General features: G+C 54.7%; 4 protein-coding genes across 6 annotated transcripts in view; 3 read left to right on the plus strand and 1 right to left on the minus strand.

The window, feature by feature from the left end:
- Positions 1 to 17,877: 17,877 nt before the first annotated feature.
- On the plus strand, positions 17,878 to 25,644 carry Sstr5 (somatostatin receptor 5). The gene is made up of 2 exons (XM_021637243.2): positions 17,878 to 18,043; positions 23,179 to 25,644. The coding sequence occupies exon 2, from the start codon at positions 23,218 to 23,220 to the stop codon at positions 24,304 to 24,306; it is 1,089 nt and encodes a 362-aa protein (XP_021492918.1). The 5' UTR covers positions 17,878 to 18,043; positions 23,179 to 23,217; the 3' UTR covers positions 24,307 to 25,644.
- A 12,112-nt stretch (positions 25,645 to 37,756) lies between these two features.
- On the minus strand, positions 37,757 to 80,406 carry Tekt4 (tektin 4). Of its 3 annotated transcripts, XM_060363964.1 has the most exons (9): positions 62,125 to 62,657; positions 61,447 to 61,526; positions 43,773 to 43,909; positions 42,055 to 42,609; positions 40,549 to 40,619; positions 40,130 to 40,273; positions 39,589 to 39,811; positions 38,738 to 38,892; positions 37,757 to 38,039 (listed from the first exon to the last, which is right to left on the minus strand). In XM_060363964.1, the coding sequence occupies exons 3-9, from the start codon at positions 43,776 to 43,778 to the stop codon at positions 37,823 to 37,825; spliced, it is 1,371 nt and encodes a 456-aa protein (XP_060219947.1). In that variant the 5' UTR covers positions 43,779 to 43,909; positions 61,447 to 61,526; positions 62,125 to 62,657; the 3' UTR covers positions 37,757 to 37,822. The 3 variants fall into 3 exon arrangements, with proteins under 3 accessions (XP_060219947.1, XP_060219948.1, XP_021492907.1); XM_060363965.1 differs by lacking the exons at positions 61,447 to 61,526; positions 62,125 to 62,657 and adding an exon at positions 80,279 to 80,406 and having other exon boundaries at positions 37,762 to 38,039; XM_021637232.2 differs by lacking the exons at positions 61,447 to 61,526; positions 62,125 to 62,657 and adding an exon at positions 59,906 to 60,158 and having other exon boundaries at positions 37,762 to 38,039.
- A 59-nt stretch (positions 80,407 to 80,465) lies between these two features.
- Positions 80,466 to 82,236, plus strand: LOC110548658 (voltage-dependent T-type calcium channel subunit alpha-1H-like). Its single transcript, XM_060363968.1, has 2 exons — positions 80,466 to 80,602; positions 80,895 to 82,236. The coding sequence occupies exon 2, from the start codon at positions 80,913 to 80,915 to the stop codon at positions 81,312 to 81,314; it is 402 nt and encodes a 133-aa protein (XP_060219951.1). The 5' UTR covers positions 80,466 to 80,602; positions 80,895 to 80,912; the 3' UTR covers positions 81,315 to 82,236.
- A 33,225-nt stretch (positions 82,237 to 115,461) lies between these two features.
- The window catches only part of Cacna1h (calcium voltage-gated channel subunit alpha1 H), a 23,456-nt gene continuing 236 nt past the window's right edge, over positions 115,462 to 138,681 (plus strand). Inside the window, exons 1-34 of the mRNA XM_021637128.2 lie at positions 115,462 to 115,567; positions 115,651 to 115,784; positions 115,983 to 116,080; positions 117,828 to 117,987; positions 119,296 to 119,611; positions 119,752 to 119,844; positions 120,777 to 121,566; positions 121,829 to 122,268; positions 124,019 to 124,170; positions 124,749 to 124,934; positions 125,320 to 125,437; positions 125,583 to 125,738; positions 125,903 to 125,993; positions 126,225 to 126,433; positions 127,429 to 127,851; positions 128,357 to 128,457; positions 128,544 to 128,667; positions 128,748 to 128,816; positions 128,910 to 129,094; positions 129,284 to 129,410; positions 129,600 to 129,725; positions 129,827 to 129,916; positions 130,116 to 130,308; positions 130,633 to 130,650; positions 131,850 to 132,001; positions 132,416 to 132,525; positions 132,688 to 132,821; positions 133,044 to 133,114; positions 134,283 to 134,361; positions 135,319 to 135,440; positions 135,530 to 135,775; positions 135,857 to 136,025; positions 136,191 to 136,351; positions 137,060 to 138,681. The exon at positions 137,060 to 138,681 is cut by the window's right edge and continues 236 nt beyond it. Of these exons, the coding sequence (XP_021492803.1) occupies positions 115,475 to 115,567; positions 115,651 to 115,784; positions 115,983 to 116,080; positions 117,828 to 117,987; positions 119,296 to 119,611; positions 119,752 to 119,844; positions 120,777 to 121,566; positions 121,829 to 122,268; positions 124,019 to 124,170; positions 124,749 to 124,934; positions 125,320 to 125,437; positions 125,583 to 125,738; positions 125,903 to 125,993; positions 126,225 to 126,433; positions 127,429 to 127,851; positions 128,357 to 128,457; positions 128,544 to 128,667; positions 128,748 to 128,816; positions 128,910 to 129,094; positions 129,284 to 129,410; positions 129,600 to 129,725; positions 129,827 to 129,916; positions 130,116 to 130,308; positions 130,633 to 130,650; positions 131,850 to 132,001; positions 132,416 to 132,525; positions 132,688 to 132,821; positions 133,044 to 133,114; positions 134,283 to 134,361; positions 135,319 to 135,440; positions 135,530 to 135,775; positions 135,857 to 136,025; positions 136,191 to 136,351; positions 137,060 to 138,106 (6,783 nt within the window). The 5' untranslated portion in view covers positions 115,462 to 115,474 and the 3' untranslated portion in view covers positions 138,107 to 138,681. The remainder of the gene's footprint in view (positions 115,568 to 115,650; positions 115,785 to 115,982; positions 116,081 to 117,827; positions 117,988 to 119,295; positions 119,612 to 119,751; positions 119,845 to 120,776; positions 121,567 to 121,828; positions 122,269 to 124,018; positions 124,171 to 124,748; positions 124,935 to 125,319; positions 125,438 to 125,582; positions 125,739 to 125,902; positions 125,994 to 126,224; positions 126,434 to 127,428; positions 127,852 to 128,356; positions 128,458 to 128,543; positions 128,668 to 128,747; positions 128,817 to 128,909; positions 129,095 to 129,283; positions 129,411 to 129,599; positions 129,726 to 129,826; positions 129,917 to 130,115; positions 130,309 to 130,632; positions 130,651 to 131,849; positions 132,002 to 132,415; positions 132,526 to 132,687; positions 132,822 to 133,043; positions 133,115 to 134,282; positions 134,362 to 135,318; positions 135,441 to 135,529; positions 135,776 to 135,856; positions 136,026 to 136,190; positions 136,352 to 137,059) is intronic.

Genomic DNA, 138,681 nt, shown 5'->3' on the forward strand with positions numbered 1-138,681 from the left:
GGGGAGATGTATTAGAAGTTGCCTCCTGCCCCAGTGGTGAGGGCCATCTCAAGCTCGCGAGTAACTGTGTTCTGTCTGTGGCATATAAGTAACGCCAAGTGTGTGCTTATTTCTCTTGGGAGTCTTAGCTGGCATCCTGGGAGGTGGGCTTCTTCTGGGCATTTGTGGGACCCAGGGCCTGTGCAGAGCCCAGGCTTTTCTCTGGGATGGCCCTGGCTTATGTTCAGACCCTTTGCTAAGCCCTTGAAGGCATTCTGGGGCAGACCCATGGTGAGCCAATGGAGCCCCACGTAGCTGCTTCCACAGGCAGTTGGGTCGGTGGAGAGGCATGGTAGAGCGATTGAGCTGAAGCGAAGGTCTTAATGGCAAAACCACTTATTTCAATAGAAAACATGATCCGTGGCCAGCCCAGAACAGACGCACAAGGGTCTGGAAAAGAGAAGCCCCAAGGACCAACGACCTCAGGAGCTGCTGTGAACCCGCTGCTCAGATATTAAACTTCTGCCCTGGGGAAGTGATAAAATAAACATCCCTCCCCCCCCCCCCATGTCTCTCAGAAGCAAAGGCTCCCGTGATGAGTAATCCAGACCCAGTCCGGGACCAAATCACACCCTCAGATGGCGGAAGATCCTGAGGTCACCTGCCTGCAGCCCTGACTCCCTCACAGCCAGGAGAAGTTCAGCAAGGTGTCTGCCCCTGGGTGGAGGACTGATGGGTCTGGGGCTGAAGCTTGTCGGGGAGGGGAAGGTGGCAGATATGAGACTCCGCTTTGCGGTGAGCAGGGCCGTGGTGGTCTAGGGACTGTGTCTGGCCCAGGTCAGGACAGGACCAGGCTGGGCAAGCTGGATGACTCCTCCCTCCTCCCTCCCACCTCTCCTTCCCTTGTTCCCTCCCTCCTTTCCTCCTTTCCCTCCCTTCCTTTTCTCTTCCCCCTCTCTCTGCCTCCCTCCCTGCTTTTTGAGACTATGTAATTCAGACTGGCCTGGAACTCTTGATCCTCCTGCCTTACTCCCCCACGAGCCAGAATTATAAATGTGGGTCATCCACCTGGCTCTTCCTCTTTCTTTGAGGTCACACCCAAGGACTCCTGAGGTCTTGGGGACTAAGCCACTAGGCAACTCACCTGGACATCTCCAGATGTCCCCGGGCTCTGTTCTCGGGCTGGGTAGAAGAATCTTCTGTCACCTGGGTCTTTCCCCCGTTAGCCAACAGAGCCACACTCCTGAATTCATCTGAGGTCCTCGTACTCACAACCTGTAGGACATCCCTCTGAGTAGCATGACATTCGATTCACTGGCTTGAGAAATGCTAGCACACATGCATGCGCACACACATACCTGCTACACACATGCATGTACACAGATGTATACACGCACACACATACCTGCTACATACATGCATGCATACACAGTCACTGTTACCTACATACGTTCGTACATACATACCTGCTACACACATGCATCCATACACACACATACTGACATCCATGCAGCCATATGTAGGAAAAAGCACTCACACACCTGTCTGTGCTCAGACTACCCTCTGGCCTCAGGTCAGAAGATGGAGGTTTCCTTCCTCCCTAGCACTCGTGACCCTCATTCTACATCTGCTTCTGGGAGCTGGCACCCTGACTCAACTCTGCTCTATCCCCAAGTCCCCCAAAATGCCACAGTCCATCCAGTCCTTTGATCCTCAGCATGGGGCTCGGATGTCAGACTTTTGCACACAGGGCAAAGAAGCAGGACACTGTCAAGCCCGATCCCCTTCTAGGCCCTGACTTTCCTGGCTCAAGGACAATGGAGACTCCTGTTTGGGTATAGCCTCAGGGGTCAGCGTGGCCACCAGAGGTCACAGGGAAGAGGCCACTATTGGGCCACAGAACATCTGAAGTGAACTTGCCAGGTGCTAGGCGCTGGGCACTGTGAGCCCAGGGAGGGCTCTGCTGTTCTAGTCCTAGCCTTGCCCTACAGCACCGGACCCCTAGTCGAGGGTCCTGGGGTTGCCTTGTTGGGCAACACAACAGAAGAAGTGTGTCCCTCCCAAGTGTGAAGGGCACTCACCCCAACCCAGGCTTCAGTGGAGCTGCCTTGCCAGGCTGCAGAGGGCTGTCCCAGAATCTTGGTGTATGACCTGTGGCCATGTTGCTCCAGTGTCTGCTTCCATTGTCCTCAAGGAAGTTTATTACTGGATTTACAGTCATCTGATTCCACACGTCCTCAGCTCAGCTTGTAATGTTTGCCCCAGTGCAGGTATCAGCAGGAGGGGAGCCTATCAGGACTCTCAGCTTCTCTCTGCAGGGGTCTCCATCCATAGCCCTCTCGGGTCCCTCCACTCCCACTGGAGCACGTCTGGGTCCAGTGAGGGACCGTCTTTAGAGGAGCTGTGTTAGGCAATGATGGTGGAGCCTGGCATGAACTGGGAAGGACTCGGGGATCAGAGAGAAAGCAACTCGGGGATCAGAGAGAAAGCAGCGTGTGAGTGAGTGGGTCAGGCAGGCAGGAGAGGCCCAGTAGGCAGGGGAAGGATGGAGAGGCCGGGAGGCTAAGGAGAAGGGGAGGTCAGAGGAAAGAGAGGCCAGGAAAGGATATCATGGATCAGAGATGGGCATGGAGGTGAGAGGGAAACCCAGGATAGGTCCCAGTTTGGAACCGTAAGCCAGGGAAATGGGCAGCCAGGACTGGACACAGGTTCTAGCCATCCCAAGAGCAGGATGGCTTGCTGGGAACATCATGGGGAGAGGAAGGAGGATGGCAGCTTTCAGATGACAAATGTTTACAGGTGGTGTGAATGGTCCTTCACCCGGCCATAGCTGGGTATGTGGAGTGGGCAGGAGCCACAGAATGGAGGCCTAGTGAGGACAGTGACCTCAAGCATCAGGGCCTTGGTGGGGAGAGTTGGATCTGGACATGAAGGAAGCAGCAATCCTCTTGTGTCCAGCCACACGCTGCAGCCACGTGAGCCCTTGGCTGCTTGCTGGTGCTCATGACGATGTCTGCAGCAGATGCTAACTCCACAGATACTGGGCTTCCCTCAGGCCTGAGGCCCTAAGCTCGTGCTGGCCCCAAACCCCCTGAGTTGAGTGGATGAGGTTCAGGGCTCTGCACCCCTGGGATCCATCTTTGGCTGGCTGGACTGGGGTAGGGGGGCACACCTGCTCTGGGGTGGGCTGGGGGGGCTCTTCCGGGCCTGCAGCTGTTGGCCACAAGGACAGACAAGGCCTCCACTGCAACAGCTGGGCCGGAGGCTTGGGAGCCAGGAGAGCCCAGAGCCCAGGCAGCCCCCACAGGGGATCGGTTACAGCGGCTGCAGATGCTGGGGGAGGTGAGGAGGAGAGGGGCAGAGGGACTGCAGGCTCCCCCAGACCACCCTCCTCACAACAGGCTCCCTACCTCCCACACTCCCTGTGGCCCAGAGACCCCAGTCACAGCCCCCTTGGGGCTGCTTCCTATGTGACGACATCCCAGCTATCCCCTGAAGCCATGGCACACCGGCTTGCTTGGGAAGCCCCTCCTCTAGCTTCTGGGCAGAGTACAATGGCAGCTGCTATTGTGCCAACCTAGTAATGCCTGCTGCCCAGCAGGTGTGTGTAGGACTGGGGGAAAAGACTTCACAGTGGGTGAACATTCAGGAATATCCTTGGACTGTTATCCATGGACTCCTTGGTGGGTCCACCCCAGAGACGAAGATTCACCAGTCTACAGTAGGCGCTCGGTAAATGCTTTTGGAATGAAGGAAGGTCAACATGGCAAAGGGATTACCATGCAGACTTGCCTCCTGCACTCTGAGGCAAGGAAAAACAGCTGGAGTCTCACCCTGCTGGGGCCTGCTGAGGGTAGAGGGTATCACCTCCTCGTCCTCTGGCTCTGACTGCCTGGCATCCAGCAAAGCAAGAAGCAGGGCTAGTCCTAGGCCAGCAGCAGCAGAGGCATGAAATGGCAAACACAGCAGTCCAGGTGCTGGGTTCTGGCCAAGCGGCTCCCACGAAGACATCACGCCACCTTTCCAGCCACTGAAGCCCCAAGTCATACTTCATATAGGGCCACAAGAGCCTGGAATGGATAAGCTGGGAGTCGGTGACCAGGACCTTTCCAGATGCTGCTTGATACCATTGCAGAATCCCCTCCCTCCCAACAGACCCACACAGGGATGGAGCAGGCATCCCCTAGCATCTCAGGACCCTGGGTGCTATCTGCTTGCCCACCTGGCCATGGTCCCTGACAGCCGGTTCAGCAAGGGACAGGCCCAACTCTTGAGCCAAGGACATATTGGCCTGGCTACTGAAGGACCAAGTGGCTGGGTTGCTGGGATTTGGGGATTTTGAACCATCTGCTGTGGCAGGTGTGGTCAGCCTGACTGGCAGAGTCCATGGGCTGCCTGGAGGGTGGCCAGCCAGCTGCTGGGGGGCTGGGTTTGCCGGTCTGGCCACTTGCCTCGGGGCAGCAGAGCCAGAAGAGGGAGGGTGGAGCGCAGAGAGGCAGGAGATCTCTGTCCCCTGCCTGGCATGGTTCAGACTCCCCTGTGGGCACTGGCGCAACCGGTCAGCAAGGCCAAGGCCTCCTCAGGGCCTAGGCCTGAAGGTGGGGATTTCAAGCACGACTTAGGAAACCCTAAACATACAGCAGTAGGCAGCATGATGGGGACCCCGCCCCTCTTCCTGGGGACTGGCGGGACGGTGAGCTTTTACAAACTGTGTGAGTGCCCCCCACTGGTCAATGCTGGCCTGTTCCGGTAGCTCACAATGAGTAGGCATTGTGATCTCCCATAGGCACTGGAAAGCAGCAGCCTGGGGGAGAGGGGTGCACAAAGGTGATTCTGAACGTTCCCTCACAGAGTAGGAGGCTTAGGGGTGCTTAGGTGGGCTATGGGCAGACAGAAGGCAGCCTGGACTAGGGTCCCCAGAAATAGGTCAGATAAGGCTATGACGGCCGCTGAGGGAGCCTAGCTAGGCATACATGATGGGCAGGTCTGGAACACCAGGCTCAACTCTGTGAGAACAAGCAGAGTGTCCTCACAGGGAGGAAGCATGGGGTGTTACACATCTGGACTTTGGCCGGGCTTTTCCCTGAGGGCTGACCAATACACCCAAGTCAGACAGGTCTTCTCATCTGTCCAAGTTGCACTACCATGCCAGAAATAGCAAGGGCTATTGAGAACCAGGGCTGAGGTAAGGCCATGGCCTTGCAAGGTGATGTCAGAGTACAGAGACACCGAGGAAGGAGGCTGCTGGGATTGGCTGATGCTAAAGGGGCAGAAGTAGAGTCTCCAGGTCCGCTCGGGAACCCTGCCTGCCTGCAAAGCTAAGCCCAGACAAGCCACAAGGGCCAGCCTTTCCCCCAAAGCCAATCTGAGGATGTACCCTTAGGGTAGGTCCTCAAGGAGAGAGCAGAAGAGCCCTCGAAGCCACTGGCTTCACCCCTCCTGCCGCGAGTGCAGGGGAGCCAAGGCTGAAGATGCTGATCTCAGGGGCAGGCCTGCCTGAAGAGCTGTGGGGCTTCTTGGGGCACACTAAAGAGGTCTGACTAGGACAGGCCCTATGACAATTGCTCCTGGGACCTTCTGAAGGAGTTACGATGGTATGTTATTGAGGATATCAAGGCTCAGCACATGGGGGGGGCGTTGGGAGGGTGTCGAGTTACCAGACAAGACCACACAGCAGGAGATTCTGGGAAGCCACTCCCTAGCCTGTGGGCACGGTTCACTGGCCTGGAAGCCAGCATCCTTGAACTGGTTCAAGAATGACCTGGAATAGAAGTAATTTGGCTCAATCAGTCCAGACCTTTATCTTCTACCAGCAACGGGCACTGAACTGTCCTGAAATCAGCTGCATGCAGTGTCCACCGTAGCCACAAGATGGCACCAAAGGCCGGATGGTGGAGGCTTCTGAGCCAGAACCCTGTGGGCCAGCTGGGGGCTGGACCTCCATCCTTCATTGCGGCCAAAACTCCTCCCTCTTGGCCTCCAGAGAACAGCCAGAGCTGAGGGATTCAGTGGGAAGCCCTGCTCTGTGATTCAGGGTGCAACATCCCCATCCCGTATAAGCCCATTTCTCTAAATGAAGGTGGAGGGGACTGTACTCCTTGCCGGAGGCCCCCTCTTCTACCCTGTCACCTCTCAGACCACTGGCTTTGCTGCCCAGGCAGGGTCTAAAAAGAGCACAGGAACTAGGGTATTGCCCAGTCTGGGGTCTAGGGCAGATGGGAGTCCCCAGAAAAAGGACCTGAAGGGAGGGCTTGGGTAAACTGGAGGTAGCACACACCTGTAACATCAATACTCAGAAGACGGAAGCGGGGAGATAAGAAGTCAAGGGAGAGTCTGGAGAGAGGTGAGCAGAGCCACTGGGAGACAGGGGCTGATGAGGAGCCATATCCTCCTGCTCCCAAGCCTGTAATTTGTCCTTGTCTGATGTTATAATTTATCTTTTCAGGTGATTATCGCAATGTCAGCCTGACACGGGTTGTGAGAATCTGTGCACAGGCCTCAGAGCTCACAGGACTTCAAACGTCTCCCCTTTGTCTGCCTCGTTTAGAGGGAACAGAGATGAAGGCTCGGCCCCAAGAAGCGGAACTGTGAATATTCTACCCTTCTCTCCCCAGCCCTCCCCTCGACTGCCTGAAGTCTTTCAGAGCCCCGCTCTTGCATTCCTACTTCTGGAAGGGACGGTTGGCCCATCCCTCCTTCCACTGCTTCAGGGCTCCTCACTGGGGGCCTCGTGCCTGCGTCTCCTCTCCCAGGGGCCTCAGGAGCCCCTTTCTGCATTTCATAGAGCAGGAGTTTGGCAGCAGGAGCCAGGACACGAGAGACATCACCGATACTCTGTGTTTAATTTTTCACTCATCGTTGTTACTCTCGGCCCCAGCTAGCAAATGTCACCAGCAGGAACACTCTCATAGCTCAGCCTCAGTCTCTGCTCAGCTGTGGCCTGTGCCATCTGCCAAATGACCTATTGCCCAACACTCATAGTCTCTGGCCACGTCTATGGGCTGTTTAAGCCATGCTATGATGCTCCCTGTCATAAAGGTTTCGCTCGCTGGTTTTTTACATCTGTTGGTCTTTTGCATGTGACTGCGCTGGTTTCTGTTTCCACTATTACCTCTGCAATCATTTTCCTCTGCTGTGGGGCTTCTGCCATCACCACTGCAGCTGACACACCCATGTGTCTGCAGTCACCCCACCCTCTGTGAGCTCACTGGGGTCACTCCCATGGAGCCCTGTTCTATAGGGGGCTTTTCCCTGGGGGGGGGCACATTTGTGGTGCTGAATCCTCTTATCCTCTATGTTCTGCATGTCATCCCACAGTTTCTAGCAGAGCCTTGTCAGTGTCCCTGATGCAGAAGGTGGACACCAGGCACAGGCCCAGGCACAGGCCCCAGCATCCCCACCAGGACTCCAACCCCAACGCTCTCAGCTCTGTGGCTGGACACATGGAATGTACCTACTATGTCCAGTCACCTGAGATGTCACCCCCTCCCTCACGGGTGCTGAAGTGGGGTAATTTGCAAAGGGTTCGGTGTACAGTTTCCACGGATCTTGTTCTCTCCTTTGTCAGTGTTACTTGATCCTGCAGCCCTGGACTGGCCTTCAATGTTGGAGTCAGCTGAGGTGGGAGCCAACCTCAAGGTCCTGGCATTAAACTTTAAAGACCATGCCTCGCTTGTCCTTTTGGTTGACTGCAGGAATCACTGCACAGGCCAAGGTAGCTGTGCTCCAGGCCTTTAGGTTATTGACGAGGATGGATATCAAGCAAGTCCTGCTTCCTAGAAGAAGCCAGAGGATGTGTTTGGGGCACAGGAGAAGATGGTCCTCATTAGCATCCTTTCTCAGTGCAAAGCCTGGTGCCCTAGGTGGCCACTTACAGAAAAGGTTTGAGAGTTATGGTCAGCTGTGTGTGTGTGTGTGTGTGTGTGTGTGTGTGAACAAAAGAACACCCCGGCCTGTCAGGAACTCCATCATGTACAGTGAACTCCCAGGACAGTGCCCATGCTGCAGCTGGGTCCAGGACCACACCCCTTCTCCCCTCCCCACCCCCCAATAGTCCCAGAGGGCAGATTTCCTTTCTCTCCCTCTTTCTTGTGTGTGTATGTGTGTGTGGTGTGTGTTTACATGCATATACACACAGGCATGGATACACAAGTGTGTGGAGACCAGACTGGAGTCAAATGTTCTCCTCCGTCATTTCCTGCCTTCTCTTTTGAGGCGGAGTGTCACTTGAACCTAGAGCTGATTCTGCTAGTAGCCTGGTCAAGCTTGCTCTGGGTACCCCCCATTTCTACTTCCTGTGTGGCAAGCCCTTTTCCTTGCCATCTCCCCAGCCGCATGACAGCCTTTAAAAATTATTATTTGAGAATTTTATTCAGAGTATTTTGATCATACGCATTTCCCCTCCTCCCAGATCCACCGCCCACCTCCCTTCCCACCTAATTGCATGTACTCTTTTGTTTGTTTGTTTGTTTTTGGTTTTTTTCAAGACAGGGTTTTTGTAGATCAGGTTGGCCTTGAACTCACAGAGATTCACCTGCCTCTGACTCCCAAGGGCAGGGATTGCAGGCATGGGCCACCACTACACCTGGCCTCCCTGCTCCTCCCACCTCCCTCATCAAACCCAACTTGTGCAGCCCAGTGCTTTTGGGTGGGTGGTCATCTCCTGGAGCAAGGCTGACCTGCATAGGGTCATACCTTAGAGAAAACTCACGTTCCCTCTCCTAGACTCTATCGAAGGCCAATAACTGCTCAGGAAAGAAAGGGGCTTCATGCCCACATCCTCCCTGCACAGTGAGATTTGGTCTGGTTTGTGCTCGTGCGGGTCTTGTGCATACTGCCACAGCACTGTGAGTTCGTACGTGCAACTGCCCTGTTGTGTCCAGACAGCACTGTTTTCGTTGTAGTCGCTCACCTATTTCAGCTTCGTATTTCTCTGTGGTCTGTGAGCCTTGGGGAAAGCGGAATGACATACACAGCTAAGATTCTCTTTTTTTAATGACAACAAATGCTGTTAAAGATGTGCGGATGTTATTCACCGATGGTGGGAGCACAGCCACCGTGGAGATCAGTGTGCAGGTTCCTCCAAAAGCTAAACATAGAACTACCGCGTGTTACAGCTGTACCCCTCTTGGGCACATATCCAAACAGTTTCATATCCTACTACAGAGACCCTTGCTCATCCACGCTCATCACTGCTCTAGTCACAATAGCCAGGAAATAGAAGTATCTAGATGCCCATCATCTAATGACTAGATAAGGAAACGTGGCACATTTACACAACGGATTATTCTTCAGTGGTTAAGAAAGATTAAATTATGAAAATCACAGCTAGAAGCAATCATCCTGAGTAAAGTAGTCAAGACTCAAAACCACAAATGTCACACGTTTTCTTTTATATGTGGACACCAGCTTTAGACATGCGTGGTTTGTTTGGAATACTCATAGAGGTCAGGGAAATAACAAGGGGCCATGGGGAGGAAGGTAGCTTACACGGCAGAGAAGGTCGAATTTGCGCTGTAAAGGGGAGGGAAGGGTATAAGGAAACGGAAAGGATTAGATGCGGGGGATGGGAAGGCAGGACAGAGGAGAGAGTGTGGGAAGCAGCCACTAACACTAGAAGCCTCTTTAAAAAAAAAATCATGTGGAAATATACTACTGTGGAAGATTTCTAAAACCAGACATACACATACATTCAAAAAGTTTAAATGGAGTTCCTCTGTAAGAGGGACAATGTCCCTCCTAGAAATGTCAGACTAGCAAAGCAAACAAGCAAAACCTAGCACCAGGAACTAGTCAGCTCTTTTGGAGTTGTTGGCTAGTGGGGTCCCAGAGACCCCCAAACATTACAGGCTATTGCCACTACTCTTGGTTGGTTACCCTCCAAACTTGGTGGTGAGAACCTATTGCTGAATATACCACATGCGTGAGTCACATAAAGAACACAGAGAAATCAAGCTGCCTTCTGTCAGGAAGTTCCACCTCTCCCGCAGCTTTCGTACCGATGGAAGGTGTGACACAGTCTACCAGAGAGGAAAAGACCTGTCACTCATTCCCAGCTGTGAACCCTGTGAGCTATGCGAACAGTTAGTGGCCCCCTGGTGCAACCGTGGCCTGGCTGTCACAGAATCACTTGCTGGCTGGATTTAAGCCCCACTCCACAACATCAAATCCACACGTGTCACCGTTACAGAAGCCAAGAATCTGTGGCTAAATAGGTGGTGGCCCTGGGGAAGAGGCTACTGCTACTATTCTGCTGAACGGACACAGCATGAAAGCAGATGGCAGCTTCTAAATGCCTCCAGACACCACTCTGTCACTTGAGAAGCTAATATACAAACGAGCTGCTCCTGGAGCTGAGAACACTTTCCGGCTGCCCGGAGGACACAGCAGGAAGCAGAAACTGCCACCAAGCATGTTCAGCCCCAGGATTTGGTTTGAAGCAAATGGACAACAGAAAGTCTCAATGGAGTTCTCCTCTTACAGCCCTGCGGGGAGCCCAGAAATCCCACAGTGAGGGTGAACATTGTACCTCCCCAAAATCTGTCTCTACTGGCAGCAGCTACCTGGTCCCACCTCATCCCAGGGCCATGGCATGGGTTAGATATGTGGGTCTTGGACAGAAGCCTGGGGGTGGGGTATCTAGTGACTACAGTAGGACAATGGCCACCAAGACCGGAGATGTGACAGGTGTGGATTTGAGCGTGTGGAGTAGGGCTTAAATCCAGCCAGGAAGTGTTTGGTTATTCCCTAACACCCTTGCATATCATACAGGCCAACTGTTAACTCACAAGGTTTATGGATGGGTATGACTAACAGTTGGTTTTTCTCCTCTGGTAGAATGTATCACACCTCGCAGCGCTGTAAATGGAATCCTCCAAGACTTAAAGGTCTACATGTACGTTGAATTGGACCCCATGCACAAAGCTAAGCTCAAGTCTGAACTCCTAGAATCTGCCAGCATGGCCGTGTTTGTCAGTGTGTGTGTGTGTGTGTGTGTGTGTGAGAGAGAGAGAGAGAGAGAGAGAGAGAGAGAGAGAGAAACACAGAGACAAAGAAAAGGAGAGAGAGAGAGAATGAATGAATGAATGAATGAATGAATGAATGAATGAATGACAGTATAAAGTAAAAGGGAGGGGTTAGGGAGAACCTGTACTGTTCTTGCAGAGGACCAGAGTTCGGTTCCTAGTACCCATGTTAGCTGGCTCATAACCTCCTGTAACTCCAGCTCCAGGTGATCCGGTGCCCTCTTCTGGCCTCCTCCAGTACCTACACTCATGCGCACAGCCTTCCCCCTCCCCCCAACATACACATTATTTCAAAAGTAAAAACAAAAATTTTTAAGAAAGTAGAGAGGAGACCTTTTGGGAGAAGAGACAGCAAGAGGGGAAAAAAAGTGATAGAAAGGCCAGTTGTGGGGCAATTAGAAGCAAAGTACAATGATATATGTGTATGAAAATGAGGTATTAGGGGCTGGAAAGTTGGCTCAGTGGTTAAGAGCACCCACATACCCTCATCTATAACTTAAATTCTAGGGAATCTGACACCTTCTCTAGCCTCTGAGGTCACCAGGCATACAAGTGACGAACAGACGTACATGCAGGGGGAAAAACATAAAATAAAATGTGTTTATACCATTTTGTATGCCTACTAAAAAAATTAACAACAAAAACTTGCAACTAAGAGTACTGGTCAGGGGGTGTAAGCATGGTTGAGGCAGGGTATCTGGGCTGATGCCCTCCTTCTGTTTTTCCATAGGCTGCTGGCCCTTATAGGTCATGAAGCCAAGAAGCAAGCCCTGTGCTGCTCACATCCATGACTTGCTTAATGACTTGTTCTCTGATGAGGAACTCTGTCCCCAGTGCTATTAGCCTTTCAGATTGAAATGAAATTAAATAACTTGATGAATTGCTGGATTCTAATGTATTAGAAAAGACGGCGTTCTGCTTGCATCCGGTAAATGAAATGGACCTTTAGAAATTGATTTGATAGTTGATTGATGTGAACAAATCAAGGGAAACATGCTCGTTTGATCTGTCTGGGACTCATAAATTAGTGAGTTAAACAAGCTTCGAATGAGCCAACATCTAAATGTGCCTTGAACATGAAATGCAATGCTGTCAGGGAGAGCAGGAAGGCAAGGAATGCTGCCTTTGTCCTAGAGAGAAGAGCTTGAGAAGCTGAGAGCCGAGCCATGGAGGACCTGGACCAGCCATAAGGACATCTGGCCACATCCCCCAAGATCTCCAAAGGAAGACCAGGGTCTCAGGAAGCATGGGCTTGCATATGTGGACCAGCCCCTCCTGCTCGCTTTAGGTAGCTACTGCCATCTTCTTTGGCCATAGACCTACACTAATCAGCCATGCACCTCACTGGAAAGGGAAGTGACTTCTTGGAAGGGCAGCTCGGTTAGGAACAGGGCCATATGCTTGTCAGGGCTGAGGCCCAAGACCCTAGAACAGGCCATCCTTGGAAAAGCAGATCCTGTTAGCCTGGTGGCAGGATAGAGAGAGGGGCCTGACCTTCCCGCACTATGCCATCTGCACCTTGTAACAAAACATTCTCAGTCGCTCCCCACGTACCACCAATCTCCGTGTCCCGTGCAAACATGCAGCTTGTGGCCTGGGTCAGAAATGGACTGCCGCAGCCAGGCCCTGATGGCCTGTCCCCTGACTGTAGGTGGACAGGTGATTCTAAGCAGGTCTGGCTGCCCGCCAGGCCACCAAGACTAGCCCAGGCCCTGCCCGGGGCGGCTGTTGTCGGGGAGCTGGGGTGCTGGCTCACTATTGCCTCATACTCTGCTCAGGGGCTCCACAGGTGTCACCTGGCGTGGCCTTCTCCCCGCCCGTAGCCTCTTTACTGGTTCTTCTGCCCAAGACAGGACACTGGGACCTGGAGAGGTGAGAGGGGACAGGCAGGCAAGGATTGGGAGGAGTATGGGTAGGGTGGAACCATTTTACCCTGATGGCTTACCCCTATCTCCCATTCTGAAAGGCAGTAGCCTAGGAAGTTGCATTTTAAGGTGCCCCATTTTAGCAGAGAGAAGGGGCACCTACTGGAGCCTGTGGCTACAGCCAGGAGGGAGTTAGCTGTCCTTTCCTGCCTACGGGTCCCCAGGAGTCCAGGGTTCTTGTCCATCTAGTCCCTGGGTGGGTATCACACTCGGCTTTGTCTGCCTGGACCTCACTCATATGCCTTCACAGAGACCGTCTGCTGACCAGTCAGCCCCCCCCCTCCAGTTAGAACTCGCAGCCTATACGATGTCCTCCACGCTCAGTGACACTTTGACATTCCTGTCCCGAGACATCCTTGCAGCCCTGCTGAGACAGTCTATCGCTGCACGCATGTGACCGTCAGCTCCTGCTGGGAGCCTGGCAGGCAGTGTCCCAGAGGCTGAGTGGGTGGCAACCCGCTGTGCCGGCCTCACAGGAGGCTGGTCTCCTCTCCCCCTGCATGGGCCCCACCACCCGCCCCAGCAGCAGAGGCCAGGAAGTGGGCTGCCTGGTGTTTACTGGGCTACCGCTGTGTACCAGACCCCTAGACAGAAGCAGAGAAACCAGGACGGTGGGGGGTAGCTGGGGTCTTCCCAAAGCAAGGGATTCTCTTGAGAGGGAAGGTGGGTGCATTAGGTATGGGGACATTGGGGTGAAGGCTTGGCAATCAGTGGCAGCAAGAGAAACTCAGGGTGTCTGGCTGCAGGTAGCCTCCAATGCTCTTGAATAACCACAGAGCTTCATGGCACCCTGTCATGGGTTTAGAGAAAGGGCTTTGTCCCTGGCAGCCACCGAGCAGCCTCTGACAAGTTGTCATAGGTGTGGGTCTCAGAAGGAGTGGAGGTCCCCATAAATGATGCTCAACCATCTCTGGGGAGACCATGAGGCCACTGCCCTGTTGCCATGGCTCCAGGCAGCTGCTAATCCTCCCCCCTCTCCCTCCCCACTGGACCTCTCTGCAGTGTCCCCATGCAGGCCTCACCTTATTTGATCCTCCTTGGCAGAGTGGCCTGAGGTGAGGTGTTCCTGCCTAGAGCAAAGGTCATCAAGGAGGCAGAAGCAGGCCTCCAGCAACCAGGCCACTTATATGTTATCATGGACTCCAAGGAGGGCCTACATGACCCCCGCATTCTGCCCGAATCAGAGGCTGTGGCCTTCTGTTGACAGCCTCTCCTGACAGTGGAATCCCAGAGCCTTTCGGGGGAAGTGGAGACATGAAAGTGCTCTGCTCTGTCGGGGCTTAAAGTGGCGGGTAGGGGTGAGGGCATCAGGGCTGAGGAAAGAGGCGAGGAGACTGGAGAGCAGAGGGAGCAGATGCCAGCACTTGGGAGTACCCACTTCCATGAGAGCTGTAGTACATGGGCACAGTGGAACCCAAGGAGCTCCCATGAGGTGAAAGACTTAGAGGAGCAGGCAGATGCAGAGGCCCAGCTTCTAGCTTCCCCAGAACCCATCCTGGGAAGGTGGACAGAAGATTCTCTGTGGGACATGGCCGAGTAAATGGCTGGGATCTATGAGACTTGCCCTGTTAGTCAGACAGCATTGTATCTGAGCCTGGAGGCCCAGCAGTCCTGGGCTACACAGTGAACGCCTTAGGATAGTCAGTCCATAGTGTTCCCCCAACTGGCTTGTCCCAACCACAAGGTCCTGGCAGAGGAGGACATGGCTCACTGGGAACCTCAGCCAATATGGCTCCTTTGCCTGGGCCCTCAGTTTCTCCAGCTATCCAAGGGCATTCCTCAGCATGGCAAGTACCACACCCTGGATCTCCCCTCTATTTACCGTGTACCGAGGGCAGAGAGCCTTCACCATTGCCCAGAGAGGTTGATTTGTTCTCCATCTTGCTAATGGGGCCCCTGTTGATCCCATGCTTCATGTGACCGGCCTAGCCTGTAGAATGGAAGGTGACAGTCACTAGGACCTGCTGACAAGGCTCAGCTAGGCAGCCAAGGGGACAAAGACATCACTCAGAGCAGAGCCAACAGGCAGACATGGGAACCAGACCCTAGAATTAGTGGGGACCAAGAGACACCGAGCTCTTTGTGTATGGCAGACAGATAGCTAAAAACAAATGTAGATCCTCAGGCTAGATCCCTTGACCAACCATGTCTGGACACTACATTTCTTTAAGGAGACCAGTGGGGCCCCAGGCCCATCCTTTCACCTGTCCTTCTGGACATCCCTTACCTCCTGGCTTGGGCCCTTGCATTAAGTCCCCGTATGGACAGCCAGCCTGTAGGCCATCAAGACAGGGGGGAGCTTGCCCCTGGGCCAGCATGACAGACAGATACCTGTGTGAATTTCCCCTGGCCTGCTCTGGGGAAAGAACCATGGTTTCTCCCAGCCTGCTGTCGTCATAGAGCCCGTGAGGGGCTGACCTGAATTCCATAAGGTGAGGAGTGAAGCCCGGCTACCCACCCCTCAGTGGCCAACCTACAGTGCCAGTCTTCATGTGAGACTCTGAGAGCGAGGTCCACTCTCGCCCGGCCTATGCCTACTAGCACCAGACCTGAGGTGGCTCTGAGGCCAAAGGCAACCTCTGCTCGGCCTGCAGCACCTCTGGTTCAGATGGCAGCCAGAAGACAGCTCCTGTCACTCCTTATCCCATAATAGGAAAATGCTCAGAAAGAGCCAGCCTCCGTGTAGACAAGCAAGGTCATGAGGAGTTTCAGATATGGGTAGCCTCAGTCTTTGCCAGGGAGCTGGGGACACGGGACCCTGCTGCTGCTAGGCACATCCTGTTGGTGACAAATTAGAAGGTGTGGCCAGGCAGAGATCAGCCTGAATGGGGTTCTGTTGGAGACCTGGGCTGGTGGGAGGCTTGGGATGGAGCAAGGCACATGGCCTGTCTGCCATCCCAGTTGGCAGAGCCCAGGCCAGGTTAGCAGTGAGCAGATGTGCTACCTAGAAGCAGCCTCCGGAGGTCGCCTCTGCCGGTCTCTGTCAAGGCCCTACTTGCTGCTCTGTCTATGTCCCAATCTTGGAAATGGCCACACTAAACTCTGTGGGTGAGTGAGAGGGCTGGTGACGGGCAGCAGGTTGGAAGAGAAAAATGAGAGGGGACAATGGCTGGAGTGGAGTAGCCAGAGCTGCGGCACAGGACAAGGAGCCGCACCAGAGCCACCACTCGTGTTTGGCTCACTTGCTCAGCCACGGAGCTTCTCTCTACCCTGCAGCCTTCAACCTGCTGCTTTCTGCCTGAGTCTTTTCTGTTTGTCCACACCACACCAGAGGTGGTCCTTGGCCTCCTGTTGTCTTTATCAAGATTTCAAATTTTCTTATTTTTCTTATTTTGTGTATGTGCATGGGTATTGTACGTGTGTATACATTACGTGTGTGCCTGGTGCACGCAGAGGCCAGAAGGGGACATTAAATGCCCTGAAACTGGAGGTACAGACCGTTTTGAGCTACTGTGTGGGTGCTGGGAATCGAATCCTGGCCCTGCAGTCAGTGCTCTTAACTGCGGAGCCATCTATCGCTCCAGTCCCTAAAAGTTTCTATATTGTTGTTGCTTATTACCTCTCTGCTACACACTGAACTGGTGGGACAGGTGCCGTTCTTGTGTGTCCACCCAGCTGTGTCCACCTCGCTGGGAGTGTTCAGAAATGGTCTCCTACCTAAACGCAGGGAAGGTTCTGAAGGCCTGCAGGTGACCTCCCTAGCCTGAGGGCTCTGGACACTCCACTGGACACAGCCTGTCTCCTCATCCCACACAGTCACCAGATAGCCTCCCATTCCATCTCACACCCCTGGTACCCTGCTCACGCCATGCCTATTTCTAGCAGAGACCCTGGGTATCCAGGATGGCTTAGTCTACCTTGATGTACCCTATAGGGCACCAGAAAGGTGCTGTCAGCTCCTGGAGGCAGGCAGTGGGCCAGGGGATGCAGGGAAGGTGCCCTTGTGGCAGGATCTGGACAGCCTCCAAGAAGCTCACAGTCACTTAGATGATAGGGCCCAGGACGAGGGGAAAGGTTAAAAATCTTCCTAAATATTGAGTCCAAGTCTGGCTGCGAGGAGTACTGTGAGGAGTTGGAGAATGGGCAATTTCTATGTGGTTGGGCTTTCTCCATCACAACCCTAATCCAGGTTCCACGGACAGGCCGTAGAGCCACAGAAAAACCAAGAAAGCTAGGGCACTGACTGCCTGATCAGCTGAAGCATCTCCCCTGGGGGAGTATGTATGCGGCTGACCCCCACATCCTTGGCCGGGCCCTGATGTCATCTGGATGTGAACAGCCGTCGGCTGTTCTTGCTGATGCTGCATGGCTTCAGGTCAAGCCAAAGAACTGACCTGTTCGCTGGCTCCAGGGCCAGAGAGCTGCTGGGACAGGCTCTGTGCCTAGCTCCAGAGAAGGTGGGCACCCAACTCTTGTCAGACTCTTCAGGAAGCAGCATCCCAAGGCCTGGGGCCTAGTGGGCAGTATAGACTCTCAGGCCCAGCCCTGCCCGTTCAGAGAACTCCGGGTGATCACGCTCTGCCTTGAGGCTTGCCTCCCCTCCATTCTTCGAACCTCACCTCAGACATCTCTATAGGCCACCAAACTTCTCTCAGGAGTGAGGACTCTTCTAAGATTCTTCTTCAGGCACTAGAGGAACTTAAGCCTTAAGCCTCCAATCACAGCCCAAACTGGTTGTCGGAAAAAAGGATGGGATGGGGGCGTGGTCTAAGTCACCGTCAACCACTGTCAACCACACAAGCACTGCGCAGAGGAGAGGACAGACTTAAGTGACATGGGCTATACAGGTAGCTAGATTGACGAAGCTGCCTAGACAAGAGTCCACTCAAGCAGCCCTGCTCCATTGCCCAGATCCCCAACTCCTCCCGGAACCCCCCTTTTTCGCTCTGCCTATTGGAGCTCGCCCCACCCAACTCAACCTGATGCTCTCGCCCCGCCCTGCTCCGCCCCGCCCCCTCGATCTCCACCACTCTCTCCCTCCCCCTAGCCCGAGGGCGGGCGCCGACTTCGTACAGCGACCGAGTGAGCGCGCTGGTCTTGGAGCCCGAGGGCGCTGCCTAACCACGAAGTACCGCCGCCGTGCCCGCCCCGGCGTGGGCACCCTGTCCCGCACAGGTCTGTCGCTCCCTCCCCGCTGTCTCTGCTCACAGCCCAGGCCTGGGGTCTCTCCATTTGGTCCCTGCCTACGGCTCAGAGGATTCTCAAGCTCTCCTGGGCATCACTGCAGGGATCACCTGCCTCTGCCCCAGTCCCTCTCGCGTCCGCTCCCCAACCTCGGAGCTGCATCCCTCTGCCTTTTCCCTCGGGATTCACCGATCTCGGAAACCCGGAGGCCACCCGGTGTGCCTGGGTCAGGTCAGAAGCTCCAATGGACTCAGATATTTTCCTCTGCTTATGCACCTCCCTGGTCCGACCTCTCCATGGCGCGCGCCCCCAATGCCAGGGAGGGTTGAGAGCTGAGAGAGCCCAGAGGCCTCAGAAGCCATGGGCTCGGAGGGAAGGTGGGAGGGAGCAGCGGGGACATCGAGCAGGCCAGGTGGTCTGCAGCTGGACACCGATTGGGTAGGGGATGGTCGGGGAGAAGGGGCGGTGTGCGCATAAGGGTCCGAGAGCTGCAGGCGGAGTGGTGACCATCACGGAGCTGCGGCCTGGCGCGTATAAACAGACGCCCTATGGGATCTGAGGTCCCTGCGATTTTTTTGCGCGGGAACAGGGAGTCTGGGTACACCCCTGCCCTCTGGGAATGGAGTCCCCCCACCCACACACATACATGGCCAAGAGTCTCCTCACTTGTGTCCTGGAGTCCACCAGTCCTCCAGCCATTCCGCCCCTCCGTGGGATGGAGAATGTCCTAGAACGTTCTTTGATGTGCAGGGCCCCTCCCCTCCCCGCCACCAGTTGTGTGACTTAAGGTGACGATAGCCAGAACCTAGATGCCCAAAGTCAGACGTTGGCACTGTTGGTGAGCGTCGCAGGTGGGGGTACCAGAGCCTCCAGCAGCACCAATGACTGACCATAAGCCAGCATCGGGTTCCCCATACGGTAAAGGCCCAAATTCCTGAGAAAATTGCATGGAGGTGGAAACAGCCTTCTTCAGGGCAGGGACAGCCACCTGGGCTCCTTCGCCCAGTTGTGCAGTCCTCGTCTCCCTGTTGGTCTACCCAGCCGGCCTAAGCCTGCCTCAGCTTCCCCTGCCTTGGCCCAAGCTGTCTCCAGAAATGTTCAGAGGTGGAGTGTGTTTGGGACAAGGCAGCAAGAGGGGTGTCATTTATGGCTGTGGGCAAGGGTGGGTTGGGGGTGAGGGTGTCTGACTCCAGGCCCACCCTCAGCAAAGCAGGAGGGGAGCAGAAGATGAGGAACCTAACACTTGCATCTCCAGATGAGTTAGGGTCCCATCATTTCACTTCTCCCGCAACCCTACATTTCTATGATCTTGTTTACACCTGGAGCTAGGGCTCAGGGAAGCACCAAGGCCCCAAAGATAACAGGGCAGGTACTGGGGTGAGTGGGTGGGGCCAGGACCTGCTGGGGAAGATGGCACCCAGCCAGGTTGTTTAAGCAGGCCATTGTGAAATCCCCTCCTTCACTCGCTCCCACAGTCGAAATGGCCTGAGGGGCAATTTTCCCCCTGAACATGTAATTCTTGTGACTAAGAAGATTGCTCTTTTTTAAAGCGGCATTTGCAGAATTATTTTCCAAGAGGCAGGCACAGCTCTCGGGGCCCATTTTGTTCTTTGTAGCTCTGAGACTGGTTGGGAGCTGTAGTTTTGTGGAGGTATCAAGGGATGATGGCCTGCTAAGCCACTCCTGGCTCTGGGTAGCAGCAAGAAGGGGTGCACCAGAGAGGAGCCCAGAGAGCTAAACTTAAGGTCAGACATGTGTCCAAGAACTGCTGCCCAAGCCAGAGCCTATTTGGGAAGCTCTGAGCCCATCAGCCCCCCTCCCCCAACAGTGGACAGCTTACCTTCAGGGGCTGATCCATCACCTTCATCCATCCCATTTCAGGCCCCTTGTTTGGTCCCTCAGTCTCTGCAGCAGGTCCATGTATACTGGTTAGGTGAGTTGACGTTTCATTACTCCTGGCTGGCTCTACACTGCGGTTCATTTAGGACAGGTCTTCCAGCTCTCCTGTAAAGCTCCTGTGAGCTTTACTTTTAAAGTACCACATGGATATTTCCTGCGACCAGCCACTGTGAACCAACCTCTGTGATGCCAGTCATCAGTTCCACCTACCGGCCTCCGTGGACGTGCCTGTCTGAATGTCTGAGTAAAGGCCTTTCCCATGGTCTCCTGCTGAAGATCTGAATGACATGGCCTCCAGCTAAAGCCATTTTTGTCCCCAATCCAGGGACACCCTTCCAGATCAGGGCTTCAGTGCTAACAGAGGGACTCAGGCACTTACTCAGCTGTATTCATCCCCTACCTAACATTGTCTTTTTAAGTCATTTATTTATTTGTTTATTTATTTATTTATTTATTTATTTTTGCCCTCATGTATATCTATGTACCATGGCATGCAGAGGCCAGAAGAGGACCTCAGATCCCCTGGTACTGGAGTTATAGACAGTTGTGAGCTGTCACGTGAGCGGTGGGAATTGAACCTGAGTTCCTCTGGAAGAGTAGCCAGCGTTCTTAACCACTGGGCCATCTCTTCAGCCCTTCCCCTTTCTTACTACCAGGTCTCATGTATCCCGGGCTGGCCTCAAACTTAGTATGCAGTCAGGAATGACCTTGAGCTTCTGATCTTCTGCCTCTACCCCTCTAAAGTGCTATAATCGCAGACCTGTGCTAGCAACCTGGCTCACGCATTGCTAGGCATTGAACCCAGGTAATCGTGCCTGCTAGGCAATCGCTCTGCATTCCCAGGTGTACCCTTCACCTTTTTATTCAATAGGGGTTGTCATGTACCTCTTACCTTATCTTTGCCGATGGAATAGTCATTGTTGTCATTGTCACTGTTTGTGGTGTTTCTGTGATACATCCTAGTGATATTCTCCAGGATTTTCTCTTTATGTGATGTTCTGCAGCTCGGTGGTGATGCTGGTGGGTTGTGATTTAATCCTGCTGGAGCCATAATTAGCCAGGAAGAGGCATCTAGCAATCTGTCTGAGAGGACATCCCCCTTATCCTTGTGGTCCCTGCTTGGCCTTCCTGTCTCTTCCATGTGTGTATCTTCTCAACATCCCTCAGTATATTCCATTTCACCAATTCTCTCCTCAACCCTATCTAGATAACTAGATTAGTCCTCATTTTTATGGGCTTCCTTTTTCTTAGCTGTTCTTGATTTAAATGACTGTATTTTCCATTTTTTAAAGGTTTGTTTTCTTTTTAATTACGCGTGTCTATGCGTGGTTGTGTGCACGTAATTACAGTTGTTCACAGAGTCCAAAAGTATCAGATTCCCTGAAGTTGGAGTGACAGGCAGTTGTAATGTGCCCAACGTAAGTGCTGGGACTCAAATTTGGGCTCCCTGCAAGAATTCCCAACACTCTTAACAGATGAGCTGCCTCTTCTGGCACAAAATGACTGCATTTTTCATGTCCAACATCTGTGACTTAAAGGTTTATGTGGGGGTTGGGAGGGGCTTCTCTGCTTACTCCTTACTCCTTGTAATAGTTTATCCTATTTACTCAAAGATCTTACACTTCCTGAAACATGTCCTAGGCATACTAGTTAAGACATCTGATCTTATTTCACTTTTTGCAGGGTCCACTGCTGGACCCTTTCTCCTTGGCTTTCCATTTCATACTCCTTAGCATCCATGAGCCTCGAGAACTTGGAATCTTTGTCGCAGTGGCTGGTTGAGGGAGGAAACTTTTTCATTTCCTTGTTGCTGCTGCTGTTCCCTCTGGGATCCCGGCACCCTGGCCCACCTTTCCTTATTCGTCAGATTGTAGCTGCCTCTACTTGATCCTGGTCACCCCGGGGCTAGGTCCTGCCCTGACAGCTGTTGGAGTGCCCCATGTCTGCTATGGCTCAGGCCACTGCAGATCAGAGGAGTGGTCCAGGTTTCTGAGGGCAGCAGAGCTGGTGGACAGCCTGGCTCGGGCTGAGGGCTCCTGCCTCCCCATGGCCCGTCCCTGGCCAATGCCCTCCTGTCACTTCAGTTCCTTGCCAGTTGCCCAGACTGTAGGCACCAATCCTGCCCTTCTACTTCTTCCCCAGCCACAGAGGTGTTTATTTCCTCCTGGGCATCTTCATTTTTATGAGAGACATCAACCACCAAGAAACACAAAGCAAGTGAGTGAGAGAGTGCATCTGCCAGGCTCTGTGCCCCCCCACACCTGCCTCTCCACAAAGCCCAAGCACCTGCCCGGTGTTGCCACTCTGATTCCCAGGCTTGAGTTCACTCCCTGGCTCTGCCACACGGTATGCTGTGTGGCCCCTCCTGTGCTATGCCCACAGCTTGGCGTGTCCCCTATTGCGTCCATTCTTTGTGTTTTCATCCCTGCATTAGGCACACTGTGTATAATCTTCCACCTTGTGCACTAAGCCTGGGGCTTAGGGCTATCTGCCATTGCTGAGCAGGAGACAGACCTTTGCCCTGGGCGGGCAGTATGCACCAAGGCAGAATCCTCAGCGGTGAGAAGTGGGCCAGCCATTGTATCTACAGGGACCTCTGGAGTAATTGCTGCCTCTGACAGGCTCAGGCTCTGCTGGGGATGGAAACTGTTTGCTGGAGACAGCATTCCCTAGAATCTCCTGTGGAGGGGAGGCCCCCTGCCCCAGAGAGGGTCCAGCCTTGGGACTTCCTGGCAGAACAGGTCTGGGATGCCACGTGTGTTGGATATGATGGGCTTTCCACAGCCATGGCATCTTGGCCTGCCGATCCTTCTCTATCAGCCACTTCTCCTCATAGTCTGGGGGGCCCTGGGGAGGCGATCCCCACTGAGTTTCTGTCACTCTCCTGAAATGCTGCCCTGCAGGGCTCTGAGGGAGTTGGGAGACAGAGTGCTGGATAGCAGGGGTCAAGCGAGTAGAGTCATAGGTTGTGGGTCATTGGGCAGCCACTGCAGTGCCCATATTGACAGGCAATGCCCCTGTTGGCTCACTGAGCCACCCATTCTCTTCTCCCCAACGTGGCTTCTTCTTCCTCTCCGGCTCATTTTCCAAACAATTTGCTTAATGTGATTCCCAGCCAAGTTGAACATGACTAATGGTGTTTACCTACCACCGTCGGGCAGGCGGGCTCGGGACGGCTGGAGGAAGGAATGCCTGCATGCGCCCACTAGTGACCTCTTCTCTTGCAGAGACACACGTGGGCTGGCACCAGGCCTAAAGCCGACTGCATGGAACCCCTCTTCCTGGCTTCCACACCCAGCTGGAATGCTTCAGCTGCTTCCGGTGGTAACCATAATCGGTCACTGGAGGGCCCAGGGTCATGGATGGGAATCCGGACAGTATTAGTGTCTGTGCTCTACCTGCTGGTGTGCGCCGTGGGCCTGAGTGGAAACACACTGGTCATCTATGTGGTCCTGCGGCACGCCAAGATGAAGACAGTTACTAATGTGTACATCCTGAACCTGGCTGTGGCTGACGTGTTGTTTATGCTGGGGCTTCCCTTCCTGGCTACCCAGAATGCTGTCTCCTACTGGCCCTTTGGCCCTTTCCTGTGCCGCCTGGTCATGACGCTGGACGGCATCAACCAGTTCACCAGTATCTTCTGCCTAATGGTCATGAGTGTTGACCGCTACCTGGCCGTGGTCCACCCTCTCCGCTCAGCCCGGTGGCGTCGCCCACGAATAGCCAAGCTGGCCAGTGCTGCCGTCTGGGTCTTCTCGCTGCTCATGTCTCTGCCGCTCTTGGTGTTCGCGAATGTCCAGGAGGGCTTGGGTACCTGCAACCTGAGCTGGCCGGAGCCTGTGGGACTATGGGATGCAGCTTTCATCACGTACACATCTGTGCTGGGCTTCTTTGGGCCCCTGCTGGTCATCTGCTTGTGTTACCTGCTCATTGTGGTGAAGGTGAAGGCTACGGGTGTGCGTGTAAGCTCCTCGCGGCGGAGGCGCTCAGAGCGCAAGGTGACTCGGATGGTGGTGGTCGTGGTGCTGGTGTTCGTGGGCTGCTGGCTGCCTTTCTTTATTGTCAACATTGTCAACCTGGCCTTCACGCTGCCTGAGGAACCCATCTCTATCGGCCTCTACTCCTTTGTGGTGGCCCTGTCTTATGCCAACAGCTGTGCCAACCCTCTGCTCTATGGCTTCCTCTCTGATAACTTCCGCCAGAGCTTCCGGAAGGTTCTTTGCCTACGTAGAGGATACAGTATGGAAGATGCAGATGCCATAGAGCCACGGCCAGACAAGAGTGGGCGGCCACAGGCCACACTGCCCACACGCAGCTGTGAGGCCAATGGACTCATGCAGACCAGCAGGCTTTGAGTGTCCCGGGAGCACCCAGGTCCTGCCACACCTCTGTGATGTTTTCTTCTGGGATGTGAGACACCCTTGCCCCCAGGTCTACAAGCTGGACTCCTCTTGGGGGCTGTATGAAGACAGCTGTCTGTGGCTAAGCTGTGGGTCGACACAGCACAGCTGGTGTTCTGTGGTGGCTGACCATCTCTCGCACCAACGTCTTCTGCCAGGGTCTGTGAGTTTGGAGACCATGTGATGGGCTTGACAGGGAGAAAGAGCTGGACTTTGCTCCTGGAAATATTCAGGCACCTTCACCCCTTCTGTGGCACAACTCTTGTTGGCCTCTCAGGCCATGAAGCTGTTTTCCAGGAGAAAGCCAGGCTCTTCTAAACGATTGGTGTGTGCTGTCGACTGCCCACCCTGAAGCTGGGCTGGGCTGCTGGCCCTCAGCCACTGCACAGTATTCTGGTGAGCATGGAAGCCAGCCCCAGTCTCTGCTCACAGAGTTCCTCAGCCTCTGCAACTCTGCAGCTGCACGCACTTTGAGGCAACAGTCGAAGCAAACCTTCACTGGCCTTGGGGCAGAGCAGATAAAACTCTGGGGTCCTAGTCTGGCCTTTCCCCATCTTTCTCCAGTGTGAGGAGAGGGAGGCCTTGGCCTCTGCAGTGGGAGTGGGTGGTCAGGGAAGACGAGTGGTGAAGACTGGGAAGAGGAATGGACACACCGAGATGCGATCTATTCAGAGTGGCCCCGTCAGAGTGGGCCTGGGGAAGGGCGCTGTGGAGGCTCTGCCACAGCTCAGAGACTGTGAGGACTCACAGTGACTGGACAGCCCTCCATCCACTTAAGGCAGGATGCTAGGGCTCTGTCCCTGGAGGGGGAACAGCGGGAGCAGGGAGCAGGTGGGACCTGCTCCCATCGCAAACAGCACAGCCTGCAAAGACCTGCCATGGGAGAGAGTGCAAATGCCAGTGCCAGAGAGGGTGAGCCTCTGGGGAGTCTGTGATCCTGCCTCAGGCGCCACTGGCAGCTTCTCTGCTCCAGACCCAGAATGTCCTCAGAGCCCCCATGTCCACATTTTGCTGGTGTCCCCAGGGCATCTTGGGCTTTTCTGAGGTTGGAGAAAGAAGTTGATCCCATTGTTCTTCTGCTCTGGGCAGCCCTGCCTGGCAATCTCTGGCTCCCTAGAAGGGTGCAGAGGCCCAGGTTGGCAGGACTAGGCTGAGGGAAGGCTGTGGGAGCTGCCTGGTCTCAAATGTGACCCCTCCCTAGGCAGATGCCAACGCTGGAAGCTCATCCTTCATAATGAGGTAACTCGTGTTCGACAACCTGCCTCTGAATAAATTAGAAAATAAAATGTTTGATTCTTTCCCAAAGCAAATATTGTCTATGGAGCCAAGTGAGGTCAGCTTAAAGCAGAGAACCCCATAAAGTGCAACGTCATCAGCTCCCAGAGAACTGACTCCAGATGAGGCAGGCATAAGGCAGTTCTGGCTGGAGGTTTTGTCCTCAGGTTTCAGGAACTGGTGGCAAAACCCACCCCACCCACCCATGTCAGCATCCCAAAGAGGAGTGTGCCTGGAGGCCACTTTCCCCCTCAGTGTCTGCCCACCATTGACTCTCCTGGGATCAGGTGACAAAGGGCATCCAGACCAAATGGCCCCGGAGAGTGAGCTCAGGTCCCTGCCAATAGTTTTGACAAAGGGGATTCCTGACCAAGCAAGGGCATCCTCAGAGGTACAGATGTGACAGGCAGCCAGTGCTCTCCTGTAGGGCCCGACATGCCCCATGCCCCATGGAGTCAGACCTAGAGATGAATGGACGGTGCTTCTTATATTACCCTTGGTCCTAGAAGCTTCTCCTATACCTCTGAGCACCCTGTTCTCCGTCTTGCCAGCCTGAAGCCCCATACGGCAGGTAGTAAGTGGCATCCAGGCCCCAGCTCCAGGGAGCCCATTCTTTTTGTACCTCACTCCATCCTCACACACCAACAGAGCTGCAGTCTGGCCATTCTACACTCTTGTGACCTCTACTCATTTTCCTTCCCTGGTCAAGTCCAGACCTTCCCTGTCTCCAGGCCCAAACTATTAGCACACAACTCCACCTCTCTATCCGGTGGTTCTGGCCATGCTGACGCCATGGACAGGCACCAGTCAGTTCCTATGCTCCCCTCAGCAAGGCTGGAAGAGTGTTCTAACAGAGACAACCTCGAGGGTCTGTCTCATCATGGATCACCAGCAAGTGAGGATGAGCCGAGATGACACTAGGTCAAGAATGAGACAGGGCTGCATTAATGTATGGATGCCAGGCTACCAGGAATGGGGCAGGATGTGGCCTGGGCAAGATGGGTGAGTGAGATGCGGCTTCTAAGAGGGCAGTTCACTGTGCCTGTAAGGTCTGGGGCAGTAACTCTAGACTGGTTCCTGACTAGGGAGCACGGTGGGGAAAGACCCAGGACTGAGACGTATGTGGAATATTCTGGGAGGTTCTGGGCAACCGCTCAGTCCAAACTTGGCTGGCATGGATAGGCAGAGGAGATGAGGCCCTGGCAGGAGACAGGACCCAAAGACACCTGTATCCAAGGCCTGAAGGGTGTCCAGGAGAGCCATGGGTCCTGGACACTGTGAGTGCTGAGATGTCCTCCACTGTAGCCACGGAGAGTTGCAGGGAGGCACTAAACAAACATCCTGGGGCCACTGTGGCGATCTGCTCATCTACTTTATGGCTCTGTCTGCATCAGTGGGTTTTATGGGACACTGGGTTCCAGCGAATGAGTGACCTTGCCCAGGAAATCCGGCCTGTGGGGCAGGGCCGAGGATGGAGAGGGGGGACAGGAGATGTCTGTTTGCCTGGCTGGGTGGGGTACAGGCTGGAAATGGTGATGATGGAACAGTCCCCTAGCAATGTCACAGCAGCTCCCCTTGGCCCACCCACTCCCATCAGCAGGAGTAACGTCAGGGTTCTCAGGGCAGATTCTGAGAGCGAGGAAGGTTGGTCTTATCAGCCATCGCTTTCAGGTGTCCTTGGGAAGAAAGACAGGTGGGTGGGTAAGGATGACAGGCCGCCACGGACACAGGTACCTGGGGACACCACTGCCTCCTACTAGGTGGAAAAGACCAAAAGTTATCAAGAGAGCAGGGCTGGTGACAGCTGCTCAGTCTCTTCTGCTCTCCACCCTTTAGAGCCTGCCTTCCGTGTTTCCGGGGAGCCTGTCCTCTGTCGAGGGAAAACAGGAGCATGAGAATGGCAACTGAAGTGTCTCATGGAAGGACACTTAGTGCCATCGTCTGGAAACAGTGGGAGCTCGTTTACGCTGAGAGGGAGGCAGGGAGAGAAACATCAGATCCAGAAGAGAACACAGAGAGAGGTTCCATACAGAAGCATCCAGGGACAGTGGCTTCCATCTTCCCTCCTTTCTGGTCCCCCCTGGGCTCTCCATAGTCAGGAGACCCAAAAGGGTCTATCATGACTCAAGTGCGCACAGGCCAGTGGGAAGGTTGAGACTGGGCGGGCAAGCTAGAGATATGTGGCCCTTAACTCTGATCACTGGAGGAGGCACTTGTCTATCTGGCCCCTGATTCTCCTCCCTCTCATGAGACTTGAAGCTTCTGGGAAGGAGCCAATGGCCAGGCCTGTTACCTCAGAAGTCTGTGTCCTCACTCCAATTCATCCCTGTGTAGTTATGCTAGGTTTCCTGGGACAAGTCAGAGGCGCTCCTCCGGTCCACCTGGTTGCGCTCCCTCTCATGGTCCCCCGTAAACCATGTACTTTCTGTCAGTGGGTCACATTTCACCAAGAACCTTCTGCACATGCAATCATACAGCACTTGTTTCATCGCTGGGTTACCACGCTAGCATAATGTCCCCAGGGTTCATCTGTATGCACTGACAGTCGTCAGAACATCCTGAATAGTGTCCTGTTGCACCTGAGGCACACTCCAGGCTTTATAAACATGTGGACTGTGTCACCATTTGGCCTTGATAGTGTATAAACCAGATGTAGCTGGGTAAACCTGTAATCCTAGCAACTGGGTGATGGTAGCAGGAGGATCCCGAGCCAGGAGCTCAAGGTCAGCCTGTCTGGGTTACATGAGACCTTGTCTTAAAAAAAATTAGAGATAGATAGATAGATAGATAGATAGATAGATAGATAGATAGATAGATATCAGAAAGTTACCTCCAAAGTCTTCTACTCTCTTCATTCCTTCTCATCAGTGCTATTTTTACACAGGAAAAAAATGGATATTTCTACACAATACTTGTAACAGTATTGTCCATAATAGACAGCAGCTAGATACACCCTCAGATAAATAGATGAGCTCTACTCATACAATGGAATATTACTCAGCCATAAAAAAGGAAAGAAACTCTGATGTCTGTGACAATGAGAGTAAAGTTAAAAACATGCTGGTCAAGCCAGGCACGGTGACTCAGCCTGTAATTTCACATGGGAGGCCGAGGCAGGAGGATCAAAATTTTAAAATTTATTTTTATTGTTTGTCTGTCTGTCTTTGTCCCTGTCCCTGTCACTCCTTACCTCTCTCTCTCCCCCACCCGAGTGAGAGAGAGAGAGAGAGGGTGGGGGAGAGAGAGAGTAAAGCCATGTGTGCGGATGCAAGAGCATGAGGACGGGAGCTGGAGCTTCTGGTGGTTGTAGACCCTTGGCATGGGCTTTGGGAACAGAACTCAGGTTCTGTGGGAGAACAGCAAGCTCTCTTAAACACATAGTCATCTCTCCAGTCTGGAGAATCACAATTTTGAGGCCAGTCTCCGATACAGAAAGAGACACTACCTCAGAAAGGAAAGAAGAAATGGAGAGGGAAAAGAAGAAGGGGGCGGAAGTGAGATGGGAGGATGCTCTGTGATTCTGCTTCCTCAAGATGCCCAGGAGGGGCAGAGCTATGAGGTCAAGAATGGAGCCCCACCAATGGGGCTCAGGGGGAGACTGGTGGCCACCGGTGGACACAGGGATGAATGGAGGTAGAGGCTTTCCAAGTTGTGTGTTAAATGTTATTCAACCGTTTGCCACCATATGGGAATTTTCATGTATGTGAGTTTCAGCTAATGATTTAGGATTTTGTTTTGATGGGAATCTACTCAGCTGGAAATCAAATACAAGACAAACCTTCCTTGGCAGGAGCACTACCAGAATACAGAATGCCTTTGTAACTTTCTTTCTTTCTTTCTTTCTTTCTTTCTTTCTTTCTTTCTTTCTTTCTTTCTTTCTTTCTTTCTTTCTTTCCTTCTTTCTTTCCTTCTTCCTTCTTCTTCTTCAATGCAGAGTCTCACTACGTAGTCCTGGCTGGCCCCAAACTCACAGAGAGCTGTCTGCCTCTGCCTCTCAAGTGCTGGCTTCAAAGCTGTGCACCACCACAGCTGGCTATTTTTCTTTCTAAAAGGTTGACTTGATCATGTTTGTGTGTAGGTATATGTGTACACATGTGGGTAAATGAATGTGAATGTGAGTACAGGTGCCCTCGGAGGCCAGAGATGCCAGATCCCCCAGCGGCTATGAGCCACCAAACATGGGTTTTTCAGAGACAAAGTCTGAAAGAGCAGCAAGCACCCTTAACCGCTGAGCTGCCCGCCCCCCAGCCCCCTGTCTATTTTTCTTAGTTTTATCACATGGAGCAGAGCCAGCTTGTTCCTGATTAACTCTGGATTGGCACAGCTGGCGGTCCTGGATGCTGCCATAAATTCCCTCTAACTCTAATCTCTAATTGCTCAGGGCAGTGGCTAGGGTGCCATTGATTTTCCATTTTGGGCCTTTTCACAGGGAGTGCTTATCACTCTGCCAGGGTCGGCTGTGTCCCACAGGCTTTTATCACTGTGCAGAAAATCGAATCCAGCTCTGGTCATCTTTTCAAGATAAATGAGCTGCGAGGGAGAGGAAAATGTTTAGTGGTGGAGGTGGGGTGTGGACACATCCCAAGAGTGTGGCATGACTCTTAGTCTTCTATTGCCCTAAGAACTTGGGTCCCCCAAGTTCTAGAGTTACCAAACACCGTTGTTTCCTTCTCAGAGCAGAGGCCTTCCTCTTCTCCCTGGTTCAGCCCACACTGTGGCAGTGTTTTGTTTCAGCCCATGGTGACTTTGCCTCTCTGTGCGCCTAGTTCTGTCCCTTCAAATGGGCCACCTGGAAGCAGTCCTGGCTGTGGCTTTCCTGACTTCCCAGCATTTATCTGCACACAGCAGCATCTGCCCTGTGGATCTGAGGTGCCCAGGTCAGGGCAGAGTGAGAGTACTGTCGTCTGGGAGTCCCTTGCAAAGCCTGCAAAGACAGCATCCCAGGAAAACACGTATCCTCTGACCCTCGTCACCACCCTACAGATCCTGGCTGCTCTTCCCACACGACCTTTCACCTCAACAGCAAGAGGCCAGGTGTCTGAACCATGGCCAGGTGCCAACCCCTGTGCCCTTCTGAATCACCTGGAAGCCTGTGGCCCATGCTCCCTAGCAGCCTTACAGCACCAGTTGTGTCCACGCTGTAAGGCTGTGAAAAGGCAATGGGCTCTCTGGATCTACAGAAGGGGCCTGGCAGAATGCAAACTTTTTATGGAGGCAGCCAGGATGGACCTCTCACCTCAGAACAAGGCAGAGCAAGCCCTGTGTCCAGCACTAGACTCCAGCAGGCTCCTGTGAGTGCCTGGTGCTTTAGGCCTAAGGATACACTGCCAGGAACCTCTCTGGGCTTTCTCCACTACCCAGGCTGGACCTCAGCATCTGGGGAGGGGAGAGGATACCAGGACCTAGGAGGAATCCCCCTTGGGGCGTCCTCCTTCCTGTGTGGGCACTTTATCTCTGCAGGGGAACCCTTTCAGTTCTAGACTCCCCGCTAGCACTTGAAGGTAGCTCCTGACATACTTCCCAGTTGCCCAGCATCCTATTCTAGCTGTAAGTATACACAAACCAAGGGTCAAAGTGCAAGCTGAGCTCCACTGACCTCAGCATACTGAGTGGGGCTGAGTCCCTGAGATGAGGACAGGCCTGGGCACCTGCCCCATCCACGGGACCTGCAATCTTTCTGTGCCATTATGCTTAAGTGTCTGCAGGCTGGGTCTTGGTGACCTCCTGAGGTAGAGTACCACTTTTTTTTTCAGGAGATGAACATGTCACCCCATGTCCACTTGAAGTGCACATTTCTTAGTAAGGAAAGGAAAGATTCCCAAGAATTAGGCTGGGACAGCCCTGGGACTGTCTAAGGAGACAGTCAAGAGAGACTGCTATTGTGTGGAGCCATGAGATGGAGTCATGTCCACTGACGCACTGCCCCTCCCTTCCTCTGATCCCTCAGATGACCAGCCTTGAGCTCAGTATGGCCCAGAGATTAATCTACAATAATCATACTTTCCATTTGGAGTTAGCGAGTTCATTAAATATAAAAAAAGCTAAGTAAAAGAATAACTAGCCAGGCAGTGGTGGCGCACACCTTTAAGCCCTGCACTTGGGAGGCAGAGGCAGATGAATCTCTGAGATTGAGGCCAGCCTAGTCTACAGAGTGAGTTCCAGGACAGCCAAGGCTACACAGAGAAATGTAGTTTTGAAAAAGCAAACCAAAATAAAACAAGCAAGAAAAAAAAAAGGAATAACTATCGAAAGACAGATATAGAAGTTTGCAAAACATCAACTTGGGTGCTGAAAATATCCAGCAGAAACCAACAGCTTTGGGAAGCCCCTTTAGGGGAGCCAGCTTGAGTTGCCAACAGAGAATGTCCTGGCTAGAGCAGAATGTCTGTCTCCTCATATGAGGCATCATATGAAAGAACAAATAGGAAAAAAAATAGAGATAGCATTATGAAATCAGGGGCATACAAACATGTAGCCAAGACAAAGCGGGGAAGTTGAGGCAGTCAACTGAAGGTCTTGAACTGAGCTTTGTCTCTGTGGATGGTCTTCCCTGGCTGAACTTCCGCCTTCCCATTCCCACCATTATGTCCTAGGACAAACAATAGCAAGACCTGTTGGAGAGGAGTCACCTTCTCAAGAACAGTGTTTTTACTCTTGGATGGCTTTGCTCTGCCTTCTTCCCTGTCACAGCACATCCCTAGACAAGGGGCCTTGGAGGACACTTTGAGACAAACATGGGTCTGAAAGTAGAGGCAGGGCAACTGTGCTTCCACAGCCAGCTTCTTGGTGAACTCAAACAACTGATTTACTGATATAATGTCCACTATGTCTTGCCTTCAGGTAGGCAGGTGAAGGTATCTCCTGACATGGCTTTCAACCTTGGCTCATGGTGGTAGTCCTGAGGGATCATGGGGGTGCATGAGTATTGGTCAGCACAGTGACCGAGAGGGTCACATGTTCGAAAGGAAGGCTGTAAGAGCTGTTTGCAGGTGCCCTCTGTGAAAGTACCATCTATTTATACTGCCCACGAGCTGACCAGAGCCTTAAGAAGTCTCTAGACCCAGATCATCCTTCCTGTTGTTCTTGGGGATGGAGGAAGGAATAGGACAAGGGCAGGCCCTAGCCCTAAAACCACAGGGCTCATAGACCAAGAGCCTCTCAAAGCCTGAGGCCTCTAAGCACCGAGAGCCCCATGACTGTCTAGCACCAATAACCCTGGCACAACACACAGAGAGGAGACCTCAGACCAGCAGCTGGCACCTTCTATCATTCTTCCATGTCCCTGCCTGTTTTGTGTAGACTTCCTGGATCCTAGCCACCTTGGCCAGCCTTAAGATACCAAGTAAAATTTTTAGGGATGTCCTAGAGGGAGGGAAGAGCCAGGAAGGGAAGAGGGGGCTCACGGGGGGTGAGCAGCTGGGGCTTGGCTAAGGGCAGACTCAGTTACTCCAATCTGAGGGCAGAAGAAGGCTAAGACAGGTCTTGCCACAGCCACACACCTTTTGCCCAGAGGAAGAGGGATACAGTCAGCAAAGGTGATTCTAATCTTTCCTATGTCTAAGAACAAAGTGACTTCCTGGAGCTTAATCCTACGTTCGGGGAGCCTACGTCCAAACCTTCCTTATACTCAGCCCTTTCCAGATGGGAGACATCATGAGCTCCATTCAGCCCCTCCGTGCTCAGCTCTGGGTTCACCTCAGGAATGCAGTGAGGCTCCTACTGCTTCATGCCAAATCTTCCACTACCCTTGCCACCTTCTCTCTCCTCAACCATCCAGAATCAGCCTCAAGGTCCAGCCCCCTCCAAGACCCCGTTGACCTCCCCCTCACCTGCCCAGCCCAGCGGAGTCTAGCCACATTCCCAGTTCCCCTTTAGACCATCCTCTCTGATGGCCAGAAAGAGGACAGGTGATGTGGAAGAGGCACAGAATGTATATCCCTGATGACTCTTGAGTGCTAGGCTGCAGGTGAGCGTGGGCTGGTAAAAGCTAAGGGCAGCCATGACAGCTAGCCACAGCTCACTGCTCACACCAGCTCAGCACCCTGCAGACACAGGGGCCCCTCCTGGGGGCAGCTGTAGTCACCTGTTGTCGGCTATGGTGACTCAGATGGGGTGTGTGTGTGTGTGAAGACAAGGCCTAGTGACTGAATCAACCTCCCTCAGGCCTTGCGCCCACCCTCCCCTTCCCCAAACATCTCTGCTTGACCTGGTTGAAGGAGACAGTAGGGACATCTCCCTGAAATAACTGGGTGGCTAACACCAGGGCTAGAGAAAGATGGCACCCTAGGTCTGAGCATGGGACTCTGAAATAAATGGGCTCTCACAGCAGCTCTGCAGGACCAGGTCTGGCCTCTGTAGCAGAAAAGACAGTGAAGTCACTGAGGGATACTACTGGTCTACCCCAGCTCTAGCCCCCAGAGCCCCTCTCTCTGTGGCATCGTCAGCGTTCCTTAAAGAAGATATGCCCTCTGATGGGGTAGCCTGAGACTCTCCTAGAGAGTAAGGTGGGTAGGAGAAGGGCCTTTTCAGGAGAGAAGGCTGGGAGCAGCCATGGTTTTTCACGTACACCCAGGCAGGTGTACGTGTTTGTGGACTCTGAGCGGAGGGGTCAGCATTCGGGGTGACTCAGTAGACAGGACAGCGAGTCTCAGGCCAGAAATAGCTCCTGCTGAGAGCAGCCACCAGCATCACCGTGACGACGGGGTGTCATGGCTCCCAGCGGTAGACGCCCTGCTGTGTCATGGATAAGCTATGCACACCCTTTGCCGTCCCCAGCCCCCGAAGCCTGCAAAGTCATGCTCTAGACGGTGTAGTGCTGAGAGCTTGAAGGCTTGTGCAAGGAGATCTGGGTGCTTGGAGGGAAGCTGAGGGCAACCCAGGTAAGCCAGGGTGCCAGTGCTATCGGTGGAGATAGCTGGTTCTGTGACACTGATGGCAACATGGGGCTAGGGAAGCTGGGCATGGCCCATCCTTTCCAGTTCTGCCCTAGGGGTCAGCCCACCTGTTGTGGAATTCTCTCTTCCAAGCATAGCAGTCCTTAATATCATCATCAGAGAAGCTGTGACTACTTGTGTGTGACCTTTAAGATCGGAGCTGGTGACCGTTGGCCTTCCCTCATGGAAGGAGACGATGGGAGGGCTTCACACTCCTCACCGGAAATCTCAGCTCGTCCTTCCTGTCCCTCCATGCCAGCTGCATGCCACCTGCCCCAGCTTCGGGCAGTCTGGTGGCTCAGGAGATGTCAGAGCCTACAGAATGCCAGCAGTTACCTCAGGGGTGGGGTGGCATGAGTTGTCTTCTGTGCGGGGGTGAGACAGTTCAGTGACACAGCTTCTGGGTTGAGGGTGTGCCTGGATGGCTGCAGGTGACCCCTCACAAAGCCCAATACACTTGCCGCTTCGCCCAGCTAGAACTGGGTGGAATCGTACACTGGTCTGTTGTCAGTGCCCTATCTGGGGGTAAGAGGGTGCTTGTCCTCCCATCCCCCAGGAAACGTTAAAGCAACGTGACCACAGGGGTCCCCTAGGTGCCCCTGGACAGCACAGCCCTAGAGAGAGTGCCTGCGCTTCCTCTTTCAACGTTAATCCACGGGCCCAGAGTGGGCAGGGGGATTGCATGTCGGTCTCCTTAGGTTGGACACAGCCACTGCATACCAGAGAAGCTGTGCTCAGTCAACCCAAGACTCCTGAGATCCAGCTAATGGCTCACCCTCTTGGAGGGGGAAGTCTCAGAGAGCCTTACAAAGCACTTCCCTCCTCATGAGGAGCTAGAAGTTGGCTGGGGCGGGAGTGGGGGCATCTTTAGTATTTTTGTGAGTCACCCAGGCTGCCGGTGAGACTCTGGTTGTGCAGTTTCTCATCAGCTGCCCACAAGATCTCCAGGTAATATAGCTGCCTTCGGGTCCCCATGGCTGGTCCCTCTCTTGGGTCTGAGAGGTGATGGGGCAGAAGGTTCAGAGGACACCGAGACATGAACACAATGCTCCTGCTTGCTGTGGTAGAGGACAGGACAGTCTAGGGTGGACACCAGCCCTCCTGCTTGCTGCAGTAGCTTGAATCCCTGCTATCTCCTCTCACTCTACCTGGAACCTGGAGGTAGAGGGGTCCTCTTGGAGCAAGCTGCAGGGACCTCCGGGGACAAAACAGCCGCTTGTGTCTGGATGGTCTCAAGGCAGCAGCGTCCTCCCTACCCTGTGGTCACCAGCTTCGCCTGAAGAAATGAGACCCTGGGGACAAGTCTCACCTGCCATGGCCCAGGTGGCTGAGGCCACAGAGTGGGGAGGGATTATCTCCTAGGTATTTGGGGTTTGAGCATGAGGGGTCAGAGGCCCGGCTCACCTCGCTTTTTCTAGTTATAAGACCGTAGGACGCACCCCCCAGTGGGACGTTTACACATGTGACACGCTTAAAAGAGCACCCAGCTGCCCCTACCCGAGCCAGTACCCCACCTCACCACTAGTCTATCACTCTTGGGAAGTCAGGGGAGGCCAGCCCCGCAGAATGGCCTCTGTGGGAGGTGATAATGGAGTATGAGGAAGGCTGGCCCAGGGAGTTGATAGCTTGATCTTCTTCCTGGATCCACTGGCCTGGGGTGTGTATGTGTGGCGTAGCTGCTGAGGATGGGGAGGGAGGGAAAGAAGTTATTCAGTGTGTGTGAGTGGGTACAGCAAGGAGGCCTGGCCACCAACTGCTACAGGAAAATGCCTAGCCACTGTCCCCCAGGCTGGCACTTCTAGCCAGGCCATGGAAACAGGACCTGGGACAGAACCCACCATACCACCCCAAGGCAAAAAGTGGGGGTGGATGGGGTTCTGTGGCTGCCACCACCACAGCCCCGCTCAGAAGCCCCCAGGCAGCTTGAGTGCCCTGCAGCCTCTGCTCCTATCACCCCACCTATAAGGCATCAGGGTGCAGGGCCCACGGGTGTCATGGGTCCCTGAACCCATGAGCTCCCCTGCTTGCTGGCAGCACGCAGGCCACATTTTTAATGGCACCCCAGATAGCGCGCGCAGCTTTCTGGCTGTCGCTGTGGTGACCAACATCTGTGACAAGTGGCAGGGTTTCCTTGGGGACGGGAGGTGACGTGTCCTCTGCATAGTGTGCTCTGGTGGGAGGACCCAACGCTTCTCCCACCCCTGACTTGCAGGGGCTGAAGGGAAAGGACAAAGGCTTTGGAAGCAAATGCCAGACCTGGGGTTGGGTGGCAGGTCAGTGCCAGTGGCAGGATTACAGGCTGAGCTTTCTGTCTGAACTGGGCCCCTCTCTCAGGGACCATGCACCTTCTTAGGAAGCCCTCCCTGATAAGGCCCCATGGCACACAAGACAATTCATCCCCTCGGAGGCCACCAAGGACAATGTGTTCAGAGAGATGAGGAGCCTCCAGAGTAGGAGAACTCACTAACCCCATCAGCCCACTATGGCACCCTGCCCTGGACCAGGACTAGTGCCATGATCTATACTGTGAAATCCAGGCCACCACCTCCAGGAAGCCCTGCCTGTCCTCAACTGCCTCAGCACAGCTGTCCCACGTCCCGCTCTGGGCTTGGATTTCCAGGAACACTCTCAGTGTCTGCAAAACCTCCCCTGCAGAGGTTGGTTTGCCGTGAGCGTGAGGACATGTGGCAATTTCCCCTGGCGCAGGTATCACCAGATGTGGGGATCAGGGGCCAGAATGGGGTCAGGTGTCTGTGTATGGGTAGCCTGTGGTGGCGGCACGTGACTCTACTCCCCTCTCCCTTACAGTCCAGAACAAGAAACAACACCCCCTGCCCGCCCATAGTCACAGAGCTTGCCTCCCCCTCCCCCCACTGGCTCCATTCTGGGGAGCATTGGTTTGTGGGTGAGACATTGAGTGTGACTGGGGTGGGGGTTCTGCCTGAATAACTGCTCTGAGGAGGGCTAATAGCGAAGGGCGGCCATCGAGTGCTGCAAATGGCCTGATCACGAGATGAGATGAGCCTCAGGCCCGGGGGGAGGGGTTAAGGGGGAGTCATGCAATATCCATAACAGGCTAGGTGGGGCTATGGGGGCGGGTACCTGGCCTCCTCTGGATATAGCCTGGCTGTACAGGAGTTGTGAAGCGCCCCCCCCCATGGACAGCCATCTGCCTCTTCATGCCACACCACGCTCTGGGTGGAAAGCTAAGGTGCTCTTTATTTGAGGGAGACAGTGAGGTCCGGGGGTGGGGGCAGCCCCAGTCACTGGTAGCCAGCCAGCTGGAGGACACTGGGGTAGTGGCTGCGGTGCGCCATACACTTTTGGCGGTCGATAAAGAGGCTGTTGGCCTTGACGGCAAGGTCCTTCTCCAGGTTCATGCGTGTGTCCTCCAGGTTCCGCAGCGCCTGCTCCGCATCCAGGAGCTTCTCCTTCAGTGCATTGAGGGACATGTTCAGCTCCTCCACCTCGCTCAGCAACCTGCAGGGGAGGGAATGGTGAGCCAGGAGAGAGACAAGGGAAGGGACAATGACGCTACAGGGAACTCCCCAGAAGCTTATAGGAGGCCCACCAAAGTGGCTACAGTGCTGCAGAAATCCCTGGGAACCAAGCATGAACCAAGAAGGGCCCTCATTTCCAGCCTGAAGCTGTCCCCCAACCCCCACGTCAACGGCGACAGAGCAGGGAGAGGGAGTCTTGAAACACTGCCCCCTTGTGGCGAAAATAAACAATGGGCCGCTAACTCTGATGTTCCCAGGCACAAACCATCCTTGAAACCTTGATTTCTATAACAAAATTACATTCAAGGAAGGAGGAAGAAGACAGGCACTATATCTAGAAGGGCATCCTGGAACTGGATAGATCAGGAAAATAAAAGGTATAATCTACCATGCCTGTAGGAGGTATAGAACACAGGATTACAACGGAGGTACAGGGGCCGGTGGTGGCCCGCCCTGCCTGGCCTCTGCCTTGCAGGCTTCAAGAATCTAGGTTATCAGACTCTAGGCTCCTTCCAGGAAGGTAAGGAATCTCAGAGTGACACAAGTGTCTGCTCATATGTGGGACTGATCCTGTGTGTGTTGGGCTCATGGTAGCCTCAAGGGCTGGGGAAGAGGAAGATTAAAGGGGCTGGAGGATGAGCCCAGCCAGACAGGACTGCTCCAGAAGGCCAGTAGTACCTGAACTGTGCCCTGTCCCGGCACAACTCCACATTGGGCCGGTGTGACCGCTGGTAGAGGCGGGTCTGGGCCACACGCAGAGGGGCCTCCTTGTTCTTGATGGCCTGCTTCAAGGCTCCCACCTGGTACTCCTGGTCGGTGATCTCCCTCAGCGTCTGTACAGGGCAATGTGTAAGCTTAAGGTAGACTCAAGCCTGGAGCAAATGGGGCACCTGCCTACCGCAACCCAGCGTGTGGGAAGGGGCAAACCAGTGGCTCCCTCATCTCCCAGCCCTCACTGGAGCCGCTAACTCCTGGGCCTGTGTCCAGGGCCAGCCCTGCAGAAGGCCCTCAGTGGGTCCCATGCATCAGGGTAGTCTGTTTGTCTTCCAACACTGGCCAAAAAAGTCAGGTCTTGGAGGCAGCACAGGCCTAGGAGCAGGACCCCACAAGCACACTGTGACCCCACACCACCTCCCTCCCAACCCCCACAGCCTGCAGCTCCTGCTGGTCAGCCTCCTGCAGTGGCTGTGCCAGCAGAAAACTGCTTTTACATCAGCTCGGGAAGTCTGCAGAAGCGTCTGCAGAAGCGTGTGGGTGTCTGCTTCTGGGTGAGCTGGTCACAGAAGGGCCCTTGAAACCAAGTCGTGACTGAGCAGAGAGCAGAGAGCAACCCTGGTCTCGGTAACCCTGATCCCTGTGGTTAAGAGAAGGCAAGCCCTAGGTGAGGAATGGGTGTGGCTTGAGTGGGGGCGGCGAGCGCAGACGTGAGTGAGCGTGCCCTAAGCACGGGATGGGCTTGCTGGCAGGCGTGTCTTGGGTGTGCTTAGACAGACGGGCGTGCCAAAGGTGGGCGTGGCCTGCGGTCCCACCTTTCGCAGCTGGTACTGCAGCTTCTGGTACGTGTCATCCAGCTCTTCGCAGCGCTGCGAGAAAGCCGTGTTCACTGCGTCGCACTGCAGCCTCAGGTCCTCGGCCGTGTCCCGCAGGACGCAGTCAATTAACTGCCGCAGGTTAACCGAGGCTACCCGCTCGCGCTCAGCTCGAATCAGGGTGTCCTGAGTGAACTTGGCCCATGACTCGGGCGTGGAGGCACTGAGGGTGGAGTTTGAGGCCTAGTCAGGGGGTAGCCACGGAGAGGCTCTGGCACTGTTGGCGATCCGCAGTGAAACCCGTCCCTCCCCCCTCCACATCCTGAGGTTCTCCTGGGCCTTTAGTGGCAGCTGCTTGCCCTCTGCTGGCCGAGAGCAGAAACGCAATCCAGGCCACCCATAGGGACACTAACCCTGTATGGATTGTGGGTGCGAGGCACTTGAGTAAGGGGCTTCCCGTTAAGTCTACCCCAGCAGCAGACAGAACTTCCCCAGAGCTGGGCCGGGTCTAAGAGGGTGGGTGTGGTGCCTAGGAGCCTACCTCTCTTCAAACTTGGCGGAGTGCGGATGGAACTGCACCTGGGTGCTCTGGTTGCAGTAGCGGGAGCAGGTCTCATCAATGTTGTAGGTCTCTACTTTGTCTGACCAGCTTATCTCACAGGTCTCCTTTTGTTCCCGGTTCAGCCTAGTGGGGGAGGGAGGTCCAGGGCCCACTGCGCCAGGGAGCACTGGGAAGCAGGCCCCATTCCAGCTTCAGGTGCCTGCAGTCTGTGCTCAGCCGGCCTTCCGTGGCCAGCAGCACCCAGGTTCCAGAACAAAAGCGGAGATGGTTGTGTGTGCCTAGCGGAGGGATGCCTGCGTTCCTCTCAGGGTCAGGGCCCTAACTGTCCCAGCTCCAACCAGCCTTGGGGGCTCAGGGCTGTCCATCCCTCAGGTCCCTCAGGGGCTGCTGTGACCCACCGTATCTGGCCCACAGCTTGCGCCATAGTCCTCTTCAGGAGTTCCTGGATGTTCTTGATGAGCTCCGTTTCCTGGAGGTGAGACAGGCCTATCTGAGACATAGCCCTGCCCCTCTCCCTCAGGAGGGACTGAGGGACCCAGCAGGAGCCAAGGCATGGGCTTCCCCTCCATTGACTTTTGCCTTAATTTTTGTTTTCTTTTTTTTTTCCAGAAAAAGGGGTTTGAGTCCAGACCTTGCATGCTAGGTTCATTCTGTGTGGTTTTGGCATGTTGTAAATGTTTCCTTTAGGGGTGTCTTTGGGCTGTTGGGGTCACCCATGACACTTGTCCAGGCTCTGGAGTTATCCTCAACACTCATAGATCCTGAGGAACTTCAGCCTTATCTCGGACCCTAGACCACCTCTGAGGAACCAAGCCCAGAAGAAAGATACCCTCTGTCCGCTCTCCACTGCCCACCAAGAATAGGTAGGAAACTCTAGGTTTCTTTTTACCCAGCATTTTCTGGGTATCAGGAATTCTTTCATGGGCAAGTGCACATGGGCCATGATCTCCACTGTCCTGCATCCTCAGTCAGCTTCTCATCTCTGCTCCACTGGCGATACTTTAGTCATGCAGCAGTGGGCAAGGCCTGAGGGTATGACAGGGGTTCCCTGAGGTCCCAGCCTGCATCTTTCATCATTGCCCACGAGCCTTAGCCCACCACAGGAGGCTCAAGCTCTGAGGGATTCTGAGTTGTGGGGCACTTAGGTTGAGTGACCCCTAATCATACAAGGTTCCCCAAAGCAAGCTGTGCTGGGTTTCAGAGGAATGGTATCTAGTGAAGGGAGGAGGTTCGCTTTTGGTTTCTGAAGAGTCTTGCAATGGAGTCCACGCTTGGAACTTGTGATCCTCCTTCCTCAGTCTCCCCTATGCTCCCCTAAGCGTATGCTAGGAGGAGATCTCTGAAGCTGAGGCTCTGAGGATCTGGACTGAAAGAGCAGATGCCACAGCCCTCCACACTGGCTGGCCTGGCTCTCTACCCTGAGGGCCAATACTGCAACAAGGGGCATGGAGGTTGGAGGGGGGGCTATGGCTTAGCCTAAAAACCCTCAACCAGGCGGTGGTAAAGCATGCCTTTAGTCCCAGCACTCTGGAGGCAGAAGCAGACAAATTGAGTTCAAGGCCAGCCTGGTCTTCAGAGTGAGTTCTGGGACAGCCAGGGCTACACAGAGAACCCGTGTCTCAGAACAACAAAAAACAAAACCCACCACCACCACCAAAATGAAACAACAACAAGCCCTCAGGGTCAGACTTAAGATCTTTGAAACCTTGTGGGCTAGAGGGTGTCCCATAGGAGAGAAAGTTACTTGAAAGTCAGGGATTCCATATGGTAAAAATCCTCCTGTGTCTGAAAGACCAGGGGTCCTGCTAGGCAGAGGGCTCTCGCCCAGTGTGGACCCCAAGGCCCTGTGTTGGATGAGGGCCAGAGCCTGCCTCCCTCCCTGGACATGAGCCACCTTGCTGCACCTTCAGCAGCTCCACCTCCACGTAGTCCCGGACGAGATCTGGCTGCTGGCGGCGTTCTCGGCACTGCAGGTTGTCGGTGGCGATGGAGAAGGGCACGGACGTGGCATCCAAGGCGCGCTGCAGCCGCAGCTTCTGGGCCAGCAGCAGGTCCGTCTCGCCAGACAGTTCATCTATCTGTCGCTGCAGTTCCGACTTCCAGCAGTGCATGTCCTCAAGGCGCTCCCCGACCTTGCGGGTGGAGTCCTGCTGAGTACGCTGGGCCAGCGCCTCCGTCTCCGCGGCCAGCTGCCTGCTCTCATGCCGCTGCCGCTCTGAGTAGTCCCGGTCAGCGAAGGCCTGGTGGTAGCGGGCGTAACTGTTCTGATACCACTCGTCCATCAGGTATTTGGCCGTGCGGAAGCCAGCGGTGACCATGCCGGAGGATGTGTCGGCACCGGTGTTGCAAGCCACGTCATACAGTTTTTTCGGCAGGTCACAGGCCTCTATTGACTGTGGGGCTGGCTCCTTGGTCAAGACTGTGTCTGTATGTGCCATGGTGTTCGCTGCCCGGCCAAACTGTGGGGGGGATCAAAATGAGAAGAGGATCACGGGGCAGTTGTCCAGGCACGATCAGTGTGGCAGTACTGGTCACTCTATCCTGAGCAGGGTTCCTGGTCGCCTCAGGTATAATGTATACAGCAACTGCCTCCCGTTGCTGGGCAACGGGGCCACTCAAGAGGAGGGACGGAACTGCCCTCTTAAAGGCTCCCCTCCCCCCCCGCAGTGGCTGGGGAGGTAATGTAAATGGATAAAAGTGTTTGCTGTACAAGAACCAGAGTTCGAGTCCCAGGACACAGGTGAAGACGATGGGCGTGGTGACACACACTTGTAATCCCGGCACTAGGAAGGCAGAGACGTTTAACCTATGGAGTTCGCTGGCCAGCCGGCCCTACCACATTTAATGCGTTCCAGGCCAGTGAAAGACCTCAAAAACTAAGATTGGCCAGGAATGGTGGCAAACACTTTTAATCCCAGCACTCGGGAGGCAGAGACAAGTAGGGCTCTCTGATTTCAAGGACAGCCTGGTCAGGGCTACATAGCAAGACCCCTGTCTCAGACAAAAAAAAATCCCCAAACCAAATAACACAAAAACCAAGATAGACAGTGCCTGAGAAAGGTCACCTAAGGCTGTCTCTTGGCCTCCACATACACACAAACCCCCACATGCTCGAATACACTCATATGCTTTCACATACACACAGAGGGGGCCAGGCAATCCCCAAGTCTCCTCTCTTCACCCCTCTGTGGCCCAAGCAGCAGAGGCTCAGGACTCATATTCACTAGAGGATCTTTGAACTATAGGGCTGGGGTAGTGAAAGGTCCTGAAGTCCCTGACACCCCGTCCCTCCTTCCTGGCTCCTCGGTACTTTTGTCCTGAGATTGCCCCTCCCCCACCCCCATGCCTGGTTCTGAGGTTTGGCTTTACTCTGCTGGAGCAGGACGGAAGAGGCTCTGTCTGCCTAAAGACATTTAGGGGTGAATAAGCTGAGCTGCGGGAGGGGGAAAGGGCAGTGGCTCCCCTTCCTGTACTTTCACCCTCCCACAACTTGACTCCATTGCTCATGTGTTCTGAACCCCTCATGCAGACCCAAGAGACCAAACATCCACCCTACCTCAGTCTCCAGGACTCACTTTGGGAGATGAACCCCTGGGAGTGTCTACAGGGACCCTGAACTCACCTGCATCCAGGGCCACTGTCGAAGGGCCAGGCCCTCCTCTTCCTCCTGCAGCCCATAGCTGTACCGCCCAGAGCATCAGAACTGTGGAGCAGTGTTCTGAAGTGGGTTCATCCACTGGATGTATCTGGAGTCCTGATCTGCTCAAGTAAAAGGAGACAAGTTCTGTCTGGACAGTCGTTCCCAGTGAGCTAGTTGGACAGGAAACTGCCATCCAACCTGGGCATAGGAAACCCTAGTCTAAGTCAGTATTCAATGTGACCAACAGAGGGCGACATTGACTGTAAAATGTGCCAGCCACCCATTTCCTGACTATTCTGGCCTTCCCTGCCACCTGGCCTTTCCCAGAGGCACCCACATACTGGGTTCTCTCTGAAAGAAATCCACACCCTTAGCCAGCATAAATTCTATAACCACAGCCCCTCAGCCTCTTCCCTCGCCATTGCCCTGTCCCGCTTCCAGCCTCAAGAACATCAGGCTTTCTCTGCTTGGCACACAAGCTCAGTTTCACGCCCCACCCTCCACGCCCCTGGCTTCTGCCCAGGCTGTGCATTTCTGGCACCCTCCCTGGTGCTGAGCCCATAGCAGTTAGCCCCTCTCTACGTGCTGGCCTGTCAATCTTCTCATAGTGGGCCCTGGTATTTCCACCAGAATGGACAAAGTAGAAGCTTCCTGCATGTGTGTTTTGTGGGCAGAAGCCCCAAGGATTCATAACCAGACCAAGCAAGATTTGCTTTTGTTCTTCAAGAGCTGGAGGCCAAGAGCCAATGTGGACCTCTCTCTGGCTCCTTTGTGCCTCAGTTTCCCCAGATGGTAGCAGGTGGAGAGCCTCCTAGAACACAACCGTGGCTTCTCCTTAGAATCATCCCTGATATGCTGACCCAGGGACTGTGAAGGAGGAAACCTAGCCTGGGCTCCATGACTCTAAATGATCTTCAGCTTCAGTATTTGAGTAGTGGGGTACAGCAGGTAGGTGATGCTCCCATGGAACCCTCAGGTTAAAGGAACGCCAGGTCTCAGTGTAGTTTCCCCTGTGTCAGGACAGGCTACAAGGTAGATCTTGGACCTTAGTCCCCAGGTTGAGGGGTCAGGACTTGCCAGACATCTGCAGGGTTGGATTGGGCCTTTGCCCCTTCAACCACAGCCTCTAGAGTAACCCCCTCAGTCCAGAGAAAGGCATATGAAGGTTCAGTGTGTAACCTCTCCCAGCCTCCCACCCCACCCTCGGGGGAAGAACACCAGTTATTGCACAAGACTTCCATAAGGGCTGACAAGGCGGTCACAACTATACTCAAAGCGAGGGCTAAGAGGGAAACAGGAAGACAGAGCCATAGTGGGGCACAGCCAAATTGAATGGGTTGTTTGGAGACAATGGTGGCGGACCATGGAACTGTACTGAGTGGGGGTATGGGGTCCTCTCAGGTTGGACTTCTTTCTGTGTTGCAGTTGCAATGAGAAAATTGAGTCTGGGGACATGAGAAAGTTCCCACATTCTCTTCTTCAGCAGAGTTAGGGACCTTGATGAGGCTAGGAGTGCCAGCTCCATGGACACTCTGCCTGCCTGTGTCCCCAATGACCAGGTCCCTCCACGCAGGACAGGCCTGCAGGATGCCTAGGAAATAGAGGGACAAGAGGGACAGTTCTGTGACTTCACGACTGACCGAGAGCACACTCTGTGCTGATTTCTTTACAAGCTCTAGATACCGTAAGTGGGATGGACATGGACGAAAGGGTTCTTTTCTATGGAGTCTGACCAACAGGCCCCAAGTCCAGAGGACATTCCCTCAGCTCTATCCTCAGCCTGCGAGGTTCTAAACAGGAGGGAGGCCATACAGCCTCCACCCATGAGAAGCACATCCTTGCGGGTCCCAGGCTGAGGTGGGCCCAAGGTCAGACTGACAAGATAGGGCCAGCAGAGGAGAGACCGCCATCTGGCCACCTCCAACCCTGGCCAGCATCCCCAGGAATGACAGCCATCCTGGCTGGAGCAGACCCAGCTGCAGGAGCAGTGGGAGGCAAAACCACGCCTCTCCCCCTGGCTAGTGGGACATACAGAAGGATCCAAAGCTCTTTGGCATCCCTGAGCCAGTGCTGCAGTGGGCAGATGTCTGTGCTGCGCAGGCAACACGCAAGCAGGAGGAGGCAGCCAAGGACTTCCGGGAAGGAGAATCCTGATGTCCAAGCTTCAAAGGGCCTCCCAAACGAAGGCAGGAAAGAGCTGTGCAGAATACCGGATGGGGCGTGTGCCCTCCCCTGATGACTCCCAGGATCACTGGGAAAGCCCTGCTTCCCTTCAGAGGATTAGACAAAACAAGGCGATATGGCACGGATAGCATTCTGGCACAGGGCTGAGCCCGGCGTTCTGGCCATCAACTGCAGTAGCCACTGGGCTTGAGTCTCTCCACTTGGCAAGGCAGGACCAGCAGGCCGAAATAATGAACTAATGACTCACCCCTACTTGACTCTCACCTGTTTCCCCAAGCAATGAATGCCCAGGCGGCGGGGGCAGTGGGGAAGGCATACCCATGGACTCTTCCCTGCCTACCTCTTTCCTACAGAGGCAAGACTCAGACAGGGATCTCTGAGGTGAAGGCGGCTAGCTGTGTGTGGCTGTCCAGACATCTGTGTCCACCTCAAGAATCCAGGCGACTCAGTCCGGCCCTCAGAATGTCCCCACCTCATGGATGCACTTTGCTTGAGCAGCTTCTCAGCCATAGCACCAAGGCTGAGTGAAAACTCTTGCCTAGAATTCCAGCTACTGGGAAAGATAAGGCAGGAAGATCACAAGTTCAGCTCCAGCCTGGGCAACTTAGGAAAACTTTGGCTTGACATGAAAACTAAAATGAATTAATTAATTAAAATTAAAAGGCTGGAATGTAGGTAGCAGAGCAGTTGTCCAGCATGGACAAAGAGCTGAGTTCTGTCTCTGGTACCACCAAAACAAACACAAAACCCTAATAAACGAAAACAATGAAATAAAACACAACTTGGGCAAGAGGCTTTATGTTACTTCTTTCCACACCTTAAAAATAATAACCTAAACAGCTACCAACACACTCGCCAAGTGGAAAAAACATCAAAACGTGGAAACCCCGTACAGACAAGCTAGAGCGAGCCCACAACGCCTTTCATGAGCATCTCAGCAGGCCATTCAGCTCTTCAGGAAAGATGCTCAGGTACCTCCCAGCCACTGAGCAATGCTCAGCTTTGAAATCCAGCCACAGGAAATGACTCCAAATCAAGGAAGGAGGTTCAAAAAGGACAAGGAACAACCATTTGCAGCAAGCTTTGTCCCAGCAACACATCATCAGGAGGAAAAAAAAAATCAGGACCTGTACCTAACAGGAAGGCAAACAGAGCCACAGCAAGGATTCCTTTCCAAGGATAGGCTGTCTGGGATCAGAGACACACATTAAAAACACTCAAAGACACATATCTGGTGACAGGCAGGCAGGGAACAGGGCAGGGGCACAGGCAACTACTTATCAGGATGTCATAGACAAAGCAGCCAGGGACAGGAGGGCCACAGTCAAAGTTGACACCCAGGAGAATTTGAGGTTTCAAATACCAAGCCAACAGGAGGCCTGGCCTGGCATCAGCCATGGGAGCTGGGCAGAGGCTGGCCAGCCAGGAAAGATGCTACCATCCTGAATAGGAAGAGGTGGTTCCAGAGAGGACCTGCCCTGGTTTCCATAAAAAAATGGGCCTTTGGGTTCCCTGTAGGACAGTGAAGACTCCTGGGGACGGTTTCACCCTGCCTGGCTCCAACTGCCCATTGAACCATGAGGAGCCTATGAAATGTATAGAAGCCTAGATATGACAGGGCTGGGGGACCAGGGTCTGACCCTCATGTGCCCTCACTAGGAGCTTTCTGTGCTGGGGAGCAATTAAGAATGCACCCCTCTCATTGTAGCTGACTCGCACCCAACAGGCTTGTAAGACAGTACTCTGGGCCTACTGCCTTTGAGGACAGCCAAATCCCCACTTTATCAGCTCAGCATTATCTGCAAAACCTCCTACAATTCCCCGAGAAGAAAATTAAATAGAGGATTTAGCAGAGATTCTGAGTTGGCCTGGGCAGGGCAGGGCTGGGCTAGCTCAATGGAGGCTGCTGAGCTGAGTTCTAGCTGGTGGGCAGTCACCCCACCTGACCCTGCCTGGCCCTGCAGGCTCAGAGGCCAATGGAAAGGACAACTTCAGCCAGTAGGTCACAAAGGCCACCAGACTTTTCCCTTCCCTTCTTCCCTTCCCTTCCCTTCCCTTCCCTTCCCTTCCCTTCCCTTCCCTTCCCTTCCCTTCCCTTCCCTTCCCTTCCCTGAAGGCTGGGGTTCTTCTGCAAGTCCCAGAGCAATCTTGGTAGCTTTCTCAAGGGGCGGGGGAGACTAAAGTAGATTGCAGCTGGTTTCCAGCAAGGGGAAACTCATCCTGTGGGATCTGGGAACTTCTGCTTCCTGAGAGCCCAGTGAACCCTGACTCACTCTGTTGTGTTCTTCATGTACTGTTCCCCAACCTCATGCTCTGTGACATACTAGAACTGTGCTTCTCAGCTGTACAACAGATGAGGGGGGAATACACGGAAGAGGTCAGCCCAAAACTTGGGCCTAATTATCAAGGGTATGTGTCTACCTGCATGAATGCACAGGATGGCTCTGGTCCAGAAGGAGTTGGCAAAGCTTTGGAAATCCTCCCAGAAGACCTATCAGCCACGAAGGGCCAGAGGCACACACTGAGTAAAGAGTCTCTACGCTCACCAGGAGAACAGAGTGGTCACATTCCTGTCTAGAGACCATGCACGGTCAGCTGAGCCTCAGTCCACAGGTCCTCAGGAGCCCCGGTCATCCTGGGGCTTGGAGACACAGGACTTGTCAGTACGGCCAGCCAAAGTTGCCAGTGTGGAAGGGCTGACCCAGCCTGGAAGGCTTTGGGGGCTCATGGTACCTTCCTAGGACAGACACTACCAATGGAGTGTGAGCAGCAGAGTGAACACAGCCCACTGCCAATACTTTGTGGTTAGTCCAGCCCTATGACCTCCAGGGACAGTCTCCTAAAACCTCTAACTACGTGAGCTCAGAGGGCATTGGATCAACAACTCACACTTCTCTGCTGCCTCCCTACCAGATGTCCCTAGCGGCTATCTAGAGACCCTAGAATTCACTATACCCTGCCCTGAGAGCTAGGTAAGGTATCAACTGCAGTCTCTGGAGAATGGTGGGAAAGTAGGACACCCTTCTGTCCCTGGACCTAGTAGGGAGAACAAGAGTGGAACCCATCCACAGTGGGAACCCATGGCCTCTGGCTCCCCCAACTGCCACCGCGCTAGTTGCTAGGGACACCCCCATCCAGGCTTCTGGTCAGCCAGCCTGATGCTTCTTCCTAGCAGGCTTCAGTGGCCACCGCACTTAGCTAGGCGTACCCCCCAGTTCCAGCAGGAACAGCAGCCCTGTGACCTTGATCATCTCCGCTGAGGGGGATGGGGCAGCCCTGGGAGCTCTCAGCCCTAGTGATGCTAAGAGGCCTCACATCTTCCAAAAGATGCTGTCGCAGCAGAGCCGATTAGGGCTGTGCTGCTGAGAGATAAGGGCCTGAGGGTCGTTTGGAGGGCAGGCGCTGAGAACGGGCTGGGATGGCGGGGTTCTCGCTGCCATCCTGGTCTCTCCCTGTTGCCCCGGCCCTCCTTTCTCCTATCCCCCGGTTCTGCCCTATGAGGAGATGGCAGGTGAAGGGCACAGTGCTACCTTGAAGTCAGGACACCGAGGGATTCCTGCCAAGTGTATCTGAGAGGGGTCAGGCCCATGAATGATGTTGGTCCAGGAGCCTAGCCCAGCTTATTTTTCTGCCCACCACCCAGGGACAGAAATAGACAAGAGGGTCTGGACTCCACCCATCATCACTTAGTCCAAAGAGCCCCCGAAAATAGACACAAAGAAAGTCAACCAGACTCACATGCTGCTCTCCCAAGGTCCTCTTGGGAGCCGTGGCTGCGGCCTAGAGCCACTTAGCTGATGGAACCAGGAGCACTCAAAGTTCAAGTCCCCACCAGGAGGGAGAAAACCACCCATTAAGTGCAGGAGGAGACAGCAGGCCCCTGGACCAATCTCTGCCCTCCTGGCCAACCTGTCTATACCACCCAGTCCCCACTCCCATCCTCACCACCCCCTTTCCATGCCAGCCTGTAGACATCTTCCGGCCTTGACTTTCACACTGAAGCCTCTTCCCTGTATTTCTTCCTTTCCATAGAGCTAGCCTGAGCCCCTGATCTCCCCACATTATGCTCAGGTAATTCTTGTCACCCTGTGCTCTTTGAATGAAGCCAAAGATTGAAGATGCTGTCCCCAGGGTTCATCTGAGGGCTGCAGACCTTACCCTGTTGCCTCTTTAGCACAGGTCTAAGGACAGAGGACAGAGAGGAGCTCCATGCCCTCTGAAGGGGTGTGGGGAGTCAGCATCTCACAAGCAGCTCCACTTCTTGCCCTCTGGACCCCAAGCCAGAGCTGTCACAGAGGAGCAAGATGCACCCTGACCTCTGGGTTGGAAGGAATTTGAAGCAGGGTGTTAGTGACAGGGCAAAATGAACGATTATCCTTCTACACAGTCCTCGGCTGCTTTTAAGAAGAGAGCAGAGAATGGCGTTATTATTATTAAGAAGCTGGTCAGTGGGTTAGCAAGGCAAAGAAGGGAACCAGAACGCCTTCCACACTGCAGTAATGACCACATAGCCATGTAGGTGTCAGGTGGCCATCCCATCTTCTAGGCTAGAAGGGGAAGGCTGGCTTCTTCCTTTCCTGCGGGCCCTGAGCTCATCCACATCCTCCCTCTGCGATCCTTCAGTTTTTGCATCTTTACTTAAGGTGGTCTCAAATGTCACCTTAGCCCCAACATGTTGACACTCCTCCCAGACAGCAGGGAGAGCCTGAGATGGAAGAGGATGAGGAAGGGCTGGGCTTCCAGATGGCCCAGGAGCAGTTGCAGATGGCTACACATCAGGAGGTGAAAGACGCAGGGAGGCCCCAGCCTTGACTCTGCGCTCCTTGAAGATGGAAAAGAAGGTGGGTGGAGGCAGAACCATGCCCCGGTCCACTCAGCTGCCGAATCTCTTCCAGCAAGGCCAGGCTGCCCAGCTGCCACCTCTAGTGCCCATGGCCACATCCACCTGCTGAGACTGCAGAGCTGCCCAAGAGAGAGTGTTGCCATGTCCAGGCCAGTGTAGCCTCTGATTGTGTCCTCCCTACGGCCCAGTGTCAAGGCCAGGAAGCCAATGAGCGCTTAGTAGGTCATAGCATGGGATGGGATGGCAGTCCCACAGCACTTAGTAACGACCTGCCACTGGTAATAGAATTACCCTGACAGGTGTTGTTCCCTGCATGCACTGGTACTCATTGGGCACCAAAATCAAAGGTGGTTGTGGACTGCTCTAACCCCCAGATCCATGCAGGATCTCAGTTTCTACTTGACACGTACTTGAGCCATTGACTGTGGACTAGGCTAACATCCGCTGTTGCATGGGCAGGGAGGCTCCTGCACACAGTGGCTAAATGCAGCAAGTGAGGGTGAGGAAGGCCTCTCAACACCAGGGCAGGGCTAGGGTGGAGGGTGGAGCTACCACAGAGGCAAGGGGGTGTGGCCTTGGCTGCTCCCCATTAGCAAGGCCTCCCCCTGGAGGCCCCTGATCAGGCTTGAAATAGCCCAGCAGCAGCCAACACAAAGGGCCTGTAAAGACGCCAGGGCGGGCTGGCAGCAGACCCCTCCCTGGCGCTAATGCACTGTGCATTATTGTAAATGGAGCTTTTTCTGAGCAACAGCAAGGGTGCTCAGAGAGACAGCCTTGACCGGGAATAGACTCTGCCTCCCGGCTCCAGATTCACAGGGGCTGCTTTCCTGGGGGTGCCACCAGCCTCAAGGTCACCTCTGCTCTTCCCCAGGCTCCCCTGTCCCAGTCACCATGTCCCTACTGGTCCCTGGTCCCTTCCTTGATCATTCTGACCCTGTGGCTGCACCTCTCCTGGAATCAATCTCCCTCTTCTCTATCTGCAGGGATCTGCCCAGGACCCCTCTGGGAGATGGGTCCTGCATGCCTCCAGCCCTCCCCTACCACCCTGTCTGTCCCTGGGTTTCCCCTCACTTCCACCGTCCACCCTATATTCTAGCTCATCACGTTAGAGATCAGGGTGGCAATCATTAAGGGGCACATCAGTTTCTGGAGACATTTTACACCAGCCCCCACAGATTTGGTGGCTTAAACCAACAGTTGATTCTTCATGGTTCTGAAGACTCAGGTGGGGCCTTGGGATGTGGTAGGGACCTACAGGGTACACCTTCCTCCAGTAACCAGGAAAGATCTTCCCTGTCCTTGCCATTCCCGGGGGCTTCTGCTGGCTCAGAGCTGACAGTCTTGCCCAGGATGGGCTGGGGCTTAGCAAATCTGTTGGCCAGTTGATGGGCTGACATGGCGTGGGAAGGGATGTATGGAAAGGAATCAGGAGGCCTGGGTGTTTGAGTAGTGAGCTCTCCGCCTACTGTACAGGTAAGTCAAAAGTGCCAGCTGGAAATGGCTTTTGATGTTCTTTTAACAAACTGGAAGAGGCTTCCCTGCCCTCAGCACTAGCCAGGGAGGAGACACAGAAGGCCGTGGTGCATTCCAGGAACGTGGCCTGGTTCTAAGACAAAAGACCATCCACCTCTGTATTTCAGTGAGAAACTGCTCACCAGGCCTGGGGAGTCCAGGGTAGAGGTCAGTCTAGGTCCCCATTGCCAAAAGTTGAAACATTGCCACTGAGAGCCACTCCTGTCTGCCCAGACTACTCAAGAGCCCATGTGTTGGAGGCACCTTCCCATGCATTCCACATCTACCCGTGGGGCTTCCCTGCCTTGGTGTCCCTCCCCAGTAGTCCTAGAGGCCAGAAGTCTGTCAAGGCACCTTCTCCAACACTGGAATCTGACTGACAGTCACTTGCACCTCAGCCTGCTTGGACTCAAATCCTTCTTGCCATCTTCCTACTCCTCGAATATAGCAGTGAGGGGCAAAAAGATGAGACCCTGCCCACCCACTTTTGAAGCCTAATAGCCCAGAGAAGAGAGTGAGCACATTGACTCACCCAAAAAATGGATGTGAGGGCTGAGAAGATCCTCAGGCAGTAAAGTGCTTCCTGCACAAACATGAGGATGTGAGACCTGTCATTCATATATAAACCTGGGCATACATCTCTGCATCCACACGCCAAGCTCTAAACCCATGGTTTGGGAATCACTTTTGCTTGGTCCAATTAAACAGCTCATCCACCAGCTCTGCCTGGTCTAACTCTGGTTATGCGGTTCCTGCACTGGCCCAATCTAAGCCAGGACAGAGTCTCACACCAGAAACAGCATGACTGGCCAAGACAGCATGCCTTCCTATAGAAGTATATTCTAATGAGAACTACCTGGATGAACCCAGGACAGAGAATTTAAAAGAATGATTATAAACTTTATAGAATTCAAAAAATTTAAACAAGACACAAACACTTCTTTGAACTTTGGGGATAATAAAAACACCTCAGAAATGCTCAAGAAAATGAAAATATACAGCTGAATGACATGACAAAGATAATTCAGGACTTGAGAACTGAATTCAATAAGGAAAAGGAGATCAGAAGAGAAAAAAGGTGAAAATAAAAAAAAAAACAAACCTCAATATCTTAATTAGAAAACTCAGGGAAAGCCCAACAGGTAGGATGAATCAAACAAAATCTAGAAACAGGACTAAATATAAAACAGAGAATCTATACCAAATAAGCAAAGAATAAGAGGAAAAAAAAGCCACACACACAAGAAAGAAATGCCTTTAAAAAAGACCAGATCTTCTAATTATAGGCATAAGGGGGGAGAAAGAATCCCGGGAAATGGCATAGACCAGATCTTTAATAACTTAAGAGAAGAAATCTTCCCCAAACTATAAAAGACACACCCATACAGACACAAGAAGCACACGGAACCCCAACTTAGACAAGACCAGAAAAGAAACTCCCCTGGGCTTATCACAGATAAAACACTAAATATACAGAACAAAGAAAAAAAAAACATTGAAAGCTGCAAGAGAAGAAAATATAAATCATATATAAAGGAAAATCCATTAGAATAGCAGCTGGTTTGTCAAAGGAAATTCTGAAAGCCAGAAAAGCCCAGAGCAATTCATCTCATGTTCTGAAAGACCAGGACTGCCAGCCTAGACTACCCAGCAAAACTGTCTGCCATAGTCGAAGGAGAAAGAAAAACTTTCCATGATCCAAACATTCTTAGAAATCATATCCAACAACAGCAAAACGCTAACCCTAATACTAAACTAAGCAATACTTTGAACCAAAGAGAAGAAACAGTATATCCAGAAAAACTCGAGAAAGAAAACAAATGAAGCTATAATTAATGAAATACAAAGCACAAGAACATAAACAACAAAATAATTGCAAGTCAATGCACACCTTTCAATTATAACATTAACTATTAATGGTCTCGACTATCCAATCAAAAGACTTAGGCTAGCTGAATATATTAAGAAAACAAAATTAAAGCTGGACATGGTGACACATTCTTGTAATTCCAGCAGTCAGGGAGCCAGAAGCAGGTGGATATCTGTGAGTTCAAGGCCAGCCTGGTCTACAAAGCCAGTACAGGACAGCCAAGGCTACACAGAGAAACTCTGTCTTGGAAAAAAGACAAAGAAAGAAAGAGACAAACAAACAAACAAAATCTGTATCTCCAGCTATCTTAGATTTAAAGACAAACATACCCTTAAATGGAAAGGGTGGGAAAAGTGCCCAAGCAAATGAGATCCAGAAGCAAGAAGGAGTTGCCATCCTAATATCTGATAAAACAGACTTCAAAATAAAAACCTGGACATGGTGGTGTGTATCTATAATCCCAGTTCTGGAGAGACAGAGACATGAGGATCTCTGGGGCTTGCTGGCTAACCAGTCTACCTGAATTGATAGGTCCTATGTCCATTGAGAAACACAAAATAAGATGGGGAGTGACCAAGGAAGACACAAGACATTGATCTCCGACCTCCATCTATGTGTATTCATGTGCACACATAACTGCATACACACACACATAAACTCACATATACATACACAAAAAGAATGGATGTGAAGGTAGAATTATAAAAGATGATACCCTTCCACATTTCAGGAGCATTCAAAGGATTCTTCATGTAATCACCTGGGCTCTAGAATGCACAGGGATTTCCCAAGGGACCAGAAATGGAAGAATCTGCCTCCCACTCTCTTGGGAAGGTCAGTGTCCCCACCTTGGACAACTCCTCAGCCTTCACTAAAGGTGAGCCTTTCACATGACAGGAGGCTGATTCTTAATTGAGTACATAGCACCTGCCTTGAACTTCAGCCAACAGGATCTGTGATGAATTGTTATTTTTAAACTCTTCAATGGTGTGTGAGGGATCTAACGGGGTTTGCCACAGGATAACTCTCATAGGCAAAGCCAAGTTTCAATGAGGCAGCTGCCAGGCTGTCCCCTCCTCAGTCACCACTTTCTGAACCTGGAGCCAGGCACTAGTGGCTTGGTGGCCAGTAAAAGAGGTTCTGAAAGGTCAGAGTTGCTGGACTAGAAACGCTCTCCAGGATGGTTGAGGCTATGGAATCCCAGCCAGAAGCAGGATTGTGTGTGTCTAACAACAGTCAACACAAGGAAGAGGATGCTCAGGGAGAGGAGGTGCCCAGCTTCTGCTACCAAAGGGCTTGAAGGGATGGATAAAGAGCTTCAGGCACTTAGAAGCAATCACTCTGGATGCAGATGGGTAGAGGGATGGAGTCCTGGACCACAGGTCCTGGGCCCAGGGACTAGCTGGGGTGCCACTCTATGGAGAGACACCATGACCCAGTTTGGGAGTTCTTCCAGTTCACAGCACAGGTCTGCACAGACATGGTACCTGAGGATCTTACCCACACTGTATATAGAGTAAAGCCCTCCCCCCAGTTCCCTGGGGAGTGTGAATCTGTGCATCTCTTTGTCTTCTAGTAGCTGTTGAAAGCAAGTGTGTTAGGGCTGTTCCTAAGACCCCAGTTCCCACCCTCAGAATCCTTAGGAGGCCTTAGCTGGTGATTCTTGGGTTCCCAGACATGCTGAACCATCAAGAGAGGAGCTGTGACCCTAAGATCTTTGAGAGGAGAGATGAGATGACAGACAGCCCCAACCCTCACTAGGAAACATCACAAGACCCTTCAGGCAGAGGGCATAGCTAATAACATATCACATCCCCCAAAGTGACCCTGATCACTTAGTGATGACAAAGTCCCTCCCCTAAGCCAGGCCCATGGCTTAGACTGCAACAGAGTGGTGACGTCCCCCAGGAACATCCAAGCCGTTCAGCTCTTCTGACCCCCTCCTTGCTGCAGGCTGGTTTTCCAGGATGGTCCCACCCTGCCAGAACCCTGATGTCTTGGCAAGGCCCAGTCTGTGAATCTTGACAAAGCTGCTGACAGTTCTGCAGATCCTCCTGGGCAGCCTTCTGGGACAGGGGCGATAGGAATGGGGGTGGCACTTGACTCTAGACATTGCCCTGAGACAGAGTGGGTCCTGAAGTCATAGGATTTAAATGTCACAGCTGGGGATGAGGAGAGGAGAAGGAAGGAGATTTGACAATCAAGTGGAAAGAGAAGTGACTGCAGACCATGGAGAATTGCTGGGAATGGACGCTCGCTTCTAGGGGCAAGCAGTGCCTGCTGACCCAGTGCCACGGGTCTATAAATACCCTACCCAAAAGAGCTTAGACATAGGAAGCAGGGGTAACCAGGGGTTCTGGTGGACTGGCCGCCTTCGAGGCCAGCTCTGTCACAAGCTCCTCCTACCCACACTGTATCCCAAACTATGCCCTAGCCCACCATCTTTCTATGCTTCGAGCTCTCTGCAAATTGCCAAAGCTGGAGCTGGCAGAGCTAGGGCAGAGCCCTTGTTGAGCTAGAGTCTGGGCACACAGCAGAGGGGCCAGAGCTGTGGGTGGCTCAACTCAGTGGAATATGGTAGCTACAGCCAAGAGCTGAGAGCCTTCTGGGCATGAGGGAATGGGAGTAGATTGAATCACTGTGGCATGAGGGACAGGGCCGCCCTACCACTTCTGCTGCTACATAGAGGACATTAGACTCCAAATGAGTGGTGGAAAAAGAGGCATAGCATTGCCTACAGGGTGTGAGGTATGTTCGAGGCCGGAGGTCATCCCAGTGAAGGCTACAGCCATAGCCCTGAACTCTACCCATACAAAGATCCCGTGTCTAGGTCTCATGGGTCAAAAAGACCAGAAGTGTGAGGAATACTGGCCCTCTTGGGTGGAGAGTACACAGAGAGCCTACCTGCCCAGTCCACCATGGTCCCCACTGAACACTTCAGTTCACAGGGGCTGGGAGTCTGCTCTGTGAGTTCCATATGCTATAATATCTATATGCCTTGACTTCTACACCAGCCAGCTGGATTCTCAACTGCCTTCCCCCTAGAAGAATTCAAGCAATCCACAGATATCTTTCTAGCCCCACATTTCTCTTGTAGTTCCAGGGGTTCCATGTCTGACTGCCTGCAAGTCAGTCCCTGGATTTTAAGTTACTTAGAATTGTTGGAGATCCACCAGGCCACCCTAGATGCCCTGTATCCTTTGGGGAGACTGAGGCCTGCAGAGGTTAGAGACTGTAAACTTCTGCTCTAGTCTCCTTGTGGCAGAGTTCAGCTCAAAGCATGTTGCAGGAGGGCTGCCTGCTGAGGCCTGATCTCTACTCCAGGAAACCCAGGATATGCTGGACCCCATCTGGGTTTCTCTTCACTTTGGTCCAAGGCAGAGAGACATCAGCATCTGGTGTCATTTGGATCCGACGGAAGCCTCTGTGCCCCACCAGAGTTGGGGTGGGGATAATGGAGTCAGGCCATCCTGCCTCTGCTCCCAGCTCTGAGCAACAACATCTGCTCAGGGAACATGGTCCCCTCTGCTGAGAGCTCAACTTGAAGGGAGCAGTGGGTATAGGGGACCCAGACTATAGTCACTGTCCTCCAGGGTGGTCTCCCTGAGCACCAAAGAGAGCTGTCAGAAACCCCTCCTGCCCCTGATGCCTCAAGAAAAAGCAAGGCTCAGCCAGCAGCAAAGCTCCTACATTTGGTTGGAACCTGTGCTCATCCAGCCCCTCGGTGCCGGAGACCGGCCGGATGCGCGTGGCTGTTGCCTGGCAACCCCCTGCCTGCGCGCCTGAGCCCCTGCGCCCACGCAGCCATCTCTGTCTGCGCTCAGCAGTCCTGCCCGTGGGCCCAGATGGCCAGGCCAGGAGGGGAAAGTGGAGGGAAATCTCCCCAATGTCTGCCCTGGACAGGCCGATGTCTCTGTCCCTCGGGTGGATTCAGAGCTGTCCCTCAGTGGAAGAGGGACAGGCAGGGTTAGCCATGTCTGCCTGGGTGAGAAGAAGCATCTGTGGTTCCAACCTCCTACACACAGCATCCAGTTCTTCTAGTGTCTGCCCTGCCCCACCCGGAGCTCCCTGACCTTACCTCTGCCTCCTCCAAAAGAGCCCTGGGGATGAACAGCAGCCTTTGCCATTCTAGGTGAGGAAACTGATGCCCGGAGGTTGTGCTAGTCTAACCTGCGGCCATTGGCCCCAATCAGAGATTGCACAACTCTGAGAAGTGAAAACCCAATTTTAGACCGGGGGTGGCATGCCCTCCACCCGTGTGACAATCTGAGGATCACTGGATGGGTGTGAGGCTCCAATTAAAGACATCATGACATCAACCACTGGGGGTGGAGAATGCAACTGCCTATGCTCCAGGAGGTGACTCCATTGCCACTTGAGGTTACCCTACTGGACCCAAGCCGGGACTAGGACCTAGCGTGACATATCTAAACTATTGTGAAGGGCTCCGGAGGCAGAGGTGACCTCTCCCAGCAGGACTCACTAGCTGGGACTCTCTCTGCCATGCATTGGCCCTGCAGCACCCTATGACCTATGAACCCCACTTTCCTGGCCATCTGGACTAAAACAGTTCCACCTGCTTCCTGACCATTTGACCCCAGAAATGTCATTGGAGAAGCAAAAACACCTCAGGTGACAGAGACATCAATGATAAGGATCCTAGCCCTGATCATAGGAGCCAGTGGGTCCCTGACAGTAGTGACAGGAAAGGGCACAGGGGACAGGAGGTGGGGGGCTGTACTGTGGGAAAACGCAGCAGATGCAAAGGCTCAGGGGAAGAACACACCTCCTATGTGGGTGCGTGAGAGGGACCACTATCAGGCAGAGGGACCTGGTCCAACCTCTTGAACATCTCTGAGTTACACAAAGCATGGGAAGCACAATGAGGGTCCCAGCTGGGCTGTTTTTCTGGGCAAGGGCCTTAGCAAGGTCAGGCTGACCCCAGGAAAAGACTGGTTAGCCATGCTGTGGACGAATAAAGCTGATAAGCTCAAGAGAAACGCCCCCCTCCACACCACTGAATGTACTGAAGTTGTTTGATTAGTTTTTAAACTCTGGGATGCCTCCAAGCACCTGCAACAGCAGACCTGAACACCAGGAACAATCCCTACCTTGTCTCCTCCAGATGCCACTTCCTAAACCTGGCCCAGAGCGTCACGGCATCTGCAGATCCCAGGAAAGCATCCTGGGTGAGGGAACACCGTCTGAGGAATGGCACTGAGGGTGGAGGCATGAAGTGTCTCATCCCTGGCTGTGCCCACAGGCTCAGGCTGCAGGGAGCAATCAGCGAGCACTTGCTACGTACAGCAACAGTTGCTACTCTTTTCTCCACTGCCTGTTCCCACGAGGCAGGGACAGACCATAGCACCCATGAGACAGAGTCAAAGTCAATGGGGTGGAAAGTTAAGTAGCCTCTGTACCGCAGACCTGCTCCTGTCCTGGGTTTCTACCCTCAGGCTGGTGCAGAGGAGTAAGATGTGAAGGGACCCGGACCCAGCCCAGTTGCCTGGTCAGAATTTCTGCCGCCATGTCCACCTCCAAAGCCTTTTAAAGTCCTTGCCCCCTGCCCTGGACCTAGCTTCCAGGGAGGCCAGTCTAGACAAGTCTAGGCTGTGCTTTGGTCTGTATGTTCCCTGCCAGGTGACCTGGGGTAAAGAAAGGCCTCAAATTATGGCTTCTGTCCCAGTCCTATAAGAGGAAACTGACCTCCATACTCCATCCTGAGAACTTGAAGCCCCTTCAGCAGACCGTTGGAAGCTCAGGCTGACCCACCCTGATCCAGGCCTCACTGTCGTTTCCCAGGCTGCTGGTTTGTGCCCAGATTCTCATTTATAAAACCTGCAATGGGGCCGCAGGTGAACCTGGGGGTGAAATGAGGAAGAGAGGCATCCTGCCCTGCAGCTGACTCATGGGAGGCAGTGGGCGTGGCTGTCTCACCGGGGCTTCTGGGCTCCTCCAGGCAGATTGCAGATTGCCGACGACTGTTTGTTGGAAACAGAACCGACATTTGCATTACCAGGCCTGCAGCCCTGGAAACCAAACACTGTGTTCTGAGCTCAGGCTGCGCCAGGCCAAGCAACGCCTCTGCCTGTCTAGGGGGGAGCAGGAGACCTGCTGGCATTTACCCCTATCCCAGGCTGAGTTATCTGCGTGGTCCTCAGGATACTGCAGTTTTAGGAGACATGACATCTATCCCAGGGGTAGAGGAACAGCTGGAGGCAGATTGGGGCTTTCGCCCTGCTTCTCTGTCCCAGCCATTCTGTGTCGTACGGGGATGAAGGCTCAATAGCCAGTGTACAAAGCCAGTCCTGGGGCCCTGGGAGCTTGTGTCTCCATGGAACCTCTCAGCCCTTGAGCCACAGGGACCCAGATGGAGCCAGCTTGTTCATGTCATCATTCCCCAGCAGCCAGCACAGGCCTTGGCACACAGGGGTGCAGGTCACATGTTTATGGAACGAGTGAAAGGTTCCAGAAGTCTTGCTCCAGGGCACTGCTCTCAGGAGCCTTCTAAGCTGGGATGCCTCAGCATCAGAATAGAGGCTGACATGGGGACACTGCCTGCCTGGCAAGATCCCTGGGCCTGAAGCCAAAGCTGCATGTGGAAAGGTTCTGCTTGCTGCCTCCAGCCTCTGGACCTAGTCTTCCTCGTTTAAACTGGTGCCTAGCCTCTGCCGCAGAAAGTCTCGAGAAGCCTTACTCTAGGCAGCTTACTGCCTCTGGATAGTGTCAGGAGGCCCTCAGCAAAGCCGCCCACAAGCTGATCACCACGGCTGTTTCCGTGGAGACCTTCCCTGCCAGGCCACTCAGGCTCCGCATGTCTACAAAGAGCTGGGATGAGCCTGTGGAGGATGAGATGATGGTGGAGGCACCTAGGCAGGGCCTCTCCAGCTCCTCCCTCAGACACGCTCACAGCCACAGAGCCCTCTTTACTCAGTGGCAGTGAGGCTGGCCATCCTAAGTTCCCACCCGAAGCCCAGCTCATACCCCTATGAGCAGCAGAGGGGACGGTGAAAGAGAACTCTTCAGTGTCACCCCACAGGTCCTTCCCTGTTAGGCCCACACCGTTCATTCCCCACTCCTCCTCCACCCAGGGCCAGGGACCACTTTCTGCCCTGGTTTATTTTCTGGTGTCTTCAGGAGTAAACTATATGCAGCAAAAAGCCAGGTTTTAAAGGTACAGTTCTCATGGAAGTTTGGAGGTTGAGTAGGAATATGTTTGGTGGCAGAAGGAAAAGAACCACACTTACCAGAAAGCACTACTGGCAGACAGATCATGCCAACTACAGTTCTCCTGTGGTCATCAATTCATGGCTAGTGGGGACGGGTTCTGAAAACAGAAGCACCCCAAGGGTTAAATGTGAGATGCTTCAGAAACTGTCAGTTCATGCCTGTGTGCCTGAATAGAAACGGAAAGATCTCCAATTTCCCAGAATCCACTTAATCATTGACCCTCTTCTGCCTATACCAAAGTAATGGCGGTCATAGCACTCAGAGCTGACCACACTCAGTCACTGTCCACTGGACATGATAAGGTTTGAAGCCAGAGGCTACCTCTGGCCCTGCCAGAGAGCCACATCTTGCACATTTACTTCTAATGAGCTCCTGAGCAGGGCTGGGAGAGCAAGAGGGCAGGATGGTGGGACCAGTGGCCTCCAAAAGACAAGTGAGAGGCTTGCCCCATGGGTCCGGGAAATGTGATCTTATGGAAAAGGGATCTCAGCAGATGTCATTATGCTTGAAGCTCCTAAGCCAGGATGATCCTGGATCATCGCATAGATTATCTGAGTGGCCCCAAGTCCAGTGACATTGTCCTCCTAAGAGACAGGAGGCACAGGGAGGGCGGGTTATGACAACAGAGGGAAAAAACAGAGTCACAGTTGAGCCTGGAAGACTCTACTTAATGGAGCTGTGAAAACCTGCCATACCTGTGCTGGATTTCTGGATTCCAAGTGTGGGGCAGCAGGTGTCTGCAGTTCCTGGTCATTTGTCACAGAAGCCTCAGAAGTCCTGCACATTGGCCTTGGTCTAATCCAAGAGACCCCAGCTGCAGGCCCAGAGTTCCAGGGTCACACTCTCCTGCCCACAGACAGGGTCAAGACTTCCCAGGGAGGGGCCAGAGGCTGATGAGGCAGGAATAAAGGCAGGGCTGCCACAGCTGCATCATTCCTTGAGCTACCTAGGGCCCAACTGCAGCCCCCTACTTAGGGCTGCTTGGTAGCTTGGAAAAATTCTACAAATATGTGATGTTCAGGGATTCAGTCCAAGCGCTGGGTGAACATGGAGAGGCTCTTCCCTCATCGACCTGGCACCGGTGTCTCTAGCCTTAAAAGAGCCTCTGTATCTGCACTAACACAGTCAATTTCAAAGCGAATGCAGCATCCCTTGGGGGAGGAGTGACATCCGTTCTCAGAACTCCAGTAGCTTCATCCCATCACATGATCGTGAAACCTGAGCCCCACCAGGACCTGGGTTCCCACAGAGAAGAGCCTCTCAGTCATGCCTGGCCCGGCTCATCCCCTTCTGCCTCTGCCCTGGCAGTTGAGATGATCTGCGCCAGAGAGATGAACTAACTGGGTCTTAGCCTGATGCTTCATTCTTGAAAGCAGTTTCCTCATTGGATCAAACACGGTGAATAAACTCATTAGGAAGCTGTGGAGGCAACAGCTGCAGACCAGCAACAGCAGACAGGCCTTGAAGCAGAGCGAAGAAGCAGAGAGAGGGCTTGGTGTGGGGCTGCAACGTGAAACGTGCACATACATGCAGGGTCACAGTGCCCACATGTTCACTGAGCATGGGTCATGCAACATGAGCAATTCTAAGCATACCCTAGGGGTTCACCAATGCACATAAACTGTGAAGATCCCATGGTTTCCTCCTGCCTCTCTGGGGGCCAGTTGAGTACCATAGTCTCTGCTTATGATCTCCGATTGTGACAAGAGTCTATCCATAAAAAGTCCAGGCTGCAGCCTACTTGGCAGACATCCACCATGTCTCCAGGTGACCCATGATATGGCTTAGTAACATGGCTCAAAGCAGGCTACTGGTGTCACCTAAGCTAGTCTAGGGGTGCTGCTCATGGCCATGCCAGGGCTTGTTATAAGGCTTGGTGGTCCAGCCAGTGGCTTGGCTTGACCTTTTAGGTCTATCTCATTGGCCTTTTATTCCTGCCTTAAAAACCCAAGAAGGTCTGTCTGAACAGACTGTGTGTTTGCGTACCTATCAGCCTTTCTCCTTCACCAGGTGGAATGAGGGAGCATCATCTGTCAGGACCACGTGTCCCAGCTCCCAGACCAGGCTGCCATTTGTCCCCACTTTCTCAGCAGACAAGCTTGCTGGCTATCCTCGCTTATCTAAATGTAAGGGCAGCTGGGTTAGCCAGGGTGGTAAGGATCTATTCACTGCCGGTCCACCATCTTCCATCCACCTACCCACCCAAGCACCATGGTCACATTTACTTACTTTAGCTGGTGTCCTGTGCCTGCTGACCAGGCAAGATAGAGTAATGCAGCCTAGCCTTGTCCCCTAAGCAAGTTGAGGTTCAAGTCCTAGGGCACCTGCTTGCCATAGGAGTCACAGTCCTGCCCATCATGTTGTCCTACCTGAGGGACTTTGCTTCATTATCCCCACCAACCCCAGCAACTCTCCTATGTGAGCCTTGGCCTCCAGCTGCCTGGGCCTTGCCCCATCATGGCCACTGACTGGATGAGGTACCTTGGGGACAGAGCCCATTCTCAGACCCAGCCAGATGGCTACCCAGCAGCTGATAGGAAAGGGCAGGGCAGGGCCAGGCCTATAGAATAACCCCTGCCATTAGGCCTGGAGCCTCTCTTTGGCCTCCCTCCCACCTGCCTTGTGTATGACTCCAGTCCTATCTCTCCTTTCCTTCCCTGTAGCGTCTGAGAAGCCTTAGGGCAAGACCTTGGGGCTGGGCTCTTGCTCAAAGGTCAGAGCCCAGAATGAGGACAAATATTCCATAAAAGGCACAGACCTCCAAGTGTAAAGGAGCCAGCTGCTAGGAGTGAGCTGCTGGGGCCGCATGGAGGAATGTGGGTCAGGCCCTCCTCCCAGATGCCCAGTGCCTTAAGGGGAAGCTGAGTTGAGGGGGGAAGGTCGGAGACACCACCCCCAACTGCCTGGCCTCCCTTCTGCTACTGTTGCCTTTGCCTGGCTTTCCTTCATGTGTCTTCCCCTTAGCAGGAAACCCTGTGAAGACACCAAGGCACCATGCATGGAGGCCCCAGCTGAGCCCTTGGCCAGTGGCCACCCTCTGCATAGGGATGAGTCACAAACCCACTTACAGTGGGAGAAAATTGAGCCTGGGTATAAAAGTCACCTGCTGTGGTCACAAAGCTAGGAGGTCCAGCTGATCTGTTACACTAGGTCTGTATCCCAGGGACCTGATACCCATGGGGCTCTCTCCCAGCTCCTTACTTCTTCTCTTCCTTGCTCTTCCTCAGTCCTGGTCATGCTCTGGGGTCGTCTAAACCAGCACGCTCATGCCCAGGTGGCCAGGTCTACTGTACAGGCAATTGTCTTTCCAAGACATCAAAATGGGTAACCACCTGCTTACTTCCTCCTCACAGAGCTGACAGTTCACGTGGGGTGTGAGGTGCAGCAGCAGCTGAACAAACACCACAGGGCCCCACAGTCGCCATGCCCGGCTGCTGGGCAAGCACAGGGAGGTGTCCAATAGTAGGCACTTACAGAGGCCATAGTGGCTTTCTAGCTCAAAGGGAGCTTACCCAGCAGAGGTGGTGAGGCCCAGGGGAATCCTGAACCTCTCTCCACAGAGCAGGGATTGGACCTTACAGAGTGGGGACATGTGGCCAGGATGCTGTAGGGTCCTGCCCAGCTATGCCATCTCTTTGGGGACATTTTTGGGGGTCAGGCTCTCCTTCTAACTCCAGAGGCAAAAGATGAAGCATTTCCTAGTCCATGAAAAGGAGTGGCAGGAATAACAGTGAGATCTGGTGTTCATCTTTGCCATAAGAGGGACACAGGTCATGACTTGGATTATATGATGAAGGTCTAGAGTTCACCCAGAATAATACTCAAACCTCCCAGTGTTGCTGGATCCAAACTTGGGGTGCTTCCCCATCGTATGCCGCCTGCCAGCTGTGAGTTGAAAACTGGCAGGTGGGGTCATAGAGTGAGTTGAAGAGGGGCCCGCTCAGCTGTGCTCAGCCAAGGACCCACTGTGAAGCTCCAGTGATTGCCTGACTCAAGGCCAAATCACCCCTCAAAGGAACCTTGCCAGCCTGCTGTTTACAAGGAGGCAGGGCCTGAGTATCCTTTTCAGAGGGGGTGCTCCAATCTCAGAACCTGTCCCCCACATCTTCTGGGCTGTCATTATGGCTGCCAGCTTGTCCTGTTTAAATATTTAATCCAGTTAAATATTAAACCTCTTCCAAGTCCCAATTACAACTGGATCAATTCTCCGAGGCTGTGGGGACCGGGCTGGTGCTCTGCTCCCTTACCTAAGCCCATCAGCCTGAGTGTGTGGAGGAGGGATGGAGGGATGTAGGAGGGAGTCTCTGAGTAGGGGAGGGGTCAGAGAGGGGTAAAGTGAGTGAGGGGCCTGTAAGCAGAGGAGGGGTCTGGCATAGAGGTGGGTTCAGGGAGGAGCCTGGGAGAGGGAGAGAGCTGGAGGCAGGGTATTCTGGCTTCTCACAGTGTTCACTTGGGTCTTGGGGCTCCTCTACCTGTGGTCCCCTCTCAGCACTGCTTCCCACACTGGACAGGAAGGGAATGTCCCCTCTCATCCCTAAGGATCTGTCTGGTGAGAACAGAAAGGAGAAAAGGAAGATCTGCGAAGGCTCCAGGCTTCTAGACTGCCCCCACGGAATGGGCTGAGCCTGTGAGTTTCCATCTTGTGGACTCTGCCTACAGGGATAAGGGCCAGAGGGGGTGGCAGTAGAGGACACAGGAGGGGACCTTGAGAGCTGGACCTATTTCTGTTTAAAACTAACTTCCCAACCATGATCCATTTTACATAAACTAAAAAGCAGGGAAAGGGCGCCTTGCCTTCACCGCCCTTTGCAGTAACACAGCATCCTGAGGCTTTTGGGTGTTTGCAAACTCCTGGAGCTGAGGCGCACTTGGCATATCCTTTGGGAGTTGCCACCACCCAGCAAGGCATGCAAGCATCTGCACGGGCTCCGTAGCCTAAAGCGGGTACTGAGATTTTCAACCGCGTGTGGCCAGCAATCAACAGACAGTAAAACAGTTTGGGCCGCTCTTGGCCTTAAGCCTCATACGGCCTGCTGAGTCTCACAGGACACCTCCTGTATTGGAGGGTTACAGTGTGACCGCAGTCTGAGCGCGGTGTCTTATCCCCTCCCTCCCCCCCCCCCCCCGAGAGCTCTTTCCCCAACAGGTGTGTGCTCACTAACTCAAGATGTGATCCGCTGCTGAACTGCTTCTCACCCCGCCACAAATGATGCTCATCAAACAGAAGCTTCTTTCAACTTGAGCACTAATTGTAAGTTTGCATAACGTAATTCTTACTGGTGGCTGTGTTTTAACAAGCAGCTTACTAATTTCCTGAAGGTTTACCCACTGGCTCAGAGGAACCTGCTCCCACACAGGGCTGTGTCACCTGCTTAAGCACCTGCTGAGTTGGTGGCACCTGCACTCCCCTGATCACAGTGTGACTTCTCAGGCCATGTGCCTGGCCTGTGGAAACTGCTCCTGCCATGCTCCTGCTCTCTGTTCCCTCAAGATTTAGCTATCTAGCCTTGACCACGTAACCCTGAAATCTGATGGAAGGGCTCTTCCCTTACTGTTTTTTCCCTTACTATTCTTGGCTCTTTATTCATACAGATAAAATGTATGGTCATCTTCTCAGAGCCCAAGAAATACCTGCTGGGGATTTGATGGAAAGTGAATTGAATGTGTAAATTCACTTGGGCACAACTGCCACCAAGAGTTTGCTTCTGAGAGTGTTTGGGCTTACCAGGGCTCCAGGTCTTCCTTTACGGCCTTGAAGAGTGTGTTTTGCTGTTTCCTGTCAGTGTCACGTGCATATGGAGTTCTCGGCTTGTGTGAAGCCTCCGGGTTCCTCCTTGCAGTTGTGTGATGCTGGTTCTTTGTGTGCCCTGCACTCACTGGCCATTTTATCCAGTACTGGAGACTGAAATCGGGCTTCACACACGCTAGGCAGGTGCTCCACCAGTGAGCTATATCCCTAGTCCTATTCTGTTTTATTTTTCATTGTGTAGTAGGGACTCACTAGGGTGTTCAAGCAGGCCTTAAACTCATGATCCTCCATTTTTAGTCTCTCAGGAACCACATGAGTGTAACACCAGGCCAGGTTCACCTGCTGGTCTCAAGGCCATAGACTTTCCTCAATTCTTAGCATTCAGTTCCCAGCTTATCTTGGGGTCTTGTAGCTCTCCTTGGTGAACTGCATGTTTATGGTGTTTGGGGCTCATTATGTTTCTTAAATCTAGGGCTCAGAGGATTCACTGATTTTGGAAAATTCCCAGCCTTCACCTCAGCAATTTTCTCCACTTACTCTTTATCCTCTTTCTAGAACTTCTCGAGCAGCTCACTAACTTTTTCTGGAAAGAGCCAGATAGAAAACTTTGCAGACTTTACGGTCTAGATAGCCTGCGGCAACTTTTCAACTCCTTTGGTTCAGTATGAAAACCATTTATCATGTGAGTGGGACAGTGTGTGTGAGAAGCAGGATGAGGCTGTCCCAGCAAAGCACTATGACAAAAGCACAGGGTAGGTCCCTATTACCTTTATGGTTCATTCTAGAAGCATGTGGGACCCAGTACTCATGCTCGAGCTGTCTCTCTTTTTTATATGTTCCAGCTTGCCCATGCTCTGTGGGGCATCCAGTGATGTCCTATCTTTATCTTCCAATTCACTAATTCTCTCACCAGCCATACTCAATTAGCTGACTAACCCTTCTGTTAGCTTTTTCACTTCAAAGATTATAGTTCGATCATCTGTAATGTCCATCCCTCTTCCCCTACAGTATTTTATTTCTATCCTTAGGATTTTGTGGGGTTCCCCCCCCCAATTTTGAATTTGCTGCTAGGATTTATGGTGAATATGAAGGAGATGACACCAGTCCTGGCAACACAAGGAAGTCATCTTCCAGGTGCTGTGAGTTCAGGCCTGGCTGGAAGGTTATCCCTGAGAAGCTATGACATCACACTTGCCATGGCTTTGGGTATCACTGGCTGGGAGTCAACTTCTCCATTTCTTAGCTGGAGGAGTGCCAACCCTAGAGGTGTAAATTCATAAACCTTTGTGACAATTTCCCAGAGACCATGTTCTCCCCACCCAGAGTCTGTGGAAAACAGACCACGCCTGAGTGTGACCCTCTCCCAGGCTGCCTATCACTGAGGATCCCAGTTTCAGCCCTTGACCCATGTCAACACGTTCATCTGTTGGGACAGACATCAGGTTGTTTGCCTCGTTCTGTGGAGAATATTTTCTTCCCTTTCTGATAAATCTGGCTCCTGAGGAAAAGTTTAGCTGTTTATCCGACATGTCTGGTACTTTTGGGCATCACTGGGATAGATTTCATGTCAGCCTCTTCCTGTAGTTCTATGGTCCTTGGGACTCCTAGACTCATTCTGGGTATGCCCTTGGGCCCCAGACTTGACTGGAATTCTCCATTGAAGACTTAAAAGTTCCAGGGATCTACAGCTACCAACATGGCCACTGCCCCAACCCCTGGGCCAAGCACATGCCCTGTGGACACAGAGCAAGCTCGAAGCTTGTCTTGGCACGGACATTAAACATTGATGAGAGTGCTGTCCCTGTTCCAGCTGAGTCAAAATAAAAGGAGGGAGGAGACATCAGCTCCGGCAACACAAGGAGGTCATCTGCCAGGTGGCTGCAGCAGCCGCTCAATACAGCTATAAGGAAGTGGCAACAAAGATGATCTATAGACATCAAGCAAGAGCATTTCCCCGGGGAAGCCTGTGCAGCTCCAGGCCCTTCCCCAGGCCACAAACTAGACTTTGTGCACCAGGCTTGTGAGAGGCTCTGAATGGGGCCGGATCTCTGTGGACAATGTGGGCAAATCAGGGGCTGGATAACAAGGAGCCTCAGGCTGGACTCAGAACAACCTCCTGATAACTGCCACAATGCTCTGGCATGAATCCCAGCGAGGCTGCCTTAGAATGAATGGTAGTCCCTGAAATTCACCCACGTCCTGGCCCTGATAATCTAATGAGATCACTGTGTTGGACACAGGACCTTGGCACGAATAATTAAGCTAAAGATCTTGCGGTAGGGTCACCTGGGAACATCTGGACAGGTCTTTAGCACGGCGAGAAGGCCAAGAGCTAAGAAGGCAGAGGTTGAGCCACGAAGCTTCAAGATGAGGAATACTGAGGCTGGTGGGTACACCAGAGCAGAGAGAGGCAGCAAAGATTCCCCCCCCCCCCCGAGCCATAACAGAGCTGACTTCTGTTGTTCTAAGTGCCCCACTTTGTAACACTGTATTGCAGACACAGGATAGCAAAAGCCAAGGGCCCCTGGAAGGCACTGTGGTAGACGACAAGACAAAGCTTAGTTTCAGTACCCTCACAGGGGGTCCTGCCGCGCAATTAGTGGTCTGCATTTCACGGAAGGGAAGCCAAGGCTCGGTACTCCTGGCCACTGCGGCTAGGTCGGAACTCGAATTTGGGTCTCTTGCATCCCTTACCCCATAAGGGAACCAGATGCCTCAGCCAGGTGGGAAGGAGGGACCCCTAAATTTCAGGCTGGAGAAGTGTCTGGCTTCAAAAGGCAAGGTCAGCCTACTGAGATGAACAAGCAAGTGCCACTGGCCAGAGGCAGAAGAGAGGACCCTCAACCCCCACTCGGGAAAGGGTTAGTGACCTCCCCCATCTGCCCTTAGGGAATACTGCTCTGGGGTCTTCTCTGACTGTGAAGGAAGGGTCCCAGTGCAAAGCAAGTATTGCCTAGGTGTCTCAGGCAGGCTCATATTGCCTGCTGCCCACACTGTCTCCAGGATTAGAGGCCTCAGGCAGACTGCAGACCTTCCCCGTTCCAAACATTGGTCCTCCCAATCAGCTAACAGAATGACCCTGCAAGAGCTACTTCTTCTCACTGGACCTCAGCATCCCTTTAGGGGAATGAAAGGTTGGCTTATCATGGAAAGGTGGAGCAGGCCAGACGGGGCTTTGGGGGCAGAGGACTCAGCTACTTCAGTGGAGCTGCTGGCCGTAGGGGTGTGGTCTGTGGTGGAGACAGTCTCTGATGGCTGACACCGTGACTCTGTAAGAGCTCCATAAGCTTGGAGCGACTGCCCCTAAGAGCGATGATCCACAGTTCAGGAATTCTGTGTGGCTTTGCTCAGGCCCGCTGTGGCCCAGCACAGGCTGCATCTCTGCCATGAGCAGAAGAATCAGATCCAAGAAGACAGACGACACTGTGCAATGAGAGGATGTGTGTGGTCTAGGACCAAAACATCTCCAAGAACTCATTGTGCTAATGGGGAATCCACAGCCAGGGCTCAGGCCTCCAGGGGCCCCAGCAGGGCAGGCAGGATGGGGCTGACCCAGGACGAAGGACACAGCCAAGCAGGTCAGCCAGCCCCCTGCACCTGTGTGAAAGTCTTTTCTGTCACGTCATGAGTCTGGGCAAATCTCTTTTTAGACTTTGAACTTTACATACCCAGAAATGCACAGCTATAAGAATTCCAATTCTTTGGCTTTGGGAAGCTATTTATTTGTGTGTGTGTGTGTGCGCGCGGGTGTGTGTGTGTGTGTGTGTGTATGTGTGTCCATCACCCTACACTCAAGGTCCTGCCTATGTTAGGTGAACTTCCCACCACTAAGCGGCAGCCGTGCCCTCTTTCTATTTTTAATTTTGAGATAGGGTCTCACTAAAATGCCTAGGCTGGCCTTGTACTCCCTCCATAGATCAGGCAGGCCTAGAACTTTAAATCTTCCTGCCTCAGCCTCCTGAGTAGCTGGAAAGACCAGTCTACACCACCATGCCTAGTGAGAGGGAATTTTTTTTTAGCACATGTATTTTAAAGGGCTTTGCTGAGATGTATATCAAGTGCACTGTACTTTGAAGTCTGACATGTGTACATCTGCAAAACCATCACTTCAATCAAGATGGTGGAAACATCTGTCACTCTCAAGCTATGATGCCTCCCTCCTTCCTGACCCCGAAACGGCTGTCCACCTGTTTCCTGTCCCTGCAGGCCAGTTTGCATTTTCTATAATTACACAGCACACTGTACTCTTTCCTGTTTGGCCTTTTTCATTCAGCACGATTGCTTTGGGTGTCACCTGTGTTTTATGCCAACAGTTCACTCAGTCCTTGTGTGCTGCGTTCTGTCCTATGCCACAGAGCTATGATTTGTTAGGGAGGGACCAGGCATTGAGCATCATCTCCCTAAGGGACCGCCTTGGACATTTAAACAAGTCTTCATGGAACAGCGTGTGTTTATGCTTACGTGGTGAGGACACCCTAAGACACTGCCACATGCTTTTCCAGAATGGCTACAATGCGTTCCAAACCCAACTGCTGGTCAGATGTTTTTGTCCCTGTGATGAATACTCCAACAGATTAAAGGAGGAAAGATTTATTTAGCTCATGGTTTCAGAGGTTTCAGTCTCATAATCAGCTGATTCTGTTTCTGGGATCGAAGGGAGAGCATGATGGTGGGAGGGTCTGGCAGAGCAGAACTCTTTTCCTAAGGATGGCCAGGAAGGATGTGGGAGAGGGGAGAGAGAAAGAGGAGAGGCAGGGACAGAGTGGGACACAAGAAAGCAAGCACAGCCACAGTAACACACTCCTTCCAACCAAGCCCCTTCTAATTTTGCCTACCTCCTGATAAAGCCAGAACCCTGAATCCATCAAGGGATCAGTCTATTATTGATAACATCAGAGGCCCCAGGATTTAATCACCTACTCTAGAGACCAAGCCTTTCGAACATCTGGACCTCGGAGGGACACCTCAGATCCAAATCACAACCCCTCCCAGTGTGGAGACTCTCTCCCTAGCCTCCCCCTAACCCAGTGTCTCCTGCCTTATGCTTCAGCTTCTTCTAAGACCCCCCAGACACACCAAGAATCCTTATCTTCTTATTCACCACTTTTGTTCCTGATAACTAGCCTTCCAATTCTTTGGTCATTTTCAAGGTTTTAACATGAAGGAGACATTCTTTGCCCAACCTGAGCATGCTGGCAGGCCACCACTGCCCCTGTTGGAGGGGAATCCCCAGGATAGGTTTTAGACTCTGGATCTATCGACCCTGCTCTGGGGAGGAAGGACCTAACAGGAGTGCTGACTTAGTGTGGTCACAGGCTCTGGACACAGCTGGAACTGGGTAGCCAACACATGATGTTTGTTCCACAAACCCGGTACACCGTTGCTCCAGGGATGCCCATTGTGGCTGCCCTGATGGCCCACATTTGCTGTGCTGGGTACAGCTCTCTTTTGCTGAACCTACTGTAGGCATCCTACCCAAGCAGGCCGGCTAAGGAAACCAGCATTAAGTAGCATCAACAGAACATTAAACAAAGAGCAAATGATTTACAATAAATTATGTAAATGGTGTCGGAGCCCTCAAACAAGGCCAAGGAGCAGGCCTCAGCGGTGGCTGGGCAGGCACATGATCTGCTACCACCCGCCTCTGAAGCTGCAGCAGGGTGGGGTTGGGGGGGCCCAGGTGCCGACCTTTGTTACAACTGGATGAGGGCATCCCTAGAGAGGCAGTTCAAATATTTGACAGTTGATGACTTAACTCAGCTAACTGTAAAGATAGAAAACACCCCTGGGGATGACTGTATGAAAGAGAGATGAGTCAGAGACAATGCCTAGACTCCCAGGTGGCCATGGTCTTTGCAGCCCTGGATCCTGCTGACCTCAGACTGCTCACCTGGCCTCTTTACCTGCCTATGTGGGCTCTAAATTGGTCAGTCTCTATAACAAAAGCCAAGCTATAAAGTGTTACCCACACCCCCACCCTTTTAGCAGGAGCCCAAGCCTGACTCCCTATCCCTTGGTGCCCTCCTAGGAGTCACTGGGATACTTTCACCCTCTGACTGCCCCAGCTGTTATTCCAGTGTCGCAGGCAGTGGCGGCCCTCTCTGGCAAGCTCTCTCCCCAACTCTCTTGGCCCAAGTGACCACCGCTAGCCCTAGGGTCTCACCCAGGCTGGATATCTGAGGTTAGAGGAGCTAAGAAGCAGGGCCACATGCAAACACACTTCAGGGCTGCCTCCAGAGTGTGTGGTGCCTTCTCTGGGTATTAGGACAGTGTCTGGAGACTATGGAGCCCTTCCCAGAGCACTGATGTCTTGAGTCTTGGGGCAGCATGGGAGTCTGTCTGACTGGTGACTAAGGGATCTACCTTGTGTGCCTCTGGGCATCCATCACTCTGTGGAAAAGGTCCATCTCGGGAGGAAGGAGCTCTATAAGTGAGTCTTCAAGGGTCCAGCCCTCCCTTTCTGGCCTGGACAGGGCACACCATCAGCAGGGCCTGGCATCTGCCTGTGTTTCCCGCAGGCCCTCCAATGCCTGCAAGCTCACAGCCTGAGCTGACTTCCCAAGGGTCCAGCCCATTTGGCTGGCCAGATGTTTCTGCAGCTTGTCTCCCAACTTTCAGAACTCCTGAGACCTCAAGGACCCACAGGACAGGCTGCAAGCCTTGATCCCTTACCTAAGATAACAGCTACTCCAACCAGCTCCCATAGAGGCTGCACCCCAAGGACTCCAACTCATCCATGGATATTCCAGTCCAGCCTGCCCCTTTCCTGCAGTGCCCACAGCCTCACAGACACAAGATTCCTTCGAGATAAACGCTGTGGGCTTCAGCATGTTCAGTCACCGTCACCCTCTCAGACCCCTTCACCGCTCACCCACTGCTGTCACACCTCTTCTGGAAGCCACAGCTGGCTGTGTCTCTGTGTCTTTACACGTTCTGATAACTTCATATACACAGAGCCATGGATACTGTCTTCTGTGTTTGGCTGCTTTGAGGTAGGGGCATTTTCATGAACTGTCCCATATGTGTTGAGGCTCCACCTTCTAAATGATGTCTGACCATGCGGAGAGGCCACATCCCACTCATATCTATGTCTACTGAACATTTGACAGTTTTTACCTCCGGGCTGCTGTGAACTGTGCTGCTGTGGCTGTTCATGAGCACATTTCTGTGTGGGCATGCTGTCACAGTTCCATGCTTAACTGTCCTCAGGCCTGCCATCTTACCTTCGCTTGTCATTTGATTGCGAAAACATTTTCCAATGCGGGTGATTCAGTTCTCAGGTCAAAATATTTGTGCAAGGCCACACAGCCAAGATGTGATAGAGCTGGGTCCAGCCCAAAGATTAGCATGGTCCACTGCTTGCTCGGAAGGTCCATTGCTACATGGGGGCCCAAGCTGGCCACCAGCACCTGGACACCAAGCAGAGCAGTGTTGGCCTGGTTTCCAGATAACACTGGGCTAGGACAGACCTTTAGTGACAGTGGCCTGAGGAAAGCATTTACTTGCTTACAGAGAGCAGAAAGAATGGTACAGGGAGGCAGCAAGAAGAAATAGCCTTGCTGATCTGTAGGGACGGACATCATGACAAAGTCTTAGACTGTAGGAACAAAGCTCTCCACCCATCCTGCTCCAAGTCCAGCTCACAGACCAGCTAGCAGGGAAGCAGGGTGTCTGAGTTAGTTACTACTGCTATGCCAAAAACCATAATCAAAGGCAACTTGGAGAGGAAAGGGTTTATTTCACTCACAGTTCTGTATAACAGTTCAATCATCAAAAGCAGTGAGGGCAGGAATTCGTGCAGGGCAGGAACCTGGAGGCAGGAACAGCTGAGGGGTGCTGCTTACTGGCTTGTTTCCCATGGCTTGCTCAGCCTGCCTTCTTACAGAATACAGGCCCACCAGCCCAGGGGTGGCCCCATTTACAATGGGCTGAGCTCTCCCGCATCAAACACTAATTAAGAAAATGCCCTCAGGGTTCCCTACAGCCAGATCTTCTGGAAACATTTTCTCAATTGAAGTTCCCTCATTTGATGACTCTAGTTTGTGTCAAGCTGACATAGAACTAGCCAGTACAACTAACTGACCCCTTTGCCAACTTGACAAGCAAACACATCACATTTCAATTAGAACCTTTCTTTTTTCATTTATCCCAAGATAGCATGTTAGCATTACTATACCAATATAAAACATAAAAGTCCCACCGTTTTTACAAATTCAAACACATTAAAATGTTAAGTCTCTTCAAAATATCCATTCTCTTCGAAAATCCAAAATCTCTTTTAAAAGTCTTTCAGCTGTAGGCTATTGTATGGCAGTCCCACTCAGAACAAAGCAAAACCAAACTCTAACCATGTAAATAACTCAATACCCAATAATCTGGGGGTTCACTCATGATCTTCTGGGTAGCTTGCGTCACTTCTCTGGTTCTGTCCTCTGCAGCACACACGGCTCTGATTGGCTCCACTCAACTACTGCTACTGTTCTTGGTGGTCTTCCAATGGTGCTGGCATCTCCAAAACTGCTGGGGTCCCTTGCTGCGACTGGGCTGCACTTTCACCAATAACCTCTCCTGGGCTCTCTTCAGGGACTCCAACCCTGCGACCACAATGCCAAGCCTCAATTGCTCTCCATAACCCCTTCGTTCCTCAAAACCAGTAGCACCTGGGTGACTCTTACGTTACCAAGTTTGGCTGCCAGCAGGAGGTACAATCTTGGCTGCTTCGGGAGCACAGCTTCCATCTGGAACTTGAGCCAGGCCTCCATCTGCACCGCTCTCAACAATCTTAGCTTCCAAACTCTTACTAAACATCCCACTGACCACTCAGCACTCAGTCGCCCGAAAGTCCTTTCATAATCCTCCCCAAACTACGGTAAGTCACAGCAAGACCCCACTGTCTAACTTGTCTTAGTCATGGTTATTCTTGCTGTGATGAAACCCCATGACCAAAGCGACATGGGAAAGAAAGGGCTCCTTATAGCACAGCTTCACATAACAGTTCATCGAAAGCAGTGAGGACAGGGATTCACACAGGGGGCAGGAGCGGATGCAGAGGCTGTGGAGGGTGCTGCTTACTGGTTTGCTTCCCATGGCTTCCTCAGCCTGCTTTCTTATAGAACCCAGGGCCACCAGCTCAGGAGTGGCCCCATTTACAAACCCCCAAAGTTGATGCAGGTCCTCCCAAGTCAATCTCTGATGAATAAAAAGCCCTATAGGCTTGCCTTACAGCCTGATCTTATGGAGACATTTCCTCAACTGAGGTTCCCTCTTCTGATGATTCTAGGGTGTGCCAAGTTGACATGAGACTGGCCAGTACACAGGGCCATCTCAGGAACACTCAGGGAATAGACTATCCCCTGTGCCCTGCCTGATACCACTGTCCCAGACACCCTCCTTCCAGAGACATAAGGAGGCTAGAACTGGGGCAATGTTAGCATCCCCAGCCCACACCCCAGAGATGCATGGGGCATCAGAGTTGCTTGGCATCCTTAGAGAAGGCAGGGTGTGGAAGCAAGATCCCCAATTCTATTATAGCTCAGTGGACACCTGTATGAGGCTGCCCACCTGCTTGGTGATCCCATCAGCCTCTCTGAGTCCCAAGGTTGCTGTGCTATCACTCACCCATGCAAAAAACATCTCCCGTCCACCTACCTGAGGGAGAGGAATGTGCCTGGAATCAAGGCGCAGCCTTATACATACCCACATAGAACCTGCAGGCACACCTGGCCTAGTAGACATATAGGTGACCGCTACAGGGCTGGGACGCTGGGTGACAGAAGCTTTGGTTTCAGGAATCCAAGAGGATCCCAGGCCCTCTGAGTTTAAAGGACCTAACTATAGGTGAAGCCAGGTCTGGCAGCCTGGCAGGGCCATTGTGACACGCAAAGGGTACCTGTGGTCTGATAGAGATGGTTAGGAGGAGATAGGATAGTGGGTGCCTAGGCATGGATATTCACTCATTCACGGAGGATGTAGGTCCAAACTCCAAGCTCAGACTTGATCCAAGAAGCATGGGAACCACTGGGATTTTTAGGAGGGCCATAGGTATATGGAGCAGAGAAGAAAGCCACATGAAGCTGAAATGGAAGGTCTTGAGGATCTGTAGCCAAGTCAGGGTGGGTGCCAAGAGCACCTTCTGAGCTGGATAGGTGTCCACAGGCTGTGGTGAAGGCACTCCTACTGCTGACTGCCCTGTGGGCCACCCTGCCTTCAGCTGACCTTCAGCTAGGTGGAGGGACCAGTGATCCCCAGTGTCATAGCCCTGAGGTTCTCATCGGCTCAATTCCTAGGTTATGCGTTCCCCTTGCAGTCCTCAACTCTTTGTCAAGCAGCTCTACACACACACACACACACACAGAGAGAGAGAGAGAGAGAAGAAAGAAAGAAAGAAAGAAAGAAAGAAAGAAAGAAAAAAAGACAGAACCAAAATTTCCAGAGGCCTGAAGGATTTTTAAATGCATCAGAACACTCTGTATGGTTTAATTAAACAATTTTAACGCCAACTTCCAAGTTGTCCTATGCTTGTCTCTCTCATTCCTTGCTCACCACATGAGCGTATTATGCATTCATTGTTTTGAACCCGATTTTCTCATCTCATATCTGAGTAGTGTCTGCTTTTCATTTCCTCTCCTAAAGGCAAGTCTGTGTCACGTGGATATGCTCACGCCTGCAGCAAAGCGGACATCAGCAGGCTGATAATGGATGCTCAGGTGTGGAAGGCCACTGCAGATGACCACTGCCACAGGATGCTGAGCAGAGTTATCAGCCCAGGGACATGGGACCCTGTGAGGGCATAGCCGGTCCTCGGGAGGCTTGACAGAGCCGGAGGAGGAGGAGACACGGAAGATGTTCCCTAAGGGGTATATCACTCTGTAGGTGTCCCTGCAGCTCTGGGTCCTGCTGGCTGTGGGCACTGTCAGACCATTGATTTCTTTCAAATAATGGTTCAAAAGTCCACAGCCAGGCCTGGGGAAATGGCTCAGTCACACACACACACACACACACACACACACACACACACACACACGTCCAGGGGCCCTTCCCCTTCCACAGAAATTTGAACAGCAGTGTGTAACAGACATGGGTGAGACAGCCCTCAAATCTAGGGTGCAGGAAGCTCCCTCCAGGCTCCACAGGGCCCAGCAGAAAACCAGCGCTGGCCCTCTCCTTGCATCTTACTGCTGACCTCTGCAAGGATGTGTCCTGCTCTGGGGCATCCTCCCACTTCTCCACCATCTCTTGGTTTCCACAGCACCTTTGCATCGGGGCCTTGAAGCCTCCAGCCCTCTGATCCTCTTCCCTTATCCCCCAGGAAGCCTATCTTCTCAGTGACATCTGAGGCGCTTGCCCTGGCCAACAGATATTTATCTGCTCCATCTTTGCACGTGTTCATGGCCTGCCTCCCACTGGAATGGAGCTCCCAAGATAACATGTCTAGTGGTCACCCCAGCTGTACCTCTGCTTGAGCCCCTCTGCTCATGCCTTTCAGCTCCAACTGGGGCCCGCCACCCTATCAGTAAGCTCTTGCACTTCATCTTAACCTTTAACAAGGGGTGTAAGGAAAGTGGCAGGCTTACCAGCAACCTTGTCTAGGACCCTGCTTTGGTATGATTTGCCTCACTTGGTCTGTGCTTCTCTCAGCTGTATTCAAGACTCTCCCGGGTCCCTCTCCTGGGTGGCTAGGTCCTTAATTGCTCTTCGAGGACCTTAATTATGAGCCGCAGCCACCCACTGGTAAGTAGGAGCATTAAAATAGAGTAAATGTTTTCCTTTTCTTGAAAAGTTCATATATACAAGATGAGGTGCTGTTGGGCCCAGGGGCCTGCCCCGCCTGGACCAACATACAGAGGATAGAGTCCTTGCTGTCCACCACCTCCCTCCAGCCTGTGCCCTTCCCAGGCCCGGTGGTGAGGTCTCCCCAGAGCCCCCCAGCCACGCATGGGAAGCTCCACTTCTCTGCAGTTCACCCTGCCAGGGGCCCATCCAGGCATGGGTTTGCTTATGTTGCTCTGGCCCTCCAAAGAGCCCAGCTGCCCCAGGGCAGAGAAAGGGTGGCTGCTCTTTGTCTAGGACAGGAGTGGTCTTTCCCAGTAACACCGTGAAAGTGAAGGTGAAAGAGCCCCTTGTTGGTTGAAATTTGAGTGGATACACACCTAGGAGCTGGAATTTTATGACCCTAGAGCGGTAATTATGAGAAAGCAAAAAAACCCTGCATAAATTCAGCGGGAGGGAGGGAGCAGCCCCTCTGCTCATGTCTTCATGGGACCAGGATCCTGCAATCCCTGGAGTATAAAGGGGCGGGGAGAGGGCCAGCGACATGCTTAGGGTATACCCTTGGTGAGCCGGTGGGTGCTGGGAGACTCCATTCCGCTTGCGCTCTTTCACCAGGTCCTTCCGTGCGCCCCAGTCTCCACGAAAGAAGGGAAGGGGGATGGGCACCAGCAAGTTTGCGGAAACTGGGAGGAGTGTGAGGGAACTGCGTGCCGGAGCACCCGGGCTGCCCCAGGACAATCGGTGTCGCGTCTCGCGTCGCGCCCCGCGTCGCCCATGCGCCCCAGGACACTGGCGCCCCGGCACACCCAAGACACACGCGGTGGGGGAAGGGCACGCGCCTCGCGGCCATGGTCACGGCGTGCCTCCCACGCCTGCTGAGCCCCGCCCCCTAGCCGACCCTAGCAGTGAAGGGAAGGGGCGGCGCGCGAGGAAAGGAGGGGGTCCCCGCCTGCTCCGCGCCCCCGCAGTGGGGGCGGGGAAGGACGTTGGCGCCGCTTCCCCCGCCCCTCGCCCGAGCATCCCTGCGAGCGCCCCCTGCTGCCGTGTTCTCCCACGAGATGGTATGGGGCGGGAGGAGAGGTCGGGGAGTGGGGCGCGGACCGGGTTCGCCCAGTCCTGGACTTGGGGCAGGCGGGGAACCGGCACCAGAGAAGCACGGACCAGGAGGTGTGGGATAGCTTGTGTCTGGGTGGGGGCGGGACGGGCTGATGACCCCCGCCCACTCTCCCCGTCCCTATCCTGGTCCCTGCGGGTCGCCCCCGGCCCGCCCCGGCCGCACTGGCCCCGCCCCTTGGGCCGCCCCCGCCGCCCCGCCCCCCGTCACTGCTCACTCCGAAGTTTCCTGCGCTGTGCACGGACGGGCTCCAGGGCTCGCTCGCTCGCTCGCTCGCTCTGTCTCCGGCTCGGCCGCGCCCCCGGCCCGTGCCTGCGGTCCGCGCCCGCCCCGCCGTGTATTTAGCGGTTTTCCGCATCTGGACACCGTTGCTGTTGCTGGGCGGGCCGGAGCTAGAGTCTCCGCGAGAGCTGGTGCCGGGTGGGCCGGGGGCGCGGGCCCAGGAGGCGGTGCTGGCCCAGCTCCGGGCTCCGGGCTGGGTCCCCAGTGACAGCGCCGCCCCGGGTATGCCCGCGGGGACGCCGCTGGCCACCGGAGCGAGGTGAGACGCGGCGGGTACGCGCGCTTACTGCGCGCCTGGGACCCTTTGAACTTGAGCTCTGTGGGCTCGGACCCCCTAGGGCTCCCGCAGCCCTTCGCCTCGGCCTTGGGGGTGGGGCTGCCAGCCTTTGCCGGCGGGAGGGGGCGGGAGGGGGCGGGGGGCGCATTTGTCTCTAATAAGGAGAGACAAAGACATCCCGGCGGCCGCGGCTGTTCCCGCAGCTCCGCTCCGCCTCAGGCGGGGCGGGGGCGTCGTTCCTGGGCCAGGGTCACCGCCTGCCCTCTCTCCGCAGGTGCTGCCCTCCGCTACCATGACCGAGGGCACTCTGGCCGCGGACGAGGTCCGGGTGCCCCTGGGCGCTTCGCCTCCGGCCCCTGCAGCGCCGGTAAGGGCTTCCCCAGCGAGTCCTGGGGCGCCGGGGCGCGAGGAACAGCGAGGATCCGGGTCCGGCGTGTCGGCTCCCGAGAGCCCAGCGACCGAGTGTGGTGCGGACCTGGGCGCCGACGAGGAACAGCCCGTCCCATACCCGGCACTGGCTGCCACGGTCTTCTTCTGCCTCGGGCAAACCACGCGGCCGCGCAGCTGGTGCCTCCGACTGGTTTGTAACCCATATCCTTACAGGGTTGGCAGGGCGCTGGGGGCTGGGGTGTGGGACTCCTTCTGCGTACGCCCTGTGAACCCCGTCTTGTGGGATCCGGCGCGGGCTGGGTAGGGGTGCGAGGGCAGCGTTCTTCTCAGAGGTGGTAGGGTTACGCCTCGGAACTTGCTGGTGTGATCTGGGTTCAGAGGCAGCTCGGGACGGGAGAGTATGGGCGGAAGCAGCGAGGATGCCGCCGGCTTGGAAGGGAATGAAAGATAGTTGTTAACTCCTGCCGTCCTGCCGTCGGAGAGGGGGAGATGGGAATCCCCGCCTTCTTAGCTTTCCAAAGGAACACCGGAGCCTAGGTGAAGCCCCTCTCTGGAGACTGGGAGGCCTGAAGGGGAGAAAGTTTTTCACCTGCTCTGTGGGCGCTGTGTTCCAGGCAGGGCTGGTCCCTGGCTCTTTCGCGGAGAGCCAGGGACGTTGGTTGAGAACTCAGCCTTTAAGGCTGAAGTCTGTTCAGGGGCTGATTTAAGTCAGGCACAGCTGGGGTTAGGGGAGCAGGGAAGCAGCTAGCTTTGAACCCGACCCCCTTCTCCACAGTTGCCTGACTAGAGAGGGAGGGATTGTGCCTTTTTAATTTTCTTGGCCCCAAGGCTACAGACTTTCACAGAAGCTTCCAGAAAAGGGTTGGGTCAGTGCTGGAGGCATTTTTGGGGTGAAAAAAAGAGGCTCCTGGCCACTGAGCAGGTGGCCTTTGGGGGACTGCCCTGGCAGGCTCTGAGGAGGAGCTGAAAAAAAAAATGCCTGGTATTGCTTGCTCCTTACCCCTCCCCCAGCAACTCAACAGAGCTGGTCACCAGGGTAGGCTGAGCTGTGGGTGCTGCTGCTGCCTTCCTGGGCTGGGTGGGTGGAGGGCCAGGGAGTTGACATGGGCCCATAAACACTCTTCGGGAGAGTCGGAGGCAGAGGCAAAATGAGCAATGTGTGTATATGTTTCTCTACCTTGTGTGTTTAACTGTATAAATATTAAATACAAAAGAGAAATCTGTACCAAAAAAAGTAATAAAGCCCGTGTTTCTTTTCACTCCAATCCAAACACTGGGTGAGTCAGATTTTTCTCTGCTTATAAAGGAGGATGGTGGTCCCAGGGCTATGGCTGTGGCCTACTCTGAGCCAGGTTGGGCTCATGCCTGCCGTCTTTGTCCTCTGCAGTTGACTGTGGTGACTGCCGGTGGTGGGCATCCTCTGGGTTGGCTGGCCCTCTGTGCAGGAGCAGGGTAACCTTGTGTGCCGGCTGTCAGTCTGTCCCCTCTGCAGGATTTAGACTGGAGGTGACTGGGTGATTGGTTTGGTGGAAAGATGATGTGGCTGGGAGTGGTGGTGGGCCACTGGGCAGTGCCACTGTGGAACTTGGAAGGGGACAAAGGCCAGCCCTGTGTTAATACCTGAGTTTGTTGTTTCCAAGCTGGACAAACTAAGGGAGTGGGCCTCAGCTTGCTCTTCTGACAGCCAGGATCTGGCTGCACTGGAGTCTGAGGCTGACCCTGGTTCTTTAGCTGCTGTGTCCCTGAGGACTTCTAACAAGGTTGTTTGTGTTGCAGCATGCCGGGAAGGTGGGGATAAGATGTCTCGTGTAGGTAGAATGAGTCCTCAAGGGTTGTGGAAATAATATCGCCACCTGGCCTGAGCCAACTTTATGACCTAAAGTGGAAGATGCCCTTGTAGGCCTAACAGAGAATCAGGTGTTATCAGCACTGGAAGAGAGGGCAGGAGGGTGAGGAGAGCTCTCAGCTGGGGAAGAAAAAGGCCAGGCTGTCCCTGCAAGTGAGGCCACCAAGGGGAGAAGGTCCTCCTCCTGCTCTCAAGTAAGTCTCTGTCTTGGAGCTGCTGGCTGTGCCTGCAGCCCTGCCACACCCCCATTTTCTTGCTATGTGTACCTCAAGACACAGCTAGATTCTCTGACTTCCGAAAACCAGGGATTCCGCGTATCCCAAGCTAGGGAGATGCCCTACACAAAGAGGTATAACCTGGTTTCCTAGGTTATATGGCCGTGTCAGCACTGTGCATCTGTCCAGTGGGGTGGGTTCACTAGAGCCCTGGCCACATGGGGATGGTCTGACCCCCAGCAGATGCCAGGCTCTGGAGTAGGGGTGTGAACCTGGGCCCCACGGAGATCCTAAAATAAGCTGCATGCCTGGACAGGCGGGAGATCAGCTTACTGGGGAAGCCCGTGTGGGCCGAGGCTTTCCAAGCTCTTTGAGGCTCTTTACATTCCTGGGAGTTGGGAGGAGTGGCTTTGTATGAGGCAGGGGAGCCCCGGCTGATTGGCATGGCCAGAATTTCTACAAGGGACTGTGTAGTGTCCTGTGGCTAGAGTGTGTTTCCTGGGCCTCCGTTCTCCCCTGCAGGTAGACATAGTGTCGGCAGGACCTTTTGTCTTTCCCAGAGGGAGGAAAGTCGGCTTTGCTCAGGTGAACCTTTGCTCTGAGAAGCAGCCGCTGGCTCCCAGCAGATGCCTGCCAGCCACAGCTGGGCTTCTATTGGCTGTCGGAACCTAGGGAAGTACCTTCTCCCGGTCCGGGACCTTTCTGGAACTCTCACATGGCTAGCCGAGGTACCGATATACACATAGTCCTAGTTCTGCCTAGATGGTGTCTCCCATCCCTGTGGCAAAGGAGCCTCCAAGGACAGCCTTTGTCTTTATTGATTTAGTTTGCTCTTTAAAAATACAATCGGGCTGGAACTTTTGGGGAGAGCGCTGTTTCTCCTACACAGGCTTATTTATAGAGGAAGGTGGGTGGGACCCGTGTGTTGTAGCCTGCTCTGCTGGGTTATGTTCTGCCCTGGCTCCCCCACCCCACTCCAGGCTCCTGACCCAGAACTGCCTGCAGCGCAGCTGCCTGTCCCAAGCAAAGGGAGGTGGGGCCTCCCAGGGGTGTGAAGCTCGGGAGTGGGCACCGCTGTCTTGTGTCAGCAAAGGAAGTGAGCTCTGGGTGTGTAGGGTCTAGGAGGAGATCTGGGGTATTCAGAGGTGAGAGTCTGTAGGAGCATTCCCCCTTAACCTCTCCTTCCCCATAACTGACAAAGAGTGAAGGGCATGTCAAGGTCACATAGGTAAAGAGGCACTGGTTGGGCTGAGCCCAGTTTGGAAGTTCACACATTTGTTGTAGCCCTGGCTTGACAAGCCTAAGTCTTCTTGACGTCTTTTGAAAATGGATGCTTTGAGATGTCCCAAGGGCACACTGCTCCAAGGTGCCTGCCAGTACCTGGCTCACCACTGGCATGCTTGCCCCCTGTGGGGACTCACTGGGTCTGGCCTTGGGCATGGGGAGACAGTCCTTTGTCCTTGTACTGCTTTGCCTTCATCCTGCGCTTTGAGAACGGTCCATCTCTGCTGCTTCAGAGCATCCAAGCTGGCCCTCAGGGGAACTGTCTTGATTGCTGGGGGTCACTGGCCCTCTAGGGGCTCTTGGGCCTGAATTCTGATACAGGCATATTAAGTAGCACAGGCTTCTGTGGCCTTGGCTGGTAATCTACCGAGGAATGTTGTAGTCTCTTGGGGGTCCTTTAAGGGTTCTTGGGTCTGAGGTAGGGGTGGTTGCTTCCCCACCCTCAGCCTCTTCTCTATAACCTGACGCCTTACTGGGTCTTTCTCCTACTGTTAACTGTCCATGTCAGCTTCTGTTTTCTCTGGAGACCCTGGATGGCCTGGCGGAACAGCTGCTGTCTCCTTTAATGTCCACCACTCTCAGCCAGTTAGGTTTATGGGATGTGGATGAGAGGACTACTGTCTTGACAGGCACTCTTGTCTGTCTAGGGACACTCGCCCTGCATTTTAGGAGTCAGCCTTCCCCAAGGTCCTAGCGCTGAGCATTCAGTGTGTGCAGGTCACTGCTGGGAGAAGAGTGGCAGGACACATGTCCCACACCGTTGATGCACCACCCAGCACCCGCCAAGTGGGACTCTGGAGCATGTGTGGACTCATGCCGTGTCTGGGTGAGGGTGCCCCATGGCTCTGGGACTCCGTTGGCACAGGCGAGGGAGCCTTATTACTAAGAGCTGTGGGTGGTGGCATGTCGGGAAGGACCCCAGATGGATGAGTCCCAGAGTGGGTCCCTGTACGCTTCTGTTGGAGAGTCATTCATACCCTTATCAGGGAGCTGACATACCCATGAAATGTCACCTTTCCCGTCTCATCCCTCCACGAAACAGGCATAATGCCAGCGAGGCCGAGCATGTCCTGCTGAAGGACTGCAGGGTGCATATAGGCTTCAGTGCCCATGAGGAAGGAGTAGGAGGCTCAGTCTAGGACAGGCCCTCTCTGGCAAGGACTGTGTCTCCTGGACCTGCTTGGGTGGCTCAGGAATGGCTGTTACCTTAGTGTATTTTGATTTGTTGGGCCTGTCTTGGCCACCATACAGTGTCCTAGGATAGACAGACAGTTCTGCCCTCCTAATCGAGGCATCACCTTCCTAACCCACATGCTTCCTACCTGCATACCCAGGGGGAGGTGGCTCCAGGCTCAACCTCTGTTGCCAGCAGATGCTGGCTCCTTTTAGCAGGCCTTACCCTGTTTGTTTCTAATCTCCCCTGGTGTTGACCAAACCCAGTGCCCCTTTATGATAATCTCAGCACTTCACATGGACACAAGAACCTGACCATCAGCTACATGGGGACCATGGCAGGCCCCACACAGTTGTTCTCCATGTACACCTTCCCTGATTGATCCTTGACCCCCTGTGTTGTAAGGAATTGGGAAAGGAAGGGGCTCTTGACACCAGTGCCCTTGACTACTTATTAGGCAAAAGTCTCCCTAACAGAACCATCCAGAATCCAGCTACCTATGTGCCTGTGGCAGGTGGGGCCCTTTAGAGGGTGCATGGTCTGGACTAGAGGCTGCTGGTACCAGGACCAGGGAGGTGGCACCTACTTGATGACCACTGTGTCTTTGTGAGAGGAAGCCAGTAGCTTCTTCGTGTGTGTGACCAAAATGGCCAGCAAGTGCCATGGTTTTGCTCCTGAGGTAGGTGGGAACTACAGCTGAACTACATGGGAACTACATGGTCCCCATGTAGCTGATGGCCAGGCTGTTGTGTCCTTGAAGTGCTATGGGAGGGGGGAATATGTGATCCAGAGCTTGCTGTTAGGAGTGGGGACGTGAGAAGAGATAGAGAATTGGGGTGGGTAGGCCAGCCTGAGGACTCAGGAACCTGGTAGGCTTCCTCTGGGGGTTTTGGACCCTTCCTCAGAATGGGGCAGTGTTGGAACACAGCCTTTTGGGAAATTGAGATAAAGCAGGAATGTAAAGGCAGGACAAAGAATGAGAAGTGATTGCTGGTGTCCTCGTAACTTTGGAGGCTGAGACACTCCAGCACCATGCTGGTAAAGTGGCTTCACTGATGCAGGCTGTGGGTGTCTCTGCGGCCTGCCGGAGCACACAGGGTGGTCCGGGAGCTCCCTTTGCTTCTTCGTGTGTGCAGTGGGCCTGGCTCCCAGTGCTGCTGGCAGACGCCCCATTCAGGGTCAGGATGTGGAAGAATGCGGGGGATGGGGCAGTCTGTCAAACAGGGATGAATCCAGAGCAATGGCCTGTGGCCAAGTCCAATCCTCAGTCTTGAGCAGTCAAGGTCAGGCGTGCAAATCCGTTACCTTTGTTTATGCAGATGTCCGCCCTGGTGCTGAGCTGAGCCTGTTGGGGAGGGGGCAGCAGCCCTCAGGACCTGACTCAGAAAGTTTTCTCTCCGCCTAGTGAGCTGTTAGCTTTCTCCCTTCCCCTGGCCTAACTTGGAGCATCCCTAAGAAATACTGGCCCAGGCTAAACTTCTCAACCTGAGATAAAAGGCTGGCCACAGCCCCGGGCAGAAACAAGGTATGTTGTGACATAGGGCTGGATCCTTGATCAGATACAGGGGACAGAGGCTCAGACAGGACGCAGTCCAGAGAGCCAGGGATGCAGAGGAAATGAACCTACTGGACCTCCGCCCCTCATCCCCAGCTCAAGAGAGCTGGCAGAAGGTCTGGGTACACCCAGAGTGTTGTGCCTGCCTGGAATAACTGACAGGCTCCATGTTGAAGCCACTTACCATTTTCTCAGGAAGGGCCTTATGGAACAGACTTGAGCCGCTGCTACCACGTGGTTGCCAGGCTTGGTGTCTTCTGGCTTCTCAGATCCCTTTAGGCACTGTGGCTGGCAAGAGGAGGAGGTGGGCCACGGGCTGGCAGATAGATTGGGGTTCTGGCAGCAGGGCAGAGACCAGGGACAGCTGAGGAATACAGTGAATTAGGTAGGTGCTGGACTGTGGAATGTCAGCCTCTGTATATATTCATTGCCTCCTCAGCTGGGATATGTGAGCTTTGGATAAAGGAGCCCTAGACAATCAGGAGCCAGCCTTTTTTTTGGCCCAACACAGGCTGATCTTGGCTACAGGAGGAATTTGGGGGTCCCAGAGGTCTTCTTTTACACATAAGCTCCCTAAGCTTTTGCCAGAGTTGGAGCCTGGACTTAGAAGCCTCCCCCATGCTCCCAGTGTTAGAGGTTGCCTTAGGATTAGAGCAGTCACTCTGACTACCCAGGTGGGGAAGAAGATGTCCATTAGGCTTGATGCTGGCATACCTGGCCCTGCACCCATACTCACCCACCACCTGCTGACAAGAGACCCATGGGCAAGACCTCAGCCCTGCCTGGTCCAGCCAGGTTCCTTCACCCTTTGCTGTTTCTGCCCCTTGGTACTTCTGCATTCTTTCATGAGGGAAGTAACCATGGCCCAAAAATGGGTTCTTGTATATGAACATTAAATAAAGAGTCATTGTTTTATTAACATGGCAGTAGTATGGAACCTCAGCCTCTTGGCTGGTCAGACCTGCAGCAGGCAGTAGGCAGAGGACCTGCTTCGGGCTGGGGAACAGGCCAATCCTGGGGATCACAGCCCCTGGCTGACTATGGGAAGTAGATGATTGCTACAGCCCGCCATGGCCTGACCCTGGCAGCACACAGGGTGTTCCTGGCAGGCACAGTGGTTTGGCTTGGTTGCTCTGTCCTCTTCCCTCTGGACTGTGCTATTGCTGTCCCCTCCCCAGGCTGGGCTCCAGGTTGGTGCACCTGGGACAATGACGTGGGGAAGGGGCTTCAGGAGTGTAAGGGCTCTGCCAACCCCACTTTGTTCTGGCCCTCTTCTTTACCTGCCTCTACCTGGCAAAGCCCTTGGTATGTATGGGGGGGGTCACCTCTGGGCCTCTCACAGGCATGAGGACTAAGGGAGGCACCCTAACACGGTGTGGCTTTTAGGGGATAGTGGCTTTTACAGTTGGAGGAACCGGAATCTCTTGGGTCCTACGTCCCTGTATTTGCAGGAAGGTTAGCAGCCCAGTTGACTCTGAGGCTTGTGTGTACGGAGAAGCTGGGGGCAGAGTGCCAAATGGGTAGGTGCAGTGGCTGGCTGTGGTGCAGAGCGAGCGGCTGTTAGGCAGGCCTGTGGTATACAGGGCAGGTGTGGCAGGTGCTCAGAAGGAACCCCGGCTGGTGGACCTAAGCCCTAACCGCTGGAGCTATTTCCAGCCCCAGTTCTGAGTAGAGCCTGGGCTCCCTGGGTCTTGTTGCATTGGCCCATACTCTGGGGTATGCAGCCCCCATGGTGACAGAAGCTATGAGTTCAGTCGGGGTTTTTGGTTTTTGATTCTGTTGTGCTTCTTTTTTTTTTTTTTTTTTGTTCTTGTTTTTTGTTTTTTGGAAAGTAGCGGGACCTTTAGTGTAAACAGACTCCTCTGAAGTTTGGGTGGTGAAAGAGATACCAAAAATTGCATTGTTTCTGTGGCCTGATTAGCTTTGGGGCCTCAGTTTTCTTCCCTGTGGCCCTATGGCCTCCAGCCGAGTGGCAAGGGAGGCTACACACATAGTGCTTCCGTCACTGTATGGGGCTGAACGTTGTCCCCTTTGGAATCTGTGACCAGCAGAATGGGAGGCCATCCCCATTTGGCAGTGAGATAGTTCCAGGTGTAACTGACTGAGCCGAGGACAGGTTGGACTCAGTGCCTCAGATCCAGTGATGGGGAGAGGATAGGCTGTATGAGAACTGTGAGAGAGACAGGAGCAGCGTGGCCACAGCCATAGAACACAAGGACTGTCACTAACACCAGGAGGTGGAGAGGGCCAGACACAGCCTCCCCAGAGCCTTGAAGATAAGCAGTCCCTGCTGAGGCCTGGACTGGGGACTTCCGGCCCAGACTGAGTAGGAGTGAGTTTCTGTTGTTTAAGGCCGCTGGCCTGTGGTGCTTTTGACAGAGACACAGAGCCCAGCCCAGTTGGTGGCACGCTTGTCCACATGGCTGTGCGTGTGCCCTTCTGTGCATGCACGCCTGAATGAGCCTTTCCCAGATAGCACGCCCCACTCCTGGAGCGAGATGAGCAGTTCTGCTTAGCTAGGGCAGGAGGCTGTGATGTGCTAACTGGAGGTGGCCACTTGGGATAAATCAGATGCTCAGTGTCAGGCTCTAAGACAAGGGGTGGGCCACCTGGGGAGAGGAGAAAATCAGCCATGAAATCGGCCATTCTGACTGCCTGGTCTGCCAGTCAGGCCATGCACGGGGCTCACTGTTGTGGTCAGAGGCCCCTCCCTGGGGCTACAGCAGGTGTCTGGTGTGTTTATAGGGAGATCTCCAAGGAGATCTGAGCCACTCCCATTCAGCCCAGGGGCTTCCTGGAAGGTCAGCCCCTAAATGGGAGTCTCTGGTGAGTTTTTACAGAGTGGACCACACTGCTCACGAGGGGTCCTGCTGAGGCACCCCTGGGATTCCTCAACGCTCTCTCCATCATAGTGGTCACCGTCCTTCAGTTCTGAGCAGAACGGGGGAAGCAACAGATGCACACGCTTGGCTATGAGAGCTGGTGTTCCGGTTCCCAGAACTGTGGTCCCCATAAGGCCTTGCTTGTTACCTGTCTCTAGCTGTTGCAACTGTCTGCAGAGGAACAGGACATTCTTCCTCTTGGCCTCCTAGGAGAGGAGTGTTGTCCACAGATGGCCAGGGAGGAGATTGCTCTAGTCTGAAGCTGCACCCTGCCCCCAGCTCCCAGCCCCCGTGCAGAGAGTACTGAGAAATACATTATGGCCCATTAGGCTTCTCCCGGGGACACTCAGGCCCTGCTCTGCTAAAGCTGACCATTGGGTAGTGATCAGGCTAGAGGGATGTGGGCTGGCTATGAACAGGGGTAGCTGGAAGGAGTAGCTATGGCCTGAGAGTGAGGCCCTTGGGGTCCTTATTCTTGTGGCTATTCTGTGAAAATATGGTCCTGTGGTCACTTTGAAGCTATCCTGGGCACCTCCTGGCTAGTGGCCATGTGATACCACCTTGAGGATAACTAGCCCTCAAGATTTCTTTGCTCTTGGGGTTCATGCCCAACCTCTCTGTTCCATGCTTCAAACAGGAGAGGTAGCCTGCAAGTTGAGGGCCTACAGCCCTGCTTAGGAAAGCCATGGCCCCATCTTCAACATGGCAGGGCCCAGTCACGAATCTGAAGATGATGGAGAGAACAAGGGACCCTGTGGAGGGCCTGGAGTCAGAGGAGTATAAGAATGTCTGTTCTTCAGGAGGATGACTCCTGCTATCTTCCCAGGCCAAGGGTTATAGTCCTAGGATGCCTGGTAGGTGTCCTCTGAGGGCTAGTCCAATCTCACACAGGGACAAGAACCCTGCCCAGATGCCCAGCCACTGCTGTCAGGAAGGTACAGAGGGGCAAGGGGTCCATGGGGACCGCACAGCAGTGTCCCCATCATGTCCCTTTGTCTTTGGCAGCAGACGCCAGTCCAGCCTCTGGCCGACAGCTGGTGAGTCAGCCTGCATTAGTGCCTCATTAAAATGGACAGGCTCTTCCTGGACTGCTGAGGGAAACCCAGTCGTCTCCTGCCCTTGCCCTGGCTGTGCCTAAGGCCGGCTGAGACCTCCCTGTTGATGCTTGCTGCATCCCCACTCATGGCCTCAGTGAGGCTCAGGATGCCTGTAGGATGCTTCCCATAAGACACTTTGTTCCATCCTTTCTGAGGTGGTGATAGCCTAGGCTGCTTCACTGTGGTGACTAGATGGGTCCTGCAAGTATCCAGCAACTATTGCCAGTTGTGCCAGGTCTTAGGATCCTCCTGTACTGTGATTGTCACTCAGCATCTTCTGCATTAATGTGGAAGTGAGGGGCCAACTTGGTTCCTTGCCCCACAAAGAACAGTTGTGAGTGCTGAGACCATGTGGCCATCTTCCAGGCCAGTTTCATAGTAGGAGTGTTGGGGGTTGGGGCAGGCAGGCTTAGCTTCTCCAGTGCTGTCTGTGGGTGATACAGGCCAACTCTGGGCTGGAGCTTGCTGCTAGAGGAAACTCAGGGTACTTTGTGACATTAGTGTTCCCACCAAAAGATGCAAATGAAACCTCCTGGAAAGTAACTGAAACAGAGAGGAAAAGTGGTTTTTCATCTGAATCCCAGGTTTAAGGTTAGGGGACTTGCTTATATTTTGTGAATGTGCATGTGCACAGGTGGGGTTCAGGGGACAGCTTGTGGAAGTTGGCTCTCACCTTGCTTCATGTGGGTGCTGGGAGATCGGACTCTGTCTGATCAGGCTTAGTGGAGGAGCCATCCTGTGTTCTTTGCTTTGAGACAGACTCTCACGTAGCCCAGGCTGGCTTTGACTTCCTACACAACTGAGGATGACCTTGGGCCTTTGATCTTCCTGCATCCGTCCATCTCCTGAATATTGGGACTATAGGTCTGTGCCACTCTGCCTTCTGTGTGCATGCTAGGCACGCACTCTACCAACTGATCCTATCACCAGCCCCTATGTTTTTTGGGTGGTTTCACCCCAAGCACTTCATTTTAGAGGACTGTGGTTATCTAGTGTGGACACAGCTGACCTTCATCCTCCAGGGTGTGGGAGCCTCCTCCTGGGTATGATCGGCTCTGTCTAGCCCTCTTGTGTGGATGTATGTCTGGTTAGCCCTTCAGACCCTGGGTCCAGGGAGGCCTCTGGTGCCCGGGCTGGTGAGATGGTACCTACTTGGAACACCTCCAGCCCTGTCCTGTGAGGTGAACAGTGGGGATGTATTGGTCATCACATGCTACCTGAGTGTGTGGCAGCTACCCACACCTGCCAGTCCTGGGACTGCCAGGGACTCGCCCCACTCACAACCCTAACGCAACCAGTCCTGCCTATAGATGTGGACTGCCTCTGCCTCCCCACCTCATCCTCTGTGGAAGCCTTGCTGGGACCAGGTGGTTGATGACAGACACCTACTGCCGGTGTCTGTCGTCCTGGGTCTCTGTTGTCCCTGTGAGGCAGACCTTGCCAGATTCCTTTCTGTGAGATTCAGGCCTGAGTCCCATAGACAGGACCTTGCGTGGCGTGGTTGGTTGGCGTGGGGTTTGCTTGTACTGTCAGTGACTAGCAGGATGTGGGTCAGTGTAGCTCAGGGCTAGGAGGCCTGGAGGTATGGGGGCTCATGGCCCCCGTTGAGTTTCTGAGGTCGGGTCACTCCAGTTCCGTGGTGTTCTCCCAGCTCGTGGAGGGTGATGGCTTCCTCTCCTGTCAGAGCCACAACCCTGCCCCTAAACGGTGTGTCCACCGGGAGCGCCCTCCAGGCAGTGAATCCCAGGTGATTTGGTTCGGTGGCTGTTCTAGGATGTGAAACACAGTTGTCCGTGTCACAGGGGAGGGTAGTGCTGATCTGTTTGGTGAGGAGAGACCCCCAGAAGACTTCCTGTGGAGCAGGTTATGGGTTGCTGAAGGGAAGGCAGCTATCTGGGAGGTGAGGCCACCGCCCAGGAATGACTCCCTCATACCACTGTGTTCCCAGTGCCACCATCAAGAGGAATGTTCCCACAGACAGACAAACAGACAGACAGACAGAAACAAGCTTGTCAGGTGGGCCTGGAAGCAAAGGCTCACCAACCAGTAGCAGATACCCAGCCATGGCGTTTGCAGAAGCTGGGCCTATTGCCATATTCTTCCGTAATATCCCAGAACCTTGTGTGCTTCTCAACATTGGATCTGGGTCACCAAGCAAATGGGCAGGGTCCAACCAGCATGAAGCCACAAGGAGACGTTGGCTGTATGCTGGGGCGGAGTAGAGAGTCTCATCCACCAAGGCCTGGAAGAGGGGTGCTTAGCACCCCGACACTGCAGCATCAGCCTTGGCAATTCAGAGATCCAGAGGGAGAAGCCTTCGGGCCCCACCCCCAGCCCCTCCCATGCCCAAGTCCTTGTCGTCCTCTATGTGTCCCCAATTCCATCCCCAGGTGGCAGTGTGCACCACCATTCCCAAGGTGCGCGCTGGCTACAGCTCTGCCTGCTTCACCCTCACACCAGGCTCGTGTGCCCCCCCCAACCCCAAACCTTCCCTACTGACTTTCCTTTTTTCAGGATGAACGATGGTTTCTTCTCATTTGCTGTGAGAGAATGGACTATACTGTGCCCTGTGCACGGGCGGGTTCATGGCTTCTTATTGGGAAATGGGCCGTCTGGGCCTGGACCACCGGGCTGTTATTGCAGTGTGGGGTGTGAGTGACTGTGTGGCTGCAAATGGCTCCTGATCTTTGCCTTTTAATTACGCATTGCCGTATCTCTGCGACCACTCCCTTGACCTAATGTTCCCAGTTGTGAGCCCCCACCAAGAGTTTCTCAGAAGTGGCGGCGGCAGGGATCTCTTGTCACTTAATGCTTTCTCGGGGCCGGCAAGGACTAATGAAAGGGGCATCTAACCTCTGGTAGCATTGGAGTGAGGGACAGTGAGAGAACACATTTCACCGTCTGGGACCCAGTGTGGATATAATGAGCTTCATGGAGTTTGCTATGTGACCCTAAATATTGCCAAGTTCCTGCTGGCCCAGTGTGTCCTGGAAGTCATGTGCCTGGCTGGCTGGCACGTCACGTGTCCAAGGGTCCGCATCCTGTTCACCTCGCCAAGCGCGTCTGTGTTCTACCCAGGGGTGCAGAGACTCCGTGAGGCCAGTGGCTGCTACTCCACAGGGTTGGGAAGTGGTAGGCCGACCCCAGCACTGCTTGTGGCTATTGGGGAGGATCATGTATCATGAGTGTTCAGCTCTGCATCTGTCACCCTAGCCTTACCCTTGGGCATCCGTGGCTTCAGTATGCTTCCTAGCACTCCTCACCATGCAAGGAGCACCATATGCGTGCCATCTCCGCTGGCCCTTTCTTCATCCACGTTTTCCTGTTCTGGAGGTGCCATGTCATGGGATCACCTGGCTTGCATGTGTTGGTGATGGAGCACTGCGAACCATCTGATTTTGAGGTTTAGTTTCACTGTAGCGGGCCCCAGGACCCAAAGGTGTTTTTTTGTTTTGGTTTGGGTTTTTTTGTTTTGTTTTGTTTTGTTTTGTTTTGTTTTAATTTTAAATGGGTCCTATTCCAAGGTACAGGTGGAGCTTTTGTGCTAATGGACTAACACGTGTCCAGGTGGTTCTGCTTGTGGCTGAAAGTGCCATAGTGAATGGACGGCTTCTGAATTCAGTGCAGTATCCTGGGTTTGGTCCTCCTGGGTAGGTACTAGGAACAGAATTGCTGGCTCACATAGGAACATTGTTTGGTCACATAAGAAACTTGCAGAGGGTTTTACAAAACAACGCCACTTGCCAACCCTGAATCCCACCTATGGTCTGGCCCCAAGGTGTCATGATAGGACACGTGGCATCTTTGGTGTTTTGCAGCTTGTCTGGTGGGTCTGTGATTAGGGGTCTTGGCCGTGGTCCCGGAGCTTGGCTGCTCCTGCTATGGGAACAGCTAGGTCCAGGCTCCTAGGAAGGGTGGGGACAGGTGTCACTGTCAGGTGGTGTCTGGGCCATGGGTAGGAGTAGCTGGCGTGTGTGTTTGCTCTGCATCCGTCCCTCCCTTCATTCTCGGGAGGATTTTTAACACCCACACTTGGAATAAAAAAAAAAATTATTAATGAGCTTGGTGCAGTTGCCATGGGAACCTGTTGCTAATGAATCTCTGGGGTTTCCTCTTACCTTTGCGGAGCTAGAGCAAGGCTGAGCTGTGCTCAGACCAGGCATGCTTCCTTCTCCTTGGGTTGCCATGGCAACGGCCGTCACTAATCCCCAACCAGCTCCTGGTTTACCGGCCTGGCCCCAGGAGCCAGCTGCCCGCTTATGCTTACATAAAGCCTCTTACTGTGATCCTAGCTGCTCCCAGCCACACCAGGCTCCCTGGAGTATTACTCTTCCTCTAGGGCCACACATGGGATCCCCAAGATGTGGAGAACAGATACAGTGTCTCTGGCTTTGCTAGAGAGAGGACTCTACATGGCTTGGGTAGGTCAGAGTGCCTACTCCAAAGTACCCCAGCAATCAAGGGGCCTAAAATGGGACTCATGAGATGACAGTTGGCATAACTGTTACCCACCAAGTGCATAGCCTTGCTGGCCCCTAGCTGCTGATTCGATGGAGACCTATGGCCCTTGGAGAAACAATAGGCTGTCCTGATCCTGAATCCTAGTGCCCCACCCACCAGGACACAACTAGAATAGGTTCCCAGGGTTTGGAGAACTGCTGTGTGGGTTAAGCCTGCCTGTAGCCAGGTCAGGGGGCAGTGCCGGAGAGCCTTGAGTTAAAGGGATTGGGTATCCAGGAAATAGTTGAGCAGGTTCCATGAAAGGACAAAGGGAAGGTTCTGTGTCACTCAAGGCAGTGGAACGTTTGGCCTAAACCTCACGCATGGGCCTGAGAGATTCAACCTCTCAACCTGATGATTCCTTCCCCGGGCTGAAGACTGGCCGAGGTCAGCTACTGGATCAGTGGCCAGCCCTACTTCCCAGCAGCATGTGTCCTCAGGGCATCTTACAGGGGCTTGCACGAAGGGTGGTCATATACAAGGAGGCTGATGTGAGGGTGTTGGGCAGCTGCAGGCAGACTCCTGCCAGCTTCAGTTTGCTTGTCTAAGGCGTGGTTATAGGAGATGGTGTGGGTGAGAAGGGCCAGAGTGGATGACGCGTCCACACACTGCCAGGCCCTGGCAGTCTCCAGGAGTCAGCATCATGTGGCCCCTGCATGAGTCAGGTGTTTTTTGTGGCTTTTTTGTTGTTGTTGTCTTGTTTTGTTATCTCTGTGACAAATGGCTGAGAGAAAACAGTTTAGGGGAAAGACCGATTTGGGTTCCTGGTTTCAAAAGTTTCGGTCCATGGTCTGTTGACTCCGTTAGTTCCAGCAGAATATCCAGGGAGCGTGTGGAGAAAGCCAGGAAGCAGGACTGACGGCACATCATTGGGCTTTGTCTTCCTTCCCTTCCTCCTTTGAGGTGCACTACTTACAGGCTGGTGCTGCCTGTGTGCCAAGCATACCCCTCCTCAGTCATGTCTGGAAGCAGCCGCCCTCAGAGGTGTGTCCTATACTCTCTTAGGCACTTCCAATCGAGTTGCTTCTCTTCACACTTCCCATCACAGAGCCTGGGTGGCTAATGTCTGCCTCTGTGGGTTTTAGACCGGTGAGCCTTGGAGAACTGGGTGAATGGATACGAGGGGAGCCTACACTAGGCTCGAGCTGGTGGTTGGCCAGGGGCCCAGCATCCACAATGGGTGGACACCAGCAGGGTCCCAAAGATCCCAGGACCTTTGTTTGTTTTTTGTTTTGTTTTGTTTTTGTTTTTGTTTGTTTGTTTGTTTGTTTTTACGCAGCAGTGTGATCCCTGTGGCTGACGTGCTCGCTCAGTCTTTGGTATGTTGGTGGCTTTGGAGCTGATGGTGTTGAGACCAAGTCCTGTGTCCCTTGGTCACCTGGATTCTGAGGGTCTACCTTTGTTGTCGTGCACGGACTTGGGTGTTAGGAACCACAGCCTGTCAAACATGACACATACAGTCAGAAGGCAATAGTGTGGAGCCGCTATGGGTGTCAGAGTGTTTGAGTCTGTTTGTCCCCCAACCGGAAGCCACTCTTGCTCACCTCTGACTTAGAGTCATCCCAGAGAGTGACCAGGCTGGTTGGCCCTCAACCCCTGTGACATCATGGGATTTGTCTGGTTGGGCCTGCTCACCCTCCTAGCCCATAGGCAACCCCTTGTGAGGCTCCTGTCCTCAGTCTGGAGCCCAGAGACACTGACTGGCAGCTCTGTGGAAGTTTCCCTCCCTCCAGGGGGGGCTACCCCCATGAGATAGGAACAGTGCTGCAGGTGTTGAGGTCAAGCAGGCAAGACAGGGTGTGGCAGGGAGATTATCTGCTCTTGACCCTGGGCTGGGAAAGCCACAGCCCAGGAGAAGGGTGCGGTGCTCCTAGGGCTGCCCCTCCCCCACATTTTTTCAGGGTTCCTTGTGCCCGCTCTTCACCCTGGTTTCTCTCCTGGAGGAGCAGGGCGGTGACTGGTGATCCCAGTCACGGGGCAAGGCAGGAGCATCCCAGCCCAGTTCCCAAGCCCTGGGCCTTCCTCCCCTGGAAACCAGGAGCTGGGCTAAGCCACAGCGTGGGGGTTGGCAGGAGGCCACAGAATAGTCTGCTGTGGATGTGAGGGGTTTGGGACAGTCCTGCCCAGTCTTCCCCTGGGGGAGCCTTTGTCTGTCTCCCTCTCAGGCCTGTCCCTGTCCCTAGGGTGAGCTATCCATGTGCACACAGGGCTGTGTCCATGCAGGTATGTGTGGACAGACATCCCTGGCCACAGTCATACAAGTTTAGTGCTTGTAGCAGTGATGTTTCCCTACTCCTTTGAAATACACCCTGCCCAATGGCTGGGATTGGCTTCGGGATGTTTTAATTCCTAATTTAGACTGTTTATGTGCTGGGCTGGAGGTTCTGCCTGCCCCTCAGTGCCTCCCTCTTCATCACTCTCTGCTTCCAGTTGTCTGGGAATTGCAGGGTCCCCTGGGGTGTCAAGGAGTTACCTAGGCAGAGCCTGGCCCCTAGCCCCCTCCCCTGCTAGCCACAAGTATCTTCACCAGCTCTGCAGGGGCACCCAGGTCAGTGAGCACTGCCCTCTTCTGGGGCCCACCACAGGGCCTTCTTTGTGAGGGCAGCCCCCTCCCCACATGCTCTAGGCCTCTTTGAAACAGGGTTCAGAGGTCATGCTGTGGCCAGGCTGTCCTGTCAGCCTGGCGGCCTGGGTGGAGCCACGGGACAGGGACCAGATTCTGACAGCAGTACTGGATACATCCAGCTGTTGCCTAGGGAGACAGAAACAGAAACAGGCAGCAGGGAGCCCCTCACTGATTACCACTCTTGGCTCCTTTATGTGCTGTAGGGACCACCTGAGGATTGATGGAAACTGCTTGGTTTTAATTAGGAAATGCATTCTGCAAGGACTGGTCTGCAAGGTCTAGTTGCCATGTCAAGAGTGAGGGGCTGTCACCCCCACCACTGCCCCTGCCACTCAGGCTTATGGGGGGGCTCCAGAGAGAGGGTAGGGGCCCTTGTAAGCAAGACCCACAGCTTGATCCTCTAAGACAGCAGGGGTTGGGCCTTGGCCACTTTCCTCTCCTCCTATGTTTGCATGTGTGTCTGTGGCCACAACTTGTCCAGAGAACGACAGGAAGAGGGATCTTGCCTGGGGACCATGGCACTGCCTGATAGCCCAGGAGCCAAGACTCAGGTGTCCCTGGCCCTAAGGAAATAGAGGCATGGACTCAGGGGCTAAGCAGTCCCTGTGTCCATCTCAGCCCCCACCCCCAGAATACCCACAGACCCAAGCAGAGGCTTTCCCATCCCAGCCTCCTCTAGGTCTTTACCTAACCTATCCCCTTCCCTGTGGACAAGGCTGGTATTCCCTCTCCCAGTGGTATCCGGGAACACTCCACCCTCTTTGGTATCCTCCATGTCTGCTTTTCCTCGCACAACTCAGAGTCTTTTTCCTGGAGAGGCTGTTGGCCTCTGTGAGGTGAGACTCGGGTAACTGGGAGAGGAGGGCCCCCAGGGCCCAATGATAGAACCGTTTAAATGGAGCAGGGTAGGGGTAAGCCTCACTGCCTGCCTGCTCGCTGCAGGTTCCTGTCCCTAGAACCAGCGGGTCCCCGAAGCCTTTTCACAAACCCTTTTACCACTCAACAGAAACCGTATATGTGTGGAAGCTTCTGGGAATAAAATCTGAATCTTGGAGGAAGCAGGAGACTGGCTGTGCTAGAGTTTTGGTCTCTACAAGGCTAACTCCTTCCAACCTGCAGGGACCCAGAGCCTGGGGAGCCTGTGACCTGTCACACCTAATTAGTGCTTGCTCTCACTGCCTTTCATCCTCTGACCCCAGCTCTGTAGCTGCCGGTCTTCTTGGTCCAACCTATATGTTTTAAGCCGTTCTTACTCAGGGACAGGCAGAGGGGTAAAGTGTGAATTCCCCCAACTCCTCCCACCTACCACACACACACCTTATCGAGATCCCTCAAAATGTGACTACCTTCCCCTTCATTTATACTGTGAGAATTTCTCAGGCTGTGTAGGTCCTGTGGTCAGGGGACCAGTACCATGAGAGGCCTCAAGGTGGCCGGGGTGGGAAAGTCAGGTCCTGCATTCCAGTTGGCAGGTTCTCTGTCTCTGGGTGCAGTTGCTGGGGATGTGGCTGAGACCATGCCAGAGTGGACAGGGCCATCTCAGTGATTGGAAGGGCTGCAGGCTAGCCCTGAGGTCTCTCTTGCCCATCTTGCCTAGCAGAGCCTGTTGCTGCGTGTAGGGCTAGGATAACTATCCCATCTTGTGAGATACCTCCTCTAGGCCATTCTCCCAGCCCTCCTCCCACCAGGGGACTCCTGCCCTGGGGTTCGGCCTGACTCTTATGGCAAGCTAGCAGGATTTTACCTGAAGTAATGTGCTGAGTCTTGCAGCATCAGCTCCTTGATGTGGCAGGGGGTTCCGCAAGATGTGGGAACAGTAGGTAACGTCCCTCAAGCTGGTGCTCCATACTGCGCTGGCTCCTCATGGGAGCCTGGAGGTTCCCTAATTAAGCGATTTCTTATTAAAGCAGCCATCTTCCTTGGAACCTGCTTTCTACTGCTGCCTCGGGGACAGGCAGACAGGCCTCCCACAGGGGCTGCACCAGTGGGCAGCATGCAACCCGACACCCTACTTAGAATGCTTAGCTTGTGTAAGCTCACCATAACCCTGAGTAGTGCTTCCTGTTCCCTTGGGGTCATCTTAGAGCCAGGAGGGTGTTTGTGAGACTTAGCAACCTAGTTCCTGGGGTTAAGCAGAGGCCAGGGTCATCAGCCCTGCCCTAGGGTGATTGGTATAACCACAGGACGGACCTCAGAGACATCCTAGGGATGGGGATGGGAGGACATCATGCTTAGTTAAGTGGTTGGTGTCTGGAGGAGGGGGAGGCACCTGTCTAGAGCAGCATGGAGACCCCTAGGGATGATGGGCTACCGAGCTGGTATGGTTATAGTGCTTATGTTCTGAAGCTGTAGATGGGTGAGTGCAGTGGCTCATAGGAATCCTGGCCAGTGGGAAGTGGGCGATCTTTGCTGGTACTGACTGGGGTGGGCAGCTAGAGTAAAATGGGAGCCCTGATACAATGAGGGGACCCAGGTCTGAGACTGTGTTCCCTGACAGGGTTGCACCTGCTCTCCAGCCCTCAAGACAGTGCCTGTCCTCCTCAGGGGGTCTCAGGATCCTCTCAGGAGGGCCCATGAGCAGCTGGAGCAAGGTCCTCGTGGTTTATCCTAATGATGTCTAAAATCTCAGAAATTTTGGGGCTAGCGAGATGGCTCAGTAACTAAGAGCATGTACTACTCTTGCAAAGGACCCAAGTTTCATTCCCAGCACCAACATGCCGGTGCTCACAACCACTTATAACTCCAGTTCGGGGGGATTCGATACCTCCGCCCTCTCAGGGAAACTGCACTCATCCATCTACATAGACCTATGCGCAGGCACAGACCCACATTTGCACAATTTAAAAATAAATCTCAAACTGGCCAATTTGATTCGAAACACCATTAAAAATAACACCTTGTGCGCTTAACATATCCTTTCATGAAAAATGGCTGTTTCCCCCCCAAAAAAACACAGCAGTTCAGTGGGAGCAGGGGCATTTGCTTGTTCATCTTTGGGGTCTCAGCCATCTGGCTTGATGGAGAACTGTGGCTTGTGGAGGAGCAAGGCATGGGAGGAAGGATTCGTGCCACTCTGCCACAGAAAATTCTCTGGTCTTTTTGTGGACTGAACATCCCCACCCCCACCCTGGGGTCATTTATCACCCAGGACATGGGCCATGTCTCTGCCTCTGTGCGTTGGTTTCTGAGGCAATAGAGAGGGCTGGGCACAGTCTCCCTTCCCCTTTGTTCGGTGCTGGACCCTGAGGTGTACCTACCGACTGAGGATCTGAAGAGCCATGAGTAACACACTCCCACAGCCAAGTGTAAATTGAGTTTATCCTTCAATTTGCGGGTGTGTGTGTGGGTGTCTCCCTGGCTCCCAGGGAGGGGGATAGCACCAGGATTCCCCAGCTGTGGGTAGCCAGAGCCACAGGGCCAGCCAGCCATGCTGGGTTGGAAGCTGGTACAGGGCCAGCCTGAGAGGAAGACGGGATTAGTTTCATTAGTTCCATCAGGAAGACGAGCTCTGCACTGCGCTGTCCCGACCCACCCCTCCCGGCAAGCACCTCCCCAGACATCACACAGAACCTTCTAGAACACGCGGAGGCAGTGCAGCTTGCCACACCGGGGAGGGGAGAGATACCCCATTGTTGGCTTAAAAAAAAAAAATGACTCAGATGATCCACAGAGAGAGCTTCCTTTTCCTGCTGGTTTCCAAGAATCCTGTTTCAACATAATGGATCGAGTTATTAGGGGATCGATTGAAACCCGGGTAGTTGGATGGGAGCCAGAGCCAGCAAATTGGTATGGCACTGGCCAGGAGACTCCCTGGGGTCCAGGTCTGCGGTCGGCAGGCTGGTGGGCAGGCAGGCAGCCAGCCAACCAGTGAGAGATACCTAGCTCCTGGTGGCCACAGAGGAATCAGAGCTCTGGCAGGGTGGCCAGTCCCTGCATTGGGGGCCTGCTGTGGAGAGAGAAGTGGGGAGGGAGGGGAGAGAGAGTGTGTGTGTGTGTGTGTGTGTGTGTGTGTGTGTGTGTGTGTGTATACATACGTACGTACATGCATACACTTCCAAACATGCATCTCATGGGTGGTACCCTAAACTGTGACCCATTTAAACCAAGGCCCTACTAAGTCTCTGTAGCCCCATGTGACTGTAAGTCCCTACTGTGTGTAAGGACTTCTGTGCATCCCCATCCCACAGTTGGAAGAAGCAGGGTTGCTCTGAGAGGGCCCAACAGACTCCTTTTCTCCAGTAGATCTGCTTATGGGTTTGTACTGTGACACTCCAATGTGGGGTGGTAACGTGGGCCCACTGATCCCATCTCAGGATCGTGGCAGGTAGTGATGTCCTCAGGGCTCCCTCCTCTCACCACCTAACTCTTTGAGCCTTGTCCCACATCCGTTCGCTTATCGGGAATTTGTCCTTCACTGTCCCCTGCACCTAGCTTGATAAAGGCCAGCCTCTTGTCAGTTTGCTCTCAGGTCCACGGACCTGCAGTGCATTGCTGGCATGCAGTAGGTACTCCGTGATGGATTTTGCTGCTCAGTGACAGGGAAGACTTTCTGAAATGGGCCTTTTGAGGCTGAGTTTATCAAAGCAGAAGGAAAAAGTAGGTGTTGCTGAGTGTAGAGGCTGACACCAGGCTCAAATCAGCCGTGACTTCCCCGTTGTCCCCACTAGGTCCCCACCATGACCACTCCCCAGCGCTCTGCCTGACCCTTGGGTCCAAGGCTGCAGCATTTCCAGGCCAGGGTGGGATCAGTCTCTGGGGCCAGGAGGCAGGCTGTGCTAAAGTCTGCCCGGCTTCCTCTCTGGTCATGTGGATGAGCCGCGTAAGTAATGCTCTGTGCACGGTGCTTCCCACTTCTCTCTAAATTGGCTGGCATAATGGCTCAGCTGGGTTCTGGGCTTAAAGAATTTCATCCCATTAAACACGAATACCATGCGGTTTGAAATATTTGTGCTGGAGCCGCCCTGACTGTTCTTCAAGCAAGCCACGTGGAGCTCTAATTAGTGCCTGGCGGGTAGCCTCCACTGACTTGGGGTGCATACACATGGCCTAGCTGTGATGTTTCTGTGTTGTCCCATGCTGCCCATGAGTTTGGCTCTTCCTTAGACTAGGCAAGTTGGTCTGGGCCTAGAAGGACCTGTCCCTGCAGGGCGAGGCAGGCCCATCTACTCTGAACACAAGGGCTGCGTATGACCTCGTTTTCTGGGGCAGTAGACAAAGAGTGACTGGTGGGGGTCACTAATGGATGATTAGCCAGGCCCAATTATCAGTGACCTGGCAGGCCACATACCCTGCCAACACACAGTTCTCCCACCAAAACACGTAACATCCACAGGGTCTGTCACATAAATGTCACAACACGAGCTGTCACCTCAAGACCCCAGAAGCTGCAAACCAAAAGCTTGTGTGGCTGGTGTCCACTTCTTGTGTCCTCATGCGATCCGTGCGGCCTGCTTTCCTCCCATGAGAACCTGTTGTGTTGAACAAAGGCCCTGCGACTCCACATGTCAAGTTCTTGGTCCTGAAGCTAGCCCACATTCTACCCAGTTGGAACTGGCCTTCTCAGGATAACTGACCCTTGGCAGGAGGTGGCCAGCTGACATGGGCTGAACCGCTTGTTTCCCCTTGAATTCAGCTATTGAAACATCTCCGTGGTGTGTTAGAACTAGAGGCTGAGGCCTTTGTGGGTTATGTTATCTGTGGTGGTCAGAAGCGGTCATGAGGGTAAGGGTCCCCAGAGTTACCACTTATGGACACAGGAGTCAGCTGCCTGTGCCCCAAAACCTTCCCCACCACACCCTGATCCCAGCTTCCAGACTCCAGAGTAAACAATAAGCTGTTATGGGAAAGCCTCCAGTCCCGGCAGGCTCCAGTCCTGGCAGGCTCCAGTCCTCCCTCCAGTTCCATGTCGTGTCAGACTGGGGCCAGGTATGCCTGGAGCCTGGGACTCCTCCATATCAGGTTCTTCACCCACCGGTGGCTCACACCTGCACAGACCATCCTAGCCCAGCCAACTCAGCACCTGGGCAGTGGTTTCCCAGAGTGAGAACAGCAGGGCTTACGGTTCTGAACTGTGGGGCAGAGCCGCTGAGAATGTGGTCAGTGTCTAAATGTCATGCAGGGGCTGAGTCTCAGGTAGCAGGATGCCTGGCCTCCGGGATGAAGCAGCAACCTTGGGAAACCAAGGTCCCGCAAGCTTCACTTTGAAATCAGACTTTCCAGGGGTCTGGGCCATCTTTTTTAAATGTCATCACTATTAATAACATGGAGGTTGATGGAGGAAGGACAGGGACAAGGCCGAAGCCAGTTAGTTCATCCACAGCCTGAGCAGCCTTTGGGTTAATGTAGGCCAGGTGCTACAGAGACAGAGCCAGTCTCTGTCTGGACTTTAAAATGCTGCCTGAGGCATGGGGGGGGGGGGGTCTTTAGTGAGCATCAGCATAGCTGAGGCCTGCTCAAGGCCACACTTCCTAGAAGTGCACAGAGATGACAGAAAGGGGAGGCTTCACCCAGCTTTGACGCCTTCCTGTGTCCATTGAGAGAGGAAGGAACTGTCTGGCAGCCTGTCAGACGGACCCAGGCAGTAACAGCTCAGGCAGAACAACGAGTTACAGGGACCTCCAAGAGTTATGGGGATTCCTGGGCTCTATGGGTAGGAGGCCTGACAGGTGGGGCCTGGCCAGCATCTAATGGCTTATATTCAGTGTCTTTAGCAACCAACTAGGCTTAAGGAGGGAAAATCCCAGCCTCACTTCCAGTCCCTGGGACTTGAAAGTTCTAGATGTTGTCCGCTGGGGTATATATTAGTCTCCAGCTGGGCCTTCGGCTCCACAACCTGGTCTGGCCATAGCCTCAGTACAGAGCTCCCAGTAACCTAAGCTCAGGAGGCCCTGCCTCATTTCTCAGTGAGACCTGGGATCTTGTACATAGGTGCCCACAAAGAGTGAGTGGCCACGGGGTCCCAGACACTGGAGGCTTTCAGTCTGGCAGGCTGCCAGGACCTGTGAACAAGGCAGCTGCCCTCCACCCTGATGGAAAAGTACAATCACTAAAGTGTGGTTCACTGTCTCCCAGTGCTGTAAGGGTTGCAGGGAAGTGGATAGGAAGGGTAGGATGGGCTTGGGGCCCAAGGACAGGAAATATGTCTTAGGGTGAGACAGCCAAAAACCGGAGAGAGGTTTGCGCCAGGCTGGGAGGACAGGCCTGTGGTAGGTATGGCTGTGAGGTCTCCCTTTTAAATAAATACCAGGTTGCCAGGCAACGCTGGGGGGGATAGCCAGGCTTTGCATAGATGGATTGGGGTGGGGTGGGGGGGCGGGAGAGGACCCAGTTGGAACACAGCCTGCTGCAGGGCTCCTGCATGGATGCCAGCCATCATGCTACAAGGTGCCCTACCTGTATGCCTGGGAACCCAGCTCCCACATCGGCACAAATTTGTGTTTGCAACAGTCCACACACATACTTCAGGTCTCAAGTGTAAGTGGGGGTTTTCAGCGTTAAGGTGTAAATGACGGCAACACTAGCAGACCACAGAAAAGAGAAGGGACTCAGCCACATAGATTAGGGAGTTCAGGCCCACCCAGGGAGTGGAGGGAGAGCTGAGCACCTGGCCTCACGGCCCACTCAGTCTCTCCATCTCTTGAGGGTCAGATAAAAGTCTTTTGACCCTCAAGAGAGGATAGAGGACAGACAGCCTGTGTGCGAGCCTATGGTCAGGGGCATGAGAGAGGCATGGCTTAGGGGCTTTACTGGCAGGAATGTGGCTGGTAGTAACTCCTCCCGGTATAACTTTCTTCATCCTCTGTGGGCAGAGCTGGGTAAGGCAGCAGGGATGCAGGGCTGAGGCAGAGTGCTGGGCGGGGCAGCCCAGGGCGGAGAGGGACAGAGCTGCATACTGAGAAGACACCCTGTGACCCTTCTAACTTGAGCCTCTTCTCAGCCTTCAGACCCAGACACCATAGGGTCCCACACGGCTACAACCGTCTGTTCTGGGTCCCAAAGAAGGGCCCTGCTCTGTACTCTCCCAGACCGGCTCCCAATCTTACTGCCTAGCCATGGAGTACAGAAGCCACCTGGGGCCCCCATCCAGATGGGCTCACCACAGTTCTCCTGCAGAAAGGAGCCAGACCCTGGGGTGGGGGTGGAGGAGGGGAAGAGTACCAGGCCATGTTCCCATGGAAGGAGTGTCCAATCCCCTGGGGTCACTAATTTGAGCTGCAGGCAGCTGTGCAGCGAGGCCCAGGCAGTTATTTCTGGCCCAGAGAATTCCAGCAGAGCGGTCCCTGAAAGCCCATCCCTGTGGGCCAGCAATCATCTTTCCCAGGAATCACCTGGCTCTGTTTCTTTTGTCTACCTTCCAGCCTTCCCTTCCAGGACCATTGGAGTGGGGTGTGCAGAATGCTTTTGGGGGGACCCAGCTGGCCAGAGGTCAAGCTAGGCCCTCTCACCTCCTCCCAGAATGAAACTGGCAACCCCTGAGGGGAGTGGGGGATTGTCTGAGGAGCAGCTGGGGGGAGGGGCTGTCACTAGGACGGGTGCTCCTGAGGATCAACCAGGAGAGTCTGAAAATATGGGAAGCTGGCTGGGCCTGGCTCCCCTCCCAAGCAGCACCCCATGGTGTTTGTCGGGGTTGCACGCTGCCATCAAGTGGCTGGCAGAGTCTGGGTGAGGTTTCTCGCCTACACAGCCTGCCTTCCTGCAGGCACAGGGACTAGAGGGGTGGGATCAGGCACTTTTCCACTCAATTATCCCTTGAAAAGATCCCGAATCAAGCGCTTTATTAAGAGCTAAGCAGAGACATTAGCGCACTTTCTAATTAGCATGGCTTTAAAAACTGCACAATTAGAGCCATTGGCATGTACTCAGCCAGGCTCCACAATGTCAGTCTCTGAGGATACAGGGACTTGGCCTGGGGAGGCCCGGGGTCCTGCCCTCCTTTGAAGACCTCATAGGGTGTGTTTACATGTGCACACAAGTGCCCCTGTTGTGTGTGTTTTAGACATGTGCAGTGCAGTAGGACAGATAGTAGTGTAAACACGCCTGGTATCCAAGCCTGGCTCTGGCACTGTCCCAGCCTGTCCCTTTGGCCGACCAGGTACCCGCTTTAGCTAGGGGCCAGAGCAATGAGCTGGGGGGGTGGGGCTGCTGCGCATTGCCCAGGCCGTGGGGAGTGTCAGCTCATCATGGTTGTTAATAATCAAGGGACTGGGAAAGCAGAGCGCTTCGAGGATCGCAGGGGGAGGGGGGAGGATGAGATAGAAGGTTCTGGCAGCCGGAGCTGAGAATTCATAGTGACCTGTCCTCCCTGTTTGAGGGGCTACAATGGGGAGTGGCTCCCACACCCTGGCTTCAAGAGGAAGTATTCTCCCACAGACAGCCTGCCCCCCTTCCCCTGGGTGACCCCGAGCAGAGCAGGCAGCTGGAGAACAAACAGCTCCATGTTTGGTCCGCTGCCCTCACTCCCCACCCCCAGCCCCAGCCCCAGCCCAGCCCAGCCTGCTGTGAGTCACGCAGGCCTAGGCCCAGGCTCCCAGGCCATGTTCCCTGGACCAGGCCATGGGGGTAGGGATAAAAGGAAGAAGGGTCTTGTAGAGTGGGAACCTGAGAGCAGGAAGCAGGTTCCATAGGCATGGGGAAGGAGAGACTTAGAAAGGCTCCTGATGGGAGAACAGGGCCAAGATCCCACGCCTCCCCACCCCAGGACCCTGAGCCCTGGACAAAGCTGATATGCTGGATCAACTACCCCGCCTATCTCCCTCCAGCCTATCTCTAGGGCAAACTCTGAGCCTCATGGAGCTGGTGTTACCTTCGGGTAACCGCCACAGGTGATGGCTAGCATTTGTGAGCCTGGTGACAGCCCACCCTCAGCTCTGGATGCCTTCTGAGCCGATGGAGGGAGGGCTGAGAGATCAGTCGTCGATGACCCCGTAGATAGCTGCTGCACACACACCCCCCCCCCCCCGGGAGGAGGGTTACTAGGTGGAGGTACAGCCGGCCCTGTGGTAGGTGGGACAGATGTGCATACAACACCAAACAGTCCGCTTCCGGAAAGCTCTGGGTCAGACCAGCTGGCCCAGGTACCGGGTCTGGTGAGGGGTGGGGGTGGGGCATACTGTGTCCCTCAAGGAGGGGCAGGGGAGAGGAAGCTCCCACCCATGCCAGTGCTGCTTGTGGGGGATCACTATGACGACCCCAACAGGACCACCTTATCCTGACTCCTCCTGTCATCCCTATCTTTATTCCCAAATACCAAACCTAAATAGGATCCTCAACACATGTTCTCCCCTCTTAAGACCCATAGTAGAATGAAGGAATGGGTGGCTGAGCTGGGCCACAGCTAATGGAAGCCTTTGGAAATGAAGCTGGGCTGGGGATCCCCTCTGCCTTTGCCCTAATTGGGTCTCCAGGTTCCTCCTCACTTTGTTATCAGCTTGTCGGCATGGCAACCGCTCAGGGAAGAAAGAGAAACCTCCTTCAATCAGCACATCCTGCAGAGTGAGTGCTCCGCCCCCAAGACCTCACAGTAGACCAGGACAAATGCCCACAGAGCTCCCTGGGCACTGGTCTTCGAGAAGGGCTTGGGATTTCCACTACCTCTTCTTGGGGAGGAAGGAAGGCATACAGACCCAGAGGTCTGGGCACTGGCTTTGTTTGCTGTCCTCACACGGAGGTCATGGGTAGCAATGTCAGACTGGAGGATCTAGCCATGCCCAGGTATCTGCAGCCCCCGTGTGCATCTCAGGCTCCCCCAGAGAAAGGAATAGCAGGCCCCACCTTGTCTAGGCAGCTAGGCTCTCTGAGCTAGCTCTGGGGTTTCTCCCGGGGTCACAGTTGACCTCAGCCATAGTGCTCCATCCTGCGCATCTGGAGGGGGCCAAACCGAGGTGTGGGTCATCCTGTCATGGAGGAGCATGGTGAGGGTGGCAGAACCCACTAGCCCACATAGCTAGCACCCCCTTGTGTTCTACTTGGTGGTGGCCTGCCTGCCTGCCCTTCGGAGCATCTTACCAGAGCCTCCTGATTAGGGTGGACACAGACTCACCGGGGCTAAGCTTGCCAAGTGTCTAACATGAAGGACCCTGCGCACCCGTCAGGCTCCTGCAGTCACCCACACAGTCTCCATCCATAACTTGCAGGGTTCCTGGAAGCACCACCCTAAGGCTGGAGAAGCCATTATAGTGAGTGGCCAGGGGCTGGATCCCTGGAGCAGCCAGGGCAAGATGGAGTCCAGGGTTGCTTTCCCAGGGCTAGGCCATACAAGGCTCTGGTTTGGATTATGTTCCAGGGCACTGGGAAGCCATGGCAGGGTGTTGAGCTGATGCTTTGTTTTAGAAGCGGCTCAGATTGAGGGGTGGTATCATGGCAGGAACAAAGGTGGATGTGGGGCCTCTCGGAGGGATGTTTCTAGGTCACAGTGGGCTGTGAGAGATGGCACTGTGGGTACCCAGTCATTTGGGGTTGAAAGTGGGACCTAAGGTTTTGAGCAGTGAACAGTGCTAGAGGCTAGTCCCTGGGCTCGAGAGGCAGCCCAAGGAGGATAAGGAAAAGGTTAGAGTGCATGAGTTGAAGACCTCAACAGGGCAAAGGTGCATGGCGCAGTGCGTACGTACAACTGTCCTGGAGTGCGTCACTCCCCAGTGGGTGGATCCTATCTCCCTTTGGAGACTTCTGAGATCTGCAGACACCTTGCCTGAGATGTGCCCACTGCCACAGAGCCATCACCAGCTAGTTAGTGTAGCCCCCCAGCTGGCTGAGGGACCTAGACGATCATAGCCATCCCATGTGAATGAGTCACCTGGGCTGTACGTGGTCTTGGGTCCTGTTGGCTACAAGGTGGGTGCTGGCAGGGACTGGTGGAAAACTCGCTTCTGCACAGCAGTCATTTCCCTGGCCTCCCCACATCTGCTCCCTCTCCTGATCCATCTCATCTCTGCCCAGGGGACCTGTCCCAGGCCCTTCCAGGCTCCCAGAGCTCCAGGACCAGAAGACCTGCCTGAGGCACAGATAAAGGGGCACCATAGAGGCCGCTAAGCATGGAGCCTGGATCCCCTCCCTCCACACCCAGGTGTGGGAAGAGTTGGCCAGGTTAACTAAGCTGGCAGCTCAGGACAGATGTGACTCCTCATCCTTTTTCTTGTCATCTCTTCGTCTTAATTGTTCATGACCTGGCCCCTAGAGAGGCCCAGGTAAGATCTTGCCATCCGCCAACTGGAAGTTGCTGTGGCCTTCCATTTTAGGAGCCCAGCACTCCTTGTTCAAGTTGCAGCATTTCCACAAGTAGAGGCAGTAGCTGAAAAGTCAAAAGACACAACAGTGGTTGGGTGAAGGGAGCTAAAACTGCATGACTATTTTTCCCATCCCACCTTTCCCATTCCACCTTGTACCCATGTGCCCATGGGTGGATGAGGGCCTTTTACATGCATGTAGGTAATGCACAACCTGGAGGGACAGTTTCGCATTGCAGTGTTTTCCATAGAGAGGGCTGTGAGCCTGCTACAACTTGCTGTCACCCCTTGTCTGCCCCCCTCATGTCTTTGTGTCCTAATTCATACAGCAGCAGCATTTTTTTTTTTAACAAAAGTGCTGCAGTGCATGGGGAGCCATGTCCTCTTACCAGAAGTTCTGCCATTTTGACTTCTGTTCAACACAGGGAGCCCCAGTGCTTGGGGGAGAGACCCTTGAACTTCCCTGACCACTATGGTTGTATAGACTTCAGAATGAGTTGCCCATCCTAATTTCATCACCATGGAGAAAAGGACCAAGAAGGTAGGGGCTCAGGAAAGGCATTTGAGGGGAGTTGGACAGTTTCTTGGGTAGATACCCAGTGTCCAGTGCCAGTGCCAGGCATTGCAACTGCTTTCCCAGGAGGGTTATTTGATGCAGGACCTGAAGCTGTTATTTTGCCAGGCAGAGACAGACAGCTTCCATGAAGTGTATGAGGACTCACTGGCAGACTCATCTCCTCACTAGGCTGGGGCCGACCTATTGAGGACAGTCCTTTACCATGAATAAACATGTTCCTTTCTTCCTGAACAAATTGGAAAAGTAAGGTTGAATGCTCCTGAGAAGAGTGGCAGGAGGGACAGCAGTGAGGATGGTATGTGGGCTTCATGCTGCAGAGTGACAGAGAGGGAAGCCGGGACCCGAGGACAAGGAGGGCTCTGAAAAACCAGGGATCCCTGCAAAGGGAAGCTCAGACCTCCAGGGCAGGAAGCATGGGGCCTTGAGGTGTGGTACCAACCTCTGATCTCTACCTACAGTGGCCTTCCAGCCTTCCACCCCTCCTGCCCAGCCTCTCGCACGCAAGCCAAGCTGTTCTGCATCTGGCCTAATGGAGCTTAGCTGGCTGTGCAGATTGCTCTGGGGGCTGGCAGGCGGGGCTGAAGCAGCTCGGAGCTAATCCTGTGATCTCATGCACCACCTAGCAGAAAGCCCTGGTTGGAATCCTGGGTCCACGTCTTGCTTGGGGGTCATCCCAGCAATGGAGGCCATACCTGGAGACTCATGACCCTCACCCCAGCTATCCATTGGTATGAGAGTGTGGGTGTCTGGGCCTCACTGCTGCCGTTGGCCTGCTCTTCTGTGGTGGCACCCTGGCCTGGTTCGCCCTGTGAAGACAGATGCTGTGGTGGGTGATCTTCAGAAACCATGCCCAGGGACCGAGCACATGTCAGGAGGACCTACAGCCCCACCGTGGCTATACCAGAAGGGTCTGCGTGAGTCCTAGTGTTGTGACAGATGGAGAAACTGAGATCCAAAGAGTGGCTGGCATAGCAGAATCAGGGTAGACCCCGTCCCCTGACTCTAGTCCAGATGTGAGTCACTAGGGTGAGGTGAGGGGGGCTCTAAGCCAGCAGACATGGCGGCCGTGCCAAGCTGAGCGTTAATGAAGACTGGAGTCTGAGGGTACAGGACCACTACTGGGTGACACCAGCCTGTATCTTGCAGTTCCGCCACGAGGAACTGAATTCGCCACGAGGAAGCGAATTCAGCTGGGACCGTCACCCATGGGGAGCCAACAGCTTGTTAAATTAACCAAGCAAGCAGCAAGAGACTCTTAACCCAGCAGGCCTCAGTGACTTCCTAGATGTGACAGTGGCCACCCAGCCAGCAAGTTCCCGTGGCCTCCTCACCTCCGCTAGGACAGCAGACGGTGATAAGTTACCGCCTTTCTCAACACGCTGCCGTGTGTTGTGTGTCTTCCTCCCAGTTCCCTATGAGTGGAGAATGGCAGATCCAAGATGTGTTTCCGGAAGAGCCCCTCTGCTCCAGTGAGGGCCACTCCCCACCCCACCCCCTGCTTGGCACCCCTTCCCCAGTGAGCCTGATGCTCACTCTGGACAGGCCTCAGGTGGGTCAGCTTGCTTCAGCACCATGGACAGCAACCACCACCATTTCCCTTCCGTCCAGTGTCATCCTCATTCAGGTTCACATAAGGCTGTATTTGGGGGGGTATTTAGGGGTGCATTGGAGACTGCCCAGCTGTGACCAGAGTGCCCTTCTGTGCACTCCGTCACAGGCCCCTGCTCTTTCCTGCGCAGGTGAGAAGGAGAGGGACCTTCCTGTGAGGGTAGCCTTGTGTTCAGGTCTCTAGCAGACGGCCTGTGGACCCGAGAGGAGGCTTCTTTTCCTAGTGTTCTGAACTTTCCATGGCAGGACCTTCCCCCTCCTGGATGCTGACTGGGATTCTGGCCCCATGGTGTGGGGTAGAATGGGGAGGCAGTTGACCCCCCTCCAAAATGCACAGACTCAGAGAGGTGGCCGGGCAAAGAGTGGGGGGTGCTCGGAGTCTGGCGTGGGGGCCAGCAGGGTAGGTAGTGGGTACTATGTTTGATGGTCTCTAAGCACAGGGCCCTGCCATCCAGGGGGTGTCCTGAGATTCCTTGTTCAGCCTCTCTCTTGGCCTGCTTCTCAGACCTTTGCTGTTTGCAGAGCCTCAGAGCTAGGTGGATCTTTGCTGTCTGAGTGACATTCCCCCCTAGGAGGGATCAGGTTACTGCATTTGGCTAGATCCAGACCCTGGGCTGTAGCAGCACCACCCCTCCGACATACCCGTTTGGTTCCTTCTGACCCCCATGGAAATTAATTCTAATTTGTAGAAGTCAGTTCAAAGCCTGCAGGAATTTTAATTAAACCCGGAAAATCTATCTGTTGTAATTAAGCCTCTGGAAGTCACCCCGCTCCACGTGATGTGACCAGTTGGTGCCTCCTGTCCTTAGCTGCCCACATTGTGAAGGGGGCTAGGGGGAGTGTGGCACATGAGGTGTGTCCTTGCTGTTGTAGGAAGTCCCCCCCCCCCAGCATAGGCAGGTCCCAGGTCTGTGCCTGAAACAGACCAGCCCTGGGCTCTGGACCTCACCTTCTCCCCGACTAGGAGCCCTGCAAGTGCCCCCTGCTCCAAAGATGCCCATGCCTGCCTCTTGTCCAGAAGCAACACTCATTCATTCAGGGAAGGCCACTCCAACCTTGGTATCAGTCTTGGCAGTAGCTGTGTGGGAAGGTAACTGGAGACCGGGGATTACTTAGTGGGTTGACCAAAGGTTCTAGAGACAGTCCAGGTGAGCCAGCTTCAGAAGAGTAGAGCTCATCGTAGCCTTTTTTTTTTTTTCTTTGAGAATATGTGAGTGGATGAATGTGGGCTAAGCAGGCTTCAGTCCTGGGCAGTCTTCTTATCCGTGATTCTGGAGTCAGAGTGGGTTGGGAGTAGCCAGGATGAGCTAGAAAGCCTGTCTCCACTGACCGCCTCTTCTGGGAATGGGGCAGGTAGAGCTCAGAGTGGTCCCAGTAGTAGGGCCTAGTACTTCTGAGAGAGGGACACCCACCCCCTCATTGGTAGGCAGCCTTGGAAGGACGTGGCACCTGGTAGGCTCAGAGTCCAGTCAGGCCAGGGAACCATTTATGTTAGTCTGGGTCTGACCATGTGCCCTGCTGGTGACCTTCCATGGCCAGTGTAACAGAGGACTCCTGTCCCCCATAGCTCTGTGCTTCCTCCCCTAACCCAGAGCAGCACCCCCTCACCTTGGAAATTAAAATCTGTTGCTGAGCTGTGTGAGGGTACCCACCTGAACCACAGTAAGGCCAGCCTAGAAAACCCACCGCTCATCACCTCTTGCCTACCCAGGCGGAGAATAGCACAGAGTGGTGTGACTGAGCTTGGCAAAGCTGGGAATTGCCTGGTGTGGGGTGTGCAGGAGCCCCTTGGAGCCACAGGCTCTTGGCCGGATATGGACAAGGACGGGGTAGGAACACTAGAGTCTTCTGGCCGGGAGCACTGTGTTGCCTGTCGGAGGCAGGCCAGTGCTGCGCTAGCAGGAGGCTGATTTCTGTTTTCTGCAGCCCCATTATGGCAGAGGCGCTTGTTACTGCTGAACCCATTAAGTGTAATTATGACGCTCTCAGCAGGAGCGTGTAATTACATTGGTGGCTTGGCATCACACGGAACACACGAGTCTATGTGGGCCGGGGCCCCAGCTCTGTGAGTATGAGAGGGGGTCAGGGTCAGGACTGCAAGGAGGGCATGCAGAAAATGGCCTTCCCTTGCTCCCAGGTAGCTCCGTAGGCAGGGTGTAGTTCAGCCCTGCCCTTCATAAGGATGTCTCCCATCTTGCTTCTGTTTCTGTGCCTCTAACAGGTTGCTTTGGCTGATGCTGGGTCTGTGGATGTGGCCACAGACCACACCACCAGCAGCCTGTGTCCCCATACTGAGCTGATAGTGCTACTGTTTAAGCATGGACACTTGCTGGGCGGAGCTCTGTGCTGCTGTCCTGTGGGCGCTTCATGGATCAGCACCCATGCAGACTTAGAGGCGCAGGGCCTGCTGAAGGTCACCTTCAGGAACTTCTATCTCCTCCCCCCCCAGCACATGTCTTAAGCCCCTGTGTCCTCCCAGCTTTGTCCTTGGGCCTTTCTTGCATCCCCTGTATAGTTTGATTGTCACTGAGGCTGCCAGGCTCCGGTGTGTTTGATGTCCTCACCTGGGCCTCACGTGTGACACTGCTGGCTCACGGCAGTATTTCCAGGGCCATGTCAGTGTGAAGCAGGGTCTGGGGCCAGTAACTATCTTCCAGCGGGCCGCAGGGGCCAGTGTGGTGCCATGGCGCCACCTGGTGGCTGTATTCTGATGTTGCTGCCTGTGCTGAGGACCTGGGGCTGAGCACTTGCCCCAGGCTTGGGAGAGTGCCCCTCAGTCCCCTCAAATGACTGTGAGAGGGAGCACCCTGGAGGAGGTGGGGTTGTCTGCTACGAATGGCCCTTAACGCACAGCCTGCAGGTGGTTCGAGCACATCAGCATGCTGGTTATCATGCTGAACTGCGTGACGCTCGGCATGTTCCGGCCTTGTGAGGATGTGGAGTGCCGCTCAGAGCGCTGCAGCATCTTGGAGGTAGGTGTCAAGGACTTGGAGGAGAACCAGGAGGGTACCCAGAGGTGTGCCCCGGGCCCTCATCCTGACTCCCTTCCCTCCAGGCCTTCGACGACTTCATCTTTGCCTTCTTCGCTGTGGAGATGGTGATCAAGATGGTGGCTTTGGGGCTGTTTGGGCAGAAGTGCTACCTGGGTGACACCTGGAACAGGCTGGACTTCTTCATTGTCATGGCGGGGTATGCAGCCTCAGCTTGGGGTGCCTGGGAGTCCCAGGACCAGCCTCGGGCCTGAGCCCCGAGAGGGGCTCCGGTCTGACAGGCGGCCTTGCAGGGAAGGCTTTGCATGCCGATGCTGTGGGGGGGAGGGGGTGACGGTGACAGGAGACGTGGGCCTCCGGGCTCTCCCCTTCTGAGCACCCCTGCCCCCGCCCTCAGCATGATGGAGTACTCCCTGGACGGACACAACGTGAGCCTCTCTGCCATCCGCACGGTGCGTGTGCTGCGGCCCCTCCGCGCCATCAACCGGGTCCCCAGTAAGTGTCACTCCTCCCCTGAACAAGGGATCAGCCTGTGTGTCCTGCTGTTTACCTGGACACCAGCAGACGTGGCCCTTCTAGGGTAGTCCCAGTGCTTAGTGAGAGGAGCTGAACGTGGCCTGAACTCTGAACCTTGGCCCCCTCGTCTACACAGCCTCTGGGGTGAGACTCCAGGCTGGGAAGGTTCCCAGCTACGTCACTGTCCAGTGGGGCCTGAGCAGGTGGAGGCACACACCAGTCTGGTCTTTTGAGAGGGTACCCTGCACCCTACTGCCCGTCCCTCCCTTCGATGAGAGCTGAGCTCAGGGGCTCTGGAACAAGGGGGTGCACACGGCATGTTCCCACTACACCGAGGGAAAACTTGCAGCGAGTCACATGGCTGTGGGTGGAACATGGCCTGTGAGGACGCTGGCCACCTGCCTGCATCTGTAGAGAGTCTTCTCAGTAGCTCAATTCAGATGTTCAGTTCGAGGGCGGAAGGTTCGACACCCGAGGAACTGTGCAAAGTGGATGTGCACATTCTTGAACGGGTGTGGTTCCCGGGTCCACCTGGACACGCACACACCCATTTCAGATTCCTAATCTGGGTTTTTCTTTTGGGGCCTCAACACTCAGCCTTCCATCTACCTGCCTGGCCATGACTTCTGGGATCAGATAGGGTTCAAGTGCTGTGTGACATTGGGCAAGTTACCAAACCTCTCTGTTCCCTTTGTAACACTGGAGTACAGTACATATTTCCCAAGGACAGCGGAGGGTGTGATGTGAAGGGATGCATGTGTGGTTCTGAGGGCTGTGCCTCGCACCCTGTGTGGTCAGTCTACCCAGCAGAGCCTGTGGTTGACCTGTGTGCCAGAGAAGGTGACACCTAGGTCCTCTCCCAGCCAGAGTGTTTGCTGTTCCGGTTGACTGTCCACATGATTGGATTCTTTCCTAGACAGCACCACGGGTCTCTCATGGCAGCCTGGCAGCCTCGGGGCTGTCAGACTACTTGTTTTAGATCTACTCTGGCCCTTAAATCACATGACCTGGGGGATGCATGATCATATGACCTAGTTGGTTGTTGTCTGCCCCACGAGACACTTCCTCACCATTTGAAGTGTTAGTGCTTCTCTCAGCTTGGACTTCCTGTGACCTGAGGGCCCACATTCCGTGGCCACCACCACCTCCCTGGATTCCTCAAAACTCTGGTTCCATCTCTGCCCTGTCATGTGGCCCAGTGCTCTGCCCACAGCCTCAGCTGGCCCTGTGTACATTTTGAGCTGTATTCTCTTGATGTCTGAAAGAGGTAGATCCAGGATCAGGCCAGGGACCTTCAGGGCTCTATTGATCCAATTCCTAGATTTGTTCAAGTTCGTGCACCACCCATGAAAAAGGACTTCGAAGTGGCTGAGATACCGCACGTGCCCATGCCTTCCCTGTAACAGGGCCCTGATGCAGGTCTGCTCTTGCATTGGAAATGAGAAAACCCTTCTCACAGCAGAGCCCCAGAGCCCAGTGTGCCAGGGTCCCCACAGCCCTGGCCTTCTGACTGGTCCACCCAGGCCCTGGAGATGCTGCAGGGACAGGTTTGCCCTGGCTGTCCGAGCCAGCCTGCAGCCTGACTCCCTTCTGGGAGTCCACGGCCTCTGCACACAAGATTGTGTTGATTAGGACGTATGAGCGGTGGGCCGGGCTCGAGGGGAGGCAGCCCCAGGACCCCATGCCAGGGCTTAGCTGTGTTGAGCACCAGCCCTACCTCCCTCAGGCATGCGGATCCTGGTCACGCTGCTGCTGGACACGCTGCCCATGCTTGGGAATGTCCTTCTGCTCTGCTTCTTCGTCTTCTTCATCTTCGGCATTGTTGGGGTCCAGCTCTGGGCTGGCCTGCTGCGGAACCGCTGCTTCCTGGACAGCGCCTTTGTCAGGTGTGCAGGCCCTACCCCCGGTCGTAAGGCCCTACCCACCCAACCAGCCACGGACCCCAGAGTGTTCTGGGCAGTTGACCCTGCCCTTCAGGCTTCATCCCTGGGGCGATACTCTTCCCTTCTGCAGGCCCATCCCCAAAGGGATCTGCCCTCCAAGACTGTTCTTCTGCCCCATCTGGTATGAGGCCCCCACCACCAACAACAACATGTTCTGTGCTTGAATTACCCATACCGTGAACCTGGGTCCTAGTTTGGGGTGAGATCCTAGGGTGCCCGGCTCTAATCGGGACAGGCCATAGGTGCAAGTACAGGCCCCAGAGACAGGATCAAGGTGGAGGTGACGATGTAGGCTTGTTGATCAGGGGTAGGCTCCAGGGGAGCCTGTGTGGAGGCCCCTTCCTCTCAAGCAGTTTTGCTCTGTGAGTGAATGTGAGGTTTTGGTATCTTTGGCCCCAGAGGCCTGCCTGAGGGAGGCAGCTATGCTCACTCGCCTGCCAGTTCCTGGCACGGTATCCCCCGTGGCTGCTGCCCTCTGCCCTTGCTCCCTTGCATCTGCCTGACACAAATTCTTCCTCAGTGTAGGAACCCTTATGCCAACATGGCATTTGCTTCATGGGGATGCGGGTGTGTCCAGCCCTTTCATCCTGGTCCCCGTGCCTACAGCATTGAAAGACTAGGACATTCCTGGAAAGTGACCGTGGCACTGTGAAGCACCCTGCTCTCCTCTAGTTCCTGCTTGCACACTGCCCCCTCCATCTCTAGTCAGATACTTGTGCACTAACCGTCTAGGACGGATACCTACAGGCCAAGATGTCATCTTCTCTCAGGGTCTCTGGGACATAGAGGCTCTGAGATGCTCATGGAGAGGAGTATGGGGACTGGGAGAGAGGAAGATGGTGGGTCCGTGAGGGAGTTTCAGGGAGCCTAGAGCCGTTGGAGACAACCCTGCCTGACCGTGCTGCCACGCCCCACTCAGGAAGAGTCACCTTTGGGCAGGATGTCGTGGGCAGCGTGGAGAGGGAATGACAGTGTGGGTCCAGAGGCCTTGAGATGCTTCAGGCATGGCCTGTTAGTACTGCAGTAGGGATAATGCAGTGAGCTGGGTTCCACATTGTCTACACGGTGCCTTTTCCCTCATTGTCTCAAGTCTAGGGCCCAGCGGAGGGGTAGGGGAAGTGGCTGCCTCAGTGGGCGTGTGGTGTTTGGGCGGGCTCAGCGGTCCCAAGCAAGACTGGATGAGTGGATGGGGGTGGGGAGCGGTGTTTGGCCCAGGACCCCCTCGCCATGCCTTGGCCTTCCGCCACCTAGGAACAACAACCTCACCTTCCTGCGGCCATACTACCAGACGGAGGAGGGAGAGGAGAACCCTTTCATCTGCTCCTCGCGCCGTGACAATGGCATGCAGAAGTGCTCGCACATCCCCAGCCGTCGTGAGCTGCGTGTGCAGTGCACGCTGGGCTGGGAGGCCTATGGGCAGACCCAGGCTGAGGACGGGGGTGCCGGCCGTAACGCTTGTATCAACTGGAACCAGTACTACAACGTGTGCCGCTCGGGGGAGTTCAACCCTCACAACGGGGCCATCAACTTCGACAACATCGGCTATGCTTGGATCGCCATCTTCCAGGTATAAGCTAGCAGAGCCTGGGGGTCCGTGGGGGGGGACGGTGACCCCTGGGAGAGGCGCCCACGCTGGGGACGTGACACGCACCGCCGTCCGTGGGAGCTGGAGAGTGTGGGCCGTGTCCAGCTGCCTGCCTCCCTCAGGTCATCACCCTGGAGGGCTGGGTGGACATCATGTACTACGTCATGGACGCCCACTCGTTCTACAACTTCATCTACTTCATCCTCCTCATCATTGTGAGTGTGGGTGTGGGTGTGGGCAGTGGTGAGCATTCTGCTTTTGATGGGGGAGGAAGCCATACCCTGTCCCTTCCCCCTTGCTATTCATTCCGGACTTCCTAGAGTCCCCGAACTCAGCGGTACCGAGGCAGCTGTGGTGATGGGCTTTGGAGGGCAGACAGGCAGGGGCCTTCTCTGCCCGGCCTGCAGATAAAGGAAGTGGACAGGATGGAAGGAAGCCTGCGCAGCCCCTAGGCCCAAGGTCCAGAGTCTTCAGAGCAGTCAGTCCCAGCCCTGTGTCGAGCCCTCTAGGGCAGCTTCCCCACAACAAACATGTATGATCTCCTAGCACAGCTCCCTGTAGTGAACATGAATCTCTGGCAGTCTCTCACAGCATCCGTGACCCCACACTTCTCTGGCCCATGACTCCCCATTAGCCTTCACCCCACACACGGCCCCCTGAAGCATCCGTGTCTCAGATTTAGTTTCCCCTTGTCCCTCAATGTCCCATGGTCCTCAGGACATCGTCAGTTCATCAGAAAGACATTTCCAGAGCCCCTGGATGTACAGGCACTGTCTGCAGCAGCCCAGCAGGGAAGGCCGTCAGACAGTTGTGTTCTCATAAAGCCCACATGGTAGATGCCTAGAGGAGAGCCGGTAATGGCCTGTACCAGGGAGAACTGGCCACAGGGGCTGGCTGGGAAGGCCCCACAGGACAGTGTGAACACAGTGGAGACTGTGTTGAGGACAAACAGACCTAAGGTGGCGGAAGTCATGCAGGACCCCAAGGGAGGTCCCCATCCCGTTATCACACGGTTGCAAAATACCTAGTGTATGCCACTTCCTGGAATATTAGTGCTTTATGGCATGTGACTAGGCCCTGGTGCCCAGAGCAGGTCCTGGCTGGGCGGGATATGGAGCTGCCGGTGGTCACACACACGCTACCGCAGGTGGGCTCCTTCTTCATGATCAACCTGTGTCTGGTGGTGATAGCCACGCAGTTCTCGGAGACAAAGCAGAGGGAGAACCAGCTGATGCGCGAACAGCGGGCCCGCTACCTGTCCAACGACAGCACCCTGGCCAGCTTCTCGGAGCCCGGCAGCTGCTACGAGGAGCTCCTCAAGTACGTGGGCCACATCTTCCGCAAAGTTAAACGCCGCAGCCTGCGCCTTTACGCCCGATGGCAGAGCCGCTGGCGCAAGAAGGTGGACCCCAGCAGCACCCTTCACGGCCAAGGCCCCGGGCGGCGACCACGGCGGGCGGGCAGGCGCACGGCCTCCGTGCACCATCTGGTCTATCACCACCACCACCACCACCACCACCATTACCATTTCAGCCACAGTGGCCCTCGCAGGCCTAGCCCAGAGCCGGGTGCCAGTGACAGCAGGTTGGTCCGGGCCTGTGTGCCACCCTCGCCACCATCCCCAGGCCGTGGGCCACCAGACTCTGAGTCTGTGCACAGCATCTACCATGCCGACTGTCATGTGGAAGGGCCACAGGAAAGGGCCCGGGCGGCACGTTCCATAGCCACTGCTGCCAGCCTCAAGCTGTCCTCGGGTCTGGGTACCATGAACTACCCCACCATCCTACCTTCAGGAATGGTCAGCAGCAAAGGTGGCACCAGCTCACGGCCCAAGGGGCTGCGGCCTGCTGGCACCCTAGGGACCGCAGCACACAGCCCTCTGAGCCTGGGCAGCCCCAGCCCCTACGAGAAGATCCAGCATGTGGTTGGGGAACAAGGTGAGGACCCAGCCCCAGCGTGTAGAGGAAAGGTGGGAGGGGTTACCCAGGCAAGGCAGCTCCTTGGTCCTGAGTGTTCTGGGCCCGTTGCTTCTGCCTGACCCCAAGAGGAACTGTAGTGTCATTTCAGCGTACTTGCCATATCTTTGAAAGACTTAGGGTCCACAGACAGCCCCTTTCTGTATGGAGAGACTGAAATTGGCATTGTGCAGGAGGGGAGATGGAATATCAGTGCTAACACGTCTGCGTCTTTGCCTCACAGGACTAGGCCGAGCCTCCAGCCACCTGTCAGGCCTGAGTGTGCCTTGTCCCCTGCCTAGCCCCCAGGCGGGCACGCTGACCTGTGAGCTGAAGAGCTGCCCATATTGTGCCAGCGCCCTGGAGGACCCCGAGTTTGAGTTCAGTGGCTCAGAGAGCGGGGACTCGGACGCCCACGGAGTCTATGAGTTTACACAGGATGTCCGTCACGGGGACTGCCGGGACCCTGTGCAGCAGCCCAGTGAAGTGGACACGCCGGGCCATGGCAGTGAGCGGCGGCGGACGCCACGGAGGACGGCCTCACAGCCAGGGGGGCTAGGCCGTCTCTGGTCTTCCTTCAGTGGCAAGCTGCGTCGCATTGTAGACAGCAAGTACTTCAACCGAGGCATTATGGCGGCCATTCTCGTCAACACTCTGAGCATGGGTGTTGAGTATCATGAGCAGGTAGGTCCCTTCCACTAGGACAAAGCAGGGCTGGGAAGCAGGATGGTGAGCACCAGGCTTAGAAGCAGAAAGGAGGTCGCCGTGTTTTCCTAGAGTTCCCAGCCTTTTCCTGGGACCAGAACTGGGACTTTTATTTAGTCAGCAATTATGGCTCCTTGAACTGGGGTGAACACAGTGCCATTTTGGTCCTAGTTCATCAGCTCTCCTGCTATGGGAGAGATAGGTGACTTGAGATCACCGGAGACTACCCCCAAAGAGTGAGGGTACCCAGAAGCGTTTCCACCCAGCTGCCTCATCCCAAGGAGCAAGTTTTTGCCAAGACTCCAAGACAAAGTTTAGGGAGAGGCTCCCTAAACTTTCTCAACATCTTGCCCATGTCCTGAGGAACTGAGGCTGGAAGGGATCCGCAGCATGGGCTGGTCCTGTAAGGAGGATCAAGGGGTGCCTGGGATTCCACTTACCTAGATGCTACAGGCCCCCTTTCTTCCCAGACCCCACGCTAGGGAAAACAAGGCAAAGCCTAGTTAGTAAGGCAGGCACTCCTGGGGCCAGGAAGCCCCTGAAGCTCCACCCACTTTTAGTGAATGGAGTGGTTTTCTCGGGGCTTTTTCTCTCGGCTTTTCCAGTTCCTTTTTCTTGTGGTAAGTAGAAGAGGTCTACCCACTGTGGCATCAGGCAGAACTAGGTAGGTAGAACTAGAGTGAGCATAGGTCAGCTCCATCTTGAAGAACCCCTGCATGCACGAATATGTGAAAATGCTGCACACGCCGGGCTCGCTCACACACATGGATGCATACTGCACATGCATGATTCAGCTGCATGCATGAAAATCACGCACATACATGTATACTGCACATGCGCAAAGCTTACCTATGTACTTAGGCACTGTATGAACGTGGAAATCCGTTCACCTGGGAACGGGGCAGGTGCCTATGGACACACAGGTATGAGGAAGTGGACAAGTTTGCACACATCAGGTGTCCAGTATGTGTACACATTCCCGTTTGTGTTCAAATTCTGCTGGAGAGCACACACCCGCACCTATCCAGCATTACAGGAGTGCACATATATTCCCACGTGCAGGTCGAAATGGTACAGGTATGGTACACGATAGCACATACATGAACGTACTCCTACACATGCAAGATGGTCAGTATACTCATGGTAGGAGACCCGCTGGGCCTTCTGCAAAGGAAGGGGTAGGTACGATTCGTGTGTTGTGCCTCCATAGCCCATCCTGAGCCCCGGCCCAGAGTCTAAGACCTGCCCCATGTTTGCAGAGCCTGCAGAGGAAGGGGTGTCCTGGGAGACTTGGCAGCTCTGTGTGTGTGCACAGCTATCATTCCAGGAAGGTCAGGATGGGGACTGTGTGATGGGAGAGCCAAACTAGTTGGCTGTCTATCTAGAAGAGTTTTCTCAGGTCTGGTTTTCCTTTTCTGAGATGCCGGCTAGCTGTCAGTTCTGTGCTTTCTTATTTATTTATTGTGTATACAATGTTCTGCCTGCATGTGTGCCTGCAGACCAGAAGAGGGCACCAGATCTTACTATAGATGGTTATGAGCCACCATGTGGGTGCTGGGACTTGAACTCAGGACCTTTGGAAGAACAGCCAGTGTTCTTCACCTCTGAGCCATCTCTCCAGCCCTCCCTTGCTTTCTTGGGGCAGTGGGTTTGCTTTTGCTTCTGGATTCCATGCCCCTAAAATGGGTTGGAGCCATGCTGGGCCCTGACCACCTCTTCTGCCCCGCAGCCTGATGAGCTGACCAATGCACTGGAGATAAGCAACATCGTGTTCACCAGCATGTTCGCCTTGGAGATGTTACTGAAGTTGCTGGCCTGTGGCCCCCTGGGCTATATCCGGAACCCCTACAACATCTTTGATGGCATTGTCGTTGTCATCAGGTAGGGCCCATTTCCTGTCCACTTTAGAGGCCCAGGGAGTCCCTAGTGAAGAGAAAAAAACCTCTATCTTGGTGGGAAGGCTGGTAATGGAATTCACAGTGGGCAGGGTGTGAGTTCCCTGGTCACCATCAGGTCGAAGCCCTCACCTAGGAGCGTTGCCCTCGCTGTACAGTTGGTCAGCCATGTCTGTAGTGGGAGCTAGCTTATGGGCAGAGTAACGCTGGCCCTGGAGTGGGGAGGTCACATTTGCAATAGCAGAACGAGCACAGAATGATGGCAAGGCTTGAGACTGAGCCCTTGACTCCCTTCAGAAGAGGGTCCTGAACTCAGAAGGGATGGTTTGAACATACAGATGAGCCAGGCATGAAAGGCCCTGGATAGAAGGATAGAAGACCCTGGCAGCAAGTTCCCGGGAGCCAGGGCTTTCCTGAGGTCCAGGAGCCACAGCTGGTGGGGCTTCTCCCAGCTATGGGCTTGAACGGAGGCTCTGGTGGCTCCCAGACTGGCCATCTGCCTACAGGGAGAGAGGTCATGGGGTGGGGCCACCCTGACTCTCACACTATCGTCCCGACCCCTAGTGTCTGGGAAATTGTGGGCCAGGCAGACGGTGGCCTGTCCGTGCTCCGCACCTTCCGGCTGCTGCGGGTGCTGAAGCTGGTGCGCTTCCTGCCGGCCCTGCGGCGGCAGCTGGTGGTACTCATGAGGACCATGGACAATGTGGCCACCTTCTGCATGCTGCTTATGCTCTTCATCTTCATCTTCAGGTGGGTGGGGCCCAAGCTCCTCCCTCAGGCAGCACTGACACTAGGGCACTAGGCATGGTGGGGGGAGGGCCTCTGCTCTGTGGGGTCCACAGATGGAAGGGGGAGGGGGGTTGGGCCCTGGGGATGGGTTCCAGGGGGGTTTGCGTAGGTCCTTCTGTGTGACATCTTGCCACTTGGGGAGGGTGAGCGTCTCACAGGCTACTGAGACTGGTTGTCCTTGTCATCGTCCAAAGACAGAATGGTAGCCTTTTGTCCACCCCTTTAATGGTTAAGGCCCTCTCAGCTGTAGGAGATTTGTTGAGCCTCAGGGTTGGCAGTGACGCTGGCAGCTGACTCAGGCAGAGGGGGTACTGGGCCCCTCCCACTCAGTGCCCATCCCCCTCAGCATCCTGGGCATGCACCTGTTTGGCTGTAAGTTCAGCCTGAAGACGGACTCTGGAGACACCGTCCCTGACAGGAAGAACTTCGACTCCCTACTGTGGGCCATCGTCACTGTGTTCCAGGTACAGCCCCAAGGACAGCCAAAGCTAAAGCTCCATGGAGCCAAGGGACCACGGCGGAGACCCCTGGCTCTATCCCCAGGGAGGTGCACCGGGGTCTCCTTGTGGGACCAGAGCCGTCTCCAGCCCTGCAAACATGTCCCCCCAGATCCTGACGCAGGAAGATTGGAACGTGGTCCTCTACAACGGGATGGCTTCCACTTCCTCCTGGGCTGCCCTTTACTTTGTGGCCCTGATGACCTTCGGCAACTACGTGCTCTTCAACCTGCTGGTGGCCATCCTGGTGGAAGGCTTCCAGGCAGAGGTGAGGAGCGAAGAGGACAGGGTCTGGGCAGGCCCTGGACGTGTCCACGTGGCCACCTCTAGGCCCGGGCCTCCACCTTGTGCTCCCAAGCACAGGGCTTGGGCTGGGGCCAGAGGATCCTGCTGTGGGAAACTCGGCACTTACCTTGTGTTGCGTGGGCGCAGGGTGATGCCACCAGATCCGACACTGACGAGGATAAGACATCCACGCACCTAGAGGAAGATTTCGATAAGCTCAGAGATCTTCGAGCCACGGGTATGTGCGTAGATGGCATAGACCGGTGGCTCTCAACCCCTTTGGGGTCACATATCAGGTATCCCGAATATTGTTATGTTTACACCACAGTTCCTAACAGTAGAAAAATTACAGTTTTAATAGTTTTATGGGGGTGGGGGCTGGTCACCACAACGTGAGGGGCTGTGTTAGAGGGCTGCAGCCTTAAGAATATAGGACCTCTGGAGGCTCAGACAGCGCCTTCACCCCTAGAGATGAAGATGTACTCCCTGGCTGTGACCCCTAACGGGCACCTGGAGGGCCGAGGCAGCCTGCCACCTCCTCTCATCACGCACACAGCGGCTACGCCTATGCCTACCCCCAAGAGCTCCCCGCACCTGGATGTGGTCCATGCTCTCCTGGACTCGCGACGCAGCAGTGTCGGCTCTGTGGACCCCCAGCTAGGGGACCAGAAGTCTCCGGTAGGGACCTACCAGAGACCCCTGCCTGGGCCCCTGAGATAAGGGAGGGTCCCTGGAACACCCTAGCCCTGTGTGAGGCTGAGAGTCAGGACCATTCTGTTCCTGGCTGTTCTGTCTATTCCTGTGAAACAAGCGTGGAGACCTGAGGAGGGAATGGGTGTGTGTTATGGTTGCAGTGGTGTGGAATTACAGGAGATGACAAAAGCTGGCCGAGCACAGGGCACAGCAGGGAAGCAAAGGGCCTGACTTAAAAGCAACCTGGGAAAACAGGCGAGCAGGCCAGGCTGAGGGGCTCATGGGCCGTGGAGAACTTGGCAGCTCACTTCCGCTCACTTCCGTTCACACCCACAGTGCTTTCCGTGCAAGGACAGCCGTGCCTGTGGCTGGCTTCCTGTGGCTTCTGAGACCCTGAGAAGGGTCAAGTCGGGGTGTGCAGAGGCAGCAGCTAGACCACATAGGGTAACTTAGGGGCAGATCTGAGGGCAGGAATCGGGTGAGGGAAAGTTGAGGCAGAGAGCATTGTGCCTAGGGGAGCAATCAGTCTCAGAGCTGAGCCACCTACTGCAGCTTGTTACAGTCATGTGTCAGGGGTCCCTGAGAGATAGGCAGAGACAGTGGTGGGAGAGTCGGGCTCCTTTGAGACCCTGGAAGTAAGCATGAGTGTGGAGGCTGAATGGTGCGGGAACCTGGGCCTTGGCGAATCCAGAGGCTGATCAGAGCCATGCTTTGCCAACCCTGGATGATCGCGGCGGGCCTTTGCTCTAACCATGTCTAGCCGAGTCAGGCATTCCCTGAAAACAGCATTGGTAGTGCCCTGGAAGGGTCCTTGCTAGGTGGAACAGCCATCCATGACCGGGCATACGGCATGTATTTCATGGGTGCTCGTGATGGCAGTTGACAGTAATACCTTGGGAGAGTCTCTCCCATCCCAGAAACTGGGCTATGTGGTGATCCTCAGGCCTGTCCCAGTGTGCTTACTCCCTGCCACCCCTCAGGCCAGCCTCCGCAGCTCCCCTTGCACCCCGTGGGGCCCCAACAGCGCTGGGAGCAGCCGGCGCTCCAGCTGGAACAGCCTGGGCCGCGCACCCAGCCTCAAACGCCGCAGCCAGCGTGGGGAGCGTGAGTCCCTGCTCTCTGGTGAGGGAAAGGGCAGCACAGACGATGAGGCTGAGGATGGCAGACCCGGCACAGGAACCCACCCAGGGGCCTCACCTGGGCCCCGAACCACCCCACTGCGTCATGCCGAGTCGCTGGACCACCGCAGCACACTGGACCTGTGTCCCCCACGGCCTGCTGCCCTCCTACCCACCAAGTTCCATGACTGCAATGGGCAGATGGTGGCCCTGCCCAGCGAGTTCTTCCTGCGCATCGACAGCCATAAGGAAGATGCCACCGAGTTTGATGATGACATAGAGGATGTAAGTGGGTGAAATAGGGTGGGGTGTAGACTGTACTCAGAGCCTTTTCCATCCCTTCCTGAGAGCGACAGGAAACAAAGTGCTGACGGGGCCCGCAGTTATCCTGGCTCCCGTCTCAGGGCTGGTTCTTGAAAGCAGCCTCTGAGGCAGGGGTTCAGGGTCTCTATCACTCACGGTGACTCAGGAGAAGGGAAGGGAGCAGGCCAGCCAGGGCAGGGGTCCAGCTTCAGTCAGTCCCAGGTTAAGAGCTACCTCCCACTGGGGTCCGAGCCCCTCAGGGTCAGGAGCTACCTCTGGTTGAGGAAGGGAGGTGGTCACTATAAAAAGCAGTTCTCACTGGCCAGGGATAGTTCTGGAGCCCAGAAGCCCGGCGAGCCTCCCAGCACAGTCACCCTCCCACTGCCCACGTGAGAAAGACTGGCCTGGGGTGGGAGGGTCAGGGTGGCCATGTGCTAGGAGGTGCAAGAGGAGGCCGCCGTGACTCAGCATCCATCTCCGTCTCCAGAGTTGCTGCTTCCGCCTGCACAAAGTGCTAGAACCCTATGCGCCCCAGTGGTGCCGCAGCCGGGAGTCCTGGGCCCTGTACCTCTTCCCACCGCAGAACAGGTAGGCTGTGTTACACCCAACAGCCACTGAGGCTGCGTCCAACTGGGCAGGTAGGGGGGTTCTTCTCACCTTGGCTACCTCCCCAGGCTACGAGTCTCCTGCCAGAAAGTCATCGCACACAAGATGTTTGACCACGTGGTCCTCGTCTTCATCTTCCTCAACTGTATCACCATCGCCCTGGAAAGGCCAGACATTGACCCAGGCAGCACTGTGAGTCCCCGAAGGCAGCTGGCCCTCTGGGTGGGACAGGGTGAGGTGAACTTGGACCTCCCACTGGTCTCTCCCTGCAGGAGCGGGCCTTCCTCAGCGTCTCCAACTACATCTTCACCGCCATCTTCGTGGTGGAAATGATGGTGAAGGTGCTGATTTTCCCCTCTCCCTCGGGTCCCTGTCCCACACTGCCCTGACCTGGCAGCCTCTCCCAAGCCTATACATGAATGTCCCTCCCCCAGGTGGTGGCCCTGGGACTGCTGTGGGGTGAGCATGCCTACCTGCAGAGCAGCTGGAATGTGCTGGACGGGCTGCTTGTCCTGGTGTCCCTGGTTGACATTATCGTGGCCATGGCCTCGGCTGGCGGTGCCAAGATCCTAGGGGTGCTTCGTGTGCTGCGTCTGCTTCGGACTCTGCGGCCTCTGAGGTGGGGGGGGAGGGTGACACCCATCTACATCCAGAAAGGATCCAGAAGCCCACCCCCACCTCCGCCCGACTGTATGGCTCTCCGGCCACACGTTCACATCACCCTAGGGCCTTGCATGTGCCATTGCTTCTGCCCGCTGGTCGCCCTCTTAGATGCGCCCAACGGCATATCCCCTCTGCCTGGGTGCAGGGTCATCAGCCGAGCTCCGGGCCTCAAGCTGGTGGTAGAGACCCTGATATCATCGCTCAGGCCCATTGGGAACATCGTCCTCATCTGCTGCGCCTTCTTCATTATCTTTGGCATCCTCGGGGTGCAGGTGTGTGGCCCTGGCTCGTCCAGGGTCTGCCCCACCCTGGGCCTCTGCTCCCCGCTGGCGGGATGGGTCCTGTCCTTTCCGGTGGGTGGTTCAGCATGACTAGTTCGGAATCCAGGAGGCCTGAGGTAGGCAGGTGTGTGGGCCAGTGATTGTGCCGGGACCCCTGGAGTAACAGCCCCTTCCGGTCAGCTTTTCAAGGGCAAATTCTACTACTGCGAGGGCACAGATACCAGGAATATCACCACCAAGGCCGAATGCCATGCCGCCCACTACCGCTGGGTGAGGCGCAAGTACAACTTTGACAACCTGGGTCAGGTAGGTACGAGTGGTGTGTGGTGTGGCCGTGGAGGTGACCAGGGGTACGAGGGACATGGCTACCATCCTACCCTGCCAGTGACCCTTACCCTGCTGCACAGGCGCTGATGTCCCTGTTTGTGCTGTCGTCCAAGGATGGCTGGGTAAACATCATGTATGATGGGCTGGATGCCGTGGGCATTGACCAGCAGGTGCGCAAGGCTGAGACGGCTCTCATGGGTAACCTTGAGCAAACCCTGCATGTCTTTGGGATTGGGCCAGGTCCTCTCAGAAACCGTCCCCAGATTTTCTGACTGCCGTGGTGCAGCAGCTTCCTGCGGCCCTGCAGGCCAGTCCCAGGGAGGGCTTCCGGGCAGGAAGGTCAGGAACCCTCCTTTTCTTGTGCCGCAGCCCGTGCAGAACCACAACCCCTGGATGCTGCTGTACTTCATCTCCTTCCTGCTCATCGTCAGCTTCTTCGTGCTTAACATGTTTGTGGGTGTGGTGGTGGAGAACTTCCACAAATGCCGGCAGCACCAGGAGGCCGAGGAGGCCCGGCGGCGTGAGGAGAAACGGCTGCGGCGCCTGGAGAGGAGGCGCAGGAGTAAGGCGGCCCCCGAGGTGGAGGGTCGGTACCTGAACGCATGCCGTGCGGCACCCAGCTCTGGGCCAGCAGCCCCCAGCCCAGATGGCTCTGCACGTGGCCACCTTGCATGGGGGCCAGGCCTTGGAAGAGAGGCCAATTGGAGCGAGCAGCTGGGGTGCCTGCTGTGACCGGGTGCAGGGTACCCCATAGGAGGTAGATGGGACGCTCCCAAACCCCTCACGAGTTGGAGAGACAGGACAGTGGGCCCTAGCTTGGGAGCAAGGAGGGCTTCCCACACAGTGTCCCCACCACAACCGCTCAGACATGTCCTTGTTTTTCCAGGCACTTTCCCCAACCCAGGTACCTGCCCTGCTCTGCATGCTCAGCCTGCTGCTACTGCTGCTGTTGCTGCTGCTGCAGTGGGAAAGAGGGGTGTCATAGGCCGCCAGGGGCCACCTCAGGGTGGGGCACAAGTGCCAGGGTGCTGGGTGCCAGCAGAGGGTGGGAGGAAGGTCAGTGGCTTGCCCACCAGTGTCCATGTTGCTGCCCCTGCCCTTGCTTGGCCACCCTCATAGCTAGCATGCACACAAGTCTGTTGTGTCCAGGGAACAAGGTGCATCCTCGTTCCCCAGGCCTTATGGCTGCTCCCTGGTGTCTCAGCTGGCTGTCGGCCCCCCACCCTGGCTGCTTGCACTGAGCTGAGTTTGCTAATGACTTGCATGTTGGGCTGAGGAGCATGCGGGTCCAGGGTGGGATGGTTACCCATCAGACCCTGCTCTTCCGAGTCCTGGCCTTCAGCCCCTGGGTGTGTGGTTCTAGGCCGAGGTGGATTCTGGGGTGCAGGGTGGCTGAACCCTCACCTGTGGGACTCCTGAACTACACTGGGGTCCCCTAAGAGGACTGCTGCAGGCACAGCATTTAGTGTAGATAGACCTGTGAGGATGCATGCCGGGAGGCCTACCCCAGGTGGCCTCCTGTCCTCACACCCGCTTCAGGCTGGCTGGGGTGCACATCTCAGGCCCCTGATGATTGCTAGTTACCCCTTAGAAGCTGGGAGAAGCTAAGCCTGAAGGCCAGGGATGCCTTGTATGTCATCTCTATCCAGTTGGAGCCTGCAGAGCCCAGACAGGGAGATGATTCTACCTTGTCAGCAAGATGCCTAAACCCCGGTGTCAGCACATGGTTGACGAGAAAGACAGTCCTTCCTGCTCCCCAGATTAAGCCACAAAAGAAGAAATGGGGTCTAGGCAGGTACTCAGATAGAGGAGCTGGGCTGGCTCATCCCTCCTGGACACTGTTGCAGGCCCCAGCCCTGCTCTTCGGGTATCAGGGACTCACAGGAAACACCTAGCGACAACGGGCCTTTCTAAAAAGAATCTCACCTTGCCCCCAGCCTGGGGTTAGTCCCAGGGGCCACCCAGCCCAGCTGAAGTCCTGCCGGAGCCATTTCCACACACGTAGCATTCCAGAATGAGTATAGGGCTCCTGTATGGCAAGAGGGGGAGGGCCTAGGCAACCCCTCAGCCTCCAGGTGGCTCAGTGGTTCCCCCTTTTCACAGAGGCCCAGCGCCGGCCCTACTACGCAGACTATTCCCACACACGCCGCTCCATCCATTCGCTGTGCACCAGCCACTACCTGGACCTCTTTATCACCTTCATCATCTGCCTCAATGTCATCACCATGTCCATGGAGCACTACAACCAGCCCAAGGTGGCCAGAGGCAGGGGTTGGACTGGGTAGAGGGTCCCCAGTAGGGGTGGCAGGGACACAGAGCCTGTGTCCCAACACCAGACTAGGGGTTGACACTCACGGGGGGGCGTCTGCCCACAATTGTGGACACTGTTGTATAGTCACTGTTGAGAGGCTAGCCAGAGACCTGAAGCCTGAGGGCCACTGTCCTTTTCATCACCCTCCATGTATATGTAGAAGGGCTTCTCTGGGCACCCACTGAGGAGTGCCATCGGGGCTGAGGACAGGGAATATTCTGCTGGTCCCTTTCCTAAAGACTGTCAGGTGAAAACCTCAGGCAGGCCACAAGTGTCATGGAGTTGGCACTCAGGGAGCAAGGAGATGGGGCAGCTAGGAGCTCCAGGGCACCTTAGCCAGCCTCTCCTCTCTTCCCAGTCCCTGGATGAGGCCCTCAAGTACTGCAACTACGTCTTTACCATCGTCTTCGTCTTTGAGGCTGCATTGAAGCTGGTGGCCTTTGGGTTCCGGAGGTTCTTCAAGGACAGGTGTGTGGTCTTTGGCGCAGGGCAGGTCGGGGCCATGAGTGCCCAAGGACAAGCTGCAGATGGTAGGGAGAAAGAAGGCTCTTTTCCCTTCTGGGTGAGCTTCGGCTGAGCTGCAGCTACTCTAAGGCATGGCCACACTAAGCTTCTCCCACGGCTGGCCAGGTGGAACCAGCTGGACCTGGCCATCGTCCTCCTGTCCATCATGGGCATCGCGCTGGAGGAAATTGAGATGAATGCTGCCCTGCCCATCAACCCCACCATCATCCGCATCATGCGTGTGCTTCGCATCGCCCGTGGTAGGTGGCCTCTCTGTGCCCTGTCCAGGGTCCGCCTAGGCTGTCTAGGCCCCAGACCCAGTGGGATGGGCTACAGTCAGACTCCATCCTTAGCAGATGCCTGGGACATCTGCAGCCAGGGGGAAGCCTGGTCTGTAGATTGAAAGTAAAGGGGACTGGTTTCCAGGGTCCCCTGGGCTGTTGGGTCAGCTTGGCCCTGCTGACATTTGGCTCCTGCCCTAGTGCTGAAACTACTGAAGATGGCCACAGGCATGCGCGCCCTGCTGGATACTGTGGTTCAAGCTCTGCCTCAGGTAGGTTGGGGTCCAGCATCCCTGGAGGCCACCACAAGCCTTCAGGAGACGAGCTTCAGGGAGAGCATGGCATATGTCCCTTGCTTGCTTGCTGTGTCCTGAGGCCAGGGTCATGCCCAAATGTTTGGCTCGGCTGATCTGGAAGAGGTCGGAGATGGCACCCCACCTTGGTCTCAGGCTCTGGGCAAGAGCCTTAGTGACTGGTGCCTGCCCAGCTGGTGCACGTGGGAGGTAAGGGGCCTCAGCAAGGCCAGCAGGGTCCAAGGTGAGCTTGCCGATGAACAGAGGACTCCAGTGGTGGCTTTTGAGCCAAATGTAGACCAGTATGCACCTTCAGCCCTGCCCCAGGCCTTCCTATCCCTGGACTGCAGGTACACCTGCAGTGTTCAGCCCCATTCGTACCAAGCGGGAACACAGTGGAAGACACGCACACACTCCACAGCCCATCCTGCTGCCTGGCCAGCCCTGCACCCGTGCCCGTGTCCTCCAGCTGACAGGCCACCAACTCAGCATGTTCCTACCCACCCAGCTCCCCACTCACTTATTCAGCCCATCACCACCTCCGTCTAACATGTACCCTTGTGTCCATATGCCCATTCTCCAGCCCTCTGGACCGCCTGTCTCCATCTTGCCTGATACATGCTGACCTCGGCAGCATTTTTGAGCCCCATCTGAGTGACTGTGCACTGTCCGTGGGGTTGGTGAGGGAGGCTGGGGCAGATTCGGGGATATGGTGCGTGCAGGTGCTGGGGCTGGCAGATTCTCATAGGTGGCTGTATGAGATCCCTACTAGAGCGCCTGTCCACTGAGCACCCACGCAGTGTAGGGATTCTAAGACTGAGGTGGCCTCCACATGGGGTAGGCATGATCCCTGAGTGGGACCCTGTAAGCCTTGGGGACCAGGCAGAGAGTAGAACAGCTCCCAGGGGAAATTAGGAGAACGAAGTAGGCATTGGAAACCGTGGAAGGTTTCTGCAGAGGTTGCCTCGCAGAGGGATGCTGGGCCAGGAGAAGAGAGCCTCTGAGGATTGGTGGTGCCCTGGGCCCAAGAAGGTCATGGGGATTAAGCGGAACTGTAGCTGGGCTCTCTTCCCGAGGCTGGGAGCGGTGGGGAAGGGCAGAGCAGGCCAGCGCGGGGCTGACGTTGTTCTGCTTCTCTCTTGTGTAGGTAGGGAACCTTGGTCTTCTTTTCATGCTCCTGTTTTTTATCTATGCTGCCCTGGGAGTGGAGCTGTTCGGGAGGCTAGGTGAGTGTGGCCACTCTGTGTGATACCTGTCCCCAGGAAGGTGGCTCCTGTGTCTGTCCCCTCACCCACAGGTTTATGGAGGATGCAGGGTAGTGGCCTAGACCAGGTAGGCAGGCCACTTGCTTCGCAGTCTGTCTGCAGACTGCCTCTTCACCTCGCCAGCCCCAGGCTTAGAGCAGGTGCACATCCTCACACCTGTGTATGCAGGCATGTCCACTCAGGAGCACGTCCCCAGACCCATGACGTATACACCCATGCTCAAGCCAGCCAGGCAGGGCCACGTTCCAGGGTGGATGTGCGCCTGGAGTCCATGCACACACTAGCACACACCCATGCCTCGCCCTGAACATTGTCCCCAGGAAATGTCAGCAGCGGTGTGGCTTGTGTATTATTACCTGAGACAAGTCTGCAACCTCATCCAGTCTAGGGAAGGGCTTGTGTGGGACTCTTCATAGGTAGGCCGCTCACTGCTCGGCCCTTCCACTGTGAGGGTCTTCTGAGGCCGTCCTGTGTCCCAGTTGGACAGAGGCCATGCGGGTTGTCACAGACTGTTGTCTGCCCACCCAGAGAGGCTGAGCCCAGGCATGGCTCCCACTCGGTCATCACACACAATCATGACAAATACTTTGGAATCCTTTCTTCCCTGCCTCCAAGATACAGTCTCCCAAGATACAGCTGGTGTGTCAGCTTGGCAGTCAAGCCACCTGTGCTCCAGGGAGCCCCATTGCTTGGTATCTTAGCAGCCATGAGCAAGGCCTAAGGCTTGAGAGGGTTTAGGAAACTCGGGTTAGTGCTGTCTGCTGAGGACAGGTCAGTGTAGAACGGAGGCCTGGGCCCCAGGTTACACACGCACGCACGCATGTCCCAGCTGGCCCAGCGTGGGATGTAGCCTGCCAACCTTGTCCTAGTCCCACTGAGGCAGGAGCGCTCTGAATGGGCGGCGACTCTTCCTTGCAGAGTGCAGCGAGGACAATCCCTGTGAGGGCCTGAGCAGGCATGCTACCTTCACCAACTTCGGCATGGCCTTCCTCACATTGTTCCGAGTGTCCACTGGGGACAACTGGAATGGGATCATGAAGGTAATCGTGGGGCTGCTCCCCCTCGCCCCCTCCCTGGCTCTCACAGACACGGACGGAGGACAGAGCCGTGACCCTGCTGCCCGCCCTAGGACACACTACGAGAATGTGCCCGGGAGGACAAGCATTGCCTCAGCTACCTGCCTGCACTCTCGCCTGTCTACTTTGTCACCTTTGTGCTGGTCGCCCAGTTTGTGCTGGTCAATGTGGTGGTGGCTGTGCTCATGAAGCACCTGGAGGAGAGCAACAAGGAGGCCCGCGAGGATGCCGAGATGGATGCCGAGATTGAGCTGGAGATGGCACAGGGGTCCTCAGCCCAGCCCCCATCTCCAGCACAGGTAAGGCTTCGCAGGGACCGAGGGTTCTCCCAGGCTTTCCGGGGGTGCTGCTGAGCTGATAAGCAGCCTCCCTCACCATAGGAAAGCCCAAGTACCCAGCCGGACACCCCGAACCTCCTGGTCGTGCGGAAGGTGTCTGTCTCCAGGATGCTCTCGCTGCCCAATGACAGCTACATGTTCCGGCCGGTGGCTCCCGCTGCCCCCCCACACCCACACCCACTGCAGGAAGTGGAAATGGAGACCTACACTGGTAACGTCCCTTTGGGTATAGACTTTGGCAAGGATGGCAGGGAAATGGGGCCGAGCAGGGAGGGTGGGCAGATGGGAAATCGGGCAGCATGGCAGAGAGGGCGGAAGGAAAGATGGGGGCCCTGCAAGCCTCAGGCCACGCAGTTCAGATGCATCCCTGCCCCAGGCCCGGTCACCTCTGCTCACTCGCCGCCCCCGGAGCCCCGTGCCTCCTTCCAGATCCCATCAGCTGCATCCTCCCCAGCCAGGGTCAGCGACCCCCTTCGTGCCCTCTCACCCCGGGGTACACCTCGCTCTCTGAGCCTCTCACGGATACTCTGCAGACAGGTAAGCGAAACCTTCATCTCACAGGAGCCCTTGGGGGTTCCCCTGGGTCCCCTTTCCCCATTCTGAGGGTTAGTGTGGCTGAGGCCCAAGAGGACAGGTGCTACATGTAACCTTAGACTTTGGAGTTTTCCTTCACTGCTTAGCGGCTCTCTGGTCCTCAACCAGGTGGCTCAGCATAAGCTATCAAGAGGCCAGCTGTGGTAGCGGCGCCCCTTATGGGACTCAAGTCCCTTTCTTAGGCCAAAGTCTCAAACCCAAAGTGGCTAATGTGCCTGCACCCCCCAGCCTGGTCCAGTCTCTGCCTAACCTTCTCCTCAGTCCCCACGACCCGACATAAGAGCCTCTTCCAGCATGAAAGCTTTTGGAAACTTCCTGTTCTTGGGGTACCACGTTGGACTGTGGGGTTCAAGAGTGAGGAGGTGATCTGGATTAAGGTTCCCCAGGCCCAGGAAGACTCTTCAGGAGCTTAGACCCCAGGCCTCTTCTATGTGCCCACTTCATCCTCTGAAGTGTCGGTGGTTCAGTGGGTGAGGCCAAAGTCTGGGATGTTCACATTGACAGCTTCCAGTCCCACCTAGCCTAGAGAGTGGGTGCCACCTTGGAGTCCTACCAACCCTGAGCTTCCCAGGGCTCAGATGAGAAAGGTGGGGTGCCTGACCGCTGGGTGCTAGACAGGGCATTTTAACTTGGACCTCCATGCCATTTCAGGAGGCCATGCACACGGAGTCCCTGGAAGGGCGGGTTGATGACGCTGGGGAAGACAGCATGCCAGACTGCACAGAGCCTGCTGAAAATACCTCCACGAGGCAGACATCCCTGGGCTCCCTGCCGTCCCCTCCTTGCTCCCCGAGACCTGCCAGCGTCCGTACCCGAAAGCACACTTTTGGGCAGCGTTTCATCTCCAACCGTCCTCCCACCCTGGGAGGGGATGAGGCTGAAGCAGCTGACCCAGCAGATGAAGAGGTCAGCCACATCACCAGCTCTGCCCACCCCTGGCCAGCCGCAGAGCCCCACAGCCTAGAGGCCTCCCCAACGGCCTCCCCTGCTGCCAAAGGCGCAGTGGGCAGTGGGAGGGACCCTCGCAAGTTCTGCAGTGTAGATGCTCAGAGTTTCCTGGATAAACCTGGTCGGGCAGATGCACAGCGGTGGTCCTCGGTGGAACTAGAAAATGGAGACGGCCACCTAGAGTCTGGGGATGTGAGGGGCCGGGCCTCAGAGCTCGAACCGGCTCTTGGGGCACGAAGGAAAAAGAAGATGAGCCCTCCGTGCATCTCCATTGAACCTCCCACTGAGGATGAGGGCTCCTCCCGGCCCCCTGCAGCTGAAGGGGGAAACACTACCCTGAGGCGCCGAACCCCGTCCTGTGAAGCTGCCCTCCACAGGGACTGCCCAGAGTTCGCAGAAGGCCCAGGCACTGGAGGGGACCCTATAGCTAAGGGTGAGCGCTGGGGCCAGGCCGCCTGCCGGGCAGAGCACCTGACTGTACCCAACTTTGCCTTTGAGCCGCTGGACATGGGCGGACCCGGTGGAGACTCTTTCTTGGACAGTGACCAAAGTGTGACCCCAGAAACCAGAGTTTCCTCTTTGGGGGCTATAGTGCCTCTAGTACTAGAAACGGAACCTTCTGTGCCCTCTGGTAACCTCCCAGAAAAGGAGCAAGGACTGTACCTCACTGTGCCCCAGACCCCCTTGAAGAAACCTGGGTCTTCCCCAGCCACCCCTGCCCCAGATGACAGTGGAGATGAGCCTGTGTAGATTTAGCTGCGTGTACACAGGGCTTCGGCATTGGGGTTGTTGGCTCTCTGAAGGGTGGTAGCCCCAGTCAGGGTCATGAGTGGACCCTGGCTCAGGCCCCATTGAGGCAGAGGGACCTGGAGATGTCATCCCAGGAGAGGCAGCAGACATTCAGTCTCGGCACCGTGACACAGGAGTAGCCTCGGGCCCCACGAGCCTCCCTCGTGGTGATTCAGGTTTGGGTTTTTCTGAGTTTTAAGCACCACCATCTGAAGCCGTATCAGGACCAGGTCATCAGTCTCAGGAGGAGAGGCTAAGTCCTGGGAAGGACCAGAAACCCCTCATGGGCAGGAGGGCACCACAGCGCCATCCATACAACACACAGGTTTCCAATAGGGAGCACACGCTTGAGCCCCTTGGGCCCCGGTGGGCATTTGGTCCCGAGGCCACTACAACCTTCATTCATCACCTTCATTCATCATCGCTCGTGTCCATCACTTGGCGTTCTTTCCTTTTGTAGCACTCCTCTCCCCATTCCATCCTCTTAGATGGTCTAGAAGCTTCCCAGTGACCCTGGGAAGGGCCACATCACCAAG

This window comes from Meriones unguiculatus, chromosome 11 (genome assembly GCF_030254825.1).
Source record: "Meriones unguiculatus strain TT.TT164.6M chromosome 11, Bangor_MerUng_6.1, whole genome shotgun sequence".
Taxonomy (NCBI): domain Eukaryota; kingdom Metazoa; phylum Chordata; class Mammalia; order Rodentia; family Muridae; genus Meriones; species Meriones unguiculatus.

Excerpts from the sequence above, each read along its gene's own strand:
- Sstr5 (XM_021637243.2), top strand. The coding sequence starts at position 23,218 with ATGGAACCCCTCTTCCTGGCTTCCACACCCAGCTGGAATGCTTCAGCT.
- LOC110548658 (XM_060363968.1), top strand. The coding sequence starts at position 80,913 with ATGACCGAGGGCACTCTGGCCGCGGACGAGGTCCGGGTGCCCCTGGGC.
- Tekt4 (XM_060363964.1), bottom strand. Across the intron at positions 39,812-40,129 it reads TCCGCCAAGTTTGAAGAGAG|TGCCTCCACGCCCGAGTCAT; the intron begins GTAGGCTCCTAG and ends CTCCACCCTCAG. Across the intron at positions 38,040-38,737 it reads CGGGACAGGGCACAGTTCAG|GTTGCTGAGCGAGGTGGAGG; the intron begins GTACTACTGGCC and ends CCTCCCCTGCAG.